The sequence below is a fragment of the Talpa europaea genome (genome assembly GCF_964194135.1).
Source record: "Talpa europaea genome assembly, chromosome: 11".
NCBI lineage: Eukaryota > Metazoa > Chordata > Mammalia > Eulipotyphla > Talpidae > Talpa > Talpa europaea.
This window is the reverse complement of record NC_140078.1, coordinates 13,733,409-13,877,587: the sequence shown is the minus strand read 5'-3', so window position 1 is coordinate 13,877,587 and position 144,179 is coordinate 13,733,409.

The window sequence follows — 144,179 nt, the reverse complement described above, 5'->3', positions numbered from 1 at the left end:
AGAAGTGAAAAATCTGAATGATTGAATGAGGTGACACACGGTTGAACATTGTGTATACTTAGGTCAAATCCAAAACATGCTTCTTTCTTTAAATGAGGCATGTCTTTAGGTTAAGCATTGTCGTTCTCATATACTTTCATTTATATATGAATGTCTTTTCTATGAGACAACCAGGGACATTAATTTATAACAATGTCATGTTTGGTGACATAATGAATTCAGAACTTCAACATTATAGGTTCTTGTTCTCAGGTGGGAAGGGAGATGGACATGGGGGAAGGGTAAAGAATAATAGAGAAATGAATCTTCATTGAAATTCTAATTCTGTCTGAGCTGGTCCTATTAAAGCCAGTGTCCAAGGGATCAGACAGGTGAAAAGTGTGTAATCACTAAGGCGAAGGTTGAGCATTCCATGAGGTCTCGGTTTGTCTTTATTAGTCAAGGTAACTATGAACAACATAGATTTTGGGTTATTTTGTTGTTGTTGTTGCTACTGCTTTTGTACATTCAACAAAGAATCCACATTTATTTGAGGTGCTAATGGAACATTTACCAAAATAGATCAGATGCTGAACCATAAAGTAAGTGTTAATAGAGTTTGAAGTTTTGAAGTCATATCAAGTATGTTCTCTGACTAGAGGGATAAAACTACAAATAATTTAAATAAAGAAGATAAGTATAAAACCAAAAATCCTTGGAAAGGAGGCTTTTATTTTTTTTAAATTTAGGTGTAACTTAAACACAATAAAATTTACACTTTTTAGTGTAGAGTTTGCAAGTCTTCACAAATGAATACAAGCATGTAACATGACCATAATCAAGAAGTGGAACTCCCAAAGGTACCCCCAACATTTTGTAGATCATTTCTCTCCACAACCCTAGTCTCTGGTAATCACTGACCTGCTGTCTGGCCCTATAAATTTAGACTTGAACTATGCCTTTACTGAGCCTAGCATAATTCATGTGAAATTCACCACATGATTGAGTATATCACAATCATGCTCTGTTTTACTGCTGAGTGGTATTCCGTTGGATAGATGTGCCATGATTTTTTTTGTTTGTTTATTTAATTTAAGATTTTAGCTATTCACCCATTGACAGACATTTCTAGTATTTATCTCCAGTATGTGGTAATTATAAACCAAGTCATTATAAACATTTATATGTAGACTTACTGGGTCTTAGGGTAAGCAGATTTTTAGCTTTATAAGAAGCTACCGAATTTTCTACAATAGCTATGCTATCTTGCATTCCCACAAGCACTGAATGAGAATTCCCCTGGCTCCAAATCCTCACACATAGTATATACCATTATTATATTTTAGGTCTTTCTAATAAGTATGTAATTGTATCTGATTGTGGTTGGTCTCAATTGGTATTTTACTAATTATTAACTATCTTATGTTCTTTTAGTCATTCATATTTTCTTCAATGGACCAGCCTATTTTTAAATTTGGTAGTTTTCTTATTTCTGAGTTTTGAGTCTTATATAGTATCAATATATATTTTTAAATAAGTATTTTTCAATATTTTCTCTGAGACTATGGCTTGTTAACTCAATTTGTCAACCAAATGAGCAAAGACATTTAATTTTCATGAAGTCCACTTTGTAAATTGTTTCAAAATTTTTATTCTGTGACTTATATCTCAGCTTAGAAATCATTGCTTACCAGAGGTTGCAAGGAATTTCATTTAGTTATCTTTGCAATCTCATAAAATTATACTCCAAATTTTTCCTTTGCATCTTTCATGCAGTTGCCATCATACAGTTCACTTCTAGTAATGTTATGAAGACATCATGCATTGCCACTCTATTTCCCATGAGACCATCAGTCATCCTTTTTGAGTATGTAAATAGAAGTTTCCTATTAGTGTATTTCTTCTCTCTGAAAAACTTTCTAGCATTTCTTTAATGAAGTTTCTCTGAAAATGGATTCTCTTGGTATTTGTTATTCTGAAAAAAAAATATTTCTTTTTCATTATTAACTTTGAAGGGGGGATGGTATGCATGTGGACATTTGGGCTAGCCATGCTTTTGTTTGGTTTTGCTTTTGTTTTGTTCCAACACTTTCAGGGCGTTCTTTGATTTTCCTCTTGCCTATGTACTTTCTCTCCTTAAGTTGGCTTTAATTCTTATACGTGTTCCTCTTACATGACTGATCCTTTTTGTTGGTGTCTTTCAATATTTTCCTTTATCTTTGAATTTCTTTATTCTGAATATGATGATTCAAGGGTGTGCATCCATGTGTGCACATGCATCCCCTTACACATAATTGCATATGTGTTTCCATACTTATCCTGCTTGGTGTTATCTGAGCACCTTGGATTTCTGGATTACTGTCTTCTTCTGTCAGTCCATTGTATCAATCCCTTACAAGTTAAATAGTTCAGATTTACCCCCAAATTTTTTTGATAATATGCACTTTTTTCTTTCTCTTGCATTTTCATTTGGATAAACTGATTAGAAATCATTTGTTATGCCCATTTCATTTATAGCCAATTTTAGTTTTATAATTTCTACTAATACATCTTTCTTTGGCTTTGGACTAAGAATGGGCTGACAGAAGGAGAAGATAGTATACAGTTATCTCACTCTTCATCTCTGCTTCCATGTTTTTATTTCTAAGCATTTTATTTAATTCTTTCTCATAGCATCCACCTCTCTGCTGAAATTCCTCACATGTTCATGCATATTGTCAACTTTGAGCTCTACAACCTTTACTATATGAATATTTGCTTTATATTTGTTGTTCTAATATCTGAGTGATATTGACTTTCTTTCTCTGCATCATCAGTTGAATGAATACTATAAGTCTGATAATCCTAAGAATTTCATAGGTGCAGAAATTGAAGCTAAAGGAACCTAAAATGTATAGTCCAAGAACACACAGTGTAAACATGATACAGATTTCAGATTCCCTCCTCTGCTCACTGTACTGCATTGCCCTATAATATGGACACAATAAATGTACCTGAAATTCTTAAGCATGCAAAATCTGTCTAAAGTCTACCAGTATCTTGGGTGATATAAACTTGGGGACATAACTAAGTGGAGGTAGGTATAAGGAGCTTATACTTTTTTTCTGATGGTGCTGAACTATTGCAAATTCAGGCAAGATGTCGGTGTGTTGGTGTGAACAGGTAAAAGGCATTTCCATATCTTTGTTCACATCCCAGGCCTAAGCAGCACAGGATCTGGAGCAACCAGGGGACAGAGCAACATTTGACATAAGTCATGTGGATCCCTATCACTCCCTGATCATTCACTGGGAAATGCCTTTTGTCTTTTAATTGAATAATCCTTTGTCGTTTACAAAACAATCCCTGTGATTTGTCTCTTCCCTTATTAAAACAAACAAGAATTTTAGTCCTGTTCTATCCCACAGCCAGGAATAAGCTGGCTACAAGCCAGTGTTGTAGCTCTGCAAGTCCCAACAGTGGAATGAACTGGGATGAAGCCTGTATTTTGTTTTTTATTTTTTCCCAGCTCTGAAGGCACAGCTGTCCACAGATTCCTCATGGATCAAGGAGTATGTGCAGGGGATAGGCAAAACACAGTCACTTGTCCTGTATATTATTTCCCTTTGTTTCATAATTTAAAATTTTTATTTCATTTCAGACTTTTCCAGATTCATCCTCACTACTTTTCACCTTTGGTTTATTTGCCTTTTAAAAGGAGAAAGGCCTACCGTGCTTCATAGATTTGTTTGAGTTTTTAGTTGGATTATGGAGCCAAAACTACAATGTCAATTTTAAAGTACTTTGCAAACTCAGAGTTGAAACATGTACTCACTAAAAGGGGAGCTTTATAGGAAAGAGATCAATAAAGACAATGAAAACCACAAACAAGATCTACACTGTGCTTAGGCAAGTTGTTACTAAAGCATCTGCATTGCCTCTGTCCCTCAATGCACAGGGAAAGTGAAGGACAACAGATGCCTTCTGAGTTTATACTCTATTAGGCACCTCAGTTGTCAGGGGAGAGGGTCACTTTGTGCTGAGGAAGCTGAAATGGGGGAATGTCAGTCTATGGCTTCTAATAGCATAGCATGGAGAATGAATGCTTGCCCAAGAAATGGAGGGTAGACTGGAACCCAAAGTAGTTCACTCTGCAGAGAGCAGAGATTGTATGAGCCTGGGAGGATGGGAGTAGAGTAAGGAATAGGCTGACAGATAAGAAAGAGGCTACTAAAAATCATTGAATTGTACGTTTTAAAACAAACTTTTCAGTACGTAAATTATATCTCAATATGGCTGTTTAAAACCAACCAGATGGTGTGTGTCAAGAAACCCTTGTTTGTGTAAAAAGGTCAAGGAATTAAAAATCTTGAGCAAGTATTTATTGGGTACACAAAATTTAATTATAGCAGTGGTTTTATTTTACTCAACATACATGGACTATATTTTTTTATTTGAAAAAAATTAAAATTTGCAATTGGAAACTTGTGGTTCTTTTTCAAGAAGTCTTTAGTTATCACACCTTTAAGAGGGGCTTTACCAAGGGATATAACTTTCAGTCATTGCAGAGATCAGAGGACATTCACATTTTAAGTTTTTTTCACAAATGTTAATCAAAGATACTCCTAATCTTTAACATATAGCATAGGTGCTTCCCATCTCTATACTGGCCTCCAACTTACAGCTAAAGAGTTTATTGGCAATCTGATATTAGCTATACAGAAATCCACAAGAAACTTTTCCAGAAGAGATAACTGCCTCCCATGCAACATAAATTTATGGAATAATGTAAATTGGGGCCCATCCCATGCCACCAGCACTGCAGAGTCTGTAATGAGTCACTAACTTGTCTAGTAAATCACCATCATGGAACAAATAGTTGAGTAGGAAGAAGCTGAAAGGAAGGAATCACAAGTCTCTGTGGTTGTAAGTAAGCATGTGGGAGGCTGGGGTTTGAGGAGGAAAGCCAAGAAATGCGTTCAGACAAAATACATCTGGAATATGCATTACAGGTAGAGGTATAGCATAGAACATCAACCTCCGGCTCACAAACCTTTCCTTTTAGTTAGAATGGACAGTGTCTTTAGATGTGATTTTAAGTACCATTAAAGGCCACAGCTTAGACCTCAGTAGCCTTCCTGGCCAGGGAAAGTAATATCCAAAAAGAAATATGGATTCTGACTTCCAGGGAATATTGAGACTGCTATGTTATTTCCTTAAGCCCTTTGCCTATACCGATTAATTTTGCCACTCTTTGTCCATATATTGGACATCTGCAAGATGGCAGAATAGTGAGCTCCTATCCTGCATCTCCCCATAGAAAAAAATATTTGGCAGTCATCCATAAATAAAAGTGCCTTTGTGGAATCTTCAGAATCCAAGTATGAAGTTTTAAAATCTTGGTAGAGCTCAAGAGTGGAAAGGATCCAAGTATCAGTGAAGAGGAGCAAACACTCCCAGACTACTTCAAAGATATCATCATTATCCTCTTACCAAACCCAGACAAAGGCATTACAAGTAAAGAAAATCACAAACCAATATTCCTGATAAACTTTATTGCAAATTTCTTCAACAGAATACTAGCCAACCACATTTAGTAAGGATTATAACCATGATCAATTGGGATTTATCTTTGGAATGCAAGGATGGTTCAACATACAAAAATCAATAAATGTGACACACAACATTAAGATGGTGGAGATGAAAAATTACCTAATCACCTCAATAGATGCAGAAAAAAACATTTGACAAAATTGAACACCCTTTCATGTAAAAAATTCTCAACAAATTGGGTGCAAAAGAATGCTTGCACCAACCATAGTAAAGGCTACCTATGACAATCCCCAGTTAATACCATACTTATCAGTGAAAAGCTGATTCTAAGATCAAGAAAGAAACAAGGAGCCCCAACTTGGTCAGTTGTATTGAACATAGTACTGGAAGTCAGAGAAATTAGGAAGGAAAAAAAGATTGCGCAGGCAGACAAGTCAGGAAGGATGAGGTAAAATGATTTCTGCAGATGACATGATCCTATATGTAGAAAGCCCTAAGGGTTCTACCAAAAAATCAGTATAACTAGTAAGTCAGTAAAATTTCAGAATATAAAATCAACACACACCCTCAACATAACACACTGAAAACTAAAAAACACCAATGAGAGAAAGTGAAAAATGCACAAACAAATGGAAAGATCTCCTATGTTCCTCTACTTAAAGCAGTCTACAAATTCAATATAATCCCATCAAAATAGAGATGGCATTTTTACAGAAATAGACAAAATTCCTACAATTCATAAAGAATTGAAACCCCAAGGAACCAAAGCAATCTTGAAAAAGATTAACAAAACTGGAGGTGTCAACCATCTTGATTTCAAAATATATTCCAAATCAAAATAATCCAAACAGTATGGTGCTGGCATAAATATGGACCATTGGAACAAAATAGCCCCAAAATAAATCCACATATTTAGGATCGACTGTGATAAGGGTAATAAGAATACACACTGGAGAAAGCATAAGCTCTTCAATAAATTGTTCTGGAATAACTGAAAATCCACATGCAGAAAAAGGAAACTGGATGCATATCACACCATATACAAAAATCAGCTCAAAAGACCTAAAGCAAACTATCTGAAACTATACTAGAAGAAAACAGGGGGGAAACTTCTTTACATTGGTCTGGGCAATGATTTTTAGATATGACCTCAAAAGTATATACAACAAAAGTAAAAACAGATAAGTAGTATTGCATCACCTAAAAAGCTCCCATACAAATCAACAGAGTAAAGATACTTGTTTGTTCATTGGCTCTGTGTTTTTATCTTCCACATATGAGTGAAATCATATGGCAGTGGATGAATTCAGAAAGCAAAGGACAGTGTAGTTAAGATTGATTTGGAAAGAAAGATAAGGGACAGAAATACAAAAGTTATGCTTTCCTCTGCTGCTGTTGTTGCCATTGGTGGTAGTGGTGTGTGTGTGCTGCTAAATAAACACCATTCATAATTTCTATTCCTTCCCTGAGTAATTTTGTCAAAATTAGTATCCAGTTACGTATTCCATCAATACACAATGAGAACCGTGAGGCTGCTGTAGCCTCACCCTGAGATTATCCTGCCCACAGCATTGGGGGAAGCTCAGTCTATTTGTGAGCAAAGTAGTATTCCCATTGTGGCAGTGGTCATGGCCAGGAGGTGATACGCTTTTCTCATTTTCTGTCTTTTGTGGGTTTCAACAAACATCAACAGTGCAGTTGGAGGTTGAATTAACAAAGCACTCTGTTGGTTGCAAACCTCTGAGTCTGGAAAAGGGATGAATTAATCCCTTCTTGTTTTCCATACAAAGTTCTAGAGGTATTTACATACTTGGCCCCTGGCAACTGCAGTGATTGGTACTGGCTGGCATATCTTTTTCCTACATCATTTTTATTGCTTGTGTCCACTGTAGCTGGAAGACGTTCCAGGATCCTGCATGCATATGGCTTTTGACAGAAAAATGTCTCCCTTGCCACCTCCTTGTTGGAACCACATATATCAAAACCCAGCTCCCAGACCACCCTTCCAGCCAAACATTCATAAATGTCCAGGAGGGAAAGAAGTTATGCAGGAAGACTATATCTCTTAATAAAATCTTGAAAGAGTTTCCATTTCATTTCTCATAAATCCTCTGTAAGTGAGTGCCGAACAATACTTTCTGAAGAGGTAAAAGTGCCTCCAAATCTTTTCCTGGATCAGAACTACAGAATCATTTGTACCTGTCCAGCACATCATAATCCATCTTTGGCTTGTCAATTAGACACATGATTTTTTGTTTCATTTATTACAATATTATACAAAATCATTTTAATAAACAGGCTTTCACTGAACACAACTTCTTAATATAAAAACATCTAATAAAGTTTAGCACAAGTATCACAAATTCTCCATATAGTAGAACTTATTTTAAGTGCTTCTGTTCTATATGTTTGCACTGTAGAAAGACAGAAATTTCGGGGAATTGCCATAGCTTTGTGGGTAAAAATGTAAAATCCGGAATTAAACAGATCAGAGTTCAGAACCAAACATCTCTCTGTTACCTAGACAAAGTAAGCTCACCTCTCTGCATACATTTCTGATTCCTCATCGATGGAAAGGAGATAATAAGAGATCACTTTAAGAATTTTAAAAGATAATGATTTAAAAGCTTAACAGGAGAGACTGGCACTTCAAATACACACATTAAATTGCATTATTCCCTCATACCAGCTAATCTAGTAATACCCTTAGGTCCTTCTAACTAATTATAAACATAGTTGCTATTTTTTGAGCACATGCTATATGCTATGAATTGCCAAGCATGTTACATGAATTGCCTCATTAAATAATGTCAGGTGTGACAGGTGTCATTACTGTTACCATTTCACAGATGGGGAAATCGAGAGCCAGAGAAATAAGGCTCCTGTGGAGGGTCACGAGGCTGGTGAGGTTAGAACTGCAGGATCCTTTCCTTTCCCCAAATTTTATTAAATTGTCGGTCATTTGTATAACTATGTAATTTTGGAAGTACAGCTTCACACCTCCACATAGACACATGCTTCGCTCACCCTCTACCAAATCTCCCCTGCTGAGGCCCTCCCCACTTCCTGCACCTATCCCCTCTTCCCACCCTACCTCAGTCCCTTTGGTGGTCAGTATATTTTTCATAGTCAATTATTATTTCTGCTTGCTTTGTCTGTTTGTTTTCTTTGGTTATTTATATTCCACAGGTGAGTGAAACTATCCAGTGTCTGACTTTCACTTCCTGACTTAGCTCGCTGAGCAGGATCTCCTCAAGAGCCCTCCATTTTGTCTCCAAAGATACTATTTCATTTTTCAAATAGCTGAGTAGTAGTCTATTGAATTTGTGTTCCAAAATGTCTCTAGTTGTCTGTTGTTAGGTATTTAGGTGCTTCCATGACTTGGCTATTGTGAATAATGCTGCTATGAACATAGAAGTGAACAATTCTTTTCATATTAGTGTTTCCATGTTCTTTGAATTAATAGCTAGGGTTATTATTGCTGGCAATTCTATTTATACCTTTTTAAGGATTTTCCCTACCATTTTCTTTTGAGGCTGCACCCAGTAACATTACCATCAACAGTGTGAGAGTGTTCCTTTGGCCCACAACCTCACCAACATTTGTTGTTTCTAGTCTTTCTTGATACAGGGGTGAGATGGTTTTGATTTCCCTTCCTATAAGTGAGGTTGAACATTTTTTTCATGTGCCTATGGACCATCTGAATGGCTTCTTCTTGGTGCCCTCCAATATTTCTGTGTGGTGGGGAGATTTGAGGCAATAAGGCTGTCTGAACCCCTCTGTAAAGAAAAAATATATAAAATAAATGATGTAAAAATATATAAAATAAAATTTTAAAAAAGATAATAAAAAGATATCCTGAAACTCCCAGGGGGAAAAAAAGAACACAGAGAGTTCTATGGGCGAGGACTGTGAGCACTTTGGTGGCAGGTGAGGTATAGTAACAAATCCTGAAGGGGCAGATCCTGTGCCTCTAAAACACAAACAACAATGTAAATCAGTGTCACCTCAATAAAAAATTAATTAATTTATTTGAAAGTTCTTTTAAAAAAAGGAATGGAATTGGAAGGACCTCTTTATGGGGCTTTGTGAGCCCCTTCAAGGACATGCAAAATGTCTCTGACCCTGGAGCTGCACTTGGCCATTAGACCAGCACCAGGACTGCCCCTCGCGCATCATTTTATGTTCCTGTGAAATCCTGGAAAGCTTTTGGAATTCTGATGTCTCAAATCTGCACTCTAACTTGAATGACCTCGTTCAATTTCTTAAGTGCTCTGACCATTTACGTTTCTTTATTTGTAAAATGAGGAAAGGAATGCTAACTAGCTTCCAGGGACCTCCTGGGAAGGCTGTCAGGTGTTGTGGTGTAAGCACGCGGGTTCTGGAATCTGACTGCCTGAGGCTTACCCAGAATGACACATCATGGTTATGAGGCCTTGGGGAAATTACTACATCTTTCTTAGCCTCATTGACTTCTGCATTGCTAGAACACTTACCCATAGTGAAGAACCAGTGACAACTGTTCCAATAACTTCAGCAGAATAAATATGGCATCTTTGTTGGTAGTTGCTATGAAGTCTGGGTCCAGAACCCTCAGAGTTGCCCAGATCCTCCTCTGGATCAAGATTTCAGACTGGAAGATGGATAGAGAGCAGAGGTAGTAACCACTGAATTAACCTTAACTTCAGTCCATTAGCAGCCTGCCTGAGACTTACAACCCAGTGGTTAAAGACACACTATCAAACTTCCTCCAAAACCAAAAGGGAAAAACTACCTGTCCAGACAGTGTGGTAGGACCCAGGGGAGTGGACTCCATACAGAAAATGAACTCAGTTCAATCTTGTGGGTTTAGAAATGAGCATGGAAAATCTGACCTTATAATTGTCAGGAACTTCTTCCAGAACAGTAAGTTTGGGAGACACGCAAGCCCCTTAAGAATATTCACAATGAAAAACAAATGCTCTAATATGCTACTGCTCAGGGAAAATCCCTACGGTTTTACTTTTCCTAAGTGCAACAAATGTCATTTGTTTTCCAATTTATGCAATAAAAGTAAACTAGGTGTTTTTGTTTTTGAATTGAGGTAACATTGGTTTACAACAACTGACTTGATTCAGAGGCTTAGAATCACACCTCTTTGGATGTATGTTACCACATGGCACCCACCACCAAGGCACCCCTAGTTCCTCACTATAGTCCATTTGTCCCCTTCACATCCTGCTCCTCTCCTTCCGCCTCCCCTTCTAGTAGCCTCCATTCCACAGTCAGACATCTAGGGTTTGATACTGGTTGGTTCTGTTTGTCCCTTTGTTTGGCTTCTCCGTATTCCATATATAAGTGAAACCATTTGGCATTTGTCTTTCTCCTTTGCAATAACATGCATGGAACTGGAGGGTAAAATGCTAAACTAGTTCTTTTTAAGGTTACATTTTTAAGATGACAGTTTTTTTAAGGTAAAAACTTTCAAAGACTACCAATTTCTGAAAGGTAAAATTTAAAAGGCCTTTTCTATATCCAGCCCTCTCACCAAAGATAAACATAATTATTTTCTTGTGTGTCCTTCTGGAAATGTCTTTAGCATATGCATAGAAACTTCCTGGATATATTTGCTAGAACTACTTTTTGTTTTCACTAATAGAATTATACAATAGTTACTCTAGGCTACTAACTCTTTTGACTCAAATTATAACCTGAGCCAAATGGCCACTTTAAATCCAAATATCCACTTCTATCATGTTTATCCTTTCCAATAGACCCACCTCCTTCTTCCTTACATTCTGTAATGTCATTCTCTATATTACTTAGAAATTAGACTAATGGATATTTTATCATCATCCAAATAAGGATAAATGCCTGTAGATAGAGATATATTTCTTAAAATGCAACAAATGCATAACCAAAGCTTCTAACCACTTCTCTCAAAATCAGTCTGCTGTTTCCTTGGGCTCTGTCTGCAAACACCTATATCGCTTCCCACCTTATTTCTCCCTTGCTTTGGAAACAGCTTCCAGCATACGTGATGTAGCTACCAAGCCAATGTGATAACTTAAGGATACACCCAGTTCATAATGAGATTTGAAAGCTGTTACGTAGGGTAGGAAAGCATTGATTTGCTCCCCATCCTAAATGCCACTGTTCATTTTGGGAGTAAGTAAGGTAAACATCTCCAGGGGTGAATAGGACTTCCACTGGACTGAAGACATGCAAGTGGTATCTGGATTTATAAGAAGACATAAAATGCAGACTCCCCAGACATAAATCAGAAGACCTGCTTCTCAGAACATGAGTGGGCAAGTGAAATGAAGTCCTGGGGACATTTAGTAAAAGAGAAGCCAAGGTGAGGGCACTGAGACAATGCCATCTTTTAGTGTGTCCCCCAAATAACCACATTTCCCCTTTTTGGTGCTGTTTCCAGACTGGCAGAGAAGGAAAATGTCATAAACATAGGGATGGGGAATTCAGCAAAGGGTTTTACAAAATCCTTTATGAGTGTCGGATAGTATTTCATTTATTCTACCTCTTCTCTGAAGTGCTGACAAATGTGTGAATATTTGACTGGCCATAGATCACTAGAGGCACACCTCGAGAATTACTGGAATTCCTTTGAGGCATCACAGGTGACACATACTCAAGGGGGCGACTACTGAGAATTCTACTTCTGGAACAATGCAAAAGTCATCGGTAGATTGAAATAATGGTCTGCTTAGAACAAGCCGTGTGTGTTGGAACTTCCATAGACTAACAAAAATAAACAAGGGCCACTGTTGATGATGGAAAGATATGTGGATTGGTTGAGACCTAAGAGAAAGCAAAGTAGAAGAAAGAGTTTTTCTGTGTCTGGCAGAGAGACATTTCCCCAGGGTCTTTGATCTCCTGAGTCATTGGTTTGGACTGAGCATCATAAGAGCAAAGGAAAACCCCCAGATACTACAGAAATAATGCTCGACCTGCTATTGAGGAATAGAATCTGATCCACAGAAGGGAACAAAGAAAAACAGGATTCCCATGAATTGTCAGTACTCCTTCACAAGGAGTAGTTGAGACAGCTCAACTCCCGAGGGCCAAGGGCAACTTTGGCACCTCCTGGCCATTGGATGTATTGCCTGCTTTAAAATAAAGATCTCTGCGTGAATGGGAGGGAGTGACTTCTGATCGCATCTAGAAATGTATAAGTTATCTCATGCCTTTAAGGATTTCACAGCCCGGACAGTGTTTCCCAAGCAATGACACAGATTCCCTAAATCAGAATAGTCTGAATGCTTGTGTTAAAAATGCAGATTTCGGAACCCACTCTGTATTTGCAAAATGCATTTAAAAAGTCCCTCAGTCATGGTTATGTGCAGAAAGTTAAACAGCCAGTGTTCTGCTAGAGGCATGTAGGGATCTAGCTCTCAGCGTGAGGATGAATGTATGGATGTGTAGGCGGGAGAGGTGGGTGAAGATAGGCATACACGTATGACGTAAGACCAGGAGGCGGGGCTGTGGGAATGCCTGCATGGGCATGTGTGAATGCATGTGGTGAGGGGCAAAGTGCTGGCAGTGCCCTTTCAAGCACAGTTATATGTTGTTCTCAATTACCTGATCAGAAGAGGATAAAGAAGCATGCTCTGAGTCTGTGATACTGAAAAGACAAGAGTGCTCCCTCCAGATCAAGCATAAGTGTTAGAGGCAGAAGCACTGTCTTCACCTCTTAGTCTGTGGTCCATGAGCTAGCCAGTAAGAAGTATAGTGAGAGGCAGTTCCTGGAAGAAGCAACAGCAGTTTTCGGAGGTGCATGGATCTGGACATGCTTTCAGATTATAACACTTACCACCTGTGTGATCTTGCTTGAGCAGCAAGCTTGTGGAGGCTTAACGTTCCTATCCAAAGAAGGGGAGCAGCACCACTCCTGTGATGCAACATGGTGACCAGACGCATTCACAGCCAGAGAAGGGCTAGGGAGCAGATCTGCAGACAGGAAGATGAACATCTGACTGCCCTGGGGCCTTGCACATGAACTCATTCAAGGTGGCCGCCTCTGCCCTCCCTCTGATGAAAATCTGGCTTTTCCCTGTCCCTTACAACAAGCGGGACCCATCAAGTCCTGGGCATCCTTAAGAGATGCCTTGCTCCCTGTTAGCCCAACTGTCTGAACAGAAAATGGCCATGGAGATGGTGCCCCATGCACCTGCAGGACTTTGACTTCGGGCATCTGTCACGTCCCAGCACCAGGATCCCACGATTCCAAGGCACCGAGTTTTTCTAGCCTTCCTGTGTCTTAGTTATAGGCAGAGTCGTGACGACATGCCCAGCTCCCACAGTGGAGTCTCCTCTTCGCCCACTTGCACCACTAAGAATAGCTCTGAGGAGTCCGTGAGGCTGAGAAGGTCACAGGCACAAACACAAGAGTACGTGCAGCCCCCTCCCCGCTGAATGTGCCTCGCCCTGCTGGAAGCAAGGCAGTCCTCCCTGCGGGGTCTTTCCCACATGCACCCCAGAACAGGATGGGGGCAGCGCTCTCCTCCACTTCCCAGGTGCCAACGGCTCCCTACCTACTGGGCTGCCATATGCTCGGGATCGTTCTACTGCCAGATGTATGTCAAAGTTTTCCTTTTTAAAATGTAATTTTCCTCAGAATGTATTGGCATCCTACAATGCTGCTTCTTGGCTGCAGAAGCGGCTTTTCTGCCATTTGGGCCCAAAATAGAAACCACACGCCACCTTGACAGTCATCACGACCAAGGAGACAGAACGCACATCTATTTATATAAGGTGCCTGAAGGTGAGCTCCACTTTTGCACCGCGGCTTTGAAGATCAGGTCCACAGATCTGGGACGGAACATCAGCCCTATGGCTGTGTCACTAACACAATGACAAAGTCAACAAATACTAAATATGCAAATACTGAAGTATTAGCTGTGATGGCTTTACTTTATTTATCGGAGTTTCAAAGAATTGCCGGTAGTCATAAATTGGAATTTTGTTTAGAAGGCACCTGTTTTCGTCCTTCATGTCTTGTTTCGACATCATGGGCAGGGTGACGTCACAGACGTTCATGACCTGATGTCCAGGCACCGGGGGCACATGGGTGGGTGTGCTGCAGAGAGCAAAGGAACACTCAAGAATGTTAGTCAACAAAAACACCCGCATGTTCTTGGCATTCAAAAAACACTTGGGAATGAAACCATTCATGTTCAAAACTTCCAACCCACTTTCATTTGAAGAGTTTGGACAAATAGGCAACATTTTTATTATGCTCTTCAAATCCCAGCAGTGGGGATGCTGAATGGACCTGACAGGCAGCAGGTGATGGTCAGCTCAGCTCTGAGAATGGGTGTGTCTACATGTGTCAGAATGCTAGTGCTCACCTCACTTCCTCTCTTCGCCCCCTCCCCACGTCTCAAAGCTGTTCTTCCTGCTACTTGTCTAAGGGTATTGCATTCCAAGAGCATTTCTTTGTTACCTGGCTTGCTTTTCAAGTAGTGGTGGATGTAAACAAGTAAACAAAAATAAAAAAAACAACAACAAAAGTAATCATGCTGCCTACTCAAATCCGCAAAAAAAAAAAAAAAATTAATACAGTGGGGGCATCCTGGAAAATTCTCTACTCTGGAACCAATTGGAGCTCATTTAAGGAAGCACATGCATACAGCAACATTTTAGACCTTAAGATAACATCAGTTCTGTTCACACTTATGCTATCTCTGCTGAGATTTTTGCTGGAGACTAATTCCGGGGCCCTAGGGCAGGGTCTGGCTGCCAGCTGGTGTTGAAATGGAGTTTTCCCTCCGGAGTAATCAATTATTGTTTCCCAAGACGAGCTCCTGGAAAGGTGCCAGCACAGTGGGTTGAAGAATCTTGGAGCTGGAACACTTTCCCAGATGTAGAGGTCAGCCTATGTACGTGTGGTGATGATGAACCACAGAGAGAGGCAGGAAGAAGAAATACGGACGACTGAAAGGAGGTGTTATGTAAAGAAAAGCTACAAACAATTAAAAATGATCTTACATATATTATACATAAGTTATCAGCATAGATGGATTTCTCCGGACCAGTGCAAGGAATAGATCTTAGGTATAAGCTGTTTCAGCTCCCTACTTAATAGGAGAAACTTCCCTAATTTGATGGAGAAACTTCTATGGACAAAACACTGAATCAATACACAAGTGATAACCCAAATTCTTTCCATTAGAAGTTTATAGGATTTGATTAACACTGTATGGAAATAGAACGTATTAACAAATGAAACAAAACAAGGTAATCTATGAGCATTTATTGTGGATCGAGTGCTTTGCTAACTCTTTAGACACTCAATTTCCAGTAATTTTCCTTAATTATTAAAAATAAACCTCAAATAAACCTCAATTATTAAAAACATGTATTTCAAAAATAGGTAGACATTATTGTGGTCCCCACCTTATGGATGAACTGAGATTCAGAGCTGTGCCAGACCAAGGTGAAGCAAGCAAGACACTTACCTGATGTGTGAAATCAAAGGGGAAACCCAAAAAATAAAATCAGCTCAGCAGTCAAGATTTTCAAAAATTGAGGAAATAGAAAATATTCACAATGAAGAAAACATCAAAATTTTACATCAAGACAGAATTGGGATTGCTGTTTCAGCCCCTCACCGGGGCCCCCCGACTGGTGTGGTGCGGGGCTTTTCCAGAGCACTGATAGACTTTCAGAGGTTCATGAGAAGCAAGTGCAACCTGAGAGCTCATTTTCCAACCTGAACTTCCAACCACTGCCCTCCCTGTGGGAAAGCTATGGGCCTAACATGGCTGCTGAGGGTCCTAAGCAGGAACCTAGGAGCAGTCTCTTCCACAGATCTGCAGTGGGTTAAGAGAGAGCAGATGTAGAGAGGAAAAAGCAGCAGCAAGCCAAGTCCCCGCCACTGGAGAGAACAATGCAGCTGGGCTTGGGGAAACTGATTGTGAAATTCTGGGATGAAAGGCCATTGTGGGAGCAGGAGGACAGCAGCTGAGGATGCACATGGGAGGCAGGACTCGCACATCCCTGAGTTAGGCACAGGCTTTTGTGAACTTCAAGAAAAATGATGTGCAGATGAGCCAGCAGCTCCAGGAAAGGGCCCATGGACGGAACAGACATTGGACAGCAGATCCTTGGCTCAAAATCACTGCAGGCTGGCAATCTGTAAAAGCATGACTTGCAATTTTTAATGACCACACCATGCTCTCAGGTCTCCAGAGAAAGGGTGATTGTCTTAGTTACTTACTTAGTTCTACCCACACCTCTGCCCCCACAAATATTTGACCCCTGGAATGGGACAGGGTGGGCTGACAGCTCCCTGAACACAGGGTGGATGCAGGCTTATAGACGCAAGAAAGATTCCTTTTTGCTGAACTTCTAAAAGCTCAGTAAGACCATGTCACTGGTTAGGGTTCCTCACCTACTTCCCCTATTTTTGTCAACAGCCTTCATCATTCCTGGGTGCCCCATCCATCAGGCTTGTCTTCAGAGGGGTACCGTTCTTGCTCAGTGTCCAAGAACAGAGCCAGTGAGGTTGGCAGTGGGAAGTGAGGGAAAGAGATGAGTTTCCAGTGGAGGAAATATGGAATTTCACTCATAAATGAATGGAATGCAAAAGCAGTGGGGATTCCTCCCCAGGGAGCCCTGCCAGGTGCCCTCGCCTCACTCCCTACTATGCTAACCTTCAAGTGAATTTAAGAGCTGTTTCCCCACATACCCAGGTAATGGAGAAAACACGTTACTCTGAGTTCAAGGGGGATTCACTGAACAGACCTGGTGATATGAGGCTCTTGTTTTCTGCCTATCTCGCCAGTCCATTGACCTTTACAAAATATTCAGTGAAGAATATAGCCCTTTATTTTTATCAGCAGATTTTACAACCCTCAGTGTTAGATGAAGCATCGGGGCCTTTTCCCCTCTGCTTCCACCTCCCACACAAAAAAGCTTAGGCTTGGCGCCAGCTAACTTGCTTGGCTATTGGCACCTCGGAATGGAAGTAAATCCCTAATCTTCTGATTTATCATTTCCTGTTCTACAAAGGGAGGGGAAGGTAGCAGGACACTTGAAGAATTTAGGCAGTTAGTCACTGTACAAATCCATCTCTTGTCTTACCCCCAATTCAGGGAAATAATTTTATTTTTTTCCCTGAGTTACATAAAGCATGACAGAAAGCATTTCAGAACCCTCTCTGCCTCAGGAGCGAATTCTTGCAGTAAATCTCTAAAAAGTCTTTCCTATTTTCTCAAATAAGTACCCAGGCTTTTGAAATAGGTCTTAGAGTGTGAGCAAACTCCAGTTCATTCACGTGTCAACCTTACAGACACTTCTTTTTTTTTTTTTTCCATATCTCTCAGTTTTGGGTCCAAATGTAGTTCCATCCAAATCACAGGTGTAGATGTATCTGTGCAAGTAGCGCTAAGGTAAAGACCTATGTAGCTTTAATAGAAAGCACAATATTATACCAAAAATAAAAATATCACTGGAATTAGGTTCCGGTATAAATTAGTTTAATGAGAACTGGACAATGTCACAATTAGCCAAATGACTGAGACCATGACTAAATTTCCCAAACACATACTGCCTTATCAAAACAAGGCAGCTGGTATTGATATTAACCCCTTGGGGTTTTATCCATATCTGTGTTGGTGTAGAAGTATCTGCTGTCGCTAAGTGGCCAAGAGATTCACATAGGAACCAAGACCTGTTGGTACATCTATAGGTTAACCTTGCTTATGTTTGTGGAGTGGAGGGTGATGATGTGGTAAGACTAAGGTGATCTTTGCTTTTGGAGAGAATATTCGATAGCTCTTGTCTTCCATCAGATGTCCTGGGTGGGAAGCATGACCCATCAGGCTGCAGCAGTAGAGGTGGCTAAAACTGGGACTCAGATCCACCTCTCTGCCTTATTCTTCTCTAATCTGGTCCCTAAACTATTCTGTCATCAAACCTAGCCTTGATTTCATCTATTTCCCATCAGCTCATCATTTGACTTCACTTTTATCTCTGGATCTCATAACCCATACCCACAATTTCTGGCAATGACTCTCAGCTTAACTCATTTTCTACCCTCTATCTCTTTCTACCCTCTTTCCACTTTGGCTGCCGAATTTTGGCCTGACCTCAGATGTGCTTCTTGTTTCTGAGAGTGTCAATTTCTATTACAAAGGATTCAGTTGTCTCTAATCTATGGCTGCTCAATTTGTAGGAACCCACATGTATTCACAAACATTAGAAAGTGTTGAAGTAGACCCTACTGGACACAACCATGCTCCTGATGACTGTTGATCGTTAATGGAACTTATCTAGACAGTGATTAACTGAGACCCATTGCCTCTATAACTCCAGAGGTTTGTAAGTCATCCTCTTCTAATCCTGGTAGTGAGTTCATGTCTTCTATCCCTAGGACCAATCAAATTTCAAAGCTGTTGAGACCCTTGGCTACCATTTGAAATTCATCAAGTTCAAGTCCATTTTGACCCTCTGTTTCTCCTATTTGACCTTGAAATCAGTCACCTAAGGCATGTTGCTCATCTACAGCCTCTGGCCTCTACCCTGAGGAATAGTTTGGGATTCTAGGGGTACTCCTCTATACCTCTGATCATACATCTGCCAGTAGCCTGGACTGCTTTGTGGATGCTCCAGAACTGTGTGCTAATTTGACTTTCTACTTCTGTGCTTGGATTTTACCAGTGGTGTGCTAGCCCTTTTGAGGATTTATTATGATAAAGCAGTGACTTTGCTTAGACAAGTAGAGGGAGATTTACATGTCCTGAACCCTGTAAGCGGGGGGAGCAAGAGAAAGGGAGAGAGGAAGAGGGAGAGAGAGAGAGAATAGAAGATATTTGATCCAGCTTTTATTGATTAAACATTGCATAGTTTATGTATGAATAAACACAACATCTACATACTTTGTGAGAACTTGCAAATCAGATTTGAAAGACCGTCCCCCACTGCAACATTCATTTCAAATACACACATACAGAGAGAGACAGAGAGAGAGAGAGATCATTAAAAGAGATATAACATTGTTATATAACATAGTTCTATCAGTTGAGAGGAGGGAAAGCAAAAGAGTAACTGAATAAATCTTAGAATAAAATTTAATAACATAAGCAATATTATCTATCAATGATTGAGCATTCTAGATCTGTGTAAGACAAGATAAATCTATCTTTCTGTACCAATCACTGCTCACCAAATAGTGGCTGTCCTTGTGGCGTGTGTGTGTGTGTGTGTGTGTGTGTGTGTGTGTGTGACTGCCTAGTAGTGTTTGCTAAAGACATCTCTAAAATTCATACCTCTGTTAGGTAGTAGGAATCATCCTTAATCCCCTATTGCAAAAGCCAAGGATAGATATAGGGAAACTGTATATAAACCAAGCAACTTGTCTAATTAGTTAATGGCAGAACTGAGTAGGTGTGTTCTAACACTGATATTATTAAACATGATTAGGAATTCCACATGGGGGTGGGGCTTATATAGGGCCTAGAAGGATGTGTAGGAATTTCATAGCATAAATTAGAGGAATGGGAGGAGGGAGCAAAGCCTTGGGTTGAAACTTGAAATTGAGACAGAGCACGCTGTACGGCAGGGTCAATAAGAAACCACAGAAGAAAAGGGGGGTTAGGAAGCGATGAGTAATGAGACTTAGAGGGTAAGCCAGGAGCCATGTGTGGAAGTACATGGATCCTGGAATGAAGAATTTGGGCTTGAATCAAAAACAATAAGGAACCCTAGAATGTGTTTGGTGGAGCCGTGACCCAATGACCTCAGTTTTTAAGAGGATTAATTCTGTCACAAGAGCTAGATGCATTGGGATAAAGAAAACACAAAGAAATTTAGCAGCTGACAAATGATATCCAATCTAATGTGACCCTCTCCCTTCTTCATTCCGAACATTTTGAAACAACGCACGACCAGAATAACCTGTCATGGAAAATCCTCCTCACATGCATTTCTAGGAAAACTTTTTTATTGTTTCTTCATTGTTTGACCTCAAATCAATGCCCTGAGTGGTTCTTTCTTTCTGATTTAAACTACTAAAGCATGTCATACCACTCCAAAATTTTTTTTTTCAAGAAACAAAAATATTTTATCAAAACTAGATAGTAGTTCCTCTGATCTGTCACTATATCTGAAGAATCCGTGTGGAACAAGGGACCCTATACTGACAGTAAAACGTGCTCATATTTTCACCAACAGCCTCTGAGAAAAGATGGACTTTTGCCAGGAACTACTAATGACTGAGATGGCTTAGCATTTGTTATTTGATGGAGAGGGTTCAGCTGAGCTGCAGGGAAGCTCCCTTTTGGCTCAGGTTTTTTGCAAGGTCATAGGGTGGGGTTTCAAAGGACACAGAATGAGACAGAGAATGTCCCATGGAGGGAACTGTTAAGACCAGCACGTTCTCCATGATAAGAAAGCAGAAGAGAGTAATCGGGAATGGATGTGTGCTGACTAACCTGTAAAACAGTGCCCAGGAGGGGCAGAAGTTGAAACCACTTATTTATAATGACAGATGCAGTGGTCTGTATGACTTGGAATTTCATGATTCAACATTCTTGGTGAAAAGGCTCAATAATAATTCAGAAAACAATCAAAAGCTTAGGCAACAAATGTTTGAATTTATATCGAAACCAACACAGGTCTTCAGACAAGTCACCAGGATGAAGACTAAAATTAATTATAAATTACAAAATTCTCCCTTCAGAGCCCCCTCTGTCATGAGGGTTTAGGACAAGGGTGGGGTGGGGCTCAGGGTATCCAATCAGCACTGACCTTGGAAATATGAGTTCCCCCAGGATTCTGGAGTCTGGAAACAAAAGTAATTGCCACAAGAATTAGAGACCAACTCAACTTAACTGTTAGAAAGCATTTTGGAACTGTGCATCCAAAATCTTAATTACAAGTGATAAACATGAAAGCAGGCTTAGGATACATGTTAATGGAGAAACAGCATAAGCCTCCTGATTTCAGGGTAACAGGACTAGGGCAGAATTTGCAAACATACCCCCATGTTACATCAGTTAAAAATAAGCTATTTAATTTTTTTATTTGTTCTTGTGTCTTTTTTTAATTTTTTATTTTTATATTCTCCATACAATTGCCACCCCCCCCCTTATTTTGACTCCAATCCTTCCTTTCCCCGCCCTCCCCCCCTTTGTGTGTCTCTGGTTCATAGTTGTTTGTTGATTTTGATTTTTTCTTTCTTATAGTTATTCTTTTTCCTTGTCCCTTATTTAGGTTTTCTAGATTCCTGCTATGAGTGAGACCATCTAGTATTTTTCTTTTTCTTTCTGGCTTATGTCGCTGAGCATGATCCCTTCCAGCTCCATCCATGTTGCTGCAAATTGCATGAGTTTATCTTTTTCGATTGCTGAGTAATATTCCATGGTGTATATGTACCGCATCTTCTTGATCCAGTCATCTATTTTTGGCATTTGGGTTATTTCCAAAGCTTAGCTATTGTAAATAGTGCTGCCATGAACATAGGGGTGCAGGTGCTCTTTGGAATTAATGTTTCTGTGTCCTTTGGGTAAATACCTAGGAGTGGAATTGCTGGATCATATGGAAGCTCTATCTTTAGTAGGTTGAGGAATCTCCACATAGCTCACACCATGGACAAAAACCAACTCAAAATGGATTAAAGAACTAGACATAAGACCTAAAAAGTAATGTAGGTCATTAATAATTTTATATTATTTATATGTTGGAATATTTTGGCTATAGGAGATTAAATGGAATGTTTTAAAAATTGCAAGCATGGAAATAATTAAGTTTAAGACATATAAGACAGATATTAGGAGGAAATGTTTGTCCAGTGTCACCTAGTGTCAATGTCTTTTTGATTTTACATTTTTTTAAATGGATTGAAAAGCCTTTCTTTGTACTGCATTATTATCAATAGAAAGGTTTTGAGAGAGTCAGGTATGGTCTTCAGTCACTTGCTATCACAAAGATTTGCCATGATGAGTGAGTAAGTTACAAGTACAGCAAGGAGCTTAGTGCCAGGCAAAGTGTGTCCACCTTGCACTTTTCATTGTCTTATCATTAGTAGCTAATTAGTACCTATCTCCAGGACAGCGGGAGGGAACTGTATCCCTTAAACGTTGTTTTGTTTTGTTTTGGTCTGATTGGATTTCCCCAGTGGTATTCAACTTCAGTCTTGGGTTGTTTTCCTTTTATTCCTAAAATCCTATCCTGGTTTCCATACACCCTACTCTGTCAAACCTGGAGTTGCCTGTGTGGCATGTTGCTGTTCAGATAAACTAAGTAGCCTATTAAATAACATTATGAGTGTATTAGAAATAAAGAGCTATGTGCTAAGAGCACATGCATCTCATGAGGGACCCACTTTTGACACCACAGCATGTTAAAGCTATCTGAAGGTGTTTTTTAGTGTTTGCTGACTTATGTGGAGGCTACTATTCTGGAGAAGACCCTCAATCTCACAGCCTCCAAAGCAAGGGGACACTGGCCACCTTTAGGTGATGTCTCTTAAAGGGGTTTTTCCTCTCTCAGGAAAGTGCTCAGTAGAAGGTCCACTGCATTAATATTTTCCATCTACCCAGGAGCTTTGTAAGAGCCAGCTATTAAATTAAACTTAAACATGTTGGGCTTTCCCAGTGAGACAAAGCCTTTCACTGAAGAGAGCTAGCAATCAGGAGTTGGAGCCCACAATCGGTTAGTAAAAAGCTTCCCATGGCTGGGACTGTTTCCGAAAAGCCTGGAGTCCATTCCAGATCTGCAAAGAAGCAACCCAGGATACCCCTAAGCCTCTGCATCCTTCAGGCACATGAATGTTTGGATTCTGGTGCCTGATAGAGGAATCCACAGTGTGGGCTCCAAAAGAGAATCATCACCAGCCTTTCATTCACTCAACACACTTTTATTGCTCACGACTGCATTTTACTGACCCTAAGATGCAGTTTCTGTTGTGCTTGTTTCTTAGTTAAGGAACTCTGAGTGCAGGTGTGGAGCTAAGCCAGGCAGCAAAGGTCCTACTTACTGCCTGTGCGTGACTCAAAAGTTTTCAAATGGATGTCAGTGTCCTGGTAAAAAATCCCAAAGACAAGAGATCAGGCCTCTTTTGAGGTGAACGTTCTTTACTGATGCACTTGAAAGCCCTGAGGACAATAGTGTGTGAGGAAAACCCAAGTAACAGAGATTGAGTCAGAGTGATTCACATGACTTGACCTGGGCTCCAGTGTCAAACATTTTAAGAAAACTTTAAGCAATGCATTGTGTTACTATTTCCCTTCATATATGTGCCCAGGCATAACTTATGACAAAGTTCTATATTTACATGAGCCTAAAAGCGGACTTACAACAAATAAAAATTATGTTTTAAAGTAAGGATAAACTAATTTAAAAGCCAAAAAAACTGTTTTAGAATACAGATTATTATTCTCCTATGGAATATAGGTCTGTTTTCAGGTTGGAAAGTGTAAGTCTGTGATATGAAAATATGTGTACATACACCTGCTTAATTATCCAGAAGACATAGATGTGCCAATAGCATAGTCTTCCCATTAGTACATCCCTACGGAGTATAGCTGATAATGATGAGGGTCTTCTACCTGATTTGAAAGCAGCAACCGACTCTGATAAGAAATTTGGAACAGGGAAATTTGAATGGGTGACACACAAAAATGTACTCAATTTAAAAAAGGAAATAATAAAATTATTACATTTATTGAACATATTTTAGACATGGTACTAGGCCTTTTCTACGTTAGCTTATTCAAATCTAACAAGAAATCTGTGAAGCAGACATAAACATTCACAAATTGCATATGAAAAAAATTGACTAGAGAGTTTTCAACTTGTTCCAAGTTACACAACTGGCAAAGTACAAATATGGGGTCTGAACTCCAAACACTGTGTTCTTTATTATATATTCTTAATACAAAGTATTGAATTATCCCTTAATCAATCTACGCCAAGAATCATCCCACACGCAAACACACAAACTAAATTGCTAAACCCACAAACTAAGAACAAGTAATGAAATGTTTATGTAAGTCAAAAGAAATATTGAGGCAAGTAATCACTTATTTCATCAGAGAATGCATTAAAACCTAAAATGATTGATGATGATGTAAAAGAAAGTGATCAGTGAACCTTGGGATCTTGACATTGTGTGATACATGAGCCGAACTTGTTATGGAAAGTCCTGAAATTGTTTAACCTGTGTGAGCTAAGGGGAGGAGGTCAGGCTTTTCAGGTTGGTGACAAATTTTTCTACTTAAGAGAAAAAATACTTCCATACACGCTGTACTCCCGTCCCCAACATAAGCTCAAGATTCATGGGGAGGGAGACCCTTCCACCATGTGGATTTAACCTCAGTGAGAATGCACTCTGATTATAAGGTTTCAGAACTTGAAATAGGATTTATATAGAATGGCTCACATTTTAACACCAAGTACAATTACTGCATCGTGAGAAGCTGATTGCCACCACAAATGTAGACCTGATAGGCAAGAGATAAAGTTTAAACAGGGAAATCACTCAACAGATGATGCCATTTAAAAAGAAATGTTGACAAAGATGTGAGACAAAGGAAGCCTCCTATTCATGCACAGTTAGTGGGAATGTGAACGAGTGCAGCCACGATGGAAAAACAGTTTGAAGGCTCTCAAAAAATTGAAAAGAGAATGACTCCATGGTGCCACAATTCCCCTTCTAGGTATCTGTCCAAAGAAAACACTAATTCAAAATCATATGTGCATACCTATGTTCATTGCAGGTAGACCACATGTAAGAAAAGTTACTGGGAAACAGCTCAGTGGCCCCAGAGGAAGCTCCAGGGCACCAGAATCTTATCCCATGGCTTCAGATTTAAACCCCAAGAAGATTCTCTGGGACAGAGGTTGTAAAAGAACTAGGGTGTGGGTCAGTGGGACAAATAAGTAGTCTGTAGGGAAATCAAATGTTGACAAGGAAACATATCAGGAAATCCAACTGCAAGGTTTGGGGGGTGGTGTGCTACTGTAGGAAAGACTCAGATAAGCCCACCTATGGCTCCCAGGCCAGCGGCAGCTGGACCTACCCCAAACCTCTCAGGGTATCCTTACGAAGATTAGCACCTGTCGATCTGAAGTCATAAGAGGGGGTCTCAGTTGCTCCAAGTAAGAAATACATTGTTGGGTTGAATTAAATTACCCCAGACATGATCCCTTCATTTTATGTACCTTCTGGAATTGCACCCCTCTCTTTTTATTCCTCTTTTTATTCCTGATTTCCACTGTGTTGTAGGGACACCAGATAATGCAAAGGCAGAATCAAGTGTTGCAAGTATCGTGGCCTTCAGAGGAACAAAGGGTGATGCCTTTTACTGAAAATCTAGGTACTGGAATTTCATTACCTCTTGGGGTTATTATTTCTTTCCAAAGATCTTCTTAGCTCTCTTTTATCTATGTTTTATTCTGCCCGCCTTTTTTCTTACCAAATCAGTCTTAACTTGCGATAATGTCTGAGAAGGATGACCCCTTTCGCCAACATATGATATTTCAGCTTCTGCAGAAATAATTTATCATATGAGAAGAAATGAACAGCTAGTTTTTTAAAAATAGAAGAGAACATTTGAGCAGCAAATTGAGAGGAGAGCAAACGAGAGCAAGAGAGAGAGACTGCTCTAATGTGGGCTTTATGAAAGAGTGTAAGGAAAATTAAAAAAAAATAAATAGTGCGATACTTCTCCTTAGTGGCATGAGTGTTAGGTGCCAAGCACTGTGCCAATTGTTTTATATGTAGCTTTTCATGGATAATTCTCTCAAGTCGTTGTGATTTTCTCCATTTGAAACCTGAGGGAATTGAGGCCCTAAGGGCCTAAAACTGTTGATTCAATGAGTTCTATTTTCTCTCCTCCAAACCTTTCTTCAATGTTGGTCTCTCTCCAGAACATCCCCCAAAGATTTTCCCTGCCTCCTGCAATCACCAGTGACAGCTCTGAAAGGGATTTATGGCTTCTCCAGCTCAACCCTGCCATCTTTTGATGGAGGTCAAGGAAATCGTGTGAGTAGTGACTGAGCAAGACACTGAGTTGGGCAAGAAACCAAGTCTTCTCTCTTCACTTCCAGTCAAAGGCCCTCTTATTAGGTATCAAGGGAAGAGATAAGACCATAATTGAGGGCAACTTGCTGCCTCTATCTGCTCTTTTTATGCCTCTTTCCTGCTATGGTCTACACCGACAAGGTTTACGACATTAGGAACACAGCATTCATGCATTTATTTCTTTTTGTTATCTTCTTTAATGCTGCACTAATTTGTAGAAAAATATCAAAGACAAAAATATCTTTTGTCTTTATTAAATACTGCACAAATGTACACAAACAAATAGTAACAATATCCAAGAAACCATTTGATTCATTCTGTGGCTGTTGTCTCCTTGCTTTCAAGTTTGAGTTCTCTCTCACCCACCAGTATTCTTAAACTTAAAAAAAAAAAAAAAAAATCAGTGTTTTTTTTTTTTTTTTCCAACTTTAAAAATTTCTCCTAAGCACTCTGAATATGTTTACTGGGAAAAATTTAAATAAAAATCATTGTTCAGATGTCACTCATATCAATCATTTCTCTGCAACAGCAGTAGAGTGAAAATAATTGCAATTGTGTGCCCTGTACTTGAAGGATGAAAGGAGAAAAGAAAAACAAAATAGATTATTGTAACAAGAGTCTGAAAGTGTCCAGCATTTCCAAAGACCATCTTCTGCCCATTTATTTCTCAGGAAATACCAATGATTTTTCCTCCAACAATTTTTTTTCAATTATACAACACTCACATTACTACTAATCACCCTATCTCATCACCACCATAAGCATACCCACACAGTCCCACTCATAATTCATTTTACCAACTCTATTCTCATGCCAGATGCCAGTTCTGGCAGAAGAATCAGGCTGAGCAAAAGGGGTTGAAGCCATAGCAAAATCAATCCCATTCCAGACCTGAACTGCATCAAGGTCAATGAGTAATGTGTGGGGTTATCTTGCAATGACCAGCTTACCATGTGAGGGGTTGTCTCTAGTAACTTCCCTCCACATACACTTTGCCCAGATAAAGTATAACATCCATGAGAAGAAACTAGCACAGAGTAAAAAGAAAATAGTTGAGGGGCAGATGGATTTTATGGAATTCCAATCATGGTCTTTACTCTAGGTTGAGAAATCTGACTCCTAGCTATCAAGAATAAGGTCACAACTTGTCTAACTTTGAAACCCCATGACGCACTACAGCATTCAAGGCTGCAAAAATTGTCCTCTCTAATTACTAAGTCAATTTCTTGGTAAACGTTTTGCCCATCTACAAAAGGAAAGCTCACATCCGCCCTCTCTCTCCAACCTCTCCGCCACGTCCCCATGAACTTTAAGAGCACAAAGCAGCTCAAAACCCTCGTCCTTGTTTAGCTGCACTTTTTCCCTGCCAGTAGGAAAATACTTCGGTAGTTAAGTAAGAACTTGGGAGGGTTAATAGTAGACTTTGCATTGGGAACCATTTTCATATTTTATGACATGAAATTTGGCTTCAAAGGTGTCTCCAATAACCTGAACCCGTTCCTTCTCCAGCAAGACCAAGTACCAGTCGGTCATTTTTCATATAGGTTTATAAATATAATTTTATAATACCCTATTTTTATGAATATGATGGCCTCAGAGAGCTTTTTAAGACTTATATAAAGTCTTTAATCATCTACTTTTTTGATGTTTACCAAAAAAGTGCTGTCAACCAAAAAGTGCTCCACCCATATCCCTCTTCAAGGAAAGACTTGCCGTCCAGCTGCAGAGAATGCATTTGGCAGAGAGCACCCAACAGTCAGGACATCTTTAGGGTCTTCCTCAGGTGGAGCAGGCTGCCTTGTCCAAACGCCACCTCCCCAGGCAGCCTGCATTCAGGGACTGGACACTCTGGTGGACAATATTTGCTCTGGATCTCTTGGGTTGGCCAAGGCTTTGTCAAGACTACATGGAAATTTGACTTTCCCTCTTTTCCTCCATAGATGTCACTCATTAGTAAACATCTTGCATCCCAACCTCTGTCTTGATGTCTGTTCCTGGATGACTCAATTGCTGACATTACACAGCCACTTAAGATATCTCTCTCTCTCTCTTTATCCAGGCCCAATCCAGATTCCATGACTCGGCTTGTCTCCACCAAGGAATAGACCACACTACATTGGCAAATGATTATCACATCCAGTTGCAGTTAGTGCTACTCAAACTACAGTGTCCTAGACCCCTGGGCACAGGCTCCTATTCCAGAGAGTGAATGCCTGTTTTTCTCCCAGGTTTCTGGTGGGTGACTCCCCGCTACCAAGTCCCTAGCTTCTAAACTCAGGTTTGCTCAAAACTGATTCCTCGTGGTGTTTATAATGCTTAATATTTTTTTACCAGAGGTCTCAACTCAAATGCCTATTTAGGATTGTTTAATAACATTAGTAACTGAAGCGGGTCATATACAACAGTAGATGCTAAACTGTTGGTTCTGCATGTAAGCGTAACAACTTCCTATTTGTGTTGCCTGACAAAACACTACCTGGATGAAACCAAACACACCCATAGGCCACTACTGGGTTATGGTCGCTTTGATGTTTGCCAAATATCTATTAATAGACAACCTGAATCTTTAATTGAGTGGATCTTTACATCTTTCCTTTATACTCAAGATGACTGGGTCTTCTAATGGCAGGTGTTCTTTGAATATTTCCTAAATGTTTGCTCCTGGAATACCTTGCTTCCCTTTCCTGTGACAGGATGACATCAAATCTATAAAGGGAAATTTCCCAATAAAAGGATTGTGGTTGCCTAGTGATCAAGAAGGACCAGCCTTAGAGATGAAAATTCATGGAAAATGTCTCCAATTTTCCTTATTTCTTGCACATTTGCTGATAATCCAAACCCAGGTCCCCTTTTCTTCTCCACAGTGTAGTAGTAATCCTTCCACAGTAAACTCATTCTGAGTTGAATCCTGCTTTGCTCTTTTTTTTTTTTAAAGATTTATTTATTCATTTATTTATTTATACAAGCACTGGGTACAGTCAGAAGTGTGGGAGGGTGAGAGAATTCACCAGAGCCAGAGCAGGGAGCAAAGCAGGCAGAAAGACCGAGGTACACTGTTGAGGGGAGCAGCGGGTGGCAGGAGAGGTCTGCGCGCCATGTGGGACCCTCGCCCAGCAACCGGGTATCGAACCGGCGCTGCAGAGGCTGTGGGCAGCTTCGCAGCCCAGCGCTCAACCGCTGCGCCACCAGGGAGGCCCCCTTGCATTGCTCTTTATAGCTTGCTTTTATTTTTCACAGTCATAGCTGATGGTTGCTACATCCCCTGGGTATCAGTCTCCGTGTTCCTGTCTTCCAATAACTATTGTCTGTTGAACCAATGAGTCATTATTTCATTTACTTAACAAATATTAATTCATAAACACTATATGTCCTTCAGTTAAGTTTTCTTAACCAAGCTACCTACTATATGATTCCCATGCCACCTTCTCCCATGGAAATTCCACATCAGACTCAATAGTTAACTTCCAACAGTTCTTCCCTATTCTTCTACATTTCCATAAGAACTACTTTCACTTAGTTGTTGAAACCAGGAAAAGGTTACTCATCCTTGATTACATCCTCTCCTTCATTATCCACATCATTGTGGATTTTTCTACCTCCAGACCTTGCAATTATAACTTTTATTTTCTTAATTTTTTTAAAGATTTATTTATGTGTACAAGAGCTGGGCTATAGGCCAGAGATGTGAGGGGGTGGGGGAAACTGAAAGGATTCACCAGAGACAGAGTGGGGAACAGAACAGGCAGACTGACTAAAACACACTGCTGAGGGGAGCTGTGGGTGAGACAGGAGAGGTCTGCTTCACCATGTGGGTTTCTCTCTGGCCGGCTGGGGATAAAACTCATGCTGCAGAGGCTGCTGATTGCTTCATAGCGCGATCCTTAACCCCTTGCGCCACCAGGGATGTCCTCAATTATAACTTTCAAATATCTCTTAAGTTCAAGTTCTTTTCTCCAGCCCTGAAGTGACCACCCTAGGCCAACTCACAATATCTCTCACAACTGCAGTAAAATCTAGTCTGAAATCCTTGCTTTCTCCACTGTGCTCCTCAAATCCATTCTCCCCTGAGTAAGAAAAGTGATAACTTAAAACCTAAATCAATTTATGTTATTTTGCTGTTCAATTCAGTTTACTAGCTTCCAGTAGCACTTAAAGCAAAACTCAATCTGTCCCAGGGTCTACACAATCCTGAGGGACTGAGCTCTTACCTACTTCTCTTGTCACTCCCTGCCCTTCCATTCACTGTCTCCCAAGCACTTTCCACCTGAGTGCCTTTGCCTTTGCTGTTCTTTCCATCTGCAACATAGCTCCCTGAAGATTCCTCATTCTTCTGGTAGAAACCTCAATATCACCTTTTCAGAGAGCTTTTGTTACAAAGAGGAATCTCCATAAAAATGGGTGGTTCCATGTTCCCTGCCCCACCTAATGAAGGTTGGAGTTGATTTGTGAAGGGGAAGCTAGAGAAGACTTTGAGGAGACTTTGTGGAATGGAGAAACATGTAAAGAAAAAGTGCCTGCTGGCTTCTTGGCTTTGGAACTTGCACCAGGTTTTTGGGAAACGTGGAAGGAGACACCTGGAGCCAAGACATTTAGAGACATTTGGAAGGGACAGTGGTGAGAGATACCTGGGGAGGCTGACAGTGGCAGCCATTACCTTATACTTTGTACTTTGATGATGCTCCTTTGTCCCAGACTTACCTGGCCCCTTCTGCCCCTTTCTTATTCTTCCCCACCAGGAGGTACTTCAGACTTGTGGCAAACTTTTGGGCTTCAGCAGTCCCACTTCAGGCTGACCCTGTGTGGCTTTGCATTTACCCATGAGGGAATGGGTAACTTTGGGTGTTTCATTGGAAACACCTGTCTTCTCTCCTTTCTCTGTGCAGGCTAATCCTATTAAAGTTTTTCCCACTAACAGTACACTTTGCTTTTATGCAGCAGATGGCAGAATCCCTTTAGAACCTGCAAATTGTAAGGTCCCAGGATGCCCCTCAGTCTGCACACTAATACTTCCTCCAACCACCTTATCTAACATAGACCACTTATTTCTACACCCTGTTATCCTTTAATATGGTACTTGTTACTATTTTCATATAATGCCTTCCAATTCATGATTAATGAATAATTTTGCTTACATATTCAACCTCTGTGCTTCTAGCAGAGGGTGAGTTTCGGAGGCAAGCGGTGTCTTTCTTAACAACACATATTTCTAGGACGAAGCACAGGGTGTGGCTATAACTTGTCACCCATAACTTTTTATGAGTGAGTGAAACTTCTTTCTCCTTTAACTCCCTTCCCCAGGCTCCCCATCTAATTTCATGGTCTCACCATGTTCAATCCTCTAGCCCAGACAATGCAGTTTTATTTTCTTATTGCTTTCAGTCCCTTCTTCCATTCTCGGTCGCTGACACTTGTCACTCCACATTGAGACAACTACAGTTCTCTCCTAGTGGGTCTCCCTGCTTCTACTTTCTCCCTCTACCCTCCATACCCTCGCAGAGTGACCTTTCCAGCATGCAAATTACTCCCAGACTTAAAATCCTTCAAGAACTCCCTGTTGACTAGAGGAAAAAGTTCAAATTTCCTAGCATGACATGTGAGGTACTCTGAGATTTCATCCTGCCTTCCCTTCTAGATTCATCTCTCAGTATTCTCTGAAAACCCTCTGAATATTCTTTCCCTGCCTACTACTGTTCTGTCCAGTCTATCTCATAAATACCTCCTTGATTCATTCATTTCTCTACATCTGCACAGTTACTAAGTTCACTTATTTCTGGCCTAGTTGACCACATCCTTCTTTCTAATTGCACATTGCCCTAGCCAATTCATTTTCTTTATAATAGCACTTAGCAATTTAATCATGGAAATACCTGCCTCCTCTCTCCCTTGCTTAAAATCCATCCATGGACAGAGGTTAACAGGTTTGAAAGAACTAGCCTTTGGGTATTCCTCTTCCCACACCACTCCTTCACTCACACCTACTGTCAAGCTCCTGCCTGCCCCAGGGGCCTTGCTACCCCCTTACTCAACTGTGTAAAATTCTCAGGGACACTTCGTCCCTCAGTCTTACCACCCCCTTCATCTCATAGTTCTTTTTTTTGCCCCTAAAGTGGGCCAAGAATCCTTGAATGTCCTCTCCTAGCTCACTGCATTTTTCTCCAAAGTTCTTATCCACCCACAGAGGTTTGAGATATGAGAGAAAGTGCAGGTTCTCAGAAAATAGACAAATTTCCGTGACTCTGGGGAACGAGTGGGAGGATTTGGGTCACTGGATGCAATACTCAGGGACTGTAATTTTGGATGTGAGCACTCTCATTCCTTAGGAAGTGCCAAGAGTCTTAAAGTCATGGCTATATATTTTTTTCCATAATTTGTAGGGAGTTGATATAGCTGAAGAAGGCTGAAGCTTGAGTTCAATTAAAACTCTAGAAAGAATATAAAACCATGGAATTTAGGGTTTTTTGATTTTCAGCTTTTGTTTTTTAAATTGTTAATATATATTTCATTTTTTTAACTGTTATTTGAATTTATTTACCATAAACTTCATTAACCTATTCATTCAATACTCGTTCATTCACTCTTTCAATAAATATGCATTGGATGTCACATCCTTTCCTAAGGGCATGGAGGAGAGATTGATATTAGGAACCTTCCACTGTAGAGTTTGAAGAAAAGAAAAACCACATTTGGGGGCCTCCCTGGTGGCACAGGAGTTAAAGACAGTGCTATCAAGCTATTAGAAGCCACTTCAGCCAGAGTTTGATTCCCTGGCCGGCCAGAGGGATGACCTACATGGCAGAGCAGACTTCTCCTGTCTCGCCCATTACTGCACTCAGCATTGTATTTCAGTCAATCTGCTCCCCACTCTGTCTCTGGTGAATCCTCTCACCACCTCCCTGCACCTCTGGTCTGTACCCTAGCTCTTGTATGCATAAATAAATAAATCTTTTTTAAAAACTACATTTGCATCCTAAGTTTTGGAGAGATCAGAAAGCAAATGAAAGTCAAGTTTTCAAATCCAGTGTAATAGATAATCAAAAAGTATTGCACCTGAAGGGAAAAGTGGGCAGGCACAGAAGAGGCAAAGTTGAATCATATCTGGGGACAGAACCATTCATCTGGAAAGAGCCTCCTGCCACTATTTCAACCAAGGCAGAGATGGCAAAAACATCTCTTCCAGGGCTTGGTAGGTTCCTTTAAACAAATGCAGATCAAGACCTACAAGACAGTGTCATACGGTTCCAAATAAATATTATATTCCCAGCAGGATTAAAGATTGAATTTAACTATGAAGAATAAAGAATGAAAGCATTATTAAGAATATTGGGGAGTGGGCCATTGCTGTGGGAGAATATGGGCCAGGACTGTGTAAAGAGCTAAGATCCTGCAAAATTCTGGCTACGACAAGATTGAAGTGCCAGATGGGACTATGGGGGCAGACCCCAATCCTATAGACTTAAGCAGCTGGACACTGTGTATAGAAAAGCCTCAAAGGCATCCAGAGACTGAAGTTATTACCATCTTTGGATTCTAAGCACCAGTTGTAGGCAAACTGAGGCTGGATTAGCCAATCAGCTCCGAGCAAATCCAAATCCATCTGAGACAAGGGGAGGCTGCAGATGAAAGGGCAGGGAAAATGGGGCTGACACTGGACACATTCCTCCCTCTCCTGTCTTGCTGCAGAACCCCCAGGAAAGAAAAATCATCTCTGTGAATCAGAGCCTACTGCCTCCATTTGTTAAGACCTTCCTTCTGTCCTTTTTAAATATCACTGTTAATACCCCCTTGTGGCACTGTCTTGGTCCTTTACCCTTTCATCCAGATATTATTAAAAACTAGTGTCAAAAATGGAATTCTCCAAAGACCTAGTAAAAGTCAGCTGTGAAGCCGAGCTATCCAAGAGCGCAAGTTCCCTCGAGCCGCTTCTGCAGCTCTGATTTCTGCATCTAACACTTTCACTTTTCAACTGAATGATGGAAAATCTATCAGCTGATTCCCCCAACCCCTCCACTGTACCCTTCTGGAGCTTGAAACCATTCTGAGAAATCTACTACTTTTTTTCAACCTTCTGCTTCAAACTTACTCCTTCCATCTTTTCATACGTATCATCCTCCCACTCTTTCCACCCAGCCTTACCCTCTGCCCAAACTCCCCACCCCCGCCCCATGATGCTCTTATTCTACAGATACTTCTGGGACATGGGGATATGCCTTGATGAGAGGCCCCTTTAAGACCCACAGACATATATTGGCACACCAATCAGGGCATTTGAGGAAACAATTTTAATTCATCTGTTTAGATGTGGAAGCAAAATACACTAAACATTACTGTATCACTTAGTAAGCCATAGCAGTCAGGCGCAAAGAAGAACTACATTTATTTTTTCCAAATTAATTTTTTTCCAGGATTCAAATTTGTTAACAGGAAAATCAACCTCTGAACTATTTAGCAATCTCTCCATCCCCCCAAGGTCATGAAGTAATTATATTATTACTATTGTTATTATTATAAGTATTTATTGAATATGTTAAACATATAACACTTGTGAAGTTCCAGACATGCTCCTCAGTTCTTTATCTTTACAAATTCATTTTCCGTCACTGTAACCTTGTGAAGTATTACTACTTTTATCTATTTTTTTTAAAGATTTATTTATTTTTATTTATTTATATAAGCACTGGGTACAGTCAGAAGCGCGGGAGGGTGAGAGAATTCACCGAGCCAGAGCGGGGAGCAGAGCAGGCAGAAGGACCAAAGTACACTGCTGAGGGGAGCAGCGAGCGGCAGGAGAGGTCTGCGCGCCATGTGGGACCCTCCTCTGGTGGCTGGGGAGCAGCCGGGATCGAACCGGCGCTGCAGAGGCTGCGGGCAGCTTTGCAACCCAGCGCTCAACCGCTGCGCCACTGGGGAGGCCCTTCTTTTATCTATTTTACAGATATTGAGGCTCAAGAGATCTTCAGCCCAAATCCACAGAGTAAACAATGGTGTTAGCATTTGAACCTAGGAGACTTGTTCTAGAATCTGTATGCTTAACAACCACAGGAAAGAGAAATCCTAACACTTAGAGGTTATCTAGGAAAAGGAAGAAGAGCCTTATTCTTAATCGAAGGTATCTGCCATGGTTAGCTCAGTCTCCTGCTCCCTAGGTCTGATTTCTCTGATTTCTCTGATTGCCACCTTTTGAACTCTAGTCCCTCAGGGGGTCCTTCTTCTGACCACAGGCACCCCTTTGCTTGAAGTCTTGGTTAAAGCTGGCACCTAGCTTTTTCTGTATCCTACTGAGGTCCTAATCCAAGGTACTCAGTTTCCAGTGCTCACAAAAATTCCCAGTCACCTACTTTTCCCAAATTCACTTTTCAGCCGTTCAAACTAAAATTATTGCCCCCGTCCTCAATTCAAAGCACTTAACTCCAGCTTCCCTCCTCTGTGACAATCCAGAACAGTCTCCCCAAGGGAACCTGAGCACAAGGACCATCTATTTTTTTTCTGCTGGTTGTAAACTTGGGGTGGGGTTGGGAAGGAGATAAGATCTCTGGGGTAGGGTGGAGAAAATACCTGATATACTCAAGCATGGTGAATATGTAGTATTTCCCCTGTCTTTAACACTAATCTCTGTACAAGAGTCCCCTTGAGCCAGCCTGTACCCCTCAGCCCCTTGCCGGACCTTACTGTCTTTCTCACCATTGTTCTGCCCCCATCCCATCACCTCAGAGCCTCCTGTCACAGCTTCTCCTGGCCCTTCCAAATATCTTCTTCTTGAGGGGAAGTGACAAAAAAGACCAACCATTTTGTAGATGTGGGGATGCTGGCAACAGGGATGATCAGGTCCTTACTGAAGGATGAACTTAAGTCTGTACTATGATTATTTTTATACTCTGTTCAGTTAATAAACAGTGATTGCTTTTAAGTTGAAAAAAAATATTTCTATCATTCTCAGCCAAAATGTTCCTTCTGTCTGATTCTAAAAACTAACTCTGTTTTCAAAAGCTCTGGTAAGGCTCAAAGTCAGAAATAAAGGTCAGAATTGGGGTAAAACTTGGCAACAAAGTCATATTCAGCAGTGGAGTAAGCTTTGGATTAAAAAATTATGTGAATAATGGGTCTGCTTTTATCAAAATTCAGTTACTTCACAATGGGAATTACAAATACCCAAGACTCAGGGATACTGACAGGAAGCAGGAGGTTGACACAAAAGAGGAATCTTCAAGAAAGGATCTGGGCCAATAAGAAAAGGTCAATAGGAATGATCTGGCCTGTTCGGGTCCTGCTGACATCCAGGTTTCCTGTTAGTGCCCACCTGGCTTTGGCCTTGAATTCTTTGTGGAACCTCCACTTCCCACTTTCCAGCTGAGTTCTGGACCTCTGCTTTGTCTTCACCTCTGTGATAGGGAATGCTGCTCCAAGACAATTGCAAAATTTAGAAAAGTCAGAATTACTACTTGGCATGAACATAGCATCAGTAGCTCAGCTTAGTACTGGGATGCAGATCCCTGTTCCATCCTTAGCAGGTGGAGTCTGGCATGATATCAGGGTGTGCTGTCTTGTCACCCAGCCTGGCTCTGCTCCCTGTTCCACATTCACCAAATCAAGCCTCAGCTTGCCTACATTTGTGCAGAGGATGAGTTAAAAAAATATCTACAAAACACTGTCCACATCCATGGCTTAAAGGTGGATTAACTGTTATTCTCGTGAAGCTTAAGTTTCCAGGACCCTCGTGTACAGCAGCCCACTCCAAGGCCCTAGAAGGGAACTTTGAAATTTTATTAATAATTTTCTATTCTCTTTTTTTTAAATTTATTTATGCATATAAGAACTGGGGTACAGGCCAGAGGTGCGAGGGGTGAGAGGATTCACCAGAGGCAGAGTAGGGAACAGAATAGGCAGACTGACCGAAATACCGAAATATGCTGAGGGGAGCAGTGGGCAAGTCAGGAGATGTCTGCTGTACCATGTGGGTCAGTTCCCTGGCTGGGGATCAAACTCATACTGCAGTGGCTGCTGAGTTTCATAGTGCTGCGACTTAATCCCTTGCACCACCAGGGAAGCCCTATTCTCTTAGAGCACTTCAAAAATTTGCTTAAGTGAAGGGCCCATAAAACATGTACCCACCGCCACTGTGGCCCACTTTAGTTCTTAACAAAGGTGTCCATTTACTCTGCACTTCTTCAGATCTTTGTCATCCCCTATACTTCCTTGTGCTTACCCACTGTCAAACAGTACCTACTTTTTTTTCATTTTCCATCTTCCTAGGCCTTCTATATGTATATGATGGGCTGTTGAATGGCATCTCAAACATGTATGTAGCCCATTCCCTGGAACCTATGAACTTGTAACCTGACATAGCAAAAGGAGCTTTACATGCACTAAAGGTTATAGACTTGAGATGGGAGATTATCTTGGATTATTCAAGAGGACCCAATCTAATCACAAGAGTCCTTAAAAACAGAAAACTTTTCCTGGGTAAAGTCAAAGAGAGATGAACCATTGTTGGTTCTGAACATGGAGGAAGAGGCCACAAGCCAAGGAAAGCAGGCAAACTGTGAGAAGTTGGAAAGGCAAAAGGTAAAATCTCTGAAACCACTGGAAGGAACACAGCTCTGCTCGTACCTTAATTTTAGACCTCTAATCTTCAGAACTATAAAGTAATAAATGTATGTTTTTAAAGAGTCCATTTGTGTTAATCTGTTATGACAGTGATAGAAACAAAGTCAACACCTGTTTTTGTTTTTGTTTTTTTTTTTTTTTCCTTCATTCTTTGGCTCTTTCCTGCTGATCTGAAGGGCCTCTTGTTTTCCTCTCTTGCCTCTAACAATGATCTCTTTCGCCTTTGAGTCATGTGTGGTGGAAAAATGTTGTTCTTTTTTTCTCCCTGGGTTACTCCTTTGGTATGATTTGTAAGAGTCCTGCTCTGAGATGGATTTGCTCAAATTCTAATTTAACTAGATTCAGCTCCCTGACATAGTGAAAATCCATTAGTATGAGCCAGCCATTGCTTAAGGGACCTCACCAGTCTCAGATTTTTATTTTTCTCTGTGTTACCTTTGGAAGCTCCACAGACCTCTCTGAGCCATATTTTCTCTCCCAAAACAGGGCATCCTTTTCCATTACCTTGATTGTGAATTCTGTGAACAGCTTATCCGTCCTGTGAAAATGAACATTTGACAAGACTGAATTTAAAAATGTTTTATCTTATTTATACCTCTCTTTATGACTCCATCTTAAGTGTGCTCAAGCCTTGTGAAGATGCCCACGGTGAGCAATGGGGTGGGGAGGGGGACACTGCTGTGTAGTAAAGCACATTTTCCTAGACACTCTGAAAAGGATCTAATTAAAGTTTGACACCTCACAGTGGTGGTGACCTGAGGGTTAAATAACAATACCTGTGTCGCCAAGTTGCTACAAATGAAGTGGGATAACTCATGGAAATTAAGAGACCTAAATACAAGGGTCTTCCTCTGATGGAATTCCAAGTCAAAGAGTGAGCCTGTCATTCTTTTGTCAGAAACTTGAGTGTATTTGAATACTTATATACTCACCCCTGTCCTTTGCATTTGCAAACTGAATTATGTGAATCCTCTTTCTGGGTCTTCTCAATGAGAGTCTATGTGCAGAAGTGCTTTGGGAAGGTAACAAATGCTAGATGTTACTGTACATTCAATTTTCTATTTGTATTTTCATCTTCGTATATCTTTTATTCCCAGAACAGAAATACCCCTATTAGCAGAGTTTGGTATAAAATTATATAACCTGTTGGTTGTATCTAAGCTTTAAAATATAAGTTTTAATTTCTGTTGATTGGTTTCCTTCCCACATGATACCTGAAGTTTACTCCTGGGATACTGGGAAAGTTTTAAGGGAAGATTGAATTGAGCTTGCTTCCATTGTGTTTTTCTAGGAGATAAATAACATTGAGTTGTTCTTTTTTGAATTCTTTGAAGTGTCAGTCACTGTTGAAGAGTTAATGCTGGACAGTTGTGGATTTTGACAGCGGGCAGATCTGAGATCAAACCCCATACCTAACTCTTGAAAGATAATGGGAATATTGACTAATCACATTAGAACTAAACTCTCTGTAATAAAAAATGGGAATGATAATCATAAATGTTCAAATGACATGTGGGAATGAAATGGAATAATTTTTGTGAAAGTGGATGGTGAATGTCTAGATATTATTTTCTTCTTTATTTGCATGTGTCTAAGCAGATTATTCAAACCAATCAGTTATTTGCCTAACAGTATGGAGATGGAGTTCCACCAACAAGTGTTATTAACAATCTCATCTAATAGGAGACATAAATGAGTAAACCAACAATTATGACCTGGTTACATAAATAGTCACTATGATTACAGAATCACCAACCACTGAGGGAATGAATAGACAAGACATCCCCGTCACATATGAGGGCTCAGAAAAGCATCTCTGGAGGAAATGGCATCTTAACCGGGGACCTTAATGATGTGTCTGAGCTATCTGGGTAATAGATGAGAGGTTTAGGAATGTTTGAATTTCCAGGCAGACAGATCATATGTGGATCAAAGGCCAAGATGTAAGCACATACAAGATGCTTTCAGAAAAGTGATATCTATATGTGGGCAGGAAATGGAAAACATTAGGTTGTGGTTTGGGCAGGTGGATAGAGGAAGGTACTGAAAAGTGAGGCAGCAGAAGGAAATTCATAAATAATCTTGGAATTATAATTAGACTTTTGGGTTATCCTAATGGGAGGCAGTGCATGATTTTATCAGTGACATGATTAGGCTTTCTCAGTAGAGGGATCCTTTGGCTCTCCTGGAGGGTCAAGACTGGAAGCAGGGAAAGCAATTAGGAGGTGGTGGAACTAATCCAGGTGGTGGTGGTAAAATGAAGATAATGACAATTGCATACCTGAGAAAGTGGGCAGTGTATCAACAGGATTTGACAATCAGATATTCCTGATGTGGGGGAGAAGCTGTCAATGGTGATACTTGTGTTTCTCAACCGGGCAACCGGTGAAGGTGTTTCTTTTTGCAGTGGGAGTCTGGCCTTTGTATTTTCACACCTTCCCAGAAGGCAGTGATGAACCCCTCCCTTGTATTATGCTATGTCAATGCATCAGGTTCGTTCACAATGTACACAGGCAGCAAAATAAGCACCATGAGAGTGTCCTTTACCCTCGCCGAGCAGCATTGGGGGTACTTTTCCTAAGCAGTCCAGCGTTCTGTTCTTGGCTATAGAGATTCCCCAGCTTTGCACATGGTTATCCAGATGTACAGCTGTTTCTCCAGATGTGCTTAAGTTTCTGGAGGCACATGCAATGCTACACAGAGCTGTGTAGATTTCCCTAGCTGTATGCAAAGGGCTGCAGCTGTGGTTAAGTTCCCCACCATCTGAATAGGTCTCTGTTGGCCTTGCTCTTCTTCATCAGACATTTCCTCATACTTGTATTCAGAACTCATGCAGATGTTATCCTATACCTGTACTTCTGGGTCTGGTATGTGTCCTCTCCTCCTGAAAGAAATCATACAGTTGGCCCTTGAACAACAAGGGTTTGAACTGCTAGGGTCCATGAATATACTACACTGGGTTGGTTCTGCTTCTGTGGATTCAATTAGCTGGGGATGTGGGTTGATTGAATCTATAGGTAAGGAGCCCACATATACAACGACCACACTTTTAAGTTAGACCTGGATTTCCAATTGCAAGGAATTTGCCCCTAACCTCTGCATTGTTCAAAGGTCCACTTTAGTTCTCATTAATTTCCTCCAGATGGTTAAAAGGAGCCCACCACCTTATCCAGTGTCCACTGTGACAACTTCACCACTCGATTTTCCTGAAGGTGTTGCTTTCAGATTGCTGTGTGCAAAAACAGAAAGGGCAGCTCTAAAACAAAGAGACGTCCTCACATGCACCCTCTTAGTCCTGCAGCTATCTACCCACGGCAAGTGGAAAATTCAAGTCCGGGTTGAGTCTCAGACATGTCTGCTCTTTGTCTTGTGAAGAAGCATAACTACCCACACTGTCACTAATCTAAGGGGGATTAACCATTGATTGGGAAAAGCCTTCTGGAAAAGGAGATCACAGGCCATTAATCTGGTAATAGATTAGCAGCAGTCTCGCCATCCCCCTGGCCTGGAGCTCCACAGCTTCCCTAAAATGCATACAGCTTGCCAGTGGCTAAGTTAGATGGGGAGAATCTAAGATTAGGAAAAAATATAACAGCTCAAAATAATAAAGACTAGGATATGTAGGCAAATACCCCGTAGATTGGGGTGTGTTTTTGCAGCACCAATCCCTGTGCCTGGATGAAGAGTCCTGGCTCCTGTAGTGAACTGGGTGAAGCTGAGCCCTGCCCAAGGAGCCTGAGAGGTCATCCAGATGAGGACTGAAAATGAGGGCCATGATTGCCACCTCTGCACTGAGCTACAAACAGTCGCAGGAGAAGAGCAGCACTGCTGTTCTCAGCGCTGAGGACCCACAGGAGCAGTGAAGAGTTTAAATCCTGGATGCCATTTGGCTTTTGTAGGCAAAGCCTTTTGCTTTCATCCCAGGATTTCAAAGCACCTCACAGTCATTAATTAGTTGTAAGCAATTCAAGCCTGTCAACTTTTCACACCTAATCAAGGGCTGCTATATGTCACCCCAAGGGATCTAATCAATAACTTCTGTGTTCTCTCCCTGCCTTTATTCTTCTCCCAGGTCAGTTTTTATTGCAAGCCTACCCCCTCCCCTTTATTTTCGTTTTACAATATTTAATTTTCTTACCCCTTTCTCATACCTCTTCATAGATTTCCTCTTTCTCATTTTCCCTTACTGGAGTAGGGGAGAGGAGGAGGAATTTGTCAACAGAAGTCCCTGGGTCCTAGGTGCTCACAGTGAAATGTATCCTCCTGCCAGTCTCTGGTTATGAAGGAAAATAAAAAAATATATAGCTCTGTGTCTGTAAATTGCTCAAGTCCTTCTCATGCCCTCTCTAAAGACAAAGCTCCATTCCATTGGAATAAATCACTTGAAACAGGAATAAGCAATCTACTGCACATATTTTCTGTACCTTTCTAAGCCCATGCAGACATCACTAATCGAGTACAGCATTCCCTCCCCTAAAAGATCCTCAGACGCAGAATTCCTCTCAAAAGGAAATAAGAAGCCCCTTTGCCATCTCTTACCTCACCCTACTCACAGCCTCTTTGTTTATGTTGTTATTAAGTTTAAATTTTACTATCACAGATATCTTTCTACAACAATGTGTGATATCTTTTAAGATAACTTTTAATACAAAATACTAATATTTTTATAAATTATGAAGTATAATCATAAAAAAAATACTCATTAACTTACTAACCAAAACAAGGCACATAATATTACCAATGAATTCCATCTACCAAAAGGCTTCTCCCCATCCCACACCATTGCCTCCATTCATGAATTAACAAAAACCCTTGAGTTTTGTGTTTATCATACTCTTGTTCTCATATAAATTATATATATATATTTATGACATAGGTGCATACATATGTATTTATATGATTTTAGTGCACAGGCAGATATGTTTGTGTGTATTTGTGTGCCTATGTAAGTATATATATAATTTTATAACATTATATGTATATTCTGAAATAATACACGTTTTAAGTTCGATATGTTTTTGAACATTCTGTAGTAATACACATGATTTTGGCTTTTTTTTAAGGATTTATTTATTTATACAAGCACTGGGTACAGTCAGAAGTGCAGGAGGGTGAGAGAATTCACCAGAGCCAGACTGGGGAACAAAACAGGCAGACTGAAAAAATACACTGCTGAGGGGAGCAGTGGGCACGGCAGGGGAGGTCTGTTGCGCCATGTGGGACCCTCGCCAGAGGGCCAGGGATCGAACTGGTGCTGCAGAGGCTGCGGGCAGCTTCACAGGCCAGCACTCAATCGCTGTGCCACCAGGAAAGGCCCAGTACACATGATTTTGGATATAGTAAGAGTAATGGTTCACATGTATAAAGTATTAGGTCAATGCTTTGAAATTTTTTCTGGGTATTTGTATTATTAGGATTTTCCAATCAGATTTGCTATGAAAATCCTTGAACATTTTTCATGGTTCAAACATGCAAGGCTATTTTTAAGGTACACACTTTAGTGTAGAGTTGTTGAACTCCAGAATTTGTACTTTCAGTTTTGTCCTATATTTTTCTCTACTGGTTTACAATTTATACATTTTTATTTCTAGGATTCCAATGATACCTTTGGAAATTTAGCATATAATTAATCATTAAAGGTAATCAATATGTTAAATTCTCATAAGTAATGAAAGGATCTTTTAGAACAGCCATTGCCCTATCAACTTAAATACTGCTCTTGTCTGTTATTTAAACCTTGCCCCCTTTTTTTTTACTTTTTTATTTTATTATTTTATTTTAATTTTATATTTTTACATCATTTTTGCACAATGTGTGCATTTTCATCTTGGCAAGGTTGCTCTTGCCTGTTATTTAAACCTTGCCCTTTTAAACACACAAATTAAACTTTATTATTGTATGTAGAAAATCACTGTTCGTATTTGTATGCATGTTTATAACTTACTTGCTTACTATTACATCTTACTTTAAAGATAGTCTTCTGCAATACTTTTTTCCTAAAGTGTATTCTTTTATCTATTTTCTTATTCATGATCTATCAGTGGTAAACTTTCTCAGTTGTGTGTGTGTGTGTGTGTGTGTGTGTGTGTGTGTGTGTGAGTGTTCTCCAAAGTGTCTTTATTTCCTCTTCATCAGTAGGCTGAGGGAAATGCAATCACATGATCAAATTCTAAAGGCAAAAACAAAGGCAGAGCTCAATATTTAAACAAGAGAATAAGGTACAATAAAAATAATGCAATTTTAAATAAGAAAGGGTTAGGTTTAAGTTTTTCTTTTGCCTTGAATACATTTTTCAGTAATATTAATTTATGTGTGAAATAAACATATGGTGTTTATTTGCTAGTTGCTTGGCTCTGTCCTAGATGTTCATGATTAAAAGTATAAAAAATGGTTTCTGGCTACAAAGAATTCAATGTATAAAGAGATTCAATCACATTGATCAGATATATAAAGAATGATTTTTATAAGGGGAGTAATATGGATATCTGTCATATGAGGATACCCATCTGGGTTCGGAGTGAAGAAAACTGGGGAAAGTTGGCTTCCTGGCGGTGTGTGAGTAGGGTAGGGAAGTATTCCTAGAGCAAGAAGAAGAGTAAAGGAAATAAAATAAAACAAAGAGTCAAAATGAGAAAATATTAGAATGACATGTATAATTAATCATTAACTTGAGAGTAGGGGATAAGCTTGAGGTAGGAAGCTGTTAGAGATCAGGCTGGAGGGTTAAGCATGGACAAGGTCACAAAGGGTCATAGATTCTGTGCCAAAGTGTTTGGACTTTATCTCATGGGTCACAAAGGCTCATTACAGAGGTGAAATGGTAATGACAAGGTCATATTTGTGTTTCAGATGGTTGATTCCAGTCAGTGTGAAGAGGCCAGATGGGGGAGGAAGGAAGCAAGGTCTTGTCCCATCTGATTCTGAAACCATTTTATAGTCCAGGCTAGAAGTGATGAAGCCTTAAAATGAATCAGTAATATTATTGCTGGGGAAAAATAAGAGTATAAATGAACAACCAAAAAAAGTAACTAAGAAACAAAATCTGCAAACGTTACTACTAAAACCTCATGAGTGGTGAGTAAAGGGGAGAAGGAATAAAGAATAATCCACTGATATCTAACTCTGGTATTTAGGGGGGAATTCAACTTCACAGCAAAGGAGTAGATTGGGGTATCTTCCCATTGGGTTTTACATGTCACTGGACATTAAAGTTGGAAACCTTGAATAGGAAATTCTTTTCTCCAAGTTTTGAATATTTGGGGGTTTGGGTTTTTGTTTTGTCTTGTCCTGTATATATATAAAGGAGGGAACCATAAAATTAGCCAAACTTAGGACACTGTAAGGGATTATCAGAGTTCTACATTGTTGGTCCAGGTTTCCCCATGACAAACTCTCAATTGCAAAAGCCAAGCCTTAGTCTCCTTGAACTCTTAGAAACCAATGAGGCAAAGACGGGGGTATTTTGTTGACAAAGATAGACATAATATTTTTTTTCCTCTCAAAGTCTCTAGTATCTGAGTATTGGAATTCATGTGACTTAGATTGTCCAATTTAAAGTCACTTCAATTACTTGCACTAGAGCCTACAAAGCATGTGCTTTATCAAATGGTTGCGCAGGCAGGAACTTGACCTGCAACTGTATCACCAGATTTCATGAGGAGTCTTTACCCAACTGTGTGTGGTCAATAAGATGGGCAATGCACTGATATAAATGACTGCTTTGACATTCCCTGCAGAGCCTGTAGTTCCTTGTCACCAGGACAATGCAACCATTCTCTCTGAGACACAGAACACGTTCAGTTACTCAGTGACTGCATCATCTTTTCTCATGATCCCAGTGGGAGTTACCCAGCATCGCTTTTTGTTATATTGACTGTATCCTTATCAAACTTTACCTGTAAAGTTTCCTTTACCCAAAATTTCTTCCCACAGAGTTATTCAAGACTTAGAAAAAATGGGGCCCTATCTCTTCTCTCGGGATAGGAACCCAAGTGTATACTCCCCAGATTTGTACTGTCATTGAAGTTTTATCTTTGAGAAAATCCCTATATCTCCAAGGTCACCCGTGAAAATATTTTTCTGGTGGAACTAGATACAGCTCTTCCATCCTTCACCTTTTGCAATGGGATGGGGATTTGATGCCCTAACCAATGTTTTCTCAAACCACCTTCCAAACGAGTATTTATCCACCTAAATATTGTGCTTTGATAAAAGTTCTGCTGAGAATTTGTGATTATTGGAGATTTTACAGAGTACTTCATAAGCCATTACATAAAACACTAATTATCCAATATTTCTACCAGCAGGGTCTCTTGTACTGATTAAATTAACACTGAAAACTGCTAATATCATTGATTAAGAGTCCAAAGTGCTGTGTATCAGTAACAATTAAGACAACTTCATTTTTGGAAAAAGTTAAGTCTGTCCTTCCTTTATCCCAAGAGATTAATTATTTTTTCCCCTCATAACTGAGGATCTCACCTGGGAATAAAGTCTTTTGTGATTTCTCCCTATTTTGGCTGCCCTTATGGAACCTAGTTTGGGGATGACAGTCTTCACTCTCAAGCCTAACGTTAGATATTATTGAACCTGTTCAGCCCCCAGCCCTGCCACTTAGCAGCTCTATAAATCTGAGAAAAGTATAACATTCTCTTGGGCTCATTTTACTTTTTTGTAGTGTTTTGATAAAAATAGTCTCCATTTTAGGAACTGTGTCCATCACTAGATGAGGACATCTCGCTCCAAGATTTAGTTCTGAGCCTGGCACATAAGAAGAACAGAATAAATGCTAATGATGATCACAATTGGCTGTGCTTTTCATGTTCATATGCTAATGATCAAAGATGCTGCAATAACTCTTCCTAAAATCCAAGAGGTAGAAGGGAAGATTCAGAGCACTGTCATAATGAAGCTGTAATGTTCGCTGAACATTGAAAGGGCCAATATGAGTATGATTTCAGAGATACTGCTCTGGTGGCCACTGTGCCTGGGTCTCTCCTCTCAGTAAAACATCCACCAGCAAATGAGCATAAGAATCCAGGGTCAGAGATTCCCCAAGCTGCTGTAGAAAAGGTAAAAAAAAGGTGGTGGTAACTTCTAGCCTAATCATTCTGAAAAATCCTCCTGTTCCTTTAAGATTTTGTTCAGTTATGTAGAGTTCTTGGGGGTGTTTTGTGAAAGTTTTTAAGAATTATTCTCATAACCACATCAATAAAAATAATGATTATTATAATAATAATAATAGTAATAAGCCAAGTCCAACCAATCACTCTCCTTGTACCAGTCACTGTAAAAAGAGACCCAATTAGCACATATTGTCTCCACGTTATAGAGGTATTATAATTATCTTCAAGGAAGAATAATTGGCCCCATCCTACAGATGACAAAACAAATTCCAAGAATGACTTCTCCAAGGTCACACAGTACATGATCAAAATGGTTTCCTGACTCTAGACCCTAAGCTCTTAACCACCCCGTGCTCTACTTCCATGTGTCAAAACCCTCTTCCGTCTTGTGGACATTCCTGGAAAACACCCACATCCAGAGAATCCTGAGTACTAGTTCTCAGGCCACACTGATGCTCACAGTCTTGGTGGAGACTCAGTCACTCATGGGTCAACTGGGACTTTTCACAAAATCCCCAGCAGCCCCATTGCAAACCAGTGCCAATGATGACACAAACCATCACTCAGACTCCTCAATCTAAGTACCCCGCTCTTCACTCCTCTTGTAAGTTGTAAATTGTAAGTTGCTTATTGGGAAAAGTCACTTTGTAAGTTGCTTATTGAGAAAAGTCACTTTGTGCCTAGATGCTTGGTCCCTCTCATGTGGTCCTCTGTTCTTTCAGAGATCCTCTCTATGCCCCCTTCTATCAATCCCCATCAAACTTTTCCAATTCTTTTTCCACCAGAAACTCCAAGTGCCTCCTTCTAATCCAGCCTTTTCCCAAGTGACCTACTCCTGTGAACCCCAAACTCACCCCTTCCCTCAACATCTGCCCCCAAATCCTCCCCAAGGCTCACCTTCTTTGGATTCCCTTCCCATATCCCCTGATCCCACTCCAACCCAGGCTTCTCTGCCCTCCCCTCCCACATGCTCAGGCCCTAGAACTTAAGCACTCCATCTAATGGACCTTCTTACTTAGCCTCAATATTTGCTTTCCGATACATTGGATTTATAGAGTGTTTGCTTGAATTAAAATGAGAAATTTTAGAGCAAACCGAGGCTTCTCTGCTGCTAAGCTCCATCACGTACTTTAAATAAAGAAAGGGGGCAGTGTGTGTGGAAGGGAGCCTGATGCATCCACCTACTCCCTGAATTACCATTTCATCCCAGTCTGCTCCCCCTCAAGCCCAGCTGGTGCCTACCTGGCCCCCTCGCCTCCCCCAGCTGAGTTAACAAAGCAGTTACTGCTCATCCACAGAGCTCCCTCTAATCGACTCCCAGTGAAATAATATTTGCTTTCCATGCCTACTTTGAATCCCACTCACTTTGTTAAAAGATTGCCTCTGGCTGTCTCCGCTGGCCTAATCTAATAGTTTCTAGTTTGTACAAGCAAAGTGTTTTCAACCACCTATATAAATAACTTAAGCAGAAGAGGACACTGTGCAGTCCCTGCGCAGGACTATAGGACATGACAGATCCCCAAATGAGGCCTCCCCCAAGCTCCTAGGGGACAGCCCGCCTAATTGAGTGGCAGCAATTGCCATATTATATAGGGCTGAAAGAACAGTCTGTCTTCCTACAGAAAGGCCAATGGGAAAAGACATTCCTTTCTGTTTTCTCCAATGCAGGAGACCTTCCTTAGTGTCACTGTCCACCCTGTGCCCTTGCAAGCAGCTTGCATCCTAGAGCAGAAGAAACCAGAAAAAAGTAGGGAGAGCTAAGTGGAGCTGAATCAAGTTGTTTACTTTTCCCTGTAAAAGATTTAATGCCATCAAATTTATGTTTTAAAAGAATGTGGGAAAATGCACAAAGTCTACCATCTTCACTGTATTCAAGTATGCAGTTTCAGGAGTGTAACATCCATTCATACCCAATCCATCTCCAAAGTGCCAGCATTTTGCAGAAGTTGAAACACTACCCATTAAACAGCAATACCCATTCTCATCTCCCCCAACCCAGCAAATGCCATTCTAAGTTCTGTTTCTATGACTGTGACCCTCCAGGTAATTCAGAGAAGCAGAATCATACAGAATTTGTCTCGCTGTGACTGGCTTATTGCAATGTGTATAAATTCCTCAAGGTTTAGCCATCAGGTCGCATGTGTCAGAATTTCCTCCCTTTATAAGGCTGAATAATGTTCCACTGTATGTTGGTGCCTCATTTTATTTATCCATTCATCTGTCAGTGGACACTTGATGACTTCTACCTTTTGACTATGGTGAATAACACTGCTCTGAATGGGGGTCTGCAACATCTCTTAGAGACCCTGTTTTCGGTTCTGTTGGGTAGTCAGAAATGGAATTGCTGGATCACATGGCTATTCTATTTTTTACTTTTTGAGGAACTGTCACACTATTTTCCATAGTGGCTGTACCAGTTCCCCTTCCTACCAAAAGTAGACAAGCTTTCCAATTTCTCTAAATCCTCACTAACACTGGTCATTTTCTGCTTGTTGGTTTTGATAGTATCCACCCTGATAGATGTGATCAAGCTATTTTTTTAAGTATTTTTCTTTTCAGCTGAAATAAGAAAAATCAAAATCAGGTCAGGATGGGGATAGGGTTTCTGAGAGCAGTGAGGGGGTCTTCCCCACCTCCCTCTCTGGATTGTCATCTAAACAGAGGTTGGTAAACTGCAGCCTAGCAGCCTGCTTTGGTAAGCAAAGGCTTCTTGGAACAAAGTCATGCTCGTTTATTTACTTGATGTCTGTGACTGCCATTCACACACAGGACAGGGTGGAAAAGTCACAGCAGAGACTGTATGTAGCTCACAAAGCCTAGAATATTTAACATCTGGCCCTTTGCAAGGAAGGTTTGCCAACCCCTGTTCTGAAACACACAGATCACATCATGGCCTCTCTTATCAGAATTCTGATAATTTCATCTTACCAGAGGATTAAGACAATCCTCTGCAATCTCAGCAGATGGAGCCCTCAACATCCTCACGTAGGTGTGTGGAGAGTAGGATGGTGGGGGGACATCAGTAAGTCCAGCTGAGGACAGGGGAGCAGAATTAGAGATCTTAGGAAATGCTGGTGGGAAAAAAAATCAGTCTTGGAGGAAAGGGGTATCAAAGACTTCCTGGGGAATTAGAATGCGGGAGCTGGAGCTTGGGATGGCTGGACAAAGAATCAGGACTGGATAAGCAGAGGAAACAGGGCAGGCCCTTCAGGGTCAACGTATAGTGGCAGCAGGACTCTGTGCAGATTTGAAGGACTAGTGGTGGAGAATGCAGGAGGCATTTGGCCTTTACCTTGAGGATAGAAGTGTATCCTGGGAGCTTTCTTGACCTATGAATTCAAGGTGATTCGCTTTTAGTTTTGGTCACCCTCCCACTTGAGAATCAAGAGAAAGTGATCAAACCTCCATACAACATTGTGGGACGTCTCAATCCTTTAGACACTCTTGGGTGGGGGGTTTAGGGATATCTTGACTTTTCCAAGCAGTTTGGACCCTCAGTTCCTGCTGTCACTGAACTAGTTTAGTTTGCATATTTTATATTCTGGAGGCTTTATCCATTTTTTTTCCACAAGGCAGCTTCCCCTTTGCACATTGCCACTCCCTCAATTATTTCACTACTCAAAACACCACGTACGCAAGGCAAATCTGGACAATAACAGTCCAATGCTCGTCTTAATAATAATAGCCATCAAGGCTTATGCCAGGAACTCCTCTAAGGATTTCACTTATTAGCTCACTTTTAAGAAGCTAGTGTGGATTGCAACACCAAAAAACAGCACCAAAAAACAACCCCAAAAAATCAGCTGTCCCTGAACATTAGACAACGCACTCAATTTGTCAAGAGGAACTTAGCAAGTTGCATGCCTTGCATTTTCCCTCAGTCTTTTCTATCCTCTTACATTTGCCCCTCTCCTTTCCCCTGCCTCAGTGACTCCCCCAAACGCTGTTATCTGCCAATTGAGAGAATCTTCATTCTTTTTGATTATCACATTCTCCTTTCAACCTCTTGCCTGGAGTCTTACATTGCACATCTAAACCAAGACCTGTCAATCTGTCCCTCAATCCCCCAACACCACTTCAAAGGGAGACTCAGGAACCAAAAGGAAGGTGGGAAATGATTCCCTCTTCTCTCATAATACAAGCCTAAATGTCTTCAGGGTATGGAACATGCATTAGAGGCTAAAAGCAAGGACCCCACGATTTCTGTGTCATCATTTGGAAAACAGGCACTCAGCTTTCTGCAAGTGCTGTGGAGTCAAAGGAAAAAATGACAAAATGGCCAAGGAACTGATAGCTTGCTGTGCCCCAGGCCGATGCTATGGTCATCTGCCTTTAAGAAAACCCCACTAGCTGGGTACCATTATCTAAACAGTACAGGGGATGAAATTGAGGGTCGCAGGGGTTAAGCAACTTGTCCAAAGTCACATATTTAGTTAGCAAAATACAGAGATTTAAAGCTTTGCTCCTTTTACTGGATCATGCTGCTTAATCTAAGTGCAAAAGAAAGAAGAGATTGCTTAAAGGTTTAAAAGCAGGTTTTAATTTGCTGTCGCTGTCACTTATGACTCCTTAATTGCAAACACCAAAATCACTTATTCTCTATGTCTGATACATACCTCCGGTTACTCTCACCCCCCAGGCCTGAGGATATCAACCCTGCAGTGAGACTTCAGAGCAATAATTTGCAACATCTTTTCTTTTCTAATTTTCTTGTTAAAAAATCAATAAATGCTTAGTGATGCCATTAATAGAGTGAAAGAAGATTTCTTCCTTTTATGAAAATTGATATTTGTAGCATTTATCACACATGCTTAATAAAAAAAGAAAGCAAGAGAAAAATAAACCACTGAATTCATGAAACCCTAAATATGTGAGTTTAGATGCCTAAAGCCAAAAGAGAGGATAATGCAATAAAGACTTCTAGTACTGGGATGAGAAAGACACATACTCAAGTCCTACCTGTACCTTCTCCCCGACAAAGAAATGTTCTTGAAGATTTGATGAATCAGGCCACATAGCTCAGGATCTGCTCCTTGTAGGCAGGAGAAGCCTCACTAGGGTTGGTTAGTCACAGATGCAAGTGGACTGCCCCTCCTTGTGACACTTCACTCCCTGGGGGTCTAGGGTGGCTCCCCTTCCATACACTCCAGTTCTACTTCTGCCTTAAGTTTTGCCCCACCTTACTCCCACCAGCAGCCAGTTTCAGACCCTCATCCTTCCTTCCCCAGTTCATCTATTTCCCCTAACTTGCCTTGTAACCTCAGGAAAATTCATTTCTTCTCTCTGCTTTACTATCCCTCCCTTTTTATATTTGTCATTTCATTACCCAGGAATAATTTGCTAAATTCCCAAGCATAACTTCTGACCTTCCTGAAACAAAGCCTCATTCAATAGGGGAGGTTTCAATTCCAATTGTGAGCAAAGAAACACCTTTTGGGAATGATTTTTGTCGCCAATTCCTAGGGAAATGCATGTCTTTGAACAAGACTTCAGAAATACAAGTGTACAACCAATGTGAGATGGTTCTGAAAGACCAAATTCTCCCTTTTATGAGGAGTCCTCCCAGCAACACCTGGAAAAGGCTTCACAGATGTTATAATTGGATCAACCAGCAGGGTCCATCCCGAATGGTCAGAACTAGGTGGACACTGAGCAAGAAGAACCAGGTGAGATGAGCAGTCACAGCCTGTAAGATCCTGCACTCTACAGGAGACGGTAATAAATGGGACATGATGCTGACCCTGGGCGGGGCGTGGGGGTGGGGGTGGGGGGGTGAGTCAGCTGTTACACTTTCTCTCCTGCTTGGGTTAGAGAGAAACCTGACACGCTTCCTGGGAAGTTTCCCTTCTCACGCCCTGAAAACCATGACAAAGAGCCTCAAAGAGACCTGGATGCCCAGAAAAGACCCAATGCTTGTTCTCCAGAGCACCAAGCAAGGGAGAATGAGTCTTCTTTCATGGCCTGTGCCTCCACGAGGAAGGCACTACTGAGGTAGCATCTAGACACCCTCTGGAACAAGTCACAAGACACCTGCCTTCTTGGCATTCAGAATCCTGTTTCAAAGTAGCCAGGAGTAGGGGGGAGGGTAAGAAAACATCACCCAGTCCCACTTCAAGGGATGCCAGGGAGGCATCCATATCTGTAATACTGAGATGTAATAATATATCTATATTATAATATAATAATATAATATATATATTACAATATTATATATATAAATGGTCTTCATCCTTGTTTTCAGCAACAAAAATCCTTAAACTCTTATAATGGAGATGAGTAATATGGGTAAAATGGGCATCTTTGTTCTAATATTTGGTTTTAGTGTCTGGTTCCTGACTCTAGAGCTCCTACGACCTTTTGGTTCTCCAGAACACTGACAGAACCTTTTTGTATGCTAATGCTATGAAAGGTGACTGGGGGGACACTCAATAGCTTCAGGATGGGAACTGGACCAAAAAGACCAAAGCATGAATAAAGGGTTGGAACTTGCAGCCTCACCATTGGCCTCTAGGAAGGGGAGCACTGAAGATGGAGTTAATCTCCAGTGGTCAATGATTTCATCAGTCATGCCAATGTCATGGAACTTTCCTGTGTAATGGAACCCTGAACAATGGTGGGGCCCTGAGAACTTCTGGGTTGGTTGGTGAACACATCAAGGTTCTGGGAGGGCTGTGCTCCCAGAGAGAGAACATTGGGCATCCCATGTTCCTCCCCTGATGCCCTGTCCTATGCATCTATTCCATTTGACTGTTCCTGGGCTGTATCTTTTATAAACTGATAATAAGATGTAAACAGTTTTTCTAAGTTATTTAGCAATTGATTAAACCCAAGAAAGATGTAGTAGAAACCCTTATGACTTTATAGCTGGGCAGTCAGAGACATGGGTGACCAGTGTGATTGGCATCTGAAACAGAGGCAGTCTGTGGGACTGATCCCTGACCTTGTGAGGTCTGTGATAACTCTGTTAGTGTCAGAATTTAATGAAATTATAGAACACCTTATTGGCATCTGGAGAGCTGGAGAATTGTTTAGTGTTGGGAGAAAATCTCACACAGAAGTGGTGTAAAACAGACAGCAGTATTAATGTTTAGGAAGCTAGATTCTGGAAAACCACCATGCAGCATTAGCAAGCCCTGTCCCCCCCAGCAGCACCTACCACAAATTCCCAGCATGTAGGAGGAACTTGTTCCTCTACATCTTTCACAGGATGAAATGAAAACAACAAACTGCCAAATGTCCTCTGTAAGGACAGAGAGGAAAGGCAAGCCCCTGGGACGGTCATCATTAAGCAAGGCCTTGGGAGTGTGGAGGGGCCACATACACGTGTCGTGCAAATGAGGGTGGGCACCCAAGAAAGAGGGCACCTTTGGAGAACTGCCGTGAACTGGCTGGAGTGGGACCCAGCATCTGTACCTCCCTCCCCTCCATCATGGAGCAAGAAATTCCAACAAAACTGTAAAATGGTTGTTGCATCCTCCTGAGCACTCTTCCCAGAAGGTCACATGGGCAGAATTCCACTGCATGTAGACAAAGAAAAGGAGAGTGTTTACTTTTCTTCTGAAAAAGCAGATTTTGGTGATCTGTCCAAAGGATTGTTGTTAAGGGAGTCCTTTGACCTACTGGCAAATAGGGGACACTGGGGAGTGAAAACTTTCTATGCAAATTGGGTTTTATTAAAGCCATTTAGCCTCTGCATTCTGGGTCCCTCTTTTCACCCTCCTTGGCATCTCTAAAAGAGTTAGCAGGAATATAAAGCTGTTATCCCAGTCTAATTGGCTTCATAGATATCTTTGGGGACTTGACTCCAACAGCAAGAGAAACAAAAGCAAAAATAAACAAATGGGGCTATATCACACTAAAAAGCTTCTACACAGTGAAAGAAATTATCATTAAAACAAAAGGGCACCCCACTGAATGAGAGAAAATATTTGCACATCATACATCCAACAAGGGACTAATATCCAAAATCTACAAAGAACTCATACAAGTCAACAACAAGATGAACAAAAACCAATTAACCCAATCCAAAACCAGGCAGAGAGCTAAACAGACACTTCTCCAGAGAAGTCTGGATATAGATAGCCAACCAGCACATGAAAAATGCTCATCATCATTTATCAGAAGAGAAATGCAAATCGAAACCACAATGAGATATCACATCACACCTGTGAGAATGGGCCATCTCAAAAAGACCAGAAAGATCAAGTGTTGGTGAGAGTGTGAAGAATAATGGACCCTTGTTTACTTGGTGGGAACATAGACTAGTGTCTGTATTTGTGTGTGTGTGTGTGTGTGTATGTTTGTGTGTATGTATGTGTATGTCTAGTGCAAGCATGCACAGAGCAGGGTCACTGTAGATTCAAGCAGATGAATACAGAGAGTCTGGGAGCCCTCAAGAGATTTTCCAGGCCTTTAAAGCTCTCAGGGAACCAGGTGCACAGGCACACCAGGCAGGGAGGCTGGCATGCAAGGAGGCAGGCACAGGCCAGGCAGGGGTCTGGGAGGAAGGCAGGCAACTGGAGCCTCTCATGCCCCATGATTCTCCATTCTTTCCCTCTGGCCTTTCTCTGACGTTTTCAGTCTCATGTCATCTCATGGTCTTGCCTCAGAGTGGTCCTCCCATAGCAGTGTTGCCACTGCTGCCTTTAACCCTCTCCTACTGGCACAGAGGTGAGCACTTACACATGTGCACACCCAGTGCACTTTGGGCCCAGGTGTCCACAATCATAAGCATACATGTCCCTCAGTCTCGCTTCTTGGCCCCAGGATCCACACTAGTGGCAGAAAGGTGTAAAAAGTATGATAACTTATTTACCTACAGTGTGCACCAAGTGATTTGGAGAGGAAAATTCTAATGTAAACGATGTGTGCACAATGGAGGAGGAAGAGACAGAGTCATCATGCTTTATTTCATATCCATATGTGAACTTTGACCATGAAATCACTGAGCTTTGTAGGCTTCATGCTCTACCCCACCATCTTCTCAGGAATGCAATACTTGTCAAATGCTTAGGCCCCAGATTTGCCCAAAGTTTAAATAGTCACATCATATGACATTTATGGGACACTGAGGGTAATGAATTCACTTATATCTAGTCAGCATATTATTAAGTGTCTATAGTGCTAGACCTCATGCTAGGTGCTGGGAATGCAAAGAAGATTATAGGGTTTTAGAGACAGGTTCGAGTTCAGTCTCAACTAATGCACTTTATTAACTGTATGACTTTGAGCAATCACTGTATTTTTCTTAGCATTTTGCTTCATCTGCAAATGAGAGGCAATACCTAAAACACAGTGTTAAGAAATAGATGATTGCAATATCTACATTGGTAACTAGACTTCAATAAATGTTGAAGAGTAATAGGCAATACCACCACCAGCATCACCATTCTTGGCTTCATCATCATCATCATTTCCATTACTACTGACTTCTGAGGTTTCTTCTTTCACACAGGATACATATTAACAGAAGCTTCTAGGGAACTGCAAAAGTCTCGGACCCCAGATCTTAACATGCTTGTCCTTAGCTTTTCAGGTCATAGTTCATTAAACCCACGTTGGAAGGATTTCCCTGTCCCTCCATTGATTTGCTTCATTTTCTTCCTTGTACAAGTCATTTTCTGAAATTATCCTTTATGCTTTTTTGCTTGTTTGTTTGCCTCTGTAGAAGAGTAACTTTATTTTTGCTTTATTTTTCCCTGGAATCAAAAACCGATGTTATTTTCTATGTCTAAAACAGTGCCTGACACCAAGAATGTGCTCGGTGTGTGTTAAATGAATAGGTGAGTGGATGAATAAATGAATGAATTAATAAGATGAACGCAGTCATCATTGTACAAGACTTCACAGAGCAGACAGCATTTGATCAGAGAGATTGACAGTTTTCAGCTAAAGAGCATTTCAGGTGGGAGCAAAAGCAGAAAATTATGACTGTGTCATGTGAAACTACCCAGGATGGTCAACCTTGTTCCCAATCACCCTAGCATATGCTGCTGAAATTCCACACTTGTTCTGGGAATGAATGATGAAGAGATAACACCCCAAATTTATGACTCTGTATAATCCTCTTCAGTCTTCCAGAGGCATAGGACTGGCACTCATTTGCATTTAAATGGTCATAATTTTTTAATCATAGATAAATGCCATTCTGTTTGCTTGTCCTTGTGCCTCCCTTGATGGAGAAACAAGAGTGACTTATGAGTCATACGTAGCAGCAATTAAAACACATATACACAGAGCACTTCTTTGCTCCCTGCATCTCTCTTCCTTAAATTCTTTCTCCAGCTTTCCTTTTTCCACCCCTGAGTGGCAAGTGGCAAAGAGAATCCCATCTTGGTTGAAATGTAGTGGTTGTAAGTGAGATCTCTGAATTCAAATGGTTTTCTTTTTAATACTAGGTCCTTCATTACTTTCTGTGCAATTTTGGAAAAGTCCCTTTACCTCTCTGTGCTCCATCTTGATCACTTGTAGTGTAGATAAAATATAAATCACAAAGGTTTCTCGTAAAGATTAAAGAAAGTGATACACCCAAAGTACTAACATAAAGAAAGCCCCCAAAATGAAGCCTATCATTATCATTTCATTATTATTACCATATTGGATGAAGATAAATAAATAAATGGCTCAATTCAAATTAGCAAGAAAAATAAAAGGTTTTACTCTTATCACAGAAGAAGAAGAAATAAAACCACTATATTGGAGTGCTGATTCAGACTGGGCCTCGATGTTGCTTATATTGAGAAAGTCTATATTAAGTCCTTAGAGCAATCTTTATTTAGAAAACAGCTTGGCTAAGACTCAAGTGAAGATCTGGTCCCTAAATATTACTAACAATTAACTCCAAGAACTAAACCAGCACAAGAGAAATCCCTATCAGTGGAGAGAAATACTAGTTTTAAAGACAATTTAACACTCGGTTTCTCAGAACCCCTCTTCTGAGATAATCTGTGGAAAAAGGGGTGGAGTGGGTGTAGGGTGAGATAGATACTTTCTGGGTCCCTCTTGCAAGTGTTTTCCCTGCTTTATCTCATCTTATTCTCACACAATTCTATGAGGCAAGAGTTATTACTCTCATTTGCAGATGAGAAATCTGAGGCTTAACAAGGTTAAGTAATTTGCTCACAACTGATGAGAGAGAGTGTAGATTTGATGACAGGCTGCCAGAATACCTTCCTTTGTAGCAAGCTCCCTATTTCTCCTAGAGATGGAAAGTGTGCTTATTTATTAGACCCAGTTTGGGACACCTTTTCACCAGAAATTATCTCCTAACAATCTAGAAGCATTTACCTGACTATATACCTGCCTTTGCCAGTGTGAATCCCACCAGCACCAAGAACTCAACATGACCAAGAATCAACCACCACTCCCCCTTCCTACCTACATTCTCACCATACCCTTGTGCCCTTTGCATGTTTTACAAAGCATTGTTTGTTACCAGGAGTTACCCTAGAATCCTCCCTTCATTCATTTCTCAATATTCCATAAGTCACTTAGTCTTAGCTACACTCCCTTGAAAGGTATGTCAAATTAGCCCCTGCTCCAGCATCACACATCAATCTGTAACCTCTTACCTGAAGCAGATAGCTACAGCATCCTCCCTGATGTATATATCCTGGGTATTTCTTCAAGTGCTTCCTTTTTGCTCTACCAGGGTTGTTATCATAAAAACAAATATAACTCATGCTACTCCCATGTTCAAAAACCTTTAACGATTCTCCACCATCTAGATATTAAAATGCAAACACCATAGCAAGGCATCTACAATATCACTAAACACTATACTTTGTACTCGTCTCATCTCAACTCCCACCAACCACCATTGAGATGTCTAAGAATTTCTCTACAATATAATGCCTTTTCATTCCTCGATGTTTTTCCTATTTAAAATAATTCCTTCGCCAATATCTTGTCTAGTATGTAATATTAAATGTAATATCTATATTACCCAGATTCCCTGGACAAATTCATTCCTCTCCTGAAGATTTCACACATATTCTTAAGCCATGATAATTCTTTCCCACACCTCCCTCCTTTAGTATAATATAAGCCATGAGTTTCTTAGAGATAAACACTTTCTCATTCTTCTTTGTCTTTTTAGCATCTAGCCTGAGAATTTTTACAGTGAGAATTATAATGCAGAAACCACTTTGCATGTTCACATTAAACATATCATAAACATATTTCCATCAAACTATGCAGTCTCCCTAATTATCTTTATAATTGCTGCATAATATTTCCCCCTGTTGATGTGCTATAATTACTTAAACATTCAATTCAAGTCATTAAACTCAACAGACATTTGCCAGTACCTAACTTGTATCAGGTACTGTGCTACATGCTGGAGACACCAAGAAAAAGAAGTTATGGCTTGTGTCCCCAAAGACCTCACCTTCTAGTGTAGACAACATCAGGTAATGGGTGCAGAAATAGGATTTCAACACCATTCTGATTCTAATCCTAACCTCCCACTGTATCTCTTTTCAGCTGGTGAATTGCTACTCATCCAACAATGCTTGCCTTTAGCCAACTCTATAGTCTTGGTTGGTCTTTTTATTCAGCACATATGCATTTATGGAGCTAGGTTAGACTAGCTGATTTTCTCCCACCCACATTTCCCTTTAGTCTGATAACTTTACCAAGTGTGATTTTTTTTTTACTTTTACAAGATGAGTTGACTAAGATGAGTTTTCATCCTTTGTTCCTGTTCTCTGTAATAATTGCAATGCTTAAAAAAATACCTTAATTCTAGAGCAAATTCCTGGTAAATATTAGGTTCTGAAAAGATATTGAATGAATAAATGATCAACTAAAGGCTAACTGCATGAGTTGGCTGTGTGGAAAGTAGAGAAGAATTAGTAGAATCTGAAAGGCAGTGGAAGGTTACACAATACATTTGCAAAAGTTAAAAAAAAATTACCCAAATTAGTATCTTGGTACCATGCCAGAGGCATTGCTGCTGACAGAATCAATAGAACCAAGTTTATCCAGAGCTATGAAACCAACCCTACCCTTTGACACACCCTTTAATTCAAAAAAACTCTTTCAAAAGGGAGAAAACAACAGATATTATATGCACTATTTTCTACATTAATAAAAGTCTGGAAACAATCAAAAATGTCCACCAATAGGGAGTGGTTTAAAAAATTACAATATGTAAATTGGAAGGAGTATTATGAAGTCATTAAAATGGTAATTAGAAAGATTATGTAGCCACATGGAAAAACATTTACCATATAATATTAAGTGGAAGAAAAAACAGAATGCAAAATTGAATCTAGGCCATCACTGCAATTATGTAAAAATGTGTGCACATAAATCAAGACACCAGGGGCAGAACCACACATGTGACCAACTGTTTTAGCTATTGTATTTTTCTTTTAAAATTATCCTTCATTTGATGTAATGTGTATTCCCTAGCCCAGTCAATGCTCTATGCTCTCCATCCTCTAGGAGGAGCTCAAGACTTCCTCTACCCCCGCCTCCTCTATCCACCTTGGGAAGATAGAGAAGGTCTCCAGCAAAAGCCAAAAGCACAATGAAGTGTGGCGGCCTGGGCTTCTGGTGGATGACTTAGAGGGATTATGACTAGAGCTGCACTGGAGCAAACGTTCCCTGGCCCTTTATTCTCTTGGTCTTTTCTGTTCACATCCCTGTCTTCCTCACTGAACTCTCTTGCCATCTTGGCTTTTTTCTTTTCTGGTCATATGTAGATTTCTTTTGCTCCTCTCTTTGGCCACTGCATTAACAGGGGTCTAAAGAGTCTTTCATCTGGGAAACCAGGACTGCCCAGAGCTCCCCTTTTAAAAAGTGCAGAAATTATCCTGTAGATGTATTTCTTGAGCTCAAAAGCTGTAAATTTGTGATCCATAATTTCTAATGAAACAAAACAAAGCTAAATAGGAAACTAAGTTTCCAACAATGGAATACTAGTTAAATAATTCAAACTCCATCTTTGCAATTAAATACTAGGAACTTATTTTTAAAAATAAGACATGCAAATGGGTTAATAAAGTTCTCCAAAATATAGTGTTCAGTTGCAGGAAGACAGAGTAATGTATGAACTGCATGTGTAAATTATCTTCTTGACTATGAGAAACATTTTACTGTATATGCTAGAGGGAGGAAGCTCAGAAAATGTAAAAATATGTAAGAAACTAATGATAATAGTCACTGAGGAGGGATAGAAATATAGGAAGGACAGAGACTTTTAGTTAGTAGCCCATATTCTTTTATATTATTTTATGTATTTGCCCTGTGCACATGTTAGTTTTTAATTTATCTTTTTTAAAGTGAGATTAGAATAGGAACTAAAGAAAAGGAGGCTGATTGAGAATCAGAAGATTCTGTATCTATACTATGTACCTATAATAAGAAACTCTCATATCTCCCCAATATATTCCTGCCCAGTTCACCAGAAAGAGAAACAGAGATTTGGGTTCAAAGCTAGAATATCCAAACCATCATTATTGATTATTACTACTGCCATTAACAATACTATTAACACTAATAATAATAAATGTGATAGCAAAAATAACTGTAAGACAATAAAAACATTTAGTAATCATGCAATAAACATGGAGGGAGGCAAAGCAAATACGAGTAAATATCTGAAGTTCAATGCTTAAAGGGAACTATAAAATATTTTACTTTTTTAAAAAATACCAGAGTAGAAATTTCAGAGTTCTATTTTAACTACATCTCATTTTGACCAGGACAAAGGAAATGGAAAGTCCATTTAAAATAGCACAGAGCTAAGTCCCTGCTTGTGGTTTCAAAATGGGCTTCCTAATAAACTGTGACCCATTACAAATGGCTTGAGCTGCCTTTGAGCTTCAAAGTGTGCTTTTCTCAGATGTCCTTTCTTCTTAGATTTTGAACCCCTTTTGCTCTTTTTCTCCATGAGATTTCAAAGTCCATTGATTTTGTTGTTTTAAAATATTGCTTCTGAATAGGGAGGTCAGGAGTGAGGACTGACGATGGAAGCCGTAGGCTGAGGGGCAAGTGCAGATCCATCACCAACAAGGCCAGGCCTGATGTAGCCTTGGCCTTGAGCAGTACCCAGCCTAATCTCTTTTCCATGTGTAGCCTCATTACAGAACCATGGCTTCTCAGACTTCCTGCGGCAGAAGGCATTCCGCTGAGGATCCAAATCCTGTTCCTCTAGCTGCATTCAGTTATTAGAAGATAATGGAAATGTGAAAAACACTCATATACCCACCAGGGATGCTTCACTAAGACTGTCACAGCCAGAAGCTGTGATGTCCTCACACCGGTTCCTCTCCAAGCACATGTGGCCCAGCAGGTCTCACTGTCACCTTGAGGGAAGAATGTGGCATGGAACCAAAGCTAGCTTAGGGATTTCCTTCTTTTATGGCCTACAAATTCCTCTCCTACACCCTGTCTGTATGGAAGACAGATTAGAGGGTGCTGGTTCTCTGGTCCTGATGAGTCAGTCCACCCAGCATCACCACTCCTTGGCCCCTGGAGCTTTTCTCACAGATGTGCTGACATGTGGTTCCATATAGTGATTGATCCCTGATCTCCTTCACAACAGGATTGGCTTCTGAATCTAACTGGTCAAGGAAAAAAATGGTTCTAGTAACATGGGAGAAGTCCTCACCTTTCAGTCTCTTGTTTAGAATCCAGAGCATCTCCCCATAATAACACTATTGCAAATTGATGGATTGAACCCCAACAAAACTCAAAAGAGCATTCTGAGTTACTGTATTATGTAAATGCATCGTTCCGTGTAAACAGCAAACCAGTGACTAGACAGCCACCTTCAGATGATCTAATAATCAGTGTGTGCTGAAACAAAATATTGAATTGCAGTGTTCTTTTCTGCAAAAATGGGGTTAATAACACTGACTCTCTGGGGTCACTAAGGAAATTCAATAATGTGCAAGAAAGTGCTTTGGACAGTAGGTAGCTGTGCACCTATGGTACATTACCCCCACAGCTGCCTCTTCCAATTCCAAAGGTACCAGAAAGTCAGAAATCATCTGAACTCGAGAGCTTCATAAATCACTAACAAAAAGTCAGCATTAAGAATCAATTTTTGTGTGTTTGAACAAATTTGCTGTAATGCCTTGCAAGCATCTAATGCCAGCTGACTTGCCACTGAGCTCACCCCAGATGAGGGTTTGCAAATCTCCATTTATGAAATTAACTTACAGCTAACTTACTTTGGAAGGGAGCTCCCTTTGCTTTCAAATGAATGTATTGAGAATAATTGCTGTGTTTCCATTTCCATTATTCTGCAATTCTACAGACAAGTGATGGGGCTAACTTCTTACCTACACGTTATATATGTAGGGTGTAACTGGACATCATCCTTGTTCCAGGCATTACTAAATCTGTAATCTGGGGCAATAAATCCAATATCTCTGAGGTTCAACTTCCATATAAGAGAAATAAGAATATTCATGTTTTCTACCAAGTTCTGTTGGTGATTATTATTATTTTTTATTATAATCTATCACTTTATGAAACTTTCCTTTGTGTATTTTCAGCACCATGAAGACTGACTCCTATCTCTGTCTGATCATTCTCCTTTGCCTTTGGTACCAAAATTAATAGCAAATAGAACTGTAAACATTGAAGGTAGCTCTTTAAAACCAGTGTAATACCTATAAGCACACCCCATAGAGTAGACTTAATGAACATATGTTAAACAGGTTAATGAAGTCAAATCATCTAATCAGTGTTTTGAATTATCACTAGAATATATTGGCAAATGGCCATCTGATCTGTATTTGGAGGCCCTTAGAAAGACAGCTTTCTAAAGGGTTCTTTAGAAAGGGTTCTTTCTAAAGCTTCTTTAGAAAGACAAAACAAGCTTAATTGCACCTAAGATGGGTTATCAGATATGTGAATTATGAAGCCACTTTCCATCCTACACCCCAAGCAGGGTGCATGTATTGATCAGTCCCCACAATTCCTAGCTCCCACCCAATGACCAAAAAATATGAATCCTCTTCCAAACTTCCAAACTCTGATATGTCTGCTTTATACTGAACCATCTCCCTTCTCTCTTCCTCTCTCCCTCCTTCCCTCTCTCTGTCTCTCCTTCTCTCTCCTTCTCTCTCCCCTTGATTGTGGTTATATCCTAATAACCAGGCAAAAAGTCTGATTGCTCTCCTACATAAGGTTGCTTCTGAAGACCACAGAAAGCTCAGTTTTTCAAATTCACCCACAGTATGAAACACTCCTTTGCAACCAGCACGAAAACTCCAGAGATGTGAGTAAGAAATAGAGGAGTTCCTTGCAATGTACTCATGAAGAGGGTTGAGGAAAGGCCTCTTAGTTTCTGAGCTATTATTAAAATAAATATCATTGGCTAAAAGACCAGAAAAGTTTGGGAACCACTCAGGCAAATGACACTTTCCCAACTCCACCATATCATCACTAATTGGATATTCTAGCACTTTCTGTGTCATTTTATAAAAATGTTTCAAGACCAAACGATAGAGTGTCCAAACAAGCATATCACAGATGCTCACTCTGGCTGGTTCTTAGGAAACACTTCCAACAAAATAGCAGTGGATTTTTCTTTCTTCCAGTCCCTGTATGGTCTTTCATCTCTCTCTCTCTCTCTCTCTCTCTCTCTCTCTCTCTCTCTCTCTCTCTCTCTCTCTCTCTCTCTCTCTCCTCCCTCCCTCTCTTTTTCTGAAGAGGAGACAGGAAGGCTTCACTGGGCCTAGGAATCATGAAACCACCACTTGAAGCACTCATGGTTCCGGGTTTAAGTGTAAAGTCCGGAGGGTTTCACTTGAATTTGGTTTGGATTCAACACCTCCCCTGAGGAGCATAAAATTCCAAAGGTCATATTTGTAGCTTTGCTTCGGGTTCTGTCGGGATTTGTTATAAAAGGTGACACAAAATCATGAGCTTGAAATTTGTCAGGAATTTGGGGCAAAAATTTGGATCCTCAAGATTTCTGAAAAGCAGGTACTGCTGTTAAATGAAGGATCACAACTCCTGGAAGAAATGATCTTGACTGCTGAGACACAAGGAGTCTTTATGAAATTGCTGAAGGAAAAATAAGAGGTGTCTAAAAGTTTGGTCCACACCAACCACTTAAATCTGCTTGGGAAGCCCAAGCCTTCTTGCCTACCGAAGAAAAGCAATTACATTCATTGTTGCATCAGCCTCGCTGGAATTTTTTAAGGAGACAGATAGTCAGTCATGAGAGGATAAATCAGCTACACAAAGCACTTCCTGCCCAGCACTGATCCTGGTTCTGCCATGTGTCTCTGTTTCCTATTTATATGAAGATGAGTTTGTGCGCATGTAGTGGCTTAAAGTAACACAAATGATGGGCCTCCCTAGTGGCGCGGGGGTTAAAATCTCAGCGCTATCAAGCTATCGCCAGCTGCTGCAGCATGAGTTCAACCCCTGGCCCGCTGCCCCCTCAGCAGTGTATTTCAGTGGATCCACCTGTTCTGCTCCCTACTCTGTCTCCACCCCTCTGGCCTACACCCCAGTTCTATGCATAAATAAATAGAAATAAATCTTAGAAAAATTAATTAACACAAATGGGTTATCCTACAGTTCTGGAGGCTACCATCTGAAATGGGTCTCCAGGGCTAAACTCCAGGTGTTGGCAATACTGCATTCCTTCTGGAGGCTCTAGAAGAAGATCCGTTTCCTCACCTTTTCAGCTCTAGAAGTGGCCTAAATTCATGGGCTGATGGCCCCTCCTTTCACCTGCAAACCCAGCAGTATAGCATCTCTCCAGGCTTCCCTCTTCTTCCACATCAAAAGACTTCTCCAGGGGCACCCAGATAACCCAGGGTAACCTCCCATTACCTTTGCAAAGTCTCTCTTGCCCTGTCAGGTAATATAGGTGTAGCTATGTTTCAGAGATGAAAATATCCTGAGGGGCCATTATTCTTTCCAGCATAGATGCTGAGGCAAAATTATGAGCTGGATCTAGATCTAGGAATAAACAGGGCAGTGAAGGTGTAGAGCCATAGGGGAGAGCCATGGGGGAGAGTCCATGGGGGAGAGCCTGCTTTTTTGCCAGACCTAATACTTTGTCATCAGATACTCCAAGAAAAGAAAGGAAGAGGTGTCCCATTTTCAAGATATGGAAACCGGGACTCAGGGAATTTGCCATGACATTTCTAAGACACGCAGTTATTCTGAGACCAATATCCAAGCTCTTTCCACAGCTCCATGCCACAGGTTTCACCACAAGCATCAGAGGGTAGATGTGTTTGGAGAGGTTTTATGACTCAGAGTCAAGACTGGGCACAAATATTAACTTACAGTTGGTGACTTCTCAAAGCTAAAGGTTGACATTTTTTGATGTTATTCCTCAAAGGTGAGACTTACTTCATGAAAAAGTTTTTTTTTTTCTTTAGTGGGAACTAAATGAAAACATTCTTGTATTTTTGGCTGAGCCAAAAGAAATGCTGTTTTCAAAGAGTAAGTAGTTTTCACCTGTGAATAATATATTACATTTCAGGGCTTTAGAAGAGGTTTTAAGGACTATCCAAAAAAATCAAAAGGTAAAACATTTCTATATAGAAAATTATTTTTAAATCTTTTAAATAAAAGGTTAGTCAGGGGTGAGAGAAGCAGTGGAGAATTAAATAGCTGGTATCCTATTCCCCGTCTTGTATTTCTGAGCCAAATTGTATTGAGTTTTTAAAGAAAGAGACTTGGCATTTCCACAAAATTTGGAAGAGAGAGAAGAAAACATCTCATAGAAATGCTGTGAGGATAAATCATGCGTTGGGACAGCTGGCTAGAGAGCAGTCTCCTACCTCCACCCCAAATTAGTCTAAGAGGTTTTCTTTGAAATAAAGTGGCCTTTGAAATTCTGAATTATTAGAGTAACTCAAATTATATATTTAGAATTCTGAGTAAGGCCAACAATAGTTTCAGCCTCTTTTTTTTTTTCATTTTTCTATCATGAAATATGATCTTCTACCTGGCTCTAGAGGGGCAAGGTGGACACCATTTTTTAAAACCTTATTCTGCGTTAAAAGCTTTACATATCATTTGAATACTAAGTTATGATTTGAATATTTGGTAAAGGCATCTCACTTCTGAAAGTTATGGCCCAGTATATAAATAAATGAATAACTGATTTCAATAGTAAGACTAAACAGACCAGGTCCACCTGGCTTGTTACATTAACCAGAACATTCATTTTAATCCAAGGATCAAATACAAATCTCAGATAAAGGAGTATACATTTTTTAGGTGAATTTGGAGAGAGAAAGAGAGAGAGACAGAGATCGCTGATGCCTCTTCCTCTTCTTATAGGGACACCAGACCTATCAAATTAGGGTTCCACCTTTAGTGACTCATTTAACCTTAATTACCTCAAATAAAATACTGTAGCCTCCTCCAAGAACAGCCACACTGTGGTTAGGACTTCAATAGATGAAATTATGAATTTTGAAGGGATGCAATACTGATATATCTATCTGTAGATATAGGGGTAGATGTGTGTATGCAACTAATATATATATGTAACTACTTATATATTTTATTTATGTATTATTGCATATATTTTATTTATTATTAATATTATATATTATATATGTTAATATATAATTACTTAGTTATATAAACTAATTAACCAATATAAAGTTGTTTATTATGGATGTATATGGTCCTTTACATATATATTTATTGACCTCAAACAAAAGCAATCAGTGGGCCTCCTTGGTGCCACAGGGTTAAAGTCTCAGCTCTATCAAGCCATCACCAGCCACTGTAGCATAAGTTCAACTCCTGGCCAAGGAGCTAATCCACATGGCACAGCAGAACTCTCCTGTCTCACCCGCTGCTCCCCTCAGCAGTGTATTTCAGTCAGTCTGCCTGTTCTGCTCCCCACTTTATCTCTGGTGAATCCTCTCATCCCTCGCACCTCTGGCCTGTACCCCAGGTCTTGTAATCAGTTGTTCCAACAAAAAAGCACATTATAGTCATGGTGAGCCCCCACCTCCCCAAGTCCAAGGCTAACATCTTTTATAATCCCGGGTAAAGGTAGACATCCTCCTTGGTTCGCCTAGAAGATGAAATAGATCACCTCCCATTGGAGAAGTGAGGCCTGCTGGGTCCTGGAGCATGGTGTTGGCACTGTCTTACCAGCCTCCCAGCCTTATTTAAATACAGTTTCTGTGTACTAATGTTTGCTATATAACATATTTTATATAAATATATATAGAGAGACATAGATAAAATAAACTATATAGGCTAGCTAGCTTGGACATCCTCCCATAAAATTTTTCCATGACAATAACACTGTTGTTTGGTTGTTTTACTTAAAATGTTCTGTGAGATGTGACTAATACGACTATTTCATGGAGTCCTTATGAAGATTAAGTAACACAATGTATTTGAAATAAGTTTCGCTTGCTGATCCCTACTGCTCTTAATGATTCAGGTCAAGTGAACCCTCTTCCAGCAGTTTCTCCTGAGCCACGCCCACTCACTGGCCTCGCCACATTGGGCTAGCATCTCACAGCACACTGCCCTCCCCCTTGCATACACTGTACTGGGCTTCATTATCTCGCTAGAGTGCCAGCTCCTTGAGAGCAGGAATAAAGTGGCATTAATCTCCAGACCTTCAGCAACCATTAAGGCAGAGAGTCTGGCTTGAATGAATTAGCACACAATGCCTACCACAGTACCTAGACCATTATATTAATGCCACCTTATGTGCAGAAAGCACTCCAAATGCAGGGAGCATTAACTACTCAAAAAATACGGGTTACTTATTTCAAGTTATGGAAGGTTTGAAATGATTAAAACAGTGGGTGTGAAGAATCTTATGTTTCACTTTCATAATGACTTGTTATTTTTGAAATTCACAGCTTGGATAGTAAAAGAAATGAAAGAATTTGAGTTCTAGTACTTTCCATGCTCTACCACAATATTGCCTAATGTGGAATTCATTTCAGAGAATTCTTTTTTCAGGAGTTTTCATAACCTATAAAAGAAAAATGTAAAGGTCATTTTTTTTCCTTATTGTCACTATTTAGTAGTCTTGGGGAAATACTGAACATTATTTTTGGAAATTCAAATGGGAAGTTTTAGCTATGAAGGTATTGTCCACTATCCAGCCACACCAGGTGAGGTTCATGCTGTATATTCAAATCAATGAGCTCTAGAGTAGACTTAACAAAGGGGAAGCTCCTGGCATATCCTTATGACAATCTTTGTCTCTTCACTGAAAAATCATTCTCACATCTTATAAGATATTTATTGACTTTTTCTTTCCCCATAAGGGCTCCAAGTCTTCTAAAGGAATCTGATAACCCCAAAGGATATAGTCCCACCTGGCTTTTTGGAAAGCTCTGTAGACTCTTAATGGACATACCCCAGGAAGGGCGTGTGACTGGCAGGCAAGTTAGCACGTTTCCATTTGCAAATCTAGATGCCCACATTCACGGAGGAGTTTCTGTCATCTGACAATGAGGAAACACTTTGGTCTGATGGCAATAGTCCCCAATCTTGATGTACGTAGATGTCACATAGGGAGATTTGAAAAAGCATTGATTCCTATGTAATTAGTCTAGGACTTAGAAGTTTAAAAAGCTCCCCAAGTGTTCTTAATCTGCAGCTGAAGCTGAGAACTGGTGCTCTGAGGCCTATGGCTGGGTTCTCATCCTGGAGGCAAACTGGAATCTGGGAAACTTTGAAAACATCACCATTCTCACTCTCTCCATTAAACCAGTGGTTCTTAAATATTAGCACATATCAGAATCACCTGGAGAGTTTCCTGAATCAGATTGCTGGTCCAGCTCCCAGAGTTGCTGATTCACTATGTCTAGACCACATTTCTAACAAATTCCCTCTAGCATTGTTGCTGCTTGTCCTTGGACCCACTTTGAGAACCACTGCCATAGATACTGTCATTTATTATTTACTTAGGGAACTTTGTGTTTCTGAAATGAAAAATCTGAAATCTACACCTACCTGTTCATCTTCTAGTCTTTTCCAGTTCATCAACATTGAATTGTAATGGAGATTCTCCATGACTCCATCTCCAGTAGTTTCTTCTAACCCTCCTCTTTGGCTTTCCAGGACAAAATGGTAGAGTGGACAGAGCACAGGAAAATCCTGGCTATGTCCCTGGGTAGTAGATGACCTAGGGCACATCATTAAGCTTAGGGTGAGCAACTCAACCCTGGATGCCCTTGTTACCCCATTCAAGTATTTCTTTGCAAATGTTATCTATCTAGCAGTCCTAGCATAAGCCATATATTTTATAGGAAGTTACTGTTTTGATGTACTATTCGATTCTATTTGAAAGGATTTTTATATAGGATCTTTGCATCAATGTTTAAAAATAAATTTGGCCTCCAACTTTTACTTTTTGTGTAATCTTTTCCAGGTCTTAAAGTTGGTAATATCCTAATTTTGGTGAAATCATTGGGAAGCTAGTTTTAGTTTATGTTTTGAACCAGTTTATGTAATATTGAAATTATCAGTTTCTTGAAAACTTGACATTCACAAGTAGATACAGACATGGCTCAGTCACCATTCTTGGAAGTAGACCCACTACACCTTTTTGTAATGTGACTTGGTCCATAAAACCTACTATTGCTGCTATATTTCAACATTCATATTACCTAGAAAATCATCCACTTTGAAATGTTGTTTTCAGATGTATTGGACTAGATAAATTGTTTTTTAATTCCCTCAATCTGTTTTTTCTGAACTCTGGAACTGAATGTTCAGAACATGAATGTTTGTTCTTTATTATTTAATAGTTAAATAATTTTCATAATTTTCCTCAGACAAAAGCTATGGCTAATGCCCAAAAGTTTTATTGTTATAAATTTCTGCTTTTTGGAAGGTACTATAATAATAAATCTTTAAATTTTATGTAATAAATGAAAAATAAGATATTTCTGTTTTCACATTGCAGTTGATTCTTGAATTGCAAGGGTCCTCTTATATGTGGATATTTTTCCTATCTGCAGGTTCCACATTCATAGAATCAAAACACCACTCAAGGATGTCAGCTGGTTGATTCCTAGCATATGGAACCCGCATACAGAGAGTTGTAAGTTTCTAGAATGTTCTTAGAAGTTATGGAATTTTGGATCAGGTTATTATGTTACATTTTTATTTACAGTATTCACTTATTTATCTATGACTAAGTTGGTTGGTGCAAAGTCGTTCACTGGTTTCTCTATGGCCAGGGTACTGTTTAAAGAAATGTTGCATGAATGGTTTATTTTTTGAAAGTTATATACTGACATTTGTCTTTCAGCTGTTGCTGAAAAATAATGACAGTTCAAAGAAACATCTGATCCGGGCACAATCCTTTCCCCCATAGACAACTGTAGACATCTCTCTTGGATTTCTCATAGCTAATAGAGTTCTGTTGAATGCTCTACAGCCACTTTTGCTTGTTTTCTGCAAAAAAATCATACATAAATAGTATTTACTCTCCAAATGGTCATGTTATTTTTTTATCAGGTTCTATTTAAATAATGAACTTAACTTACTTATTTTGGGAGGTACTTTGAGTCCAAGACTCAGCTGTTTCATTATCTGTCTTTACAAATACTGCAGATTGTTTTATTTACTTCACCTGCATCACATTATGTTTCCTTTAGTAAATTATAAACAGGTCTAGCTTCTCAACTAGACCCAGAGGTTGTGAGAATCTGTTGCCATAGTCCTTCTCTTGAGGTTGGTATTACGGGAGAGAGTGCACACCTTGACGATGAGACTCTTAGAGACTTTATTAGTGGTGTCATAAATGAATGGATCATGGGTGAACTTCCATGGAGTCTCTGTCCTGAGGAAAATCCTCCAGCTTCCTTACTTTCTCCCTGCTCCCAAAAAGAATAGTGCTCAACTGAATCGTTTCTCTGGTTCCCAATTCTTACATAAGATTAAGATGGCTGCTCCCCAGTTCTCAAAGTGTGATTAGGAGCCATTTGCATTGGGATCATTTGGGTGTGATTGTTGAAAAACAGTACCCTAAGCCCAACCATCATACCAGATGAAAACCAAGCTTCTGGAGGCCCAACACCAGGAAAGTGCATCCATTTTCTGTGTAACCCAAATAGATCTTCACCAAATGGAAGTTTGTACAGTTTTGGTTTTTGGGGGGGGTTTTTTAGTTGTTTTTTGTTTTTGTTTTTTTCCTGGCAGGACATGTGAAGACTACACGGGGGAATTAAAAATCAATCCCTTTCTAGTACTGTAAGTAGCATCTCCAGTGATGTTATTGTACTGATTACTTATCTGAATTAACATGAGACAGATATTTGGGGGATGGCTAAATGGAAACTATGAGCACGCGCTTTCTTTAGTGGCTTTAAAAGATATTCTGTGTCTTCTTAATGAACCTCTATGAATGACCTCAGTCCTGAGGACTGAGGCTGCTTCAAACCCACCACTTTCCTTACTTATACTCAAGACTAAGTAACTATTAGAGCAGACATTAAACCCTAACCACCACTAGCTACACCAAATGACTCAACTCAGGTTATAATTAGGGGAAGAAAAAGCCAGAGGGAGAATGGTGGGGATTAGGGCAGGGCAGCCAGCTGGAAGGAAGAATGTTCCAGGTCTTCCCCGAGAGAGACAACTGGCTCTCTCCAGGGGTCAGCACTGGTCAGTGTCCACATTCACTCCAAGATATCCTTCTTAAGCCCACTGGACCTTTTAAGTATCCATAAATGCCTGAAACTTAGAAGGGCAAAAGAAATACATTGTTTATTCTAAGACTGGATGCTTAAAACTGGTCTGTGGATAGTACTTTAAAAAGAAGAAGCAACAGACCCAGGGTTTCTAATGTTTGAGAAGATTCTGGAGGGACAAATTATTTTGGAGGTTTCAGTAACCCTAGGGTCAGAAACCCTCATGAATAGCAAGAAGAATTGAGGAGACATAAAATGGGCGAAGATGATCCTAAGAACAATTCACTTAAATAGTATTAACTCATCAGAGATGAGAAGGTTGCATAAGAGGAGAATTACAAAGGAGAAAGTCCTGGAAATCCTATAGACTTTCTATCATCTGACCCCTGCTCACTTCTCCAGCCCCAAGAGGGTCGGTGGGATCTCTGCTGCAGGCCTGGGTCCTTGATCCCACTTGTGCCTCCAACAATGGGCTCTTCACATGTGTGTTCCCTCAACCAGAACTATCCTATCCTCTCACTTTGCCCTCATGAACATGAGGGCGGACACCATTTTCCTAGGAAGTCGGGGCTGAATCTATGTTTGGTCAAGCCCTGGTGGGGTGTTTTTCATGCACTGGTTATAGTTTCCTTGGCACTAGCCATAGACTTAGCAAATACTTCCATATCTATAATTACCAGATTAATAGCTAGCTCCCCAATTAGACTGCAAGTGTATGGGGGGCGGGGCACAAACTCTGAGCCCTCAAGTTTTACTTACTATTCTCTCCACTCTTCTTAGAGTAACTCTAGTGTTTATGGAATGTGTGAGTGGATTCTATCATCCCATTGGGTGAATGTAAAAGGACACAACATCTCATTAAAAAAAAAAATGAGTTTCATATATGTTTGTGAGACCCAACAAAGATTTGAAGAGTCTAACAGGGCATTCCTACTTAGGTCAAAGTCAAATACTCTTCTGGTTTTGAAGAAGTTCCCTTGCTTGCAGGGGGATTCAATGGGAACAATGTATCCCCCCATATGACCCCTCCTGGTTGTCATAGAAATAGGCCCTGTGCCTGTCCAGAGCATCTTCTTCAGGAAAAAGCCAGGTGGGATGGACAGTGGTGACTCAGAGCCCTCTGCTCAGAGTTGAGGCCAAAACACAGGAACTTCCTTTGTAAGCTTGTCTGTATGGACCTGTGTCATTTTTACCTTGACCCAGAATCACCCAGTAAAACAAACCAAGGATTACCCATCAACTCACAAAACCAAACCTGCCAGTTCCTTAGTAATCCTTGAGACCATCTCTACCTGTCCACATTTACTTAGGCTCTGAGAAAACGGCAGTGAAAGAGCTTCCTTTTCAAGATTCCCAGGATGCAGAGATTAGCTCAGTTTTCCCTTCAACATGACACTTTCCAAACCATATGAGCAAAGTTTCCTTTGCAGTGGCCCATCGAATTGCAAACGAAACTAACCAATGGTCCATGTCACTCATAAGCTATTCTAACCTCAAATACTTGCCCCAGAAATCATGGCTGGACAAATTTGAAACACCCAAACCTGGATTAAGTCTGTAAGCTTCAATTGACTTCAATTCAAGCCCAGCTCCCTAGTTTTATCATGTATGACATTACATCACTGCTTTGCAATGAAACGTATAATCAAAAAGCCAGACTCCACTTTCCTCTGGGGTTTTGGAAGAGCAAGTCCTTTTTCGGAGTAAAAATGTGAGCTGTAACCTTGTTCTTTATGTTGTCAGTCAAGTATCAACCCAAATAGCCATCCCTTTATAGAGAGGTGCCTGTAATCAAGCCAGTGCCAGGCCTGTTGATTTATCCTTTACCACCTAAATAGCACGTGTGCAAGGTCACTTTGTAGGAAATGTCTCGGGAAGCGAACTTCACTCCTTTGACCTTATTAGAAAGTTCAGACAGGAAGAGACAGGCTTTGGGAAATCAACTTTCACAGACTGTAAGTCAGATGAAGCATCAGAGGTGGGACTTTAAGAACCCATTTGAAGGCCCTGGGTAAGGAGTATGAGAAATTATATTCAGGGCATGTAATTTAGGACAGAGTGTGAAGTTCAGTTTAGAAGATGGACACAGAGGAATTGGAGGGCACAGCACAGCAAAACTGAAGTTGGAGTAGACAGAGGGAAACTCTTACTGGGTCAGAACCAGCTGGTCTCAGAGAAAGGAGAACCATGGTCAGCCTGGGAAGAGCCATCTTTTGCTGATCATCAATGAGCCAACTCCTCCCAGACTCCTTGCTCAGATCAGAGCAGGGACATGTGCCTGGGCATGACTGAGGCCACAGGTCCCAGCATGTAGTCCCGTGTGCATGGAAGAGAGGACTCCAGGGCAGGGAGCCAGGCTCCCAACACAAGCTCAGGCAATGACAGCTCCCTACCTCCAAATGAGCAGCGTAAAGCCAGGTGAAAACCTGTCATCCCCATAATCCTTCATGGTTCGCAAGGAGAAAAGGTGTTTTCAAGATTGACTCCAGGGAGAATGTTTTAAAAAATGCAAATAATTCCACTCGCAAACAGTTAATAATTTATAATAATCTTTATTTGCTAATGATTTGAATATTATGAACAGCAGCATGCTGGAAAGCATACTGATATGCTTTCCAGGAGCTGCAGCTGTCATCATCATAAGTTTTATTTTCCTTGTCAGATAAGGAGCAGCCCCGTGCAGGCTTGATAAACAGATGGCTGAGGATCCCAGTTTTTTCACTTGAACAGGAGTGAGTCTAGTGTAGGGTTAGGTCACTGATGGGACAAATATCTCATTTCTACCAGATACTGTGGGGATTCTAGGGCCCCAAGGATGCAACTGACCTAGATCTCCAGGTGGTTCCAGAAAACTTCATACTCTTTAACTAAATTACATGCCCTGAAGATTTCCCCAACCACAGCCCGCTGGCTCTGCTGAGTCACTGCTCAATATCTATGACCTTCCTTTGAGATAAACAGGCCTCTTTTCTCACATTGAGACAGGACCACGCTGACAAATGGACAGGGCTGTAATTAGTGAGTATTTACCACATGCCAGGCTCTGTGCTAAGTGTTGTACATCTATTGCCCCACTGGACTCTCCTATCTGTCAAGCAGGCATTTTAATGATCCCCGTTGAACATAAGAGGAAAGTGAGGTGCAGATAAATGAAATGGCTTTCCTGTGAACATTAATAAGTGGGTGGGTCAGATTTCTATTGCTTCTATGATAAATTACCCCAAACTTAGTGACTTTAAACAACACAATGTACTGCTTAAGGTTCAATAGATCAGAAGTCTGGCATAGGAAGTTCGTTGAGCTAAAATCGAGGTGTCAGCAGGGCAGAATTCCTTTCTGGCAGCTCAGAGAGAATCTTTATGCTTGTGCTTTCCAGCTCCTAGAGGTCACATTCCCTGGCACCTGGTTTCCTTCCTCCATCCTCACAACCCATAACACAGCATCTCTCTGACCTGCTTCCATCATTACAGTTCTTTCTCTGACTCTCACTTGCTTCCTTTTTTCACTTTTAAGGACACTTGTGATTACTTGGATCCATCCAGATGACCCAGGGTGATCGTTGAATCTCAACATCAGCTGATTAGCAAAGTTAATTCTCCTTTGCCACGAAAGCTAAGATGTCCATGGGTTCCGGGAATTAGAATGTGGGCATTCCGTAGGGACATTATTCTTCCTAACAGAGGAGGACAGGGAGAATCTGAACCCAAGGACTCCAGCTCCAAAATCCATGCTCTCAATCAGGACACAATACCAACTGCTGAAGACATGGCCATTTAGCCACATTGATCAATCTCCATCCACATTGTGCAAGTTACAACTACATGAAACCCTCTGAACACTGGTGTCTAGCCCACTGGCTATTCCCATGTGTTCCTTTCAGGACAATGGAGTTAGCCACGTCAAACTCACCCTACTTTCACATTGAAAACTACTGGGCTCTGATGCCCACCACTGAATCTCTCTCTCTCTCTCTCTCTCTCTCTCTCTCTCTCTCTCTCTCACACACACACACACACCATATGTGTGCATGCAGTTTCGCCTCAGCCTTTTCCTACTTCCCAGGGAATCCGACCCCCATCTCCCCCCAGCTCTCACTGCAGATAATCACCCTAGCACTGCCTCCCTCTTCACTTTGAGTTTGTTCCCTTTTGCTCACTATCCTTATATACCTTCCTAGCTTCTTTCAGCTTTTATTTCCCTCAAGCTTTATTAATTTGTCAGTTGTTCACTTTGCTGTTTCATTTGGGGGTACATTTCCACACCTCCTATATGCAACACTTCACTTACCATCCACCAAAACACATACATGCTAGTATCCTATCCCTTCCCCATCTCCACCTCCCTCCAGTACCAGTGTATTTTTCACAGTCCAAGAATTATTTTTGCTGTGTTTTGCCAGTTTGTTTTCTTTGGCTATTTATATTCCACAAATAAGTGAAACCATCCAGTATCTGTCTTTCACTTTCTGACTTATTTCACTTAGCATCTTCATGATCCATCCGTTCTGTCCCAAAAGGCACTATTTTTTAAAAAAAAGATGTATTTATTGGGCCTCCCCTGGTGGCGCAGCCGTTGAGCGCTGGGTTGCAAGGCTGCCCACGGCCTCTGAAGTGCCAGTTCGATCCCCGGCCACCGGCGAGGGTCCCACAAAAAAAAAAAAAAAAAAAAAGATTGATTTATTTACATAAGCACTGGGTACAGTCAGAAGCATGGAAGGGTGAGAGAAATCACCAGAGTCAGAGCGGGGAGCAGAACAGGAAGACTGATGGAAGTACACTGCTGAGGGGAGCAGCAGGCGTGGCAGGAGAGGTCTGTGCGCCATGTGGGACCCTCACCCGGTGGCCGGGCATGGAACCGGTGCTGCAGAGGCTGCGGGCAGCTTTGCAGCCCAGCGCTCAACTGCTGCACCACCAGGGGAGGCCCAAAAGGCACTATTTTGTTCTTCTGGCTCTTGATGGAGCACACAATCTCATCCATCTCCATACCTGCCCTATGCTCCCTTCTCTATCTGGAATATTCTTAATTATGCTCTTCACCTGGCTAATCAACTGTCCTTACATTTCAAGACTCGACTTAAATGTCACTTCCCTCAATAAAATTTTCCTGGCAGCACACACACACCTCCCCTCTGAGAGCACCCTTTGTTTAATTGTGCCTATGGAGAAAATATTATTTCATTATATAATTGTATATGCATGTAGTTATCTATGGGATGATTGGGCAGTTAGATTAGATCATTAAAATAATTCTTTTGATGTACTCCCTCCACTAGGCTGGCAGATCTTAGAGGGTAAGAGCTGTGCCTGTCTCACTCTCACTATTATATTCCTAACAACTAAGCTGGCACATGGATGCCCAATAATGCATGTTCAATAAATGCTTTGGAGAGTATAACCCATTACATCTATCACCATCTTCCTTCTCCTCCTCATCATCATCTCCACCACCACTGCTGCTATTGTCATACTTGCATTTCATTTATGTGTGTGTGAAAGATTACAAAAGAAAACTTCATATCTATATGTCATTGTGGCACTTGCATGTGGGTAGAATAACTATGATGTCATGGCTATGTAGTGTGAAGCCCAAAGAGAAGGGTGATATCCTACTGTGTTCCACATTCTCCACTCCAGGATGGCAGTGCCCTGAGGTTACAACAGGAAAACAAGAAGGAAACTCAAGGAAGGGGAGTGGGGTTCCTGTGTCCAACACTCCACAGGGAAGCATTGAAGACTCTCTCTAAGACTTGGTTTTCTTCCTACACTTCAGGGCTTGGGAGCAGGGTGCCAGCCCACTCAGTGGCTCTCAGCACTGCGATGAGGTCACATGGACCAATCATGCTCTTTCCCTTCTGTGACCCCCCCCAAGAGGAGGTCCACACACTGTCAGCAGAGCTCCTGTAAAGGGCCAGCTGCAGGGAGGTAGAGGGGAGTGAAACAGCATGAAGCAGTCTTTCTCTGATGCTGAGGACAGAGACAAGACCCTGGATATGACACACAAGGTCTTTCATGTTCTGGTGCCCCCCAATATCTCTGCCTTCAGATTCTATCACGTTTCTCTTTGCCCTTTCCTTTCTAGCTCCACAAGGATTTCAGCAATCAATCCAGGTGAGCATCCTTAGTTATACTCTCACCTGGATCCAGGTACCTTTCCTTTATTAGTATGACTGCATTGGTTGCCTTCCACCTGTCACCGAGACCAGGGGTTGGCAAACCATAGCCCAAAGACCAGTTCCGGTCCTTCTCCTGGTTTGTAAATAAAGTTTTATTGAGCTACAGACTTGCTCATTCCCTTACATATTGTTTATGGCTACTTTGGCACCAGGGTAGAGCTGGGTAGTTGCAACAAAAACTTTATAGCTTGCAAAACCTAATATATTTGCTATCTAGTCATTGAGGAAACAGTTTGCCAAGCCTTATACTAAAATATATCAAAAGAACAGTATCCGAATCTGTTTTCACCCACTATTGCTATCACTAGTGCCTAAAGGAAAGTTTTATCCATAGAAAATCAAGACCTATCTTGGAATAATGAATGAATGAATGAAATTATAGCATGCCTGGCTATTCCTATACCAAAAAAAAATCTCATTTCAGTCTGTCACCTGGAAATTCAAATTTGAAGAGGTTGAAAATCTCAACCACAATTACATACATCCTGGGCAGTAAAGACAGAAGTCCACATAAACTCTTTCATGATCTCAGGGACAAAGGTTTCCTGAAGAGCTGGAGGTGCACTCATTCGAGTAACTTCTGCCTGTTAGACACTCTTCTAGGAACTTTATTTACTTTGGAAGAAACTAGGTAGTTATGTCTTCCTTGCACAAATCAGGGATTTAATGGAACTATCTTTCCTTTTTCCTGGATTTTGAAAAGACCCTATATTCTAATTGCTTTATGCAGCACCCAAGAGTTTCTTTCTGAAACACTGGGAGGATGCATTGAGAAGGGGCTCAGTCCTAAGCCAGTACAATCAGTGGGAAAAGATGCATGCCTACAGCAGTGTACCACAGGGAAGCATAATTAGTGTATGCAGGGCACTGAAAATAACAGCATGCAATGTGCAGACCACTCAGAGAAATGAAGAGGTACTTGGATGTATTACCAGTCTGTGATTAAGAATGCAGAGTTTCGGGCTAATCTTTGATGAGGTAAGATCAAGAGCACATATATCATATAATTGCAGCCATATTTTATAGAATGTGAGAATTATATTTTACCCTGAATCACATAAATCATAGGTAGAACTTTCTTGAACAAGGTAGAGCCAGCAACCTCATGTGAAATCCCTACCTTCAAGCCCACTGGGAGGTTCCACAAACAAAAGTTAGGTAATATGACTGGCCTATGGGCAAGTTTCCTGAAGAGAGACCTGGATAATATGTGGTTTATATGACCCTTTCTTATGAATAGTCAAGGAATCTCTGATTTGAAAAGTTTAATCAAATGTCTCAGCTTCCACAAAAATACATATTTATCAACCTTACCTATGGCCAAGAGTGTGACTCATCAATGTGTTTGGCTGAATAAAATTAAATTATAATTTACTATTATTTTCTCAATGGTTACATGCCAGGATTACTCTGGGTACTTTAAATGTGTTAGGGGAAGCTAAAGGTTTTGGTTTCCTTCTATTTGAAGTTTGAAATCCCCATGGAGTTCCAGATCAAGATTCATTTTCTCTTTTAGCAAATATTAATTGAACACCAAATATAAGCTAGGCCCCATCCTAGGTACTGGAGAAACAAAAGTAAAGAAGATATAGTCCCTGTACTGTAAGAACATGCAGTGTAGTAGGAAAGAGGGGAACAAAAATAAATGCAATAACTTGTGGTACATTACAGTAATAGTAATGTCAATAACAATGATTGCTGTCTTGCATTTAGCATTTACTCTGAGAAAGCCATTTTATATAGACGAACTCATTAAATACTATTAGCAACAATATAAGGTATATATTCCTATCCCCAATTTGAAGACGAGGAAACTAAGGCTTAAGAAATACAAATGAGTTAATAAATACCTTACAATTAGTCAGTAACAGAACTTGAACCCACCTAACACCCAAAATTTTTATTGCCATCCTATACAATCTACCTTGTCCACGCCCTATTAAATTTTCTGAGCTATGTATGCTGTGCTATGAGAGCACAGATAATCTGGAAGCAAGAAGGGGAAGGAAGGAAAGACTTCACAGGGTGAGATTTGAGTTAGATCTTAAAAAATGATATGACATCTCACACCAGTGAGAATGGCACATATTAAAAAAACTAGCAACAACAAATGTTGGTGAGGGTGTGGAGAAAAAGGAACTCTCCTACACTGTTGGTGGGAGTGCAAACTGGTCCAACCACTATGGAGAGCTGTGTGGAGATTTCTGGACCTACTAAACATAGAGCTTCCATATGATCCAGCAATTCCACCCCTAGGTATTTACCCAAAGGACACAGAAACATCAATTCCAAAGAACACCTGCACCCCTATGTTTATAGCAGCACTATTTACAATAGCTAAGCTTTGCAAACAGCCCAAATGCCCAAAAATAGATGACTGGATCAAGAAGATGTGGTACATATACACCATGGAATACTATTCAGCATTCAAAAAAGGTAAACACATGCAATTTGCAGCAACATGGATGGAGCTGGAAGGGATCATGCTCAGCGAAATAAGCCAGAAAGAAAAAGAAAAATACCGGATGGTCTCACTCATAGCAGGAATCTAGAAAACTTAAATAAGGGACTAGGAAAATGAATAACTATAAGAAAGTGAAAATCAAAATCAACAAAAGCTATGAACCAGAGACACTCTCTTGGGGGTAGAGGGCGGGAGGGGAGGGATTGGGGTCAAAATAAAGGGGTTGCAATTGTATGGGGATTACAAAAATAAAATTTATTATATAAAAAAAAAATGAGATGACATTTGCTAAGCTTGAAAGATGAGTGCTGAGTGCCCATGGATTTAGATGGTGAAGGCTTGGGGTCAGGCAAGTTTCTACCTTTTCAAGTAACAGATTAGTGCAGCAGAAAGTTAGAATAAATTGAAAGAATGGAAGCAGAAGTGACCAGAGAGATACACTGGAACCAGATCATCATCATCCCTAAGGACCAACCATATTAATTTCAATAGAGAAGACTATTCATTGACTCCTGCCAAGGAGTGGAATCACAATGGTTGGTAACGTTTAGAGTTTGTTGTCACACCCTCAGCACATTTATTTCCCTAGTGCCTACTACAGTGTCTGGTCAATAATTGTTGGATAAATTAATAAATGTATAATTTATATGAATATGTTATTATATAATAAGTTATAGAATACTCTTAAGAAATCCATTGAACAACATTGTGGAAGATACACTGCAGAAGGAAAAAAAAATGACTGGAAAATATAAGCCAGGAGCTAGTTGGAAAGATATAGAAGATCAGTGAGAGTAAAGGTGGTGTGCAAGAGACAAATATTTGAAGCAGAGTTGACAAGTCTTAGTGACAGAATCACCATGTGGGTTCAGAGAAAGTTATTGAGAATAACTTCCAGAATTCCTATACACATCTGAGGGCTCACTGGAGAGTACAGAAAGAGCAGGGTTGAGAATTTTCAGTTTCAGTTGCCTTTGGAACATTAGAGTGAGGGCATGATATGGAAGGACAGAGAAGACACATTTAACATGGCTGCCAACAGGCCCCTCTCCTTCATGAAGGCCTCAGAGAGCGAGGGACACCCTGAACCAAGGTCATGCCCTGGCCCAATGGCCAAACAGCATGAACAATGGTGATGAAAAGACAGAAAGAAAACCCAACAGGTAAACTGAGGGAGCTCAAAAAAGAAAAATAAAGAAAAAATCAAAATCAACAAGCAACTGTAGACCAGAGACACACTATTGGGGGAGTGGGGGAAAGAGAATGGATTAGGGTCAAAATAAGGGGGGTGGGAATTGTATGAGGAATATAACCAAAATGAAAATGCATACATTGTGCAAAAATGAAAAATGACATAAGAATTATATAAAATAAAATAATAATAAAAAAGAGGAAAAAAATAAAATTGCATCACATTAAATTGGGAAAAAAAAAAAGAGAGAGAGAGAGATGAACTGAAACCAGCAACCTGACAGTTACAAGCAGTATTTAGGCTCCGTAGGAACTTCAGGCAAAGCCAAGGCAGTTTCTTAGCCTTTTCCTGTGGAAAATTTATGAAGCCCAGATTGGGGAAAATGTTCTGATAGTTTTCAGGCTGGCATTTTAAGTTGGAATGCTGTCTCGAAGTAGCACATAACGGCACAATTCAATAACTCTGACCATTGTGGAAAAATGCCATGTGCCAACAGCGATTTTCCATAATTTTGTTCAGAAAATCTGAAAGAAATGCAGAAAATGGATTTGTAGCTCTGGCAGCAAGCAGAGAAACAGTAGCAGAGGGCTGCAGGCCAGTAATTGATGTTTCAAATATCACTGAGTGCTTTGCCTGTAATTTTAGGGGAGAATGATAATAATTAAAAGCACAAACTTACAAGTCATTTCTGAGGAGGGAAAATGCTGAATACACTTAAAGTGAAGAAGGTTTGTTGAAATGTTTAACTTTTTCCAGAGAGCGTTCAGATATGCAGTGATTAGTTTTATGTTCACAAAATGACTTTCTCCCCAAATGTTCCAGAGTGCCACAAACGGAAAATTATTAACCTGTGGGGTTCTCTGGGAGATAATGATAAAGCTCTATGCCCATAGGAGCTTCCCAGATGTTGAGGCCTCACCTGAACATACTTATTTTTCTCATATATGGCATCTTTAGAAGAATGAAATCAATTCTTCCTGCCTCCCCCCAGATATGTTATAATGTTTTGTGGTAAGATTTAGGACATTTTCTGGGCAGATTTGAGTCTGCATATACTCTTATTGGCTCCGGGACCTTAGGTACATCATTCTTTCAGAGCTTCATTTGTTCATCTGTGAAATGGGTACAACAGTCTTCACTTCTCATTAAATGTTGAGGGTTCTCTAAAATAGCAAATCATCAGCACAGTTTTCAGCTAATGATTGATGCTCCATGCATTTTATCTATTTTTATTATTATTGCTGATGTGAAAATGACACATGTACACTATTTTATATAATGATTTATTTCTTGCTGACAGAATTTAATTATTTAATTTATTTATTTTCTTACATCATTGCTAATTTCTGGACATTATCTGATTTCTCCCCTCAGGTGTTAGCCCTGTAGTTCTCCCACCACCACAACACCCATAATCTATCTTCCCCACGACAGTGCAAAAAAAACCAAAACAAAGTAAACCTAGCCAGAGATTAAAGGCCCCTCTTCTGAAAGGAATCCTTTTGGTTACCAAATTTAGGGATTCAGTTTTGCATACCACTAACCCTAGTGGCCATCTCAGGTCCTGCCTTACAGTGAATGCTCTCAAAATGTGTGCAGAGGTACTTACATCTGATGGACAAATAGCCATAGCCCTTCATGATACAGGACATGGGCTTCTGCTACCTGACCAGCTTCTGATGACTAAACTTGTACTTCTACTAACACCACCACCTGTGATGTCTGGATTTTTTTTCATGTGCAAACTCTTTCTTCCAACGCTGACCACAGGTCACCTTCTACAGCTTGGGTTGACAGATGAGAAAGCAGTCTTTGTTGGAAAAGATAAGACTACATTTGACTGGGATACCATGATTAGCAGATAGAGTGAACACTCTAAGCAAATGCTGTAATTGTCATGGCCCACAGAACTGCAGTGAATATAGTCATTTAGCATTTTTTTTTAACTCGAAGAATATTGCTTATTTATTTGTCATCAAGGTGGCATTGGCTTACATCATTTTTCATTTCTCTTTAGAACCATCAACCTCTTTCTGGCCTGTCAAGTGGATTTTGTCATCTGGACTAAATCTACCCCTTGAGGTTTTCAGATTTGACTTATAATTCTGTTGACTCATGATTCTGAATGTGGATCAGCATCCAGCAGGAGGTTAGAGGTAGGACCTTTCTTTCATTTCATTCTTTTCCCAGTTCTAAACAGGACCTTAAAATAATTATAGCAGGTGAAGACACTCCGTAGAAGCAGATGGATATGTTAGGCTGGTGACTTGTTCAGCCTGAGCTTATTCTGAGGTGCCCAGTGTGGTTTAGATGCAGAACCAAAGGTCGTCAGGAAACTTGATAGTTGCTCAGCTCCCTAAATAATATAATGGCAATACGACCAACTGTATTTATGTGCAAGAAACACCTCTATCCCACTACACTGCTATACTTTCTGAAAGTACATCCAGCATTTTGCTGATCTAAAATACCTAAATACTGGTTTGGGGAGCAGGGAGAGGGAGGCTGTGTTTTCTCCTTGAAAACCAGGCGCCATGAACAAGTAAGGTTCATTGGTATAACTTGAATTCAAAGAATTTAAAGGCCAGGTGAGAAAAAGGTACCAGACAAGCAGCAGTGAGACCAGGTTAAAAAAAAAAAAAAACATACGATCTTGTTGACTTCAATTTTAGAGAAATAACAAATAGAATTACTTCTAGTTGTATTTTCCAAGCCACATTCTATTGAACTGTAATCATGATAAATGTCAAGATGAAGGTAACTGAGCTCCAGTAGTGGAATAGTTTTGGGTTAAAAAAATAAATAAATAAAGATAAATCAACTATAGACCAGAACTGAGCTGCTAGGGATCTGTCTCCCTCATCTGAGGGAGTGTACCTAGTCAGTACACCTACTCAGTATACCTAGTCATGTGTATTGACTAGGTTCCCAAGATTGAACCCATAGGCTGGGCCTGGGGGTCAGGTGTTTCCATTTAAGAGTCACCATCATGAAGTTGTTATCTAAACCCTTCTTTTAAATGGGTGAAGTTGTTATCTAAACCCTTCTTTTAAATTCATCCAAATCCCCGTGTACTGAAGTTGCTAAAACAACTCTAGACTCTAAAAGTTAGATACTTAAATTCCTTCCTTCTTATTCTTTGGGCTATTATTATCATTTAACTTTTACACAAGTAATAAAATCACATTACATTGTTATTATGGTATGGGGAAAACTGGACACACGTATACAGAAAAATGAAACTGGACCAGTATCTTACCCTACACACCAAAATGAATTAAAATTGAATTAAAGAGGGCCTCCCTGGTGGAGCAGGCAGTTGAGCGCCACACTGTGAAGCTGTCCACAGCCTCTGCAGCGCGAGTTCAATCCGGCCTGCCGGCAAGAATTCCACATGGCAAAGCAGATCTCTCCTTTCTCGCCCGCTGCTCTCCTCAGCAGTGTGTTTCATCAGTCTACCTGTTCTGTTCCCGGCTCTGTCTCTGGTGAATGCTCTCACCCTCCCACACATCTGGCCTGTACCCCAGCACTTTTATAAATAAAATAAATCCTTAAAAAATGAATTAAAGAATTAGATGTAAGACCTGAAGTCATAAAATACATAAAAGAAAATACAGGCAAAATACTTTGACATTAGCTTGAGAGTAATCTTGGGGAACTCTACTCAACAGCAAGGAAAGCAAAAGCAAAACTAAAACAACAGCAATACATCAAACTAAAACTCTTCTGCACAGCATTGGTTATTTGCATGTCATTTCTGCAGAAGTGTCTATCAATAGATCTGCTGTCCATGTTTTGAGGGGGTTATTTGTTTGTTGTTGTTTTGTTGAGTTGTATGACTCCTTTTAGATCTTGGATATTTGCCTCTTGTTGCATGTTTGAGGTCCAAAAATTTTCTCCCATTCAGTAGTGTTTTTTCATTTAATGAAGGTTTCACAATGCAGAATCCTTTTAGACACCCTATTGCATAATGCCTTGGTGGTGGGTGTGGTGTGGTTTAACATACATCTGAAGAGGTGTGAATCTATACCCCTAAGTCATACAGTATTGTAAACCAATATTACCTCAGTAAAAAAAAAAATACCATTTGAAAAATAAAAGGCAAAAACATAAAAATAAATAAAAGAAAAAATAAATTGAGATACAGGAACTTCTCCATATTTGGATATTTAAACCAAGGTAGTTTGTGTCTAGAGTTAGTTTGCTTATCTATCACTTTATTATCTCTCATATTTCACTTGTTGAATTAACAAGTTCAAATAATATATGAGTACATAATATACTAACAAATGATATTATTAAATAAACCTATAGATACATGTGCTATTCAAAACTTCCCAAATTTCATCAAAACATAGGTCTAAGAGTTTGAGTATTTGTTATTGGAAAAATGCTAGCAATTAGATCTATGAACTCAAATTTCAAAAAAAAATTGCCTATATCTGAATTTTGAAATAAAAGTTATATAGGAAGTAGGTGAATATCTTTATTTCACTTGTATAAAGATATCTGACTATCTTCTTATTTGTATTGTATTTGATGAGAAATCTGCAGTCAACATTATGCTTGTCAACATTATATCTCTGGATATACTTTACAGAGTTTCCTGTGTTTGCATCTAAGTTTTTATCATAGATGTTGAACAAATTGATTATTTGTTCAATTGGTTATTATGACTTAGTGTAGTGTTCCTCATGTTCTTTGGGTCTTGCTTTGTTTTTGTTTTCTTTCTATCCTTTTTTGAGTTTATTTTTTCATTTGACTTTAAAACTTCACCAAACCAAAAAAAAAAATTATATGTATTTTATTATATATCCAGTATTTATTATATGTCCCAGTATTTATTCTACAATTGTTTGCTTTTGGAACTCCAGTTACACACACCTTTAGCTTCTTGAAGTTGTACCATAGCTCACTAACTCTTCAATTTTTAAATAAGTATTCTATTTTCTCTCTGTGCTATTTTTTGAGGGGAGGGAGTTTCTGTTGCTATATCTTACAGCTCACTAGTATTTTCTATTGCCAAGTCTAGACTGTCATTAATCCTATCTAATGTATTTTTCACCTTGTTTTTAGCTATAGAAATTCTATTCAGATATTTATATATATATATATATATATTCTTAATTTTTTTAGTGTTTGGAACACCGCCATAATAATTTCTTTGCTATCATTAATCTTCTAATGCTAGCACATGTGTCAGTTCTGCATCAGGTTCATAAGATAAATGCATTTCCTCATTATTTTTCTCACATCTTGCTTGCTTGCTAGTGTTTACATGGATGTGAGACATGGTGAATATGACATTGTTGAAAATTAGTTATTTTTGCATTCCTATAAATATTTTTGAATTTTGTTCTGGGATGCTGTAAGTTGCTGAGAAACAGTTTAATCTTCAAAGGTTTGGCTTTTAATATATATTACATTAAGAGGGAACTGCCTGTGGATTCCTCACTAAGGAGGCCTTCCCCTCTGCCCAACAAAAACAAAAACTCCTCTTAGTTTTGAAGAAGCTACGTGTACCAAATATACTGGAGTGTAACCAAGAATAGTTAGTTACTTTTTTGAAGATCAAGACCAGGGACAGATGCAATGAAAACACTGAGACAAAATCATAGAGCATTTGACTGTGATTTCATGTGGCTGGCATGGGAGAAATGGTAACACAGCTCTGATTTTCATGTTAACACTGGTGGTGAGAAACTGGGAGGTGACTCACCATTAAGTCTGCTTGAAAGCACTGTATGTGACTCCAGGGGGCTGGTGAAGAGAAGGATGGGTTTGAAAAACCATAAAGTTGTGGAGTGAGGATGGGCAGACATAATAACAATATGGGGATATCTCCAAGAGAAACCAATTGGGTGAACCCTGTGAGAAGTGACCAGTAAGGAAAGGTTTTAAAAGTAGTTCTAAAAATTTTACCAGCACAGGGAGAAACACTCCACATCAATTTTCTAAATGGAGGCTAGATAGGCCAGTTAGCTTCCAGGAGAACTGCCCAATTCACATTACCAGTGTGAAGTCTCAAGAATCGAGAAAGGAAAAGGCCAGCTTCTTTTTTTTTTTTTTTTAAGATGTATTTATTTATTTATACAAGCACTGGGTACAGTCAGAAGCACGGGAGGGTGAGAGAATTCACCAGAGCCAGAGCAGGGAGCAGAGCAGGCAGAAGGACCGAAGTACACTGCTGAGGGGAGCAGTGGGCGGCAGGAGAGGTCTGCGCGCCATGTGGGACCCTCCTCTGGTGGCCGAGGAGCAGCCAGGGATCGAACCGGCACTGCAGAGGCTGTGGGCAGCTTCGCAACCCAGCGCTCAACCACTGCGCCACCGGGGAGGCCCAAGGCCAGCTTCTTAATGTCAAAAAGGACAAAGAGAAATAAAGAACTTCATTTGGAAGTTAGAGTTTGGAACTAAATTTAACACTTAAATTTAGATGCACTACTGAGGGTAACTCATACTTGGAACGATACTATTTACCAAGGGCTTTGCATGGCTTATCTTATTTGGTCTTCAAAACAACCTGTCTATTTTACAGATGGGTAAAATGAAGCTTAGAAAGATAATTCATTTAATATGCTCAAATGATAGTGCTAATTCTTGAAATTGATAACAGGGACCGTTCCTTTTTCTACTACGAAGTTATAAATACCAGCTTGTCCCTCCAAGCCACTGACTGGGGAGGAGAGAAAGATGGGAGTGGAGGCAGGAGGGTAGGGAAAAACCAGGGTCTGTACTCTCAGGGTGGAAAATTCTTGGAGCCTTTCTGATTTTTGAACTTTGAACTCTGAACTCAAGGGAGGCGGGGTTCAGTCCCTGCCAGCACAAGTTCCGTGCAATCACTTTAGACTTGAACGAGAAAGTTAAACTTTCACACTGGGGCAGTGGATCAGTTTAAAATACAAGACCAAACAAACAAAGAATAATAGTACTAAGAATTAATACCCAAAATGCTGTCTTGAATCGTGACACCCATCAGTTCTTGACATCATCTAGACCTGCATCTAGAACTCCACTGTAAAATATTTTCAGGCGTGTCTTCGATTTCTGTGAAAGCAGTTTAAATGTAAACTTCATACCACACTATCAGTTTTATCTTAATAAAACCATCAATTTGTATGTAAAACATCTTAGAGGAGGGTAAGGAGTAAAGGTGAAATAAAGAACTTCCATTCAACCATCAGAGACATCTTCTTTGGACAAGTGTATTAAGGCTATGATCTATGCATTAGGGGTTAAAGATTTCCACAGCACAAAGGTACCTTTGGTAAATGATCTCATTTAGCAACCATCACTGGGAAATCACACCCTGATTTTACACATCTCTCTCACCATTCACTGGGACACTGGGCCGGTGTATTGATTATGTCCCCAGAGAGCAAAGACTTACATACAAAACTGCAAACAACTCAGCAAAGTTGCTAAAAATAATTATATTTCACAGGATGATTCTAAGCAGAAAGAGAGAAAAATGTACTTAGCAAAACCAGAAATATCCAACAGACAGCGGAGTAGAACTGAACAAAATCCTATATAAAAATAGCATTTGGATCCCTTCTGAATTTAGTGATAAGGGCTTTAACAATATCATACAAATGTACCTTGTGTACCATTTGTCATCTAACTCTTGCTCTCAGTCACTTTATAGCATTAGATAATGCAGTTACGGAGAGATCTACTAGCAGAGGGACAGGAAAATTAAAAGACTTAAGTCAGATAGATGCAGCAGAGTGTCAGATGAGATTTGCAAGTGGATTGGTCGATTAACAGGGTCCACAGGATTCAAAAAGGCAAGTTAGAAAGATAGTACTTTAGAATGATGAAGACAGTTTCCAAAGAGCACCAGGAAGGAAGGAGAAGAAAGAGATGAGATCCCTTACCTGTGGGGACCTTCCCATGGGTCCACCGCCACCCCATCACTTCCATTCGCTATTCATTCACCACCACAGGAGTCTCTGATACAGACCTCATCTTAGCCTTCCAAGCGGGAAGGTGGTGCTTGAGAGTGAAAGGAAACACCAGTTCATCCCAGGGGCAGAATTCAAGCCAAATCTTCTAAGCTACGCTTCTTTATTTCAATGTTCATGTCAAACACACACACACACACACACACACGCACACACACCCCTCCTGGGGTCGCATTGTAATAACTATATTTCCAGTCACTACCCCCTCAGATCTTGGATCTAAGATAGGAACTGGGGTAGGAGTGTGGAGGGGTTTGAGTACTGGCTGATAAAGGAAAAAGATAACACCCAGAGAACAATAACACACAATGAAAGCCCCTCTGGCTTCCGTTACATGCATGTGCTTCCATAGTGGCAGGAAGGGCACAGAGGAGTATCTCTATGATCTGAGCAGACAGGTAGAGTCTGGAGCCCTTGGCAGGCCTCCCAGCCCCCAGCAAGTCTTCACTCTTCCTGGGCTCTCCAGTATTCTCTCGTGGTCTAGTTCTCTCTCTTCTGCTTCTCTTTCATTCTCCTGGTTCCCCATGATGCCACCCTTATAAGGCCAATCTTAGCCCAGGTGTACCCACCTACATATGCCCACACCCCACTCTGGGTGCCCACCATCAGGCATACATTCAGGACCGCGGGGATCTATCATTAATGCTAATGGTGGGAGGGCAGAAAAACTTGATAATTACTTACCCTACAGCTTCTTACTCTATTAGAGTGACTTTAGGCACCTCTCTAGAGCAGGTTTTTTTTTGGAGGGGAGGGGGTTGAGGGAGTGTGTGCACTTACACAGGGTTGCCTAAGAGGGGACTTCCCTCATTCCCTCATAGCATGAGACCATCCAAGTTTGAGGAAGATGGTTCCCTGGGGAGGGCGTGTCACAGGGGGCTTGCACATCTACAGGAGGACACTCAGCAGTGGGGCAGTGAGGCTTTCCCATCAGTGGCAACCGCTGTCCCCTGAGGGCTCAGGGAGTGCCAAGCAGGCAGGTTCTACATGGCTTGAAATTGCTGTTTGGGCTATTTGTTAAATAATTTGATGTGTGAACTGTGGGTGGCAGGTTGGCTTTTGAGCTAATGGGTTTCAGCCCTCAGTGAAGCAATAGACAGAGCCAATATACAGAGCGCTTCTTTGGTTTACTCATATAAGAGAGGGGAACCCCCATTCAATATTAGTCTTGGGCCTCCCCTGGTGGTGCAGCGGTTGAGCGCTGGGCTGCGAAGCTGCCCCACAGCCTCTGCAGCTCTAGTTGGATCCCCGGCCACCGGCGAAGGTCCCACAGGGTGCACAGACCTCTCCTGCCGTGCCCGCTGCTCCCCTCAGCAGTATACTTTGTCAGTCTGCCTGTTCTGTTCCCCGCTCTGGCTCTGGTGAATTCTCTCACCCTCCTGTGCTTCTGACTGTACCCAGTGCTTGTATAAATAAATAAATAAATCTTTAAAAAAAATGCTTAAAAAAAAAAAAAGATTAGTCTGTTGCAGCACCTTACAAAACACATTTTAAGGGAAATGAAAAGGCTTTCCACCCCTTGTTTGGGACTCTTCACTGGAACCCCGGAGGCGGAAACACTAGTGGTGGCCAAGATTTTAGCAGTTTCTTGGAGAGGCAGGCAGGGGTTCAGTGTGAGGACAGGGCAGCTTTGACCAATGAACTTTCCTTTTTTTTTTTTAAAGATTTATTTATTTGTGCATGCAAGATCTGGGGTATAGGCCAGAGATGCAGGGGGTGAGAGGATTCACCAGACAGAGCCAGGAACAGAACAGGCAGACTGACAAAATACACTGCTGCGGGGAGCAGCAGGGGAGACAGGAGAGGTCTGCTCCGCCATGTGGGTTTCTCTCTGGCTGGCCGGGGATGGAACTTGTGCCGTAGAGGCTGTGGATTGCTTCATAGTGTGGTGCTTAACCCCTTGTGCCACCAGGGAGGCCTGACCAATGAACTTTCAACCCTGTTAGGAGCAAAAAATTATGTCGCGTAGGTCGTGGTCATGAAAATGTAACCCCACTGCTCCAGAGTCCAGATTCCTTGAATACACAACCTACTCAAATTATCTTTATCCCACTACTAATATAAGTGAAACTCCAGCTCTCAGCTCACTGACAACAGGGACCGGGTTTGTCTGAGGCACCATCCTACACCCAGGAAGGTATAGGAAGCAAGGTGCCTCCTCAGCAGCGGTAGTTAGGAAGTCTGCAGTAGGTCATCAGGAAGAACGTGGAAACACCCCAGGTAGTGGGTTCTACACTGAGAACCCCCCGGGGCCATGTAACTCCAATTAGTTCTCCATCTTCTGCCAGGTGGGACTGCAGGTTTTGTCCTCACCAAAGGGCAGAGGCTTATATCAGGGTTTGGGGATGTGAGGGAGCATAGAGCAATATTGACCTGAAAAGAACCTTGAGGGGCCCAGTCCCCACACCCCTCACAGGTGAAGAGGGAGACTCCACAGTTCAACTCCTTCCCTTCGGATTTTGCTTCCACTTCCCCGTGCCCACCTCATTCTCTGCGATGCCATCAGAACTTCCTGTCTTTCTATTTATTTTTTTATTAACCTCATGCCTATTTTTAATATGGTTTATTTATTTATATGTATTTTACATCATTGTTCATTTTTATACAATGTTGGCTTTCTCCTCTCAGGTGTAGACCCCATGGAATTCCCACCACCCATTCAACTATGTACCATCTCCATAGTCCTTTGTGCTCTTCCCTACCCTGTTCTGATCTCTCTCCTCCCCCGTCCCTTGCATAATGTCTCTGATTTATAGTTGCCTGTTAATTTAGTTTTGTTATTTATTTATTTTTTTATTTTTCTCCCATTTCCCTGTGCCAACCTCATTCTCTGTGACTCCACTGGAACCTTCCATCTTTTTAGACCATTCCTCAGAGCCTAAGATTTACCTGGTGGGAGGCTGGCTTTTGGTCCAGTTATGCTACCCCACCTCCGATGTCTCAGCCCACAACTCCTTCCAGTACACCCGGTTTTCAAGCCCCATAAAAAAGTGTCTCATGTGTCAGCCTTAGGGTCAGAAGATGTAGTCTCACCTACTTGTGAGTTTACAGTCTATCCATGTCTACCTCCCTCCATGAAAGAAAGACACATCAGAAGACTTTAAACTCTGGTTGCCAATATTGTGCTTCACAATAAAAAACAGAAATGTGATCAGTGGATTTTGCTTCCTTCTTCCTGAATTTCCCCTTGTGTAAAAAAACGTGACTCAGCCATGCCCTCATTATCCCTCACTGCTAGGGACAGGGCTATATTTAACTATAACATGTGCAGAGGTGATTTTAAGACCAAATGCGAACATTTGCAGTTCCTTACATCACCCATGGTGTTTCTTATACAGGTAACCTTGCAAATGCCTTTTCTCTACCAGGAAGCCCTCTTGCCCTGGATGATTCCTCATCCTCTTTTGGATGTCACCTCCCAGTCCTTGCTCTTCAGAGTGTATCCCATGAGCCACCAGTACCAGCAGCACCCGGGAGCCTGGTAGAAACAGGATCTCAGACTTCCTCCTCAACCCATCCTCTTGAATCAGAATCTATATATTTTTTTTTTTTTATAAATTTTATTGTTATATTCCCCATACAATTGCAGCCCCCCATTCTGACCCCAATCCCTCCCCTCCCGCCCCCGCCCCCCTAAAAGTGTCTCTGGTTCATAGTTTTTTGTTGATTTTGATTTTCACTTTCTTATAGTTATTCATTTTCCTGGTCCCTTATTTAAGTTTTCTAGATTCCTGCTATGAGTGAGACCAACCGGTATTTTTCTTTTTCTTTTTGGCTTATTTCGCTGAGCATGATCCCTTCCAGCGCCATCCATGTTGCAGCAAATTGCATGTGTTTATCTTTTTTGAATGCTGAGTAATATTCCATGGTATATATGTACCACATCTTCTTGATCCAGTCATCGATTTTTGGGCATTTGGGTTGTTTCCAAAGCTTAGCTATTGTAAACAGTGCTGCTATAAACATAGGGGTGCAGGTGTTCTTTGGAATTGATATTTCTGTGTCCTTTGGGTAAATACCTAGGAGTGGAATTGCTGGATCATATGGAAGCTCTATGTTTAGTAGGTCCAGAAATCTCCACACAGGCCAATCTCCCTAATGAACACTGATGCAAAAATCCTCAATAAAATTTTAGCTATCAGAATCCAACAATGTATCCATAAGATAATTCACCACGACCAAGTTGGATTCATTCCAGGGGCACAAGGATGGTTTAACATCCGAAAATCAATCAACGTTATCCAACACATCAACAAAAAGAAATATAAAAACCATATGATAATATCAATAGATGCTGAGAAAGCTTTCGACAAAGTGCAACACCCATTCATGATAAAAGCCCTTGAAATTCTTGGGATACAAGGAACATACCTCAACATCATAAAGGCCATCTATGACAAGCCAACAGCCAGTATCATTCTCAATGGTGAAAAGCTGAAAGCAATTCCATTAAGATCTGGAACAAGACAAGGATGTCCACTCTCACCATTGCTTTTCAATATAATACTAGAAGTCCTAGCCAGGGCAATAAGACAAGAGAAAGACATCCAAGGAATCCAAATAGGAAAAGAAGAAGTCAAACTATCACTATTTGCAGACGATATGATATTATACATAGAGAACCCCAAAAACTCCACAGAAAAGCTAATTCAACTCATCAATCAGTTTAGTAAAGTGGCAGGATACAAAATCAACACGCAAAAGTCAGTAGCCTTCCTATACACAAACAATAAATCTGAAGAAGAAGAAATCAAAAAGACCATCCCTTTTGTTATTGAAACAAAAAAAATCAAATATTTGGGAATAAATCTAACAAAAGAGGTAAAGGACCTATACAAAGAAAACTATAAAACACTGTTAAAAGAAATAGAAGAAGACACAAAGAAATGGAGAGACATCCCCTGCTCATGGATTGGAAGAATAAACATTATTAAAATGGCCATCCTTCCAAAAGCAATATACAGATTCAATGCTATTCCAATCAAAATTTCAATGTCATTCTTCAAAGAAATAGAACAATTATTGATGAAATTCATATGGAATCACAAAAAACCCCGAATAGCCAAAGCTCTCCTGAAAAAAAAAGAAGGGAATGGAGGCATCAGACTCCCAGACTTCAAACTATACTATAAAGCCATAATCATCAAAACTGCATGGTATTGGAACAAGAACAGACATACAGACCAATGGAATCGAATAGAAAATCCAGAAATAAACCCACAGATTTATGGTCAACTAATCTTTGACAAAGGAGCAAAGAATATGCATTGGAGCAAAGAAAGTTTGTTCAATAAATGGTGCTGGGAAAACTGGGTCGCTACATGCAAAAGAATGAAGCTTGACCACCACCTCACACCATACACAAAAATCAACTCAAAATGGATTAAAGAACTAGACATAAGACCTGAAACCATAAAATATATAGAAGGAAATATAGGCGAAACACTACGTGATTTGCACATCAAAGACATCTTTACAGACACATCACCCAAAGCAGTGATAGTGAAGGCAAAGATAAACAGCTGGGACTACATCAAATTAAAGAGCTTTTGCACAGCAAAAGAGACAATAACAAAAACAAAGAGAAACCCCACCAACTGGGAGAACATTTTTGCACCCAACACTAATGATAAAGGACTGATCACAAAAATCTGCAAAGAGCTGATGAGACTCAACAACAACAAAGAAAATAATCCAGTCAAAAAATGGGCAGAAGAGCTTAAAAGAAACTTCTCTGAAGAGGAAATGCAAATGGCCAACAGGCATATGAAAAAATGTTCAACATCACTTGTCATCAGGGAAATGCAAATCAAAACTACCATGAGATACCATCTTACACCAGTGAGAATGGCACATATTAAAAAAACTAGCAACAACAAATGTTGGCGAGGGTGTGGAGAAAAAGGAACTCTTCTGCACTGTTGGTGGGAGTGCAAACTGGTCCAACCACTGCAGAATCTATATTTTAAATAAACCCCTGGCTGCTTTGTGAGCCTGTTAAGAAGGATAGCCTTAGAGCGTATCTCCCTGGTGGGAGTAGCCACTCGCTCTGGCTTCCGCTACCTGCATCTGTTTCTTATTCTATTAGAGTGACTTTAGGCACCTCCTCCCTTTCCAGAGCAATTTTTGGTTTGTTTTTTTTTTCCAAATTGCCTGCATGTAATTAGTTGCACTAATTGCAACTCATAACTGCATAGTGAGATCAATTTAGTGGGTCATAACTAGATTGTTTCAATGAAATAAAATAGAATGGAATAGAAAATGTCACTCAAGTAAGTATTGTTTCATAAAGCTTTTGAAATGATGTGCATCTATGTGTGTGCTTATATGTACTGGACTTTTAACTAGATTCAGTGTGGGTCATTGTCGTAAAATATAGCCCCACCACTCCAGGGTCCAAACTCCTTGAATTCAGGGCCTGTTTGACCCATCCGCTGAATGCGTGTTGCCTAACACATTGATGGCACAGAGCAGAGGCCTCAAAGAAATGAGGAATGTTGCCTAGGAGCCTATAGATTATCTGGAAAGGCATCAAATATTAGTGTGGATAACGATCAAGGAGAGGACAAGCGTAGACAGGAGAGGAAGTGCCTGGCAGAGACTAGGAAGTAGGAGAAGGGAGAAGAACTTGCCAGGTTGGGTTTGGCACAATTGTCCTGCTCCTGAAAAACTGACAAAATGCTCCAACACCTTCTGTTTCCAGATAGAACAAATGAGATTTATCAGGGCTCCCTGACTTGATCAAGATCATATATTGAAAAAAGCTGGGTGTAGAATTGTGAATCATGCTTTGTTTCTCTGGTCTCAGTCAAATACAAAATAATTGGTAGGAGTGCCTGTTTTAGAAGAACTGAGTGCAGTGCCTGTGTGGGATTCATGTAACCAGGTGACCTTTAAGAGAGACCTGACTTCATGTGACTATGGAGCAGCAATGGACCTGTCACGTGAGGTAGGACAGAACATGCTTGTTGGCCTGACCAATATGAACCAGAAGCAGAAGTTGAAAGGACAGGGAAATGAAATCTGTGTAAGGAGCATTCAGGTTTGAGATCCAGGCAGAATCTCACATTGCCAGATGGCAAAAGAAAGATCAGGGAAGGACTTTCTGGAGACTAGAGTCAGCTACCCACCTGTTCGTTCCATGGTTACTGCTGTAGCACCTACAATGTGCAGCCACTGCTCTGGGTAGTGGAGATGATGAGCTAAACAGACAAAATGGAGCTGGCCTTCTGGGAAAAAGAGGAAGAAATGAATAAAAACCTACTTGTATTTGTCTTTGTATTGTGCTTATGTTGTACGATCCAAATTTCTGCATGTCACTTATATATTTATACACTATGGAAATCACAGGTATAATTCTGGATAAACTGATGCAAAGTGAGAGACTGTAGCCCACATGCCTCTTGTCTTAGCTCTGTAATTCGTGAGCTATATCAGGATGAGCTAAGAGTATAGGAGCTTAGATTGATTCAGAATTTTTATGTGATTTAATTTATTAAAAAGTTTCACTTCTTTTTGCTTTAACTGATAATCTGACATCAAGGGATAGCTCTGTAAAGAGCTCACTATGGCCAGGTCCAGGAGTGTCAAGCTCTGTTCCATGGAGCCCTAGGACATCAGCCTCTGGCCAGTACAGGACAAGCCCCGGGACCCTGACTGACCCCAGCCCGTCCTGCTCAGCCAGGTCACTGCCCATGAACCTGTGCTGTGTTTATGGCAATGCCACAGAAAGTTGTGTTAGGCACAGTTGTCATGCTGCTAAAAAACTTTGATGAAATGCGCCAATACCTTCAGTTTTTGGATAGGACAACTGAGATTTATTAGGGTTTGCTCACTTGATCAAGATCACATATTGAAAAAAAGCTGGGCGTAGAATTGTGAATCATGCTTTCTTTCCTTCGTCTCAGTCAACTACAAAATAATACTTTCTAGAATGTCTTCAGATATTTTCCAGACTGTTCCCTTCATAGGCAGGAGAACATGAGGTCGAGGAGCTTTGGGGTCACAATTGCTGATTTGGCGATGGCACCTTCACACACCTCTCTGGATACCTTTTCACCAGAGATGGCCAACAGAGGCTTCACTCTGGAAATGTCTGAGTTCACACATATCCCACCTGCACGCATTTCCTGTGCTCTCAGTCTTTCTATCTTATTTGCTTGTTCCCTTGAAGTGTTTCCAAGTCTTTGAAAGTAAATGTCCCTTCAAGTTCAAGGCTTTGAATGCCTTCTTCACCCTGGTTCGTCACCAGGATGTAGTGTCTCCCAACTGCGGGGAGGACTTTTCCATCTTTGGAGTTGATGTGATCCAGCTGCCAGCACTCTCTGAGAGGCACTTAGGTCCACCCTGATTTCTCGCTCCAGAGAGCCGGACGCACCTCTCAGCTCGCCTGCCTCTGGAGGCTCAGTCTTCTTGATAAGCCTCCCTTGGGTTTGCCCACACTGGTTTCCTCTCCCTCCTCCAGCAGCACCTAATTTCCACAGCTCTTTGTTAACTGCCCTGGGTGTCTGTGTTACAAACTTGAATGGAGACAATTTATTTCCTCCAGGGTCTGATTCTTATTTTTGCACTGACTCTTTTTTCCCCACTCCATCTGAGCATTTTAAATGCATATGAACAGATGGAAGTGTTTTGAAACACAGTTGCAGAGTTTTTCCTCACAGACGCACATCCACACATTCTGGTAAACGTGTTGGGTGACCCGGGTAACCCATCAGGAGGATTTCTGACAGCCCTTTTCCAACCCATCCCGGGCTGAGATGATTACAGTATGGTCTGTCTCCTGGGCACAAAGCTGCTTTTTTTCTCTAACGAAGCATCCGCACTGAAGCCTTTCCCCTGGCTTCTCTAATGCCAGCCCACAGGAAAGTTTCTTCCAACCACTCTCCATAAATTCCCCGCAACCACATTGAGGATGGCTGCTGACCATTTCATAGTCACTCAGACTGGCCCTCTCCTTAATTCTTGACTCCAAAATCCATCCTCACTCCTTCTGGGGTTAGAACCAGAAACATCGCACATCCCCCAGGCAGCAACCATACCCATATTTACTTTAGAAGACATTTCAATGAGCACCCAAGTGCTTTAACCCAAACTGAAGGGTATTTGTGTAGGGGAGCAGATTGTGGGGAAGTTTTATGTTTCAGCATACCCCAGGGAAAAGAAAAGAAAATGACTCTCTTTCCTGGAAGAAAAGAAAAAAGAGAAAGAGAGAAAATAAAAAGACTAAAATCGACTGCAGGCCACAAAAAGACAAGCTGAGGGAATCCCAACAGCATGGACTTTTTTTGGGAAAGAATGGCACCTCCCCTCAATAAAAGAGCCCAGAACACAGAAAACTGTGTTAATGATGCTGGAAACTCTTCTGATTTCACAATGGACAATCAAACTGCCCTTTTCCTGGAGGAGCCGGAACACTAAAGGTGTCAATGGAGAAACTCTCTGCTTTTCTGAGTGGAGAGGGCTCCCCAAAATGAGTGTGAAAAGAATAAGAACAGCTGAAAATTCCAGCCCACAGCTTCAAGTTTTCCAAAGCCTGTTTGACTTGGCCCACCTCTGCCATTCCTTCCTCTCTTTTTTCAGAAGTGTGAAATGGGTTGGTTGCTGGTATTTGTTCTGTGGTCTCTGCTAACTCTTCCATCTGTATAAACTCAACTCTGCCAACCGGGCCTTTTTGCAGGACTCTCTTCAGCTGGGTTGTAGGGCCCCGGAGGTCCTGTTGATGGGACTGTGGAAGCTGCATCTGCACCTCTGGCTGTGTGAAGCAGTTGTGAGCATGCGCCCTGGCTGGCCCATCCCAGGACTACTCCCTAAGCAGGATGAAGACCAAGAGCCTTTATGTATGCATGGGACTGTGCCTGCCCAGAAGCAGGGAGGTGGTGCAGCTACCTATCAGGTGCTCACACACCTGAGTGGCTGAGGATGGGGTCTGGCTCCTAGGATTTTCTGCCTTCCTTGGATGAAAATATTTGATTGAGGATGAAGAGGGCCATAGGAGATTCTATAGTCCCATGATTTCCCACTTTCTTTCTGTAGTGATCTGTATCTGGCCAACCAGATACTGTTCTCCCACAAGCTACAGGTTAGAAATACGCCCAAGTCTTAGTTCTGTTTTCAGGGTAGTAGCTTAGCCTATTTGATTAACTGGTTATCACTAGTTGCTATTACATAGTAAAAATATCATCAAATATGACCACGTGCCTTGGGACCAGAAACTAAAACTGAGTAGAGCTGATGACTTCAGCCAAGGTCAACAAGTATCACGGTGAAGTGCAAACAACTGTTAATGAAGAGTGTCCACAGTTAAATAAAATGTGAGGTAGAGAACACATGTGCCAAGAGAAGAGCTATCTGGGGGCATGTTTTTCTTAACCATCTGAGGCTGCACCCAGTCCAGGGGGGTCATCAGTGGAAAGCAGAAATGGAAAAGGAGTATCAGAGTAAATAACTGTCAGGAAGAAATAGTTTGGATCATACTTCATTGTCTAGTATGGCAGTAAAATAAGCCCCAGCTACCTCTGAATGAAAACACAAGAGGTTTTCCTTGGGTTGCCCAAGCCAGAGAGGGCAAAGCTCTACCCCAGGCTTCCTGGGGGAACTGGTCTTTACTTAGGAGTTAGCAACCCTGCCTCTCCTGTTTATCCCTGTCTTAAATAGTGGATGCATCTGCTCTTATTGGGGCATGTTAGGCGCTATAAAATGTATTTTTTATCATCAATACAATGAAGCAGATAATACCTACACTCCAGGATTGTGTTAAATAAAATAGCCTTCACAGAATGTATGCTAAGTCACTAGGAACCAAGTCACCCTGATGCTGTGATTGTAATTCTAAAGAGGTGGACAGAAACTTTAAGTAAGGAGTGGCCTTTTCATGAGAGAGCTCTTCCAACCCTAAATCTCTTGGACACATAACTGGGGATATTTGAACTTCAGAGTTCATGTAGTGGAAATTGACCATGATGGGCTCAGGAAAATGGGAATCATTGGGAAATAGCCCCCCAAGGGCAAGAGAAGTTTTTAATATATGCTCCAAAGCAAACACAGCTATTTTTGCAACGCAGGGCCATCAGTATAAAAAGGGGCCATCAAAAAGTAAGTTGACTCTTCTGTTTTGTTATTTTTTTTTTTTCTGGGTAATTGAACTCTGAGATCCAAGGGAAAGGACATTATACATCTCTAGTCTCCAGAATAATTAATAGTACATAGTGAGTGTTTAATAAATCAGGGCAATGACTTGGGCTCAAGTCTCACCTCTACCACTTCCTGTGGTACTTTAACCTCTCTGATTCTTAATTTCCACTTCTATGAGACAGAGACGATCTTGTAGGTGCATTATGAGAATTTAGTGACCGCCTGTTGAGTGCTTATAAAAGGGTCTGGCAAATAGAAATCTGTAAATGGTGTTTGATACTATTATTATTGTTGCTATGATATAATCTTCTGATAATTTATTGTTAGCCACTCACATTTTTTTAATAATAAATTTTATTTTTATATTCCCCATACAATTGCAACCCCCTTATTTTGACCCCAACCCCTCCCCTTCCCACCCCCCCACCCCCCATAGAGTGTCTCTGGTTCATAGTTTTTTGTTGATTTTGATTTTCACTTACTTATAGTTATTCTTTTTCCTGGTCCCTTATTTAAGTTTTCTAGATTCCTGCTATGAGTGAGACCATCCGGTATTTTTCTTTTTCTTTCTGGCTTATGTCGCTGAGCATGATCCCTTCCAGCGCCATCCATGTTGCTGCAAATTGCATGGGTTTATCTTTTTTGAATGCTGAGTAATATTCCATGGTGCATATGTACCACATCTTCTTGATCCAGTCATCTTATTTTTGGGCATTTGGGCTGTTTCCAAAGCTTAGTTATTGTAAATAGAGCTGCTATAAACATAGGGGTGCAGGTGTTCTTTGGAATGGATGTTTCTGTGTCCTTTGGGTAAATACCTAGGAGTGGAATTGCTGGATCATATGGAAGCTCTATGTTTAGTAGGTCCAGAAATCTCCACACAGCTCTCCATAGTGGTTGGACCAGTTTGCACTCCCACCAACAGTGCAGAAGAGTTCCTTTTTCTCCACACCCTCGCCAACATTTGTTGTTGCTAGTTTTTTTAATATGTGCCATTCTCACTGGTGTGAGATGGTATCTCATGGTAGTTTTGATTTGCATTTCCCTGATTACAAGTGATGTTGAACATTTTTTCATATGTCTGTTGGCCATTTGCATTTCCTCTTCAGAGAAGTTTCTTTTTAGCTCTTCTGCCCATTTTTTGACTGGATTATTTTCTTTGTTGTTGCTGAGTCTCATCAGCTCTTTGCAGATTTTTGTGATCAATCCTTTATCATTAGTGTTGGGTGCAAAAATGTTCTCTCAGTTGGTGGGGTTTCTCTTTGTTTTTGTTATTGTCTCTTTTGCTGTGCAGAAGCTCTTTAATTTGATGTAGTCCCAGCTGTTTATCTTTGTCTTCACTATCACTGCTTTGGGTGATGTGTCTGTAAAGATGTCTTTGATGTGCAAATCCCGTAGTGTTTCGCCTATATTTCCTTCTATGTATTTTATGGTTTCAGGTCTTATGTCTAGTTCTTTAATCCATTTTGAGTTGATTTTTGTGCATGGTGTTAGGTAGTAGTCAAGCTTCATTCTTTTGCATGTAGCGACCCAGTTTTCCCAGCACCATTTATTGAACAAACTTTCTTTGCTCCAATGCATAGTCTTTGCTCCTTTGTCAAAGATTAGTTGACCATAAATCTGTGGGTTTATTTCTGGATTTTCTATTCGATTCCATTGGTCTGTGTGTCTGTTCTTGTTCCAATACCATGCAGTTCCATTTATCTCCTACCAAAAGAACTCTAGTAGATCAAAGTCAAACATAGGATTCTTATTCCCCTTCACCTGAGATTGGTATGGCATTGTCCCATACCAATGGGATTTTCCTCCCTGAGAATGTGCATATATACACACACACTGCAGTAATTTGGGGACTGTCTGTTACTACCACATAAACTGACCAGTCTGACTGATACAAAAACTGGTACTGCAATTAGGAACAATACAAACAGCCGAACATGGCTCTGTTTTAAAGGAATGGAAACCAGGAGGTGGGGAGCAAGAAGTAAAGAAATTGTTATACAAGCTAAAGGGATGCTGACTCTTCTTATCCAGCTGTGAAACATTTGGTGAAAGTGATCCCTAAAATAATTCGGAAGTAAATAATTCTGAAGTAAACTTTGATCTCTAAAGAGAAAATTGGCATGTAAAATAAATGAATTATATTGTCTAATATTGGGTTTATTTGACAAAGGACTATAATAAAAGGCTAAGCTCAGAAAAGAATTAATCAGATTACATAAAAAATGAAAGACTACAGAAAGAGTCCAGAAATGTGGATACTCGAAGGATTAGAAGAGTCAAGAATTTCTTATCTATGTCTAAAACAAGATAAGTCTTCTTGTGAAGACTTTTGAACAATAAGGACCAATTAAAATTTAGATTTGGTGCAAGGATCAAATCAATGATATGACCCTAGTAGTCACACAGTCACAAGTCACTTAAGGATAAGATACATTCTGAGAGGGCCTCCCCAGTGGCGCAGCGGTTGAGCACTGGGTTGCGAAGCTGTCCGCAGCCTCTGCAGCGCCAGTTTGATCCCCAGCTGCTCCCCGGCCACCGGAGGAGGGTCCCTCATGGCGCGCAGACCTCTCCTGCCTCCCGCTGCTCCCCTCAGCAGTGTACTTCGGTCCTTCTGCCTGCTCTGCTCCCTGCTCTGGCTCTGGTGAATTCTCTCACCCTCCCGCGCTTCTGACTGTACCCAGTGCTTGGATAAATAAATAAATAAATAAATCTTTAAAAAAAAAAAAAAGATACATTCTGAGAAATGCAGTCAGACTCTTTGTCCTTTGCGTGAATGACAGAGTGTAGTTACACAAACCTTTATGGAGTAGCCTTCCTCACACCAAGGTTAAATGGTAGAGTTTATTGGGGCCACCTTCCTGTGTGCTGTCTATTGTTGACCAAGTGTTATTAAGCAAAGTATGGCTGTGAGTGCTTTCAGTTACACAAGGGCATCCAGAGTAAAAAAGACTAAGAGTGTGAATTTCCAACTAAAACCTATTAGACTTACCCTTACGTTGACAGAGAGGGAGGAGAACAAGAAGATGGAGGAGGGAGTGGGGAAGGTGGAGGAGAGATTTGATTTTATTTATTTATTTACTTTACATTTTTTTATTTTATTTTATATATTTTTTACATCATTTTTCATTTTTGCACAATGTGTGCATTTTCATCTTGGTTATATTCCCCATACAATTCCCACCCCCACTATTTTTTTTTAATTCTTTTTTTTTTTTAATAGAGGCATGTTTTATTTATTTATTTATTTGTTTGTTTTTGTTTTTATACATGCACTGGGTACAGTCAGAAGCGCGGGAGGGTGAGAGAATTCACCAGAGCCAGAGCCAGAGCGGGGAGCAGAGCAGGCAGAAGGACCGAAGCACACTGCTGAGGGGAGCAGCGGGCGGCAGGAGAGGTCTGCGCGCCATGTGGGACCCTCCTCCGGTGGCCGGGGAGCAGCCAGGGATCGAACCGGCGCCGCAGAGGCCGCGGGCGGCTTCGCAACCCAGCGCTCAACCGCTGCGCCACCGGGGAGGCCCACCCCCACTATTTTGACCCTAATCCCTCCCCTCACCGCCCCGCATAGGCAAAAGTGCAAAAATGAAAAATGATGTAAAAAATATATAAAATAAAATAAAATATAAAAAAGCTGAAATATTTCCCTTTGCCTATAAAAGGAAAAAACACATTCAAAGCTAAACTTTAATGTGTAGAAAGACTGAATCTTTCTTTACCCCTGCTTTATCCTTACTCTTAGGATGTAGTGCCTTCAAGTCCCAAATGAGGGCATGGTGAGTGATGTGAGAGCTCTTCATCCTTCTCAGGTCCTGCACTCTGAGCTGCCTTTCCTACAATTCCATGAAGATACAAAAACTTCAGCTCAGCTTTCAGCTCTCAACTACCTGTGTGCCATAGCCCAGTGAGGCAGAAGGCAGCTTTCTGCTTGAGGACTATGAAAACACCTGCTTAGCCGGTCATGTTTAGATTCAAAGATGCCTGATAAGTACTCTAAGATCCAGTTGGAAACTGGACAGTAGTAGTTTCTGAGCAGGAAAAGATAATGGAGGAAAAGAAGAAAGAAAAATTAAAAAAAATAAAAAGCATGAAAGGGAAAAATTCAAAGACCTATGGTGTAGGTATCTGCATTATCTCTTTTTTTTTAAAGATTTATTTATTTATGCATACAAGAACTGGGGTACAGGCCAGCGATGTGGGGGGTGAGAGGATTTACCAGATAGAAGAGTGGGGAACAGAACAGGCAGACTGACGAAATACACTGCTGAGGGGAGCAGCAGGCGAGACAGGAGAGGTCTGCTCCACCATGTGGGTTTCTCTCTGGCAGGCCGGGAATCGAACTCGTGCTGCAGAGGCTGCAGGTTGCTTCATAATGCTGTGCTTAACCCCTTGCACCACCAGGGAGGCCCTGCATTATCTCTTTTTATTAATAAGGGCTGTCATAAAAAATAATTCACTCAAAATGTACATACATCATAGATTTGGGAGTCAATTTTGAACTTGGGATGTTGTGGCTCCAGCCTATATTTGGCTCCCTTCTCAACATGCCTATCTGGCTTTATACTTTTGACCTCTCACAATCTTCTAATTTTTGAATGATTGGACCCAATCTGAGCCCTTTGATCCAACTGAATACCTTGGCTAATGAGCCTGACATTTTAATCTCTCTTAACTTCCCCCTTGAATGTATGGAACTCCCTCGTTCCTTTCATAGCGACCAGCCATGCTAACTCATCTCAACTCAGCCGTATTCTCTGCTCCCAGATTGTTCTTTCCCAATAGGAATGAATATAGGGAATTCATAGGATGATAGAATCTCTCTCTCTCTCTCTGCTGTTCGCCCTCCTTTCCTTCTTCCTCCATCATTTCTTTCTTTCATCCTTATGTCCCCCCTTCCTTCCAGCCCTCCTTCGTCTCTTCTCTCCTTAACAGTGTCTAGACAAATGTGTACTAATGATGTTGCTAAGATTTAAGTACACAATGATGGGCAAAATTATGTGATTGCTGTTCATCTGGATCATAGATGTTAGTGGACATAGGTTGAGGCTATGTTTCCAAGTTTATCATCCTGAGGCAAAAGTGCAAATTCATAGAAAACCATCAAGGAAGAGAAAGGGCCTAAATCACAGATGAGACACTATTGATGCTGAAGTCGGTCTATAGTTCCCAAACCTCCCAAGTTTTCTATATCATCAATGCAAAAGAAGAGTTTTGGGGCCTCCGTGGTGGCTCAGGGGTTAAAGTCTCAGTGCTAGCAAGCTATCACTGGCCAGGGAGCTAACCCACATGGTGCAGCAGACCTCTCCTGTCTCACCCGCTGCGTATTTCAGTAGATCCGCCTAGTCTGCTCCCAACTCTGTCTCTGGTAATCCTCTCACCTCCCCACTGCTGCACCTCTGGCCTACACCCCAGTTCTTATATACATAAATAAATAAAAATAAAACTTAAAAAAAAAGAAGAGTTTTGGTCATTGTTCCATCTTTCTCGTTTGAGGAACAATGACACTGTGAGCTGAATCAAGACCCTGTTGTACCAGAACCTTCCAGCTCCACATTTCCCTTTGGCCACAACCCCAACTGCCTAGAGACATGACAGCTAAGTGAAAGTCTTGCCAATTAGAGGAATCTGCCCTTCAGCGTGCCTGCTGGTAGACAGCCAGAATATTTGACCCAAGAAAGAGATCCATCCAAGTCCTTACAAACAGATGCACCTTTTTTTTTTTTTTAATCCAAAAACAAGTGAGAGCCAAACTGATCAGATGACTTAGTGAGAATTGCGTGTTTCAAATGTCTGGATGGAACCAATGGAAATAGAATATGCCCCTGGCCTCTCATTCCCCTGAGTCTTCTTGGTGACAGTGTCCAGTCCGACTATGAGGATACCCTTGAAGGCAAGTTATTTGCAGTTCATATATAGTTGAGTCTTAGAGTCAAAGAACTTCCATTTATTTGAAAGAAAGCACTATCCTTTGATCATTCTTTTTCGCTCACTCACAATAGAGCCAGGTGCAATGTAATTACATATCAGTGTAATAATTCTCATATGAAAGCAACTTCACCACTTTGATACCATCTTGATGTAAAATCACCCATGTTTTAAAGTGAAACCGAGGTTTATCCCTTTACGACAGTCAACACCACCCAGGCTTCTGGGGGGTAACTTCAGGGAAAGGATAATGTGAATTTGTGTGGGAGTTTTTTTCCCTCCAGAAGGGCAGGATTCTGGAAATAATTCTGGTTTAGAAGGAGGTAGAAATGGGAAAGACTTCTGCAGCCAAGAAGCTAGTTTCCTCCAGCTTTAAGCTGAAATTCACTCCTTTATAACTTTTATCCATTTCCCTTTGTGTTCCCTCTGGAATAATGCCAAACAAATGTCTTTCCCCATAACAACCTTTCAATTAATTGAATGCAGAGCTCATGCCCTCTTATCCTTTCTTATGTTCTCTGCTTCTCACGTTGAACACTTCCCATTCTTTCAACTACTTCTGCTATGGAATTTGGCAGGAGGAAGTAGCAGGAGAAAAACCTATGTGAAGAAGCACTCCATGTATGCTTTGGTAAATGTCAGATGTCTCTCTGACCTCAGAGCCAAAGATTCTGACACCAGATCAGGGTATACCCTTATGGGGACATGTCAGCAGGCAGTACCCCAAGCTCCTGCCTGTGAGGAGAAACAAGAAAAAAGGGCCAAAGCAGTTTTGCCCTCATTAATTAAGAAATGTGTCCCTTCATTGATTCTCCAATGGAACTGACTTTTTTGTCACTTGTTAGAATTATTAAGTTCTATATTTTAAGTTCTTAATGAATCTTTCCTTGTGACGCATTTGAAATGTTTTTAGTACTTAAATATAACTGTGCAAATGTGCTCTAGAGCCTCATGATCTTTTTATTTATTTTTATTCCTGAAATAAAAATAAACAACTACCCTTAACAAATATATCTATTTTCTGAAACTGTGGAACTAGGACAAAACCAACAATCTCAATGGGTTCCAAATCAGGCACAAGTTAAGAATTCTCATTGGATTTCTGGAATAAAGCTCAGAGCAGAGACCCTGGCATTTTCACTGTGTACTAATGGTAATTATAATGGCTTGTATCCACCTGTCTTCTCTGACTTGTTCAGTCTGAGACAAACCAGATGGGAACAGGGAATGATCTACTACATTGGCCCATTATAAGGTGGGTGCGGAATTAAACCTGTAATTAATCTTGTAATCTTAGACTCACTCGTTCATGAAAGGTGAAACCAATACATCTGCCAATATTACTACTAATTATATCAATGACAGAAATAAATATAATATTCCTGATTGTATCCAAGTAATCTGAGTTTTTCCTGTTAATTTTGACAGTGGATCCTAATTTAAGATTGTTAAAAATGATTCCTAACTTTTTGAAGAAATGTGATGAAGACAAAATAGTTCACTTTCTAAAATGTCTTTACAAATGTTATTGGTATTAGTAAATATTATTTATTTGTAAGAATGATTTACCTACCATAGTAACAAGATGACCTAGTGAAGTCTGGGGCTTTGGTGGTGGCAGCATAATTTTTGAATCTGTTGGATTCCACATAAAAACAGACAGTGACGCTCTGCATAACAAAAACATAAGCTCCTGATAACCATATATAACCAAGTCAGGTGATTAAGTATTCCCATGCAACACAAAATAGAAATGGATTGGTCAAGACACAGTTACATAACAGAGTGGATCAACATCAGTGTGGAGAGAACCAGAGGGAAAAGTAATATACCGGACAAACCACAAAGGAAGAACCTAAAATGGACACCAGGGACTCCCTGTAAGGTACACAGAGCTATAAGTTTTGCTAACTTACTGAGTGGGTGAGTGTAAGAAGTATGCCTGAAGAATTCTGGACACTATGAACTCTTAAAACTAGCCAAGCTCCCCTTGAAAACAAATGCCAACAATAATGAAGCATTATTAAGCAGAACAGAGAAAACTGTGGGAAAATTAAAGCAAGTTCTAGATAAAGTCAAGGAAATAAACAAGGTGAAATTCTCAAAATCAGGAACCAGGTTGAACAGATTTTATAACCAAAAAAATGGAGCTTTGAGAAGTTAGAAAAACTGTCTTGAACTATGACTCTCCCTAAAAGCTTAAGAAAGTTAGTTTCCCATAAAAATGGGTAAGAATTAAAAAGCAAAGCAGACTGACTTCCTGTAGACAATAACAAAGGACACAGGACATGCCACAACAAAGATAAATTATTCCTAAATGAGCTAACCTGTAGTAATAGTGTAATAAAGGATATAAATAAACATATATCACAATTAGAAAAAAATCAGACATAAGGTAAAAGGGCACAAACATTTTAGATAACAGAAAAAAAATCACTTCAAATTTGAAACTGAAATAGAAAACACACAACAGCAAATAAATACAACAGATAATGGTCTAAGAAGACTAGAAAGTGAAAAGACAGAATTTTTAAGTCAAAAGGAAATTTAAAAGAGATAAAATAATTTAAGAAAACAAAACAATTATGAATATAGGCAAAAAAATTCAACAAATTTATAATAGCAGTCCCTGAAGAGAAAAAGCAAACAAGGAAGTAGAACAAAAATAATGATAATGATTGAGAAAAACTTTCCTAATTAAAACATGCAATATATTTTACAATAAAATATGCACTATAAAATTAAAACCACATCTTGAAAAAGCATAGAACTTTCCTGAGAAAATTGACTCAGAAGAGCCAACACTGAAACATATTTTGATGAACTTAAAATAAAAATGAATATATAATTTTAAAATAACAGAACACTATGAAAAAGAACAGACAAATTTGAAGGAGAACAACCTAGTATTTCTGAAAATAAAAAAGACTCCTTAGAAGTTTAAAAAGTGTGAATGTGTTAAAGAGATAGATGCAGCTAAAGAGAGAACTGATAAGGTAGAAGATGGAGAATAGGAATCATTTTCAAAAACACATAGGACATTTACACACACACACAAATTTCTCACTAATACCAAAGTAACACAAATTCCCTTCTCTGATAACAATATAAGTTAATGAGGATTCAAAACTAAAATGATTCATGTGCCTGTGAAAGTTTCTTAAGGTCTAAATAAAGAGAATCAATGAGGAAATAAAATGAAAATTGTGAAATAGTTAGACTTGAGTGACAATCAAGCTAGTACAAACAAAATCTGTGAAAAGTAGCTGGAATAGAGTCAGAGCAAATGGAGAGTTTTGAATACAAATATTAAAAAGAAGGAGTACAGATGTTAATATTCAATTCAATAAAAAGAGGATATATCAAAACTAAAGCAAATAGAAAGTTAAAAATAATATAAATAGGAGGAATAAATGAAATGGAAAACAAAACAAGACCATTAATATGTAAGACTAATGTCCTGAATGACTGATAAAATAGACAAAGTTCTGTTAATATTGATAAAACACAAAAAAATACTAAACCACAAATGAACACATTAAAAAAAAAACACAAATACTTACAAGGCAGAAAATTTGGAAGAACATTATGAACAGTCTATTCACATAATCTTGGAAAGTTATTTGAAATGGACAACTTATTTTTAAATATAATTAAAAGAATATAAATTTCAGATAATTTTAGATATAACGACCCTGTAAGAATAACTAACCCATCTATTATGTAACTGTTCCAGTTACGGAAAAACATTTTTTGAAAAAAAAAAAATGAAGAAACACTCCCTAAAATCTTTTTATAATTGACAGATCTTTTCAACTCTAAAAATAGACAAGAGAAGTATAAGGAGCTATAATAAAAGTAATGTTATAGCAATAATAATTATGGTGAACATTTTAAAAGTGATTTCCACAACAAATCTCTAACTGAGGAGTGATTGTCTCCATGTTACAGATGAGGAAACTTTGGCAGAGAAATGGTATCCAGCTTACCCAGTATGACATGGACAGAAGACACTGCTTTCCCAAGAGTAAACCCAGATAGTCTGGTTTATGATCCTTTACCTTAATCACAGACTCCAAATATTTTAAATAAAATATTATCAAAAAGAATGCAGCTGTGTAATTTTAGTACAAAATGATGATACAAGGTTGAGAAAAGCATCCAGAAGCTTCTTAGTCTTCAACAGATTCCTGTTATCCATCGTCTCCAGTCCATCATCCAAAGCTCAACAGCATTTTACAAACTGGCAATCAATGACCTGCCCATTGTTACCAGTATAACAAGCATATTTATCATGGCTACAAAGACTGTCTACAACTGACCTCTCCAGCATCATCATAATTTATATTTCCTTTTCCTTCCTGTACTTTAGCCTTTTGCTTAAAACTTCCTGCCCTAAGCATTGCCTACTTGTACCCCATCTTTCACGTTTTGCCTCAGTCATTACTTCTCCAGAGAAATCCTCTTCTGAGCTCCCCACTTTCCAAGATTAGATAAGGCCTGATAGCACACTACATCTCTGATTAATTAGATTAATCTCTGATAGCACATTGTACCTCTCCTTGGTAGCACTGTACCTATCTGTAAATTCATATTAATCTGTGGGATAATTTCATTAATCTTCCTCTTCCCCCTCTAGAATGTAAATTGCAAGAAAGTGAAGACCATGTCTTTTCTTTGATAGCTTTATTCCCTGTGTCTAACTCAACCTTTTTACTTTATTGAAATAATGCATTACAAGGAAAAAAAAAAAAGAGAAGAAAGTATGTAGATTATTTGGGTAATATGGCTGCAATTATTCTTCCTGTATCCAAGTCCCTTGCACTATGATTTTGCCTCTCCTCCCATCAAGTCTAGTTACTTAAGTTTTGAATCCAGGCTGGCTTTGTGATTTCCTTTGCTCAATAGAAGGCCCTAGAAGAAATTGCATGCCAGTTCTATGCTTCAGAAGGTCCTGTGGACGTCTGCTTTCTCTTTTGGATCTCTGTGGCTGCCATGTGAGCAAGCCAAGCCTAGCTTAATGGAGCCAAGAGCTGAGACTGGAGCCCTGCCTTGAGTTCATTCTTTTTGGACAAGACTCTGCCTCCTCTCTGGCTTTTACAAACAGTTCTCCATGTGGATGAAAGCTTGGGCCTCAGTCCATACCCAGCCTCTGTCTTTATTTTCCCTTCACCAATCTTTATTCTCCCTTCAATTCCTGGAGCAGCACCTCAGTAACATCTAGCTGTGAAATTAGACTGTTTAAATATGTCGCTCATGACTGGACTGGGCCCTGGGAATGCCAGGGTTCAACCTGACTGATCATGGGCATCATGATTGGGATTATGCCTGTCACTGTGAAGTCCAGTTCTGCATCCAGTCTGTTGCTGTAACCCCACTTCTGCCAACCACTCTAGACTATCAAGTCTCTCAAAGTCAGCAAGGTCCTACCACATCTCCCAAGTTTTATCAGGGACACTGTTTTAAAAAAAAAAAAAAAAAAACACTAGAAATTGTGAAGTACTCCACCAGATCCAGTGTTATCATCATGACTGACTTGTGATTATCCACTTTCTCGCTAGAGAGGCCGCTGTGGTCAGGAATGTCAAGAAGGAGACTGGACCTTTGCCTTCCAGGTCCAAGAATCGAAAGCCCTGCAGATAGACTGAATTCCATTTGCAAAAAAATAAACAAGGTGCATGCAAATTAGGTAAAATTCTATTTTCTGCCTTTCTCTCAGTATTATTTGATTTAATACTGGCTGTTTTAAATCTAGATGGTATTAATTTAAAAAAGATGGAATCAGCTGGGTTTAGACATTTTCACCAAGGCCAAAAAGGGCAAACCAATAATAAAATTAACAAACACTCTAGATGGTGGGCTATGTTCCAAGCAATGGATTCCTCATTTATTCTCATGACAAACTTTTGAGGTGAGTGCTGTGATTGTCCCCATTTTACAGATGAGGAAGCTAAAGCACAGAGAGGTTAGGTAACTTACTCAACAACACAGAGCCAGGAAATGTAGAGCAGGCAGGATGCAAACCCCAAAAATCTGGTCCACTGGTCTATGCTTTTAAAACCTACGGTCCTGTGAGGAGGCACCATCCCGCCCACGGGTGCCCTACCTGCAGTTGCAGAGATGAAACCAGCTTGGTCACCAGGCAGACTCTCCTTGCAAGTTAGAAAGCCCCATCTCTGGTGCACACATGAACCTGAATTTTCCGATTGTGCTTGGCCCCAGCTCCCAGGAGAGAAGGCAGTAAATTGGGAAGGCTAGAACTGTCTCCTGCCCACTCCTGCTAATTAAACTCCTCCAACTGACACTTTTTGGCTGGTTCCAAGAGGATATTATTTTTAGCTTGTGCGGGTTAAAGGGGAAGTGAAGTGTGCCAAATTCAGGTTGTTAGAGAGGGAGAAGGGAAGGGAGATCAGAAGGAGGCATTACGATTACGACTCCATTTAATAAGAAGATGGGGAAATTGGGAGCTTGGGGGACCATCTCAGAGGCCGTAGAAGGCTTAGAAACCCTGTCGACCTCCTTAACTGCTGCATTTAAATGGCTGGAATATCTCTTGACTCACATAGTCACAATGGGACAGCAACTGCAGATATTAGAAAAATCCAGAAGTTTATTGTTTTTTTATTATTACTATTTTCTGGAATGAGAGGGATGGTTTGTAGACGAGGGGGAAAGAAGCTCTCTACCACCTCCAGCCCTTTTTCTCTGGCGCTCATCCTCAGAGGTAGTAAATGAGGTACTAACACCATCCCGATGAAGAAGCATCAGGTTCATCTGCAGGGATTCTTCTGATCAAGATCATGTCAGACCCTGCAGGGCTCAGCCAATTGATAGACCTGAATCTGTAAGACCCCCAGGGGTACTATGGGGTCTGGGGTACCAGCTGCAGCCCCTCCTCCCAAGACTCCATTCATCTAAGTCAGTTTCATTCTTTTGCCCACTGCTTTTTCTTCCTTGGGCCCCTCCTTCTCTGCTTTGGTTCCAGTGATTAAAGGTGCAAGGTCCCCAGTCATTCTCCAGTACTTCTGTAAACTGTCGAAGCCCAGGAGGTTCAGCCTTGTTAAGCTAAGGCATAAAACCCAGCAGCCTGTGATACAAACCATGAAACCCTTAAGATTCAATTCACAGGAAAAAGAACCTTTTTTTGCAGTCCTGCTCTTCATGTGATTAATAGATGTCATTGTTTGGTCTGACAGCAAAGGCTCCACTGTGCTACAAGCCAGCAGGTTTGTGCCTGGACAGAGCAAGAGAAAAAATACTCCTGACACTCAGGCTCATTCTTCTTAGAACTCCATGCATTGTCATTTTAAAGAGCGTGCTGATGGAATTTTCGGCATATGCTAGAAACATGAAGAGTAGAACTGAATTAATCCAGCTCTGAAAAGCAGCTAACATGTATTGCAAGGGTGCCGGAAGTGGGTTGGAATCAGACCTGGATTGGACTCTGTACTCACCTGCTCACTGCCTAGATGCCCTTAGCTTACACGTGCCAACTTTGGAGACATAAATCCATCCTTGGAAAGTGGAGCTCACAGCAGTCACCACATGGGATTGTGGTGGATGCAGGGAGAAGATGGTATTCGAGCTCTCAGCCATGCCTGGCACAGGGTCAGGTCTTCCCTAGCATTAGCTGCTGTTATGCAGTCAGGAACATGAGGGACAGAGAGAGGCTGGGGCAAGATCACCCTACAACATCACCTCCAGCGTGAATAGGCTACCATCATATCTCAGTAGCGCAGCTTCCAGCAACCACTGGGCACCTAACACAGAATTAGTGCTATCCGTCTAACGAGGTTGTTCTCAGGCCTGACTGCTACTTCAGTAGCAACTGTTTATTTGAAGCACGCTCTCCCCACCAGTAAAAAATGAATTTGTTTACAAGAAACTTTTTAAAGACTACAATAAATTGCATTTTTGTAGTGGGCAGTTGGTTAACATGCCATGGGTTCTGTAGTCAATTAAATAATGACTCTATTATGCCATGTCTCCCTGGGGTGTGGACAACTTGCTTTGATTTGACTATTTTGAATGATGCTAAATCAAATGTTCAGTGGTTCTTAGTTTTGGATAATTTTGCTTCCTCCTTCCTCCAAACAATATCTGGAGACATTTGTGTCATCACGACTAAGGTGTAGGGGATTTCTGCTGGCATCTAATGGATAGGACCAAGGAGATGCTAACACCCTCCAGTGCATAGGACATCTCCCAACAACAAAGAGTTATCTGACCCCCAAGTGTCACTAGTGTTGGATTTGAGAAACCGTGCATTTCCAACACATGTGCAGTGAGAAGAGTCTTAAATAACTTACAATGTGAAGAAATTGAGCTAGAATTTAAGACACTGCCATTGAATTAAAACTAATTTCACCTAATAACTGGCTGGAGGATTATTTGTCAACACTGTAGTGTTTGATTAATTCATTTTTCCCATTTACATTTTTCCCCTAAATGCAAAATGCAGTTGTCTTCTGGATTATCATTGTTTCAAAGGTCATTTGAGTTGATTGCTATGACTTAGACTTTTAAGTGGGGAGTGAATGCCAGGAGTTGAGCTAGTGCTGGCTTTATCATTTATGATAAAACTTATGCCCACAAACCCTGTTCATACCCCCAAAACAGAAAAAAAAAAAAAAAAAGAACTGTTATGATTTTACATGCCTTAACTTCAGTTTAAAGATTTTCCTTCTCTCTATTCACCAAGAGCATGGTTTCTCGTCCACGGATAGGATTTCCCTCATGGCTGCCAAGGTGGAAACCAAAACAGTCAAAGTATAAGAAAGAAGGGACAGGTCCGGCTCATTGTTTGGTTTCTTTACCTTTCGTGCCCACAGAATATGGCTTCACCCATCTGAGAAACTCATTAGTGAGGGGAGAGACTATATAAGCACTTCTTGAAAATGGGGCATGTTTGCTGTTTTTGGAAAATACCAGCCTGGAAGAGATTAAATTTAGTCGAGGGTAAAGCAACCAAAGTAAAATCACATGATCCTTTGATTTTGGAGGCTTTGGGTTAGAGCTGGGCCCTGTCCATGCCTCGCTCTTCTGGGCTTCCCATGGCTCAACCAAAGCCATAACATGCCCCGGGGGCCCAGCGGGGCCTGAGTTCCATGGGGCAGAGGTGAATCAGAATCAGACTCCTCATCCAGAACAGGGTGAAAGAAGCTGGCATCTGTTCAATGTTGATCATGAGCCAGGAACTCTGCAAGGTATCTTAGAGACCTGAGTTCCTCCAGAGGAATTTCAGAAGCCACAAGAAGGCTAGCATTTAAAAAAATATGATTTAGGTGGATCTTGTTTAAACTAACATAAACCCAAATCTGGATTAATGAAAATACTTTAGGGGAAAAAAAGGGAATGTCGTCATGGAATCACCGTCTTATTTATATATTTTCCCCAGTCTGTTCCTCCCATCACCAGGCTGGGATTCCCTTTGAGCCAAAGCCTCCAAAAAGCCAGCATTTTATCTGCACCTATCCCAGTCGTAGAAGAACGCCTGACTTATGGCAGGTCCTCCTAGACTCCTGCTGAGTTACTGCATTTCTGTCCCAACATGGGTGTCTGTTTCACATGATGTCTGGCACATAGCATGGACCTCAGTGCATAATATATTCAAATGGAATTTATCCACAATCTAATAGGACTAACAACAGCTCCACTGTAGAGTGGATGCCAAGACATCAATGGACTCACCTCAGAGACAGTGCCCTGCATGGTGCTTGGTGAATGGTGGGGCACGCTTAATGTTTGCTCATGTGGCTATAGCACGGGGAAGTCCTCTCACAATGCAGAAGTGAGGCATTTGCATAGGGCACCAGCCAAGACTTGCTGGCACCGTGCCTACTCAGAGAAGCCGTCTGGGAAACTGTGATGCCTGCTGCACTTCGCCAGAGCTACCAATGGCCCCAACACAGGACACATCAGTACCTTCTGCTGGGTGAGACCAGATGTGGACAAGTGACTTTTCTAAAGAAGTGGATGCAAAAGGCACAGCTGATAACTGAGTGGGTAGTCCTCTAGGGACTGGAGAGCAACAGTAAGTACATTTTGAAAAAAATAAACCTCAGTTTGAAAATGGGGAGAAAAAATGCATGCAATCTGCCCAACACTGCCCAGCCTTCCAGGAGAGAGGCATCACCTGGATGTTGCTTCAACTGAGACCCCCCAATTGTGCAGCACACCAGCTCAATGACCTTTGGCCTTGGCTTCCAATTTACTGGTCTCCTTTCCATGTTCATTGAGCACTCCTCTTGCGACTGATGATGGGGCACACCATCATCTTTACTTTGGAGGAACAGCCTGGGGGAAATAGACTCTACCTCTCCGTGTCCCCCCCACCCCTGCGCAGTGTGACAGTGGCAGTGATTACCGTGACTGTGATAGCCACTGTTTGCTGACCTAACACACAACAGGCACTGTGGTAGGGGCTGAAAAGCTTGGAATAACTCTTGGAGGTTATGATCCTGGGATCAAGGTTCAATCCCTGCATGATTGGTGATTCTTTGCAAGGTCAGAGTTACATCTCTTGCCACCCATAAGGGAGCCAGAAGAGAGCTCAAGCTCAAGCAACGACCCAGCAAGCACCTCGGCAAGTGTCTTCCCTGAGCGGCCTGCTTGACATAAGCATCTTGAACCATAAAGAGGAGATGAGAACCAGAACAAGCCTGTCCCAAGCTCAACATTAGAATGATGGTGGTCGACCTATAGATTAGGATCTATAGATCAGAGTGGGCCACGCGCTTGGGAAAGATTTGTTGAGCATATACTTTGTGTCAGACACTGTACTAGGCCCCATATCTTTGCCGAACACAAGGCACAAGCAGGCCCTGCCCTCAGGGGGCTGACATCCTAGTGGAAGAAGAGATGACAGTCAGGAAAAGGGGGAGAGGAGAGAGAGAGAGAGAGAGAGAGAGAGAGAGAGAGAGAGAGAGAATGAGAACACCTAAGTGAGATTATTCAGTGAATAAAATCTGGAAGAAAATAAAACAAGGCCATGTGCTAGAAGAGCTAGGGCAGCCGAAATTGGGGCAGAGCGAACCAAGAAGGGACGACCAGTGCAGGGGCCCTGGGGAGATAACATTCCAGCTGAAAGGGCAACTTTGCCAAGATTGGCTGACTTTTACATGTAGATTGAGGTGACTGGAGCCAGTGGAAACATGAACTGTGACTCCACAGAACAGGTTCTCGAAGCAGAATCTCTTCCAGGTGGGGTTCAGGCACCTCCTTGCTCGTCTGTACAGGGGGCCATGTCAGTAGCAGAATCAAGGCGGCTGACCTCGGAAGCCCACACAGCACTTGTGCACTGGCAGGATCCCAACCTAGGCATGGTGGCAGTAGCCCCCAGCACGTGCCAGTCATGCCAGCAACCCATAGGAAGAAAAAATCTCCAGGCAGCTGTATCCCCTGACTCTGCCCCACCCTACCCAGTGTGTACCAGTCCCTGGAGCAGGAGAGCCTGGTTCTGGACCCACAAGATGCTGAGTGCAAGAAGTCCCAATTCTTCGTATTATAAATTGAGATGGGAAAATGGATGAGCAGCAGGGAACCAGGAGCAGACGTGAAGATATGAGAATGTGAGATTCAAAAAAAACAAGTTAGAGAAATGCCAGAACAGGGCGCGAGGAGGCCAACCAGGATGCAGGAGGGAACTGGGCAGACTCTGGGGAGAGGAGATTTTGGAGAAGGTGCCGATGTGGGAATCAACAAGCTCTTCCACTGAGGCCTCAGCTCTGGGTTCCCCAAGGGTCCACAGGGCAGGGGCCACGAAGCCTGATTCCCCCGTGGCCCCTGCCCTCCCAGGGCCTGGCCAGTCACTGCTCCCTGGGCGCAGAGCCCAGCCCGGCTCACTGGGCGGGTCTGTCATCCTTATTTGTAGCTCAGTGCTCAAGTCCTCTGCCTTGGGGGAATTGGCCCCCAGGACACATTAGACAAGGTCTGGAGTTGATTTTGTTAGTGTAAGGGTGGTGGGAGGGTGCTGCTGGCGCTGAGTGGGTGGAGGCCAGGGATGCTGCTAAACATCCTACAATCCCAGGACAGTGCCCCAGAACAAAAACTACCTAGCCCCAAATGTCAACAGTGCTGACATCAGAAACTCTGCCTTTGAGTCTCCTCCCCCTTTACTTGAAGCACCTGTGGCCAAAGCGCTCTGCCTCCCTGTACTGAGGAGGTCAGGAAACGCAGTACTTTTCACTGGGACCCAGGAGCAGTGCTGGAGGACACTTCTGAGGATGACAGATTTGTATCTGCCACAGTCCCTTGCTCGAGGCCTGCTGCAGAGCCGAGCCGTCAGCCAGCACATTGGATTTGCCTTGTAATTAAAGTTGGGTTTTAACCTAGGGTTTAAATCACACAGACAAAGATACTCAAATCACACACCATACTTGGTACATGCAATGAACACAGTTTGGTGTGGAGACAAAGTACCTGGCTTGTGTTTGTTTCACGTTTAAAACTTTCAAGTTTAAAATGCTTTAAAAATAAAACCCAGAGGGCTGATCTGGGACAGCAGGACCGGGGATTTGCTCTGTGACCACTACTTCTCTGCTCCTGCACCCTTAAGAGGAGGCCATGGCAGTGGCCACTGCACAAGGTGAACTCAAGGGGAAATGCTGTCTCCATTGCACAGAGTTCAAACCTGGCACCCACATTCCAGAGAATCCTTACAACCCTTCAGAAAGAATCTGGGGAAATTGGCCCAACCTAAACATCTCACAAACAAAAAGAAAGGCCTCTTAGAACATCTTTTGTGAGGTCCAGGTGTCTGTGGGCTGCTCCAAAGTAAAAGGAGACAGATGGAATTCACAGATTCAAAGAACAAAGATAGAGGGAACTCACTCCATAAGACCTGAGTCCAGGGCAGGACTGGAGCAGGTGAATGTGCAGAGACTTTCTTATACTGGGCTATGAGGATCAGAACATAGACAGGAGCAAAGCTTGGAAATAAAATAATGAAAATTGTAATGATAAATGAAATTTATATATAACTTTATATATCATAAAAATGAAAATTATACCATATCTGGGCAATTATATACAATTGTATACATAATTATATGATACAATGTATATAATCATATAAAGTTATAATACAATGTGATGAAAATTATAATACAATTATCTTCCATTATTATTCAGTGCCTATAAATTCTCAGGCCCAGATTAAGTACCTCAAATGTATTATCTCATTTAATACTAACAAGAATAGGAACTTTATTTTCAGATCAAAAGGGGTCCATTTGAGTTGGGGAAAAGGACAAGCATTTCCACTCCAAAATCATTCCCAAGGGAGGGAGGGAGGAGCACAGGGGACTGAGGTGATGGTGCACAGGTGCATGGGGGAAAGAAATTCTATGGGGACTCAATCTGAGGAGGTAGGGGGAAGCAAATATTGCTTAAAAATAAATAAATAAATAAATAAATAAATGCCAAAATCATTCCCAAAGGCAAGATGTCCATGCTGACCCCAGCTTTCCCCTGCCCATAGTCTAGAAACCTTGCTGTGAAATCCATTTCCCCTGTGCTGCTAGTCTATCTCTGAAGAAATGTAGATTCTTTCAGTACATGACTGGGAAGAAATGAAGAGTGTGGTCTGGTGTTTCTAGTGCTCTGGGAGGCTGAGCTACATATCCACATCAGGCTATGTTCCTCTGCACCAACTCAGCAGCTGCACTCAGCGCCAAACTGTTGTCACCCGGATGTCAGTGCTGTGGATGAGATATGGAGCTAGATTGAAGCAGAGATTGTTGGGTGGGAAGAGCACAAAAGGAAATTATGGAATCCCAAATCACACCTACTTCCTAGTGCAACACTTAACCAAAAATTATCTTCCAAAGGACTTTCTTTTCTAAGTGATTCCTGTGCCTTGCGAGGAAGCACCATGAATTCTTGCCTGCCTGTGAGAGGAAGACACCATTAGAAAGGCAATTTACCCTTCATCTGTAAAAGTCTTGAATTTTACCTGGGCCTTTCCAGATATAATCTCTGACCTGGGTTGTCAGGCTCACTGTTCTTCACTCCTTCACGCCGATGGTCAAATCGTGCGCTTCCGCCTACAGAAAATTAAGCCTGAGGTCAAATTCCATACTTCTGTGCAAATCTATAGAAAATTGCCTTTCTAAATAACCTGGAATTAATGCTTTAACTCTTAAGTCACTGATAGTTCCTAAATGATGTAGACCAAAATATGACTGTTTTCATTAATAGCCTGGAATGTTACATATTAGGATACTTATCCTATCTTAGTCTACTCTATTGTATATAATTAAAATAGAGAATGTAAAAGATATTCCATACTATATTAGGTATACAAATGATGCTATATTGAAAAAATTATGCTATGAAGTAAGGATTTTATAAAGATTGGTAGGCTTCAGGAATGAGACTGGTAAACAAGACAAAGCCCACCCCCAACTTGTTTGTGTGAATAAAGTTTTATTGGAACACTGCCGCACCCATTCATTTATATATCATCTGTGGCTGCTTTTGCAAAACAGCAGAATTGAAGGGCTGCAACATATGTAACACGGTTCACTAAGCCTACAATATTTATGATCAGCCCCTTACAGAAATCCCAGGAAAGCTGAAGGATAATATGCCAGCCACCAACAGCATTGCTTCACCCACTCCAGCTTAAGTTCAATTCCAGGTCTTCTTCATCATGACCTTGAGAGTTAGGAATTATATTTTTTATCTTCCAATTGTGAAAAACTGAGACCATGAAGTGTCCATGACACAAGTGGAAAGTGGCCCGGAGCTTCTCTTTGTGGGCAGAGCTTTACCTTCAGCTTGCTTTCTCCTGTGCCAGGCTCTGTTCAATTTCATTGAGCAAGACTTGATATCCAGAGGTGCAAGAAGCCAGATTGGAAAAAGCCCAGCCTTCATTGGAGGACAGCCGAAAAGGGCGTGAGCCCAGACTACCACAAGTGCTCATCTAAAGACGAAACACCAGCCAGACTGCTGAGATATATCCAGGTAAGTGGGTACATTGCTACATCATTATCTTTAAAAACAAAGGTGAGTTGATATTATTCATACTTTATCTTTATAATACAAACACCAGTGTTTCATCAGTCCTCAAGAATCTGCTTTTCATATTGAAGAAGATGCTTAGTTTTCTGTTTGCCTTTTAATCAGTGAGTGGCTCCAAGATTAAGATAGATAGATAGATAGATAGATAGATAGATAGATAGATAGATAGATAGATAGATAGATAGACAGATAGATAACAGGTATGATACAGAACAAGATTTTCAGAGGGAGGGGCATCTTACGCATAATGTTCTTGTTCCTTCATTAATTTCTCACCCAGCAAATATGCAGAAATGATCTCTAGACCCTTGGCCCTGCTGGTTTCTAGTTTTGTCCTCTCTCTCTAAACAAGGAAAGAAAAGACTTGAGGCAAGTTCCTACATTTCAATCATCCAGGAAGTGATTCTGAGTGATAATAAGAGAGGATAGCAAAGAAGGGAAAAGGAGGGGGGGGAAATTACTGGCTTGGTCAAAGCTTGCAAAACGACACCAGTGATTAAAACATCTTATGCTGTCCCCGGGCTGCAGAAGCTATCACTGACAAAAGATCTCATACACACACACACAAAAGGAAAGAAATTAGCCATTAAGAAATATTTCAGCATAATGCAATTATTACAGCTGTATAATTGAATGGGGAAACCATTGATCTGTAGTAGAAAGGAAATTGCTCTTCTCATTGTGTTCCTATGAATATGTGAACATTAATCTCCATCTATAATCAACGTTCATTTCAAATCTGATTGCGTGCTACTAAACACCCGTAGCTATGCTAACATTATGTTAATATGGTTCAACATCATAGCTCCCAGCTTCACAGCACAAATATTTTTCTTTGGCAATCAATAGTAATTTCAGCTGAGTGGATGGAAGTCACGTTTTAATGGTAATCTTTCCTCCAAGCCTCCAAGTGGAAGCTCAGTTGGTGTCTTAACATGGCTGCAGCACGTTGCATATAATCAGATAAATTAACCTGAAAAGAAATGGAGAGAGAGGAGGAAGGGAGGGAACGTGGATCACAAACAAGAAGCAAGCTTGCCAAAACTCTAAATCTACCAAGTAGATGAAAATGCTCACTAGGTTTAAAAAAAAAGGTGAGGATGGCTGGGTAGATGGGACTGGCTGGACAGACGCGGTGAGGGGAGAGGTATGTAGGAAGGGGGCAGGCCTGTTAAGAAGTGAGATGTTGTTCCTTCTGGCTGGAAGCCAGCGGGATGGAGCAGCCAGGTAGGTACTCGTGCGACCTGATTTTACTAAAACAGCAGAGAGGTGTGAGGAAGGCGTAGGGAGCTCAGGATGAAGGGATCCCACATAGAATCAGCTTTGCTTTTGAAGAGAACACTCAGGTGTCTCTCTTTGTTTCTTCATGCAATCATTTGTAGCAAACAATAGAAAACAGAAAATGTGATACATTTCTATATTTATTTTAAAAGTACAGAAAATTTTGAAAGTAAAGAACTGTGTGAGGGTGCCGCGGACCAGCGCACAGGGGCGGGGGGCTTATTATGCCAAACTAGCACAGCCACCCAATTAATGTGAAATTGTGGCAATTGTCACATTGCTCTCAGGAGCCGCCACATGAGGGGGGATTCTACATCTTTAAGGACCAGGAGTAGAAAGATGAATGAAGCACATCTCTGTCCACAGACAGACGGTGATGCAGGATGGGGACAGCCATATACACAACTCATGGTATTGTAATATATTGCTTGGGGAGCTCTTTGTAGACTCCTGTGATATTTTCCCTCCTGTGATATTTTCCCTCCATGAGGGAGAGACAGAGGAGAGAGAGAAAGAGAGAGAGAGAGAGAGAGAGAGAGAGAGAGAGAGAGAATGATAATGTGTTTGCGTTATATTCATTTGCCAAGCATTACTTTCAAGCCCTAACTGATGGAATTCTTAGATGAAATCATTGGTTCTGCTTCTATATCCAAGGCTGCTATCCTTACACCCCTCTTCATCCTGGCCCTCCCACAGCTACTTAAATCACAGGCTCATTCTTGAAAAGGATCAAGGTTATGACCTTCTAGCACGTGTGTTATGTATTGTAAGGGAAAGGAAAATAACACAAGAGGCCCCCAGCCTCTCTCCCTCCCCCTGCTCATTAAGGAGAAATCTGGCGTGGTCCCTTCTATTCATGCCCCCACCCACCCCCTCTCTCCTGAAGGACAGCAGGGCATACACTGAAACAGAAGGAGATATCAGGGAAGAGATGGCCGTGGGCCAAGTGTGCTTACAAGGAGAATACTTCCAGGCAAAAGGAGCATCAGTGTTAAGTGTTTCTTGAACAATATTCAGAAAAGGGAAAATTTGTAAGAGAAACTGCATTGAATCCAGGAAATTTTGAAAATGCTAGATAAAGGAATGAGAATTTTGAAATTTTTTTTCTGTATAAGAATAGCTCGTTCTACTTTATCTTGTATTACAGAAACCTCAGTAAAGAAATCTGCATCCCTTATCTAATTCTTTTCTTTCTTATAATCCCAAAGTGAGCAAAGATTTGAATGATTTTTGCCTATTTACTTTTCATAATTTCTTCTGCTCTTTTAGGTGACAGTAATTTTATTATCAACTATAATTTATGTAACAATATCAGGAACTATCGGGGGTCCTCTCCAATGCACTCCTTTCTCTTTACCCTAAAACACCTGTCCAACTTTAATGTGGCCACTCTGCTAGGATCAGTATAAATCCCTCCCTGCTTGGCCTCCCTAACCTTGGGTTTCTTCCTTTTAACCTGTCACCTATGAGATCACCAATAAAGCTGGCATGATTAGGCACACCTTTCAAGAAAGTTAGCATCAAGAACATGGAAACAAGGCTATATATTTAAAGTCATGCAATGCCCAACAAAGTGCTTAACAAAACTTCACTAAACTTCAATTTAAAACCAATTTGAGGCTTTACTGCTTATTAGTAAAGCCAAAAAAAAAAAAAAAAAAAAGGAGTCATTGGAGAAAAAACTCAGTCTTCCCGAGATGAGAAAAACAGCTGAAATAATATACAGAAAACAATATGGCAACAAATAAAAAACGTAATCCTTTGTCAGCAGATCGTGTTAGAAGATTCAGAGAACACCTCGCTAAAGATTTGAGGAGTCAAGTGTTGAAAGAAATTATTGGGAGTGTGAGGGCTGCTGTACAGTTGGGTGAAAGCACACGTTTCAAATGCTTCTTTCCTTGTGGAATTTGCCACATGAAATACAGAAGGGACTTTTTTTTTTTTAACACTAAAGAACATATCAACGGGGGAAAAATTCATCAGTAAATGACATCACAATGAAACCAATTTTTTTATGCAATAACTATAAGTGGATCCACTGATTCATATTTTTTATCAATTTATAGGTAAAGGTTATAATGATAGTTTCACACATAAAATTCCAAGACTATATAGGGAAAAAATTTGAGGTCATAGGTATGCAAAAATGCTTACAGTTTGTTACTTATCCGCCTAATTTTACGAGAGAAGATCTTTAAAATTCAAAAGAATGTTTAGCTAACTTATCAAGAAAGCAGAGTGACAAAAAATAATTTTTATACTATAGCAAAGGACTTATAGGAGCTGCGAGAGATAAGGTTATTTCTTTTTCTTTTATAAAATGACAAGGGTTCCAAGTTTACTCAAGATTTTCTTCTGCAACTGCTATGCCTGCAGGTAAAATGACACTTACCTGAAAATGAAATAATAACGACGATACCAATAATAATGGTAATAAATATCATTTCTCACATCAAGGTAAAAGTGACATTTTTAAAATGAGCAGTAAAAGATCTATTTGGTGAATGAAAATGTGCTGGGAGAGAATATTTTGAAAACGGATGTTTGAAAAATCTCCTTTGTTATAAAAACATTGTTGCTGAAAACAATATAAATGTAATAATTATAAGAACACTCACAGCATTGCTTACCCTGTATAACATTCTTTGAGCCAAAAAGTTGTGCTGGAATTTGATGTTTGCATTAACATATGGGAGTAACACCTTCCAATTATTTTGTAAAATTACTAATTGAGATTATGGAAGATAGTTATTCTCTAGATTGCATCAAAAATGGCTGCATAATTGGGGGGTGAAATGAGATTGAAAAATGAGTGTGATGATGAGGAACGTGGCACCTGGGTGCCCTTGTTTTGCATGTTGGTCTCTGTGTTGATTCCAGTTATCTATTGCTCAGTAACCAACTGCTCCTAAACTTGATTATTACCTTGCATGTTTCTGATGTGTGAATTCCTCTGCAGAGTTTACTTAGGGTCTCTGGAAGCAGCTGCATTCAAACTCAACTGGCCCTGGAGATATTTGGAGGTTTCATGGGTCAAATGCCTGATGCTTGACCTAGGATCATGGGGGTGGTTGAAATGACTGGGTGCTGACTGGCCGAGCGTCGCGTTCTCTCTAGGTACCAGAGAGAACTTACTGGGCTTCCTTACAGTCAGACTTCCCACCAGGTGCATGGCTTTCCCCGGTGTAAGCATCTAAAGGACTCAGGTGGAAGCTCTAAGAATGCTTGTGGTCCATGAAGTCCCTGAAAGTTGCTTTTGTCGCATTCTGTGACTCAAGAAAGCTGAGAAGTTCAATTCAGGCCCAAGAGGAAGGGAAACACTCCACCTGTCAATCCAAGGAACACTGCAAGTACAGAGAGGGAAGGAATGGACGCCAGCCATCAAGTCTGCATGAATTAACTGTAAAATGCATCTGAAAGGCATTGGTTCTGTTGCTTGCACACAATTGGTGCTTAGATAATGTAAAAAACATAAGTCAAGTGCTTCTTAAAACTCAAGCACAGCTAATGTAGTTTTGATGACTAGTTCCTTTCGCTAGTTGAACCCACATGATCTGACAGAGGATGGAGTGAGGGTTTTGTTTACTTTCTGTTTGGGGGATACAGTCTTCAGTTTATGGTAGGATTATGTCTCAATTAACCCATGGTAAACTGAAAATATCTTAAGTCAAAATTGCATTTAATATACCTAAACATCACAGCTTAGTGGGCTTACTTAAAATGTGCTCAGAACACTTACATTAGCCTAAACTTGTACAAAATCATGTAATGTAAAGCCTGTTTTATAGTAAAGTGTTGGATACCTCATGTAACTTATTGATGCTGGGTGGGTTGTTTAGCCTCATGATCATGTGGCTGGCCAGGGCTGTGCCTCGCCCCGGCCCCCAAGCATCCTGAGAGAGGACCACACTGCCTGTTGCTGGCCCCAGAAACCATCAACATCCAAAATTCAAGATACAGGTTTCTACCGAAGACATATCACTTCCACACCATCGTGATATAAAATAATCCTAAGTGTAACCATCGTCAGTTGAGGGCTTTCTGTATAATGCTAACATCTGACATTTACTGAGAATTTCTGATATGCTGAGCTCTTTTTACAAATGATCTTGTCTACATACTTTTCAGGCAGGTATTTTTGTATCTGTATCCTGCAGATAAGGCTAAAGCTCAGAGAAGTCTGCAGCTTATCCTGGGTCACACAACACATAAGGGAGGAGAGTGACTCAACCTAGTTAGTAGTAACAGCTGGGTTCTGAACTACCAGGTAGTTGATGAATCTGTAGAGATAAACCTGCTGAGTCACATTTTACTATACAGTTCGTGAAGTGACTTTATTCTAGTTAATAAAGTAGACCATAAAAATATTGTAGTAAAGCCTTTCTGTGGAATAGTATACAGCTATCATAAAGAAGGAGCTAGGTGCATATGTATTTTTTGAAAAGAAAGTTGTAGGAATACATAAGAGGGTAGACAGAGGAATGGGTGGATGATAGGTAGCTCACTAGCTAGATTGATTGATTTTGGCTTCCCCCCTCAAGTGTCCCCTCCCACTCTCCTCCCCCACCCCCATCTCATTCCCCACTTCCTCACATGCTTCCTGGAATCATCTCCCAAACAAAATGCCTGCATCTGAATCTCATCTCAGCATCTGTTCTGGGGAGAACCCAAATTAAGACAGGAAAAAAAAAATGTTCAAATGAATGAAATCATGGCAGACTCCACTATTCTCAGAGGCGGGCACAGTTCACACCATCCCTGATGCATGAACTGGGTCACGAGCTGAGGCTATGACTAGCACTCAGCTACTCCCAAGAGACACAGCACCTCCTGTGTCTCAGTTGAGCATGATGGGCTCCAGATTGGGGGTCCCTCCCTTTGGGGGTGGAAAACAGGAGCCTATGTGCACCCCAAGGGGGTGAAGCACACCTCTTTCCCGACCCAGCTGTTCTCACAACCACCTTTGATTTAACACCACTTAATGCTTGGCACCATCCCTGAAGGGTGCGCGCTCCCCACAGCACAGGAGACCCCACAATTCATTGTCTGGCTCTGACACTCTGCCCCGGGCCCTGGCCCTGGGGAGCTGAACAAAGTCGTCAGGAGATTACAAGCCATTTCAGCCCCATCAGGGGTTACGGCCCCTACTTTCCAACATCTCGCTTTTATTTGCAGGCTATGAAGTGTAATAGTTCACCATTTTGGTTTAAGTATCACCATAAAAGTCAGTGAGATGGAACAGGCAATAAGTAGTTCTTTTACATAGTGTGGCTGAGACTGGAGTTTACATCTTCATTAACCCACAGAAACGCTCTGAAATCAAATGCGATGGGTGCTTCTCAGCGTGGGGATCGGTGGTGCTGGGGACCCGGGGCCACCTCCTCTGACCCCCAGCCTCACTCTGTCCCTTCCAGGCGCTGAAGCTGAGCAAGTTGGAAACAGGAAAGAAAAGAACAGAGTTCTCTAAACAGATTCTCAGGGTGTGGATAAAACACTCTGCTTTGGGGTGAAAAGTGAAAAACTGTACCCAAAATACAGAGGCCTTTGTCCAGCAAGACACTTACTCACTTCTTGGAGGTGGGGCATCAAGTATCCTGGATAACAGAGGATAGTTCCCCCATCAGCAAGTGAGCCTTTCCATTTAGCACATTTCCATTTAAGCACAACAAAAACAAATTAAGGCATTTTGGGATGGGAAATAGAAGCTTTCGTGTCTTCATCCAGAATCTGTCCCAGAAGCAAAGAATTACTAGGCATATATTATGGCCTGAATGAGTGTTTCCCCCCCTCAAAAAAAAATTCATATATAGATGCCTGAACTCCCAATGTTGCAGCATTTGGGGGGAGCCCTTGGGGGTTGATTAGGTGTTGAGGGTGGAGCCCTCGTGGATGGGATTCGTGCCTTTGTGTCCCCAGAGGACCCCCCACCCCTTCTACTATGGGAGCATGTGCCAGATCATGGACCTTTAAACCCTGAGCGGATGGTCACCAGCACCCCACTCTGCTGGCATCCTGATTTTTGACTTTTGGTCTCCAGAACTATGAGAAATACATTTCTGTTAGAAACGACAGATGCTACCCAGTCTGTGGTAATTTGTTTTAGCAGCCTGAACAGTTGAAAATGCTGCTGTGCCTACACATCGCCAAGGATTTTCATTTGAATCTGTCTCCAAGAATATCTCCTGGAGATCCAGTTTCATGCCTTGCTGTCATAGGACCCCCACCTCCCAAAACATCCAGAGAAGATTCAGAACCTCACCACATCCAAGAAGATCTAATACCCAAACACACCAGAAGCAAGCATCCCACTGCACTAATACAAACAAAAGACACGCCGCCCCTCCTTCAGCAGCTCCCAGTCATGTCCTAAGGTCCCTGTCCTTCTTGCCACATACTTCCACACACCACTCTTGGTCACTGCTCCTAAGTGACCGATTGGGGATTTATAGACAGGACAAGCTGTATCCCAGTTTTCTTTATTTCCAAACCATTATCTTCTGCAGGGTTATCATTCCATCCTTTGTTGTTTTCCCATGCTCAACTTCCTGTTTCCAGTCTCACCCAATAGATTTTTATTTTTCTTAAAATGAAGAGATCTATTCTCATCGTATTAAAAAAGATCATTTAACACATTTTCCCCATGATCAGAACTTGGTTGTTCGCAAGTACATATCATTGTCTTTTATTTTACTTAAAAAAAAAAAGTCCCAATTGTTAAAGTTCTTCAGAATGGCCATCAGATCCAATGGGGCCAATCTAAAGGCTGCTCTGCCCCAAGGATGCTATAACCATATAGAGAGACATATATGCAGCTCCTTATTTTCATGTCTATGCCAGGCAGCACTAGTCAAGTATCACATTAGATTTGAAATGTAAAAGGTGTTTGCCCTCCCTGGCTTAAATTTTGCCTTCTTAAAAAGCCAGTGCTGGGGCCTCCCTGGTGGCGCAAGGGATTAAGCACCGCACTATGAAGCAATCTGCAGCCTCTGCAGCACGAGTTTGATCCCCGGCCAGCCAGGGATCTCGCCCGCTGCTCCCCTCAGCAGTGTGTTTGGGTCAGCCTGCCTGTTGTGGTCCCCACTCTGTCTCTGGTGAGTCCTCTCACCTTCCCCCCCCCCATCTCTGGCCTGTACCCCAGCTTGTATGCATAAATAAATAAATCTTTAAAAAAAAAAGCCAGTGCTCTTGAAGTGTCCTTCCCATCATTTTACTCTTTCTCATGAAGACTAAGACATAGTCCTGTGACTATCTCTTAACAAGCATGCATTGCTAAGTCCAGAAAAACAACACTGCTACCCCTTGTGAGGTCTTCACTTTGCTGAAATGACCCTTTCAAGTTACCAGACATCTTGCTCGCTGGTCCACAGTTATGGTTCATCTATCTCATCAATACATCACGACATAATGGGGCAAGATGGCTCACTTTGTTATAGAGCAGCCCCGATACAAAACGGGGTGCCTGACTGTGGGTCCTCACCCGCGCGCTTAAAAGGACTTATCAATGCTCTACTGCAGGCACACGCGAAAGGTTAATAAAAGGTTTATTTATAAGGGAAGGGGAAATGAGGAAATGTACAGCTCTGGGAGAAAAGTGGGAGACAAAGTTTTAAATGAGTCCTACCCAATCTGCCCATCTGGAATCCCAAATGGCACTCTGAGAGCTGGCCGCGAGCCAGGAGCCGTGAAGCCAGTAGGCGAGCAACAGCGAGCCACCCCAGGGCCCACGTGTCTGGTTTTTATACCCAACCTGGCTGCCCAACTCCACCCTCAGGTCCCAGCCACCTTCCCTTTGGTGGTGATGGGATTTGTCATTCCCAATGTCTTGATGGCTTTAGTCTGGACTGGGGGTGGAGTCCACAAAGCCTGTATGGGATTAGCTCAGGACATCATTTCCCCCTAACAACTTCAGAGTTTGGGCTAAGTGATTCCTAGTGAGATCTCTGCCCTGTTCAGTCTGTGACCTGGAGAATTCCCTTTCCTCATAGTACAAATACACAGCAGGATGCTGCAGAAAAGTCTGTCTTTGAACACCCAAGGAATAAAGCATGTTCCCACACCAGTAAGCAAATATATGGCAACTAGAAAGGGGCAAATCCAATCTCCACATTAACTGAAAAGAAAAAACTTACTCTCGGTACAGGCAGCTTCTCCTATGCCAGTCCAGAGTCTCTGCAAGGGTGTAACTTGAAGTCATCCATCAGTAGCTCAGCGAGCACTTGGAGTCAAAGAATCGAGATGGTAGCCTCCATCCACATGATTCAGACCCTTGACCCATCTGTGACAACTTCACACTTGAACACTCCAGAACCAGATGCCCCATTGCATGAAAATACACCCAACATCTGGCTCTGTGCAATTGTTATTCATATTCTAGCCTTCCCATTCCCTGACTCCCAACTTCTGATTAATTGGACGAGGCTTGTAACCCAGTCCCCAACACTAAACTCTCCATAAAAGCAGACCTTTCTCACTCTTGATCTTCATTTCTGTATTTCTGTTTCATTCTGCTTTAATCATTTATTCCCTTCAATTGCACTGTCCCTTAAACATTCCAACAATAATTTTGCATTTTCTCCCAACTTTGTGTTTACTCTTTTTTTTTTAATTCCCAATTATCTTCTCCACTATACTCTTGACTTAACATTCACAGTGATTTTGATTATTCTCTACGGTTAGGGTGCACCATCTAACTTCCATAGATATCCCACTGGGCTTTCTCTGGTCTGCACATGTGATCAGGAAAGATGTTTCTTTACCAGCCATTTACACGTACTTCCAAGGATGGCTGCAGCATTACTCTTACTGCCATCTTTTTGTCAACATTTCTGATTAATTAATAGCAGAAAAGTATGGGACCCTTCTGAAGAAACCATTTTATTGTCATTTCCCCCAAAACTCTGCCTTTTGGTGTACTTGCATTGTTTACTCCCTTTCTCCATGCTTAAGGAAGCTTGACTTTCTCCTCCCTGAATTATTCCTCTGAAACAATTATATGAGCACTGGGCCTCATATGTACAGGCATATTTCCTGAGAGGTGTACTTCCCCATAGGATTAAGGATTAACTTTGCAATATTTCCCCCAGATGACTACGATGTTGCTTTGTGTCCCCTCCATGCTAAACATGTTGGTGTCCTTGGAGACTTAAGATACAGTTTATTCCCAGCCCTCCTATCTCACAGCACAATCAGGACCTCTTGAAGGGGTGACTTCATGATTGTGACCCATTGCCTTGGGGCTCAGATAACAGAGGAGAACAATGTTATGGCCCACGGGGCAGAGCAAAGAGCAGTGGTGTGCACAGCTTGAAGCAGCCACCACTGTCTTCCTCTAGTTAACTTCTTTAGAACTCCCTAGGGAGATGAATGTCGTTCCAAGGACACAGGGAATCTACAGTATTCTACAGGACACAGTTATCCTTTGCAGCAATCTCAGAACTGGCCGTCAGTAGCTCAGCGAGCACTTGGAGCCAAAGAATCAAGATGGAAGCCTCCATCCATATGATTCAGACCCTTGACCCATCTGTGACAACTTCACCCTTGAGCACTCCAGAACCAGACACTCCATTGCATGAAAATACGCCCAACATCTGGTGTGTTGCCCCACTAGGACTATTACCCCTACTGCTGATTTGTGGACATGTCATCCCTTGATATGCTTCCATCTGTATCCACCTGTCTGTCTAGCTATTTCCTAAGTGACTTACCTGTGTACTTATCCAGATGTTTGATACTGCTGGAAGTCTGAACTCAGATTTGCAGAGGGGGTGTTATTTAATTCAACATAATTTAAAGTGTCGCACAATCTGTCTATATTTGGAAATATCGACTCTCCTGGCATCACACAGAACCAGACACAGCCCAAGGCCTTATGTTTCCTGTTTAACTTAACAACCTGCACAAATGTCTCTTTTACATATTATCAATGTGTCTTTAATAGTCTTGCGATTCTTGAAGCAGTCTCAGTCTGAACTGAATATGAAAAATCCTGCAGACTGTGGTATGTGAGGACCCAACAGGCTCACACAACCGGGGACATGTTCAAAGTACATACACTAGCCTCTTGAAGAACATCCATTCTTAATTGTGATATTTGACATGTGTTAAAGATTGTGATCTGGTAAGAGATATTTTCTTTTTTTTTTTTTTTTAATTTTTGTGTTGACATAGGGTGGGGTGAAAGGCATGATTTACTAAGACAACTCAGTGAAAGATGCTGTCAGTGCACTTTTTTTTCTGTCATATTGTTCTCCACTCTCTATCAGTAAAATATTGGCTACAAATAGTTTCTGTAACCGTCCTTGAAGACTTCCAGCCACCACACAAATGTCTCTATGCACAGCATTATCTGTGGAAAGAAAAACTGTGTCAAAGAGGACATTTTCCAGTTCTAGAAAGAGGCAGAACCACTCTTTTAGGGTGAAAATAATAGAGTGTGAGTCCTATTGCAGTAGCCTTGATGAGCCTTCTAGATGAGAAATTCAGACACTTAACTGGTATGATATCTGCTGAGTGGATGGGATAACAATAAGGAGTAAATTGAATGAATTCTAGAGGAAAAAAATAGAACAAAGAAGCAAGGTAGTCAGAATTACTCCCCCTGTATAACATTGCCCCTAAATCACCCATTACCAAGCTCATTGAACAGCCTCTTAGTGCTTCACTCAGTTTTCTGTTGTTGTTGAATGTTGACACCAGGAAAGAAGTAGAGGAAAGATTCTTGACAATAAACAGCAGTCATTTGCTCACCTCGAAAGTGGAGGTAACTCTGCAAATTGAGTCAGTGTTATCTGGTTTATACATCCATTGTTTATGAGCTTAATTGCTATGAGTTGATTCCCAGAGTGTGATCATCAAGAGAACAACAAACAATCAAATCACATATTTCATTGAGGAGTCTGTCACTCAAGGGTCGTTCAGCACTCCAACCAGATTCCCTCTTTGAAGGAATTTATACTCCCAAGTACAAGAAGTCATAAATCACTGAAAATGAGTATTTCTAGAGACACTTTTTGAGACTTTCCATGAGTCGCTGCTGCTGAGATCCCTTAAGCTGTTCTGGTTTCTATCCATTTCAAAGACTGGCAGTTCAGCTTTTTCTTCTTCTCTGAACTGATAGATCCTTAAAAATGCATTTGTATTTTCTCCTGGCAGACTACTGTGGATTCAGCTCCTTTGCGACCTCTGAACCCTAAGTATTTCAGGAACCATGAAGTCTTTTCCATTTGGGTACAACCCAGATCCAAGTCACAATTTCTTTAGCTAGATTTCAGGACTCAGGGGCTGGATAATTAACCTTTCGTTTGGGAAGCTGGGAGCCCTGCCTCCTCCTCCGCAGGCAGAGACAAACCGTTCTCCACCCAGGCCTGACTGAGCCCACATGCGTTTGCACAGGAAGGAGCTGCTGGAACTTGCTCAGGAGGCCCTGGCTAGCACCAAGTACTCCAGGCCCAGGAGGAGGGCTCCTGCCTCACCCTGGGCGGTCGGGTGGAAATAAACTGTGTCTACCGCCTGGTTCTGGCAGCTAAAGCAGCACCAGCACCAGAGAAGCTTCGGACTCCAGACCCCCCAAAACCAGGAAATACCAAACTGGAGCTAAAATTGTAAGCTGGCCTCCCCAGCTAGCTCTCAGGCTCTGCAGCCTCAGCACAGCAGGTACCCACACACCAAGTGAATGCCAGGGGCTCAGAACTGCCCATGCCAAGGCCCACTGACCTGCTCCCACTCTGAACCCCAGGGCAAGAGGGGTCCTCACCCTTCATTTGCTTGAATACTTGGACCAAGCTGGCAATTCATTTTAACCATGGCATCAGAAACAGAAAACTAACATGTGTTATTGCCAGCCAGGCACTGAACTAGAGATTGAATGAAAATGATCTATCCACTCTTTCCAACATTTTAGTCAAAGTAATATTATCTCCATTTTGCAGAGGTTGCCAGGGTTATGGGATGCGCAGGCCTGCCAGGTTTGGGATTTGAGCCCAGAGCTTTTGTGCCTAAAGTCCAGGTAACTACCTGATGATTTCTAACTGATGGAACTGAGAGCATTTGAAATGATGCTGTGTTCAAGTGCCTCTTCAATACTACAAAACCAGACCCAATATCTAGATATTTCTGTTCAAAGAGCCAGGATATCCTCTGGGCCAGATTTCCCCCTGCCTGTCCTGGCAAGGCCATTGTCATTAGCAGCGATGGTCAGTTCTCAAAGGATTGACTTGGATGAGAACACCCTGGATGAAGAGGTTGGAATCTAAACCCAATCCTTAGTTCTGTCTGTACAACACAACATCGATTCTAACACTTGCCTTCTCTGTGTCTCTAACCCATTCATTTTTAAGGCAGAGCACAGCAGTGCCTATACCTGCAATAGCACATGGCCTGTGAATAAGGCAGAGGGAGGGGCCGTCTACTCTTTGGTGTGGGGGGAGGGGGGATCATCACCAAAATGGTTTAGACTTGAAAAAGGTGATTTTTCACTGGGGTTATGATTGCTTTTAAGTTTTCTATTGACAGTGCAAGCTTTATAACCTGCAAGAGGAAGAGGGAGTTGGGTGGAGGGTTGGATAGGACTCCTGGTTCTACTTTCACATACCCTTTGATCAAGGAATTTACCAGAAAAATACAAGGCTGCTACTAGGAAAGAACTGATAGACCATAAACATCAAATTTATCCCTTACAAATCCAGAAATTGAAGCCCCTGAAAGAAAAGTGACTTGCCCAAGATGACATAGTAAATTAGTCACAGAATTAAGGCTAGCTGCAGTTTAGCCTCATGTCTCAACATAAAAAGACATTTCAATACCAAGAGAAAGTGGCATATCACTATATTATGGTGAAAAAAAAGAAGCCTAGATATTTCTAAGGAATCCACTCACTTTAGACACTAGTCCTTTAAGCAGAGTTTACTCAGATGGAAGGAACATTAGATTTAGATTCCAAAGACTTACACTCGAGTCCATGGGTGCTGATAATGTCGTTGGGGAGAGATGAGACATGAATAATTAATTCCCACACTAAGGTACAAATGACTGCCCAAGACCCCAACACAAGCAATGTCACAAATCAACACATGACTTCTTGTCAAATTGGCAGGACAAAAAAGCCATGTGCTGGGAAGACAGAGGTGGGAACAGCTGTGGCTCTTGCATGAACTCTCCCCTGGCTCACCCCATGTCCCTCTGACTCTCCAGGCCCTTCATCAGTAACATATACAGGTGATTTGTTCGGTAATTACTTATTTATGCAACAAGATGGCTTAAGGGAAACAATAAGATTTGGAGTCAATTGACCTGTGTTTATAGCTCATCCCTGCCATTTGCTAATTGAATGATCCCACAGAAGTTTCTTTACCTTTGAAAATGTGCTTTCTCTTCTGCAAGGAGTAAGCATAATCTATACTTGTCTCAACTGGTTGGGAGTTAAATAAGAAATTAGCTAGAAAGCACCTGCCCTTTTGCTTTTTTCAGGATGGATGCATAGTAACTTCTTGTTCTCCAGTTGGACTGCTAACTCCTTGAGGGTAAGCCCAGTCCTTTCCATGATTCGTGGCTCCTCCCCAGTGGTGTCATAAAACATGATTGATTTGAAGTGACTCCAGAGAGGTCAGGGGAGAGGAGAGGAGAGTCTGTCTTGTTTTAACAACAGCAGAAAGTTGAAAATACATCATCTTTCATGGAATATCAATCAGGGTCTGAGTTGAGTTTCTCAATACCTGTCACAACCCAGATTTGCTGTGTAACTCTATCATTGGCTTGATGCAGCATCATACCAATAACCAAAGAAGCAAAATTAATTTCCCAGGTCTCCCTGGTGGCCTAAGGGTTAAGTCTCAGCGCTATCACTGCTACAGCCTGAGTTTGATCCCCAGCAAGGGAACTAATCCACATAGTACAGCAGACCCCTCCTGTCTCGCCCACTGCTCCCCTCAGCAGTATATTTCAGTAGGTCTGCCTGTTCTATTCCCCAACCTGTCTCTGTTGAATGCTCCCACTGTCCCCCCCACCCCCCGCACCTCTAGCCTATACCCCAGTTCTTCTACACAAAAAATTAAAAATACTTTAAATCTTTATTTTTTTATTTATTTTTATACAAGAACTGGGGTACAGGCTAGAGGTGCAAGAAGGTGAGAGGATTCACCAGAGACAAAGCAGGGAGCAGAGCAGGCAGACAGACCAAAGTGCGCTGCTGCAGGAAGCAGCGGGTGAGACAAGAGAGGTCTGCCACACCATGTGGGTATCTCCCTGGCCAGCTGGGAATCGAACTGGTGCTTCAGAGGCTGCAGACAGCTTCACAGCTCTGCACTCAACCTGCTACGCCACCAGGGAGGCTCTACTTTAAACCTTTAAAAAAAAAAAAGAAAGAGAAGTTAATTTCCCAAACTTCTCAGAACCCAGGTGGTTTTACTGGTGTTCTCTTTAGAACTTCCAGATAATGACCTCCAGAGCATGTTCATTCTCCCAGGACATACAAACTGATAGAAAACTGCAAATTCAATAAAGTAAATGAAATCTTCTTGGCAAAACCTGACAAATTGGTACCCCAAAAGAAATCTATCACTTATCATTATAACCATGAGTGTGTTGTACCAAGATTAGTTCATACTGAACTGGTTTATGAAAAAAATAGTTATTGCCATTTATTATTTATTACAAAAAAAAAGGATGCTTTGCCTCAAATGATAAAAAATAAGGTTTTGTACTATACAGCACACACACACACACACACACACACACACATACTGTCTGGGCGAATATGTGTCTGTGTGTATTTTCCATATGTAAATGGTCAGTTATTGTAATAAAAGGCAAATGAGCATTTATTTTCTGATTATGATGGGAATTGTAGAAAATGTGGAGTGTCAAAAATATAATCTATCAGTCAGTTAAGGTCCAAAAAGGAGACTAAAACTACATAGTTATTTGAATAAGAAAAGTTTAATATAAAAATGATTAACTATAACATAGAATTATCTACTGAGGAGTAAAGGGAATTCTGAAGAATACAAATTAGCTTAACAGGAAGCAGTCACTAGCTCTGGGACTCAGAAAAAAACCCAAGGAAGGAACAAATCTGGAAGCTACTCGCCCTTCCCAAAGCAAAGATCCAGATGTGTTTAGCAATGGTGCTGCCTTGACCCACTGGGTGGTAAGTTTGCTGAGCACCTCTGGTGCAGGGGGTGCTGCCCATGGTAAAGCAGCATGCCCCTGGGGGTCGTGTGGCTGAGATCCCCTGGAGGTGCCTGTCATTGGGTGTCTGTCAGTCATCGCCTCTAAGGGAGCAAGATTAAATCTTCATTTTTTTCTAAAGAAATGTATTTTATTTTGTGTTGTTATTGAGATAACATTGATTTACCACATTCTATATGATTTTAAAGTATAGAATCACAACCTTCAGATGTATGGTACCACACCACACCCACAATCAAGGCACCCATAGATCTTGTTCAGATGATGAACAGAAGCCTTTCTGGGCCAGTATCTCTCTAGCACCCTCTACTGACACATCTTACTTTTGTGTCGGTTGACCAAGGAATGGCATTTCAGTGCCCTTAGTACTGAAAACTTGTAATATAATTGAAACTGGTAAATAAATTGAAAAGTTGTAATATAATAAAATATTAAAAAACAAGATCATCAATAAATCCAGCAACCAAAAAACTATGTTGATGTTTCAATAAGTATTCTCCTAAAACTTTTACTTATTTGGAAGAGAGTGTCTTTTCTTTTTTTTTTTTTTTTTACATAACTAAGATGACATTTCACATATGACTCAATTCTATTGCTTTTTTGGTTTACATCAGAAGTAATAGATTTATATCATTAAAAATCCCCTTTATTGTCATTTTGTTGTGTGCATAATATTCCACAATCGAATCCTTATTGAAGTAGTCTTCAAAATAAACTAAGACAGATCCTAATAGACAAAATGTCCAAGGACTTGAACAAAAGGGATTTTGTTAAGTATGAACCTGCACCTTTCAACAGAGAAGAGAAAATATTAAACCTCGTTAATAATCAAAGAAAACTATGCCTGTGCTGAAAAACACAACCAAGCTGGGCATCCCTCATGGTCATGCCAGATTTTCTCATTAGAACATCTGAGTTACTACTAAATCAGTTTCAGATGATGACAAATTCCTCAACTCCAAAACTTGTTTTTCTTCAAGCGAGAATGGCTGTAAAGTCATAATTTTTCAAATGTGGATGTGTTGCATGAGTGTGACTTGCTAAGGTCTAAATAGGCATCCAGACATATCCCGACCTTCAGCTCTCCCAGCAGTGCCTCTGGCAACATGATTTGGAATTGTTTTGATTTTTTTTTTCCTGGGAAAAAGATTCCCAAGAGCCATCTTATAGACTAAACTTTAGACTAAACGTTGGGTTCCACTTGGCACAATCTCTGCAGTGGTCAAGCCCTGGGGGATGCAGAGGGTCCCTGAAGGGGAGAGGACACTCAAAAGAGGGCCTCAGCTTTGGGACCAGGACTCCTAATGTGATCTGGTCTGGACTCAGGTAAGCAGGATCTGATCTAGATGATGAAGCAATCTTGATATTTCTTTATGGAGCTACCTCTCCCCGCCCCTCAGCGCCCACTTACATTTTGGAATAGTGGAAAGAATTCCAGATATGCTCATGGATAAGTTACAAGTCCAGTGTGCTGACCTTGCCTAGAGAATTAGGTCAATGTTTGTTCAGCCTATGTTACTGGATTATTAGAAGAAATACAGCTTATTTAGAGACAATGTACAAGATGGTTTAGATTCTAAAACAAAGAAGACATTTGGGATTCAGAGCTTGTTTTCATAACTGTGCGTCCTTGAGAAAGTTTGCCTCTCTGTGCTCAATTTTGCCATCCAAAAAATGAATATTAAATCTTATAGAATCCTTATGAGAATTAAATTACTTAATACATGCAGACACTTTAATAAGGTCTGGAAATAGTCTTGTTATTGCTAGTACTCCAAGTTTAGAAAGTCCTACCATTCAAGCCTTCTTTCCTACAATCTCTTCTTAATTTGATCATATTCTCTATGCTGTCTTTCCCAGTTCTACCAAACAGTTTTGTACTTCATATTTTTAGCCCATTTGATAACATCTGATATAATAAGAGGCATTTTCCTAGCAAAACTTTCACCTACTAAGATCCAGTACTATATTCCCACCCCTCTCATTCATTCATTTATTCATTCAACAAATATTCACTGGACATCTATGAGATCCCAGGCCTTGTCCTGGGTCCTTGAGTTAGAATTATGACTTAAACACAGTCCTGGTGGTTTAAATCCTAGTGCTCAAGTTCTAACTTGGAAAGCAGGCAAGTAAACATATGATTTCAGAGCTAAGTGATAAGTAGGTAATAGAGTCAAGAACAAGTTTCTGTGGGAAATAGTGTGGGATGGGATTAGCACTTCCTACTGGGATTAGGACGGCTCCACTAGGTTATTTGAGCAGGGCTCTGAATGTACTCGGCAGGCAAAGAGGAGAGAGGGTGCCCAGACTAAGAGAACAGAATGTTCAAGGGCATGGAGGTGTGAGCACACACAACCTATTCAGAAGAGGTGAGAGAGTTGACTCTGGCAAAAGCAAAGGGTATGTAAGGAAGAAGGGCTTCAGCAAGTCAAATGGAAAACAAGACAGGCACCAGAAAAGTCTTTGAAACCAGGCAAAGGAATTTGGACATTTTCCTAGAAAATAGGCGTTTCAAACACATGGCCACCAATCAGACCTGAGCTTATGAGGTGAGTATCTTTAAAGTTTGCATGGAATATGGGGCATGCACCACCTAGTTAGCCACAGAGCCCACCATGCCATAATGCCCCTTCCCACATTTCCCAGATAGTTTGAGTTTGCAAAGCTGCTTCATCTTAAGTCAGTTGCCAAAGAGTTCTAGGTATTGAATTTATCCAGTCCCTCTAGAGGCTAGCAGTAGACGTTGTATATAATGGTGTGTGAGTCTATCCATAGAAAGAGTAGCTAAAAGTTACTATGATAAAATTTAAAAGCTAAAAAGTGAGTGTTTGCAAGGATATGAAGTAAGGAAATTCTCATGTGCAGCAATTACTGGAAGTATCAATTGGAACAAACATTTTGCAAAACTTTTTTGGCAATATCTCTTAAGCTAAACATGTCCAGGCCCTGGGACCCAGCAATGCCATTCCCAGATGCGAGTCCAGAAGCTCTGTGTGCCTCCAAACTCATGGATGAGACTGTGTATAGCAGCTCTAAACTGTAAACAGCTCAAAAGGATTATTAAATTATCATATATTCACACAAGAGGTTGCTACACAACCGAATGTTCTATACTTATACACACAATATAGGTATGTCTCTTAACATACTAAAACTAAACTTTGCTACTAGAGAATGACTGCTTTTGAGTAGGGGGGAGGGTCCTGCGGGTCTGAAAGAGGCCAACAACGGGGGCTCTGGGATGCTGGCGACCCTCTATGTCTTGACCTGGGTGCTGGTTTAATGAGTAGTTTCATGTGTTCAGTTGGTAAAAACTCATCACATGGGGAAAAGTATACTTATGATAGGTATGCATTTCTGAATATACTTCAATAAAAAAAGTTTTCACAAACCTGCAAAATGAGTTAGAGGTTGCTCCATGCAAGCAGCTGGAAGTGAAGGAGACCTTAACCAGGGAAACTACTGTAGCAATTCCCTGTCTGGTCACACACTGCTAAGGATCTACCATGCATCAAACACTTTACTAAAGGACACCAAAAGCTACAGAAGAGGGAGGGAAGAGATAGTAAACGATCAGCCACTCACCTAAACACTGTCATTCAGGAAAAGGCCATTGATGCACAAAACAAGAGGATGAGCCCCAACATGAAGGGAGAGTAGGGAGAGGGCTACTTTAGACAAGTAGACACTGTGGGCTACCAGAATGAAGTAGCAATTAAAATTAAATATTCAATGAAACAGCACAGTGAATGGTGTTAAAACTCATGAGATGCTAGTGTATCCAAAGCCAGCAGATTCTGCTTCTTTCTGACACTTAGGCAGGACATAGACAGGGCTCCCTTGAGAGGGTGTCATGTCCTGACGGGCAGGACTCCCAAGGCCACCACTGTGCTCTGGAAAGTGTCCCTCGCTGTGAGCTTACTCAATTCTCAGTAGACTTTCCCCCGCCCCAACGTCTGGCCCAATGTCTACAGCCTCCTCAGCTGTTTGCCCCCAAAGAGGACAACATCCCAAGATATCCTGACAACATATTGAACACACCCTAAATCCCCACATTTTTTCCAGGAATGTTTTTCTCTTTAACTCCCTGGAAATTCTGAACATAATTGGTATTCTTTTGTTACCAGAGCTTTCTCAACAAGCTTGACTTTTGAAAGATTTCCTAAAACTTACTTTTAAAAATTTTTGAATATCCAAATAATTTTAGATTTCACAGTTAGTCCAAACATCCCACTAGCTCTTAAGTGAGATAGCAAGCTCATTGGAAGAAAAGGTACTCATATTTTTTAAGGCAGACCAACATTAACATTGAAGGTTTTAGCCTTTAATAATACCACTGGAGCCTCTAAAAATAAATGTGCTATATAAATGTAAAATTCTAATCACAATTTTTCATGGCAGAACATGCAGCAAAGACAACTTGAAAATATCTCAGCTTTTCAGAAGCAGTTATTGCCAGATTTGATTTTGTTTCAACAACTTCTCTTCGCTAGTCTGTCCTTGCTTCTCCAACATCTACATATTTCGAGGTTCCTGTGTTGATATTGCCACTTCTAGGAAGTCTTTCCTGGTGACCTTTGCCAGGATGCCCTGTGCCAAAGTGCTGTGACTGTTATTTTTACCTTGCTCACACATGGCTAAGCACAGGTTTATCTAGCTCCCCAACTGGGCTGTGAGTGTCTTTAAAAAAAAAAAAAAAAATGGCAGGGGGCGGGACTCTGAGTTAAATGGCATCAACATCACAGCATCCTCATCACCTCCATCAGCACCTTCAGCATGATCACTACCCACTGAGCAGTGTCCCTGTGTCAGGCACAGGGACCACTGCTTGAATAGTCTGTCCCATTTCATCTTCCCAGTAACCAGAAGGGGAATGTAGCTTTACCACTGGCTCTTTACAGAGGACTGATGGGAGCAGGGGAAACAAAATAACTCCTGAAATCCCTCC